A 144,179-nucleotide genomic window follows, 5' to 3' on the forward strand; every position below is an offset into this window, starting at 1 on the left:
CCAGTACTCTGCTAAGACTGAATTCTGACCCACTTGAAGACTGCTTTTTACTGGCTACCTTAAGTGTTAGCTGTGATAGATACTACTTGTTTGTCTGCCCCAAGTACAATTTAGGGGCCTCAAGAATGCCATTGGAGGTTATGGGTTTCTGCATTTCAACTGTGATGAGGCTGAATAAGTATGCTTGAATTTGTTTTTTGTTTTGGTGAATCATCTTCAGCTAATAATGAGGATTTTTGAACATAGCCGAATCTTTCCTGTACACTTCTAAGCTTCTGCTGGCTCCCAGACAAGCACACATCATGGTATTGGCACCCCACTCCTGGCAGGAGGCTGGGACATGTAGACTCCCACAGCAGCAACAACCAAGAGTGCTCCAACACTTGCTTGGCCCATGGCCATAATGTGTTTTTGCCATCTCTCTAGAAACTATCGAAATCAGCTTCTAAATGTTCCCAGATTCTTTCTCCTGGGGAGCAGAAATCTGATGGTGACACTGAAAGGCAAGACTCCCACAGGATTCTGTATGCCAGCCTGTCACAAGGCCCTTCAGCCAGAAATATTCCTTTTTTGTCTTAAGCTTTTATGTGACCTTTTTACAGCTTGAAATAACGTTTTCTATCAGTTATAGAAAATATTATAGTATCCTTATAAATGTTTATTTATCTGTTCAGTAAAACAATGAGATATGGGGCTGAAAGCTACAGATATGAAGGAGATTGAAGTAGCATGCACAGAGATGCAGTTAATACCTCTAAGCAAATGTCATGTTCACAATATTAATGGTGAAATGGCATTAGCCAGAGCAGTGTCTTTTCTCTCATATCTTCCCAATAATCACTGTTCCTTTCTAATCTGAAATTCTTCCTATCCTCTCATTCTCTCTCTTAGTGACTCTGTAGCTGGGCAGAGACTTTGCATTGATGAGGCACACACTTGGCAGAATATCTTCAGGTGGGATATTCACAGACAAAATTAGATTAAAAAAATTAGCTTACTCTAATGAAACATTTCCTTCTCTTTCCTTTTACTTCAATCAAGACAAGCACTCAAGAGGTTGAAGTGAAGAGGGAGCTAGGAAACATCCTGTTACCTATCCATCTTTGGGGGCTCCTTGAGATACTCAGTGTAGTAACTCAGAAAGTCAGTGGTTCCTGAAACAAAGAAAAGGTAGCTTACATCTAGGAAAACACACGGGCAGAAACTCAAGTCATATTGCAGGTATTTATCCAATTCAAAAGAAATCAAAATGGTTCACAGCAGTTGCTTGCACTTTAAGCCACTGAATCACTAATTTCCTCATCAGCAGAAAAGCAGCTCCTACATAACATACGGCAAGGAAATCAGAAAATTTGCCAAAAAAGGGGTCACTACTACTATTTCACTGAGGACATGGAGCAGGTTTTCAGGTGCCCATCCAGCTGACCAGTGCTAATTTGTAGCTGGTAAGGACCTTTTCACAGCAACATTGTGACAGCAGTAGATGTGAGCTGTCACGGAGGCTGAGCTGGGGTTTTTAAGCAGCTAAGCCTTGCTGAGCACATGCATTACAGCCTAACAATGCTGTACCTTGCTACAAATGATGGGCAAAATTAGTCACTTGCTATATGGCATTAACAGGTCATGCTCAAGGCTCCTGGTATATTTTCATGGTCATGAAATATTTATTTCTCAGATTAGTTACATATAAGACAAATATCCATCACTTGAAAAGAGAAATTTAATTTGTCTGGACAAAAATAACCTCAAAGGCTCTGGGAGCTCTGAAGATAAACTCCTTGGTATTTCTAACAGGCTAGAAGAAGAAGAGGAAAAATTTCTGCCTTGCTCTAATTAGAATCTTGCCTTTTTGATCCCCATTTTCAAGCAGCTGTTTTTCAGGACCCAGAGAATTTGGGCTTTGGTCACATGGCATACATGCCTGTGTGCAAGCAGGGAGCTGTGGATGCTGTAGTGAAGGGATCTCCTCACCAGGTTTTGGAAAGTGCAAAGCAGAGTTAGGAGGGGGGATACTGCAGCAGCTGGGGCCAATGCTTATCCAGGTGGGAAACAGCACATTTCAGAGTTCCTGCTCTGGAAAGGAAGAATACAGCCCAGCCCAGCACTCTGGAAGGTTTCCAAGTCCTTGCAGGCTGAAAGGGAGGCACAACACATACAGTAGGTGTCTAGCCCGGGAACAGGAGGTTCCTGCTGCGTTGTAATGTGCAGGTTGGGTCTCACAGAAAACTGACTTTCCTGAAAGATGAGGCAATTTGTAATTTGAAGCAGTTCAGCATTTATGAAGTATCATCTCTGATTGTAATGAACAATGATAAAAATTTACTTTTTTATTGCTTTTCAAATTGAGTTATATTTTGAATTTTTAAAAACTTCTTAGTCAACCTTATTGAGTATAATTTCCCATTCTGTTTTCCAGTAATTAGTGAAAAGAATTCTCACTCCATTGTGGGGTACAACAGCTCTTTGTGGCCTGGCACCAAATTGGAATAAAAAGAGGAATTATATGGGAGACAGGGTAATGTCTGCTCCCTAGCGAGCACATTCAGATTGTGTGGTTGTCCTGTGATGCCACCTGATTTCTCTGTCCAAATCCAGCCCAGCATGATCCAAAACTTGTTTCTAATAACACATGGGGTGATCACTTACTCAGCCCAGTCTGCTGCCAAACCCCTGTGAAAGAAATGGTACCAAAAGGGCTGAGCTTCACACCACTGCAACAGCAGGGGCTGGTAAATCTGATGGACATCAATTGTCCAAAGTGAGTTTATCCCCCTTCTGAGCCATGAAAATGTTTTCTCAAAAACAATTCCAGGCAATAACGATTTGGCAGACAGAAATGTTGTGTTTCTTGAGACTGCACATTATACCTTTTTGAGGGAAAAATAAAGAAAATGGACAATCCTCATGACAAATCAATGGACTTTTTTGAACTTGGAAAGAAATCCTTGCTATGGTAACAAAATACTTACTTTATCATTTTTCCTGTGAGTTATTTTTAATTTTAGAATTATAATAAACTCTCTATCAATAGTAAAAGGAATTAAAAGGGCTGAGTTACAAGGGGCGCAAGAGTGCAAAGCAAAATTTTAGGGAAGCAAACTAGTGGAGCAAAGCTAGTACAATTTTCTGAAAGATGCTGTCATCATATTTGGTTGCAACAGGGCATCCCTGAAATTAAAACTGATGAAACAAATGGAAATATCAAATTAACTAAGAATGTTTGAATCATAAATTCTTTGGCATTCCCAACTTCAATAAGAGTATTGCCTCCAAAAAGATTGGAAATTTAGAATTTTGGCTAACAGGAACATGTGGGATGCTTCTGGGTTAGTTTTACAGAACATCATAAAGAAGTGGGATATAAAACCAGCAGTACATAACAACAGCTAACTGCAAACACTCTGTAAGCCAATCTTTCTGTTTTAACTTCAGAGGGAAATTTTATTTCAGAAGTAAAGGAAACACCTCTGTTTCTTCCAAACACCTCTAACTAGACAGTATTTTATGTAGTAAACTAAATGGGAGACAATAGATTCTTTCAGACTAGGGTATGATAATAAAACTGAGTTTGAAAAAATACATGCTTAGTCCTAAGATTATGAATCACTTTATGTGATTAGAAAAATGAATACAAGGGAATTAATGCACACGCTCCTGCATTCCTCAGTATAATTTGTGCTCTATGCATCTGTCTTTTAAATGACAAATTTTAGGGACCAGGGCTATTACAAAACATCAAATAAGCTGTTCACCTTAGTAGAAAAGAACAGTATTGTGTCACAAGAAAAATTGTTGATCAGATTTAACTTTGGAAAACAGCATGGCTGTTCATGCAGCTTGTAAAAAGTTGGTGAGGTTTTATTTTTTGAAACGGTTTTGAGATACAGGAATTGCTCAGTGTGTGAGAAGAATCCCACTGGTGTCTGCCTATGTCGAATATTGCTGCTGTGACTTTGCTTTCCATTTTGCTAGATTTCAAACCTTTGTGTTTAAAGAGAAAGAATCCAAATATTTAATGTGGAACAGAAGAATTGTATGTAAGAAGAAAACAAAATATTAAATAAACTTGCATTGAAATATAAAATATTTGGCTAACTAGACTAAAAGCGTGTCCATCTTTCTTTTTGCAGATGGCCCAGCCTCGCTTTGCTTGTGCTGTGGTCTGGCTGTACATGCCTGTATTAGTGCTAAAACCAGCTGCCTATTTGAGAGCTGTTTTTCTTGGCATTAGGTACCAGAATTACCCAAACTGAAGTTTGCCTGCTATCCCAGTCCTTCTATTCTGTTTCAGGCAAATCAGCTAGGTCCTTTATGATCCAACTTGCAAGCAATTTACATTACCTTTGTGAAATGTGATCATGAAAGGAGCTCCATTGTTCTCAGGGCATGGTGAGTAGAACAACTTATGACGTGGCCTTGAGGATTAGCCATGTGCTGGGTGATGAGATGGCCCCAGTTTTCCTGCTCATTTCCTAGCTTATGGGCAGTGTCAAGAAAATGTAGCTTCACAATGTTTTTGAAGTCATGCAGGCCAGCAGCAGCCTTGCTGCTTTCATGCTAGGCTGGGCTGGTATCTCCAGGCTGAAAGCCCTGGGGGTACAAAACAGAGATGGATGATATGGCTCTGCAGGGGTCTGGGCAGCTTCAGTATTTGAAACATTTTCTTTATGTTCACTTATCCACTCAGCTTTAGCCCCAATGCCTCAGACAAAGAGCACCTCACTGTAGATTAAGCACCTCTGATAAATGTTCATGGTGGACTATAAGCACCCTGAATGGACTCTCAGGCCTTGCAGTTCTTCAAAAGACGTAACACAGGGGTTTGCTGATATTTCTTTGTGACTTCTCAGTCAAATGAACACACCAACTTTTCATCTACCAGGCTTCCAAAACTTCTCATTGATATGGAAATTATATACGTGCAAGGTATATATGAAATCTCTGACTTGGATTTGTCAAAGCATTACAAAAGAAACAAACTTTGTGTTAAGAAATATCAGTCTGTGTGTGACTGGCTGTTTAGTGAGAACATGCTACTCCACTCATTTTATAGGTGCAGAAAGGAACAAAGCATTTTGCTTTTTTACATGGAGGATGTTTTGGTTAGACTTGATTACTCTTGTTCTTCTTTTACTAAAAAATGATACATTTGAGAGGAAATTCAATCTTATAAAAACAATATTTCATTAAAACCTGGTATTTATACTTTAATTTTTGTTCCAGGCCAGCAGTAAAAGAAAATATTTGGAACTTGGAAATTACCCAAAGGACAGAAATTTGGGGTTATAAGAAGCAGCACTGCTTACCAGGCCTGAATTTCACACATATTGAGTGCTCTGATTACTTTCAAACCAGTTCCTTACTGTGTGGCCTTTGTAGGAAAATTCCACCAGTTCACCATTTACTCATATGTTGGTCATCCTCAACCATCAATGCATTTGTGAACCTCCCTGCTGTTTTACTAGCATGACTGGATCCACATGAACCCAAATCTCTGGCCTTTCCCACAATCTGCTACATGGCCACCCCATCAGAGCTTTCTGATTCAGCTGGTGCAGGGAACCAATGCAAGAATCATTTCACAACACATAAAGTGTATGTGTATTTTCCCACATTACTCCTCACCCATCCCAGCCACTAACCAAACATGAGGTCTGACAGAAGACATATTGTCAAACAGAGGTAAATGTGATAGATCATTCATCTTCCTTGTCTTTGCTGTAGGATTACAGCTGTCCTGTTTTTTCAGCAGTCAATGGGAGAATTTAAGTCTCAGAAACCGATTGTGTTCCTTACAGATTTCCAAAATAAATAAAAACTTGAGCAACATATCTAGCAACTTAAGTCTTTCTTTTGTGTTGAACATCAAAAAATATATATATGTATTTCTAGTTATAATGCAGTCTATGCCAAAAATGTTAGCAAAATGTCAAGAAGTCAGCACAAGAAGTTGCGTTGGATGATGACAGGGACTAATTCAGTGCCACAGTACCTCCATTAGCTGAAAGGACTGACCTTGTGGGTGAAATGGCAGAGACCTTGAGGGTTACCACATGCTCATCTCAGTCCCATTTCTGAGATTTAGTGGCATAGTAACAGAGTCAGACGTAAGCACAGAGAAAGTAAAAATAACTACTACCTCAGGACAAAAAATAAGATATTAAAACCAGCCTGCTTATCCTGGTTGATCTTTCAGTAATATTTTAATGTAATTGTATCATTACTAATAGCATGGTAAGGGTTTTACTCAGTAGGTTTTCTGGATTGCCTTTTAAGTGGATGAGAGGCACATATGAAATTCAGTTTCAGTTCCACCTTCCCCCTTGAAACCATCACCCTTACTTTACACATCAAAACCTCTTGATGTGGTATTGCTCCCTTAACTGAGCTGGCAGACCTATCTGTCCTTACAATCCTCACAGCCTGCCTTCATCAATTCTCCTTCTCTTTCATGTATGCAAATACATATCTATGGCATGAGCCATCAGTGGAGTTTTAGATCTTATGAAGAGGCCCAACAATAGTGCTCAGATCTTTGAACATCTGCATATTTTTTAGTCAGCTCTGTTTATTTCAGGTTTGCCGTTGAGATGCACTTGAAATTTCAACTTCCTCCAAAAAAACCAGTTCTTTGTGACCCAGCCTCAGACCACAAACTCATTCCATACTGTGCATCAAGTAAACTGGGATATCAAAAATATTCTGGTTTTGGGTCTTACTGGAACTGGAAATGGCAAGGTAAAGGCTGTGTATTGCAGGAATCCAAACTATTCAGTATGTCAACACTGTTTGAAGAGCCACGTGTGCGTCATGTTCTTGTTTGCAAGCTAATTAGATTGCTTGTTTTGAAAGATGGATTAATGAATTAATCACAGGGCGGGGCAGATGTTTTTTCTTGACATTCTGAGGCTGATTTAATATAAAGTGTTTTATTTTTTTTCCGTGTATGATTCACTTCAGAACTCAAAAACACATAAAACAGAAATGCAAAAATGATAGCTGTGTTTAAAAATGAATATTATAATCACTTTGGCACAGCCAGTTTTCATTTATGTTATCTGAAACTGTAGATAGTACCATCAACCACGGAAAGAGGGAATGATATGGGAGCTTTCTTGTTAAGAAATCAAAGCTGAATAAAAAAGGGTGTGGTTTTGATTGCTCAAAATGTCAGACGGGTTTCTGGTTTGCAAATCTGAAAACAGGAGTGGTTCGCATTTTGATGCTTTCTCATACTGCAGCATTTATGGAATTTATATTTTTTTCTTGATTCAAATCAATTAAATTTTGGCAACTCCTAATATTGCAAAATTCACATTCAAAAGCATAAGGCAGCAGAGACTGAGATCTGGCTCAGCCTCTGACCATTTCTGGCCAGTTTACCAAGTCAGGCATTTATACGTGCACTTTACACTTATTTTCCTGTTTTTCAGCTTTCCCATTCTAAACAACTGCCCACCTAATGGGTAGAATTATGCCCACCATTTTCATGGTGATCCAACCCACTGAGCACTGCATGGTGAGATCCTGGCCCTGGGCACACAAGAAAAGGAAGAGTCTTATGTTCAGCAATGCCAAGTTGTGTGTTTCTGAGCAGGACACTTAGCATGAACCATGAAACACCCGGTCTTCAACCATTTTGAAAATGAAAGGCAGAGCCAGACTTTCAAAGGCATTTACCTTAATAAATAAAGATAGATATAAATGTCCACTAACAGAGATAAGGTGCCCTAGACACTTTTTAAAGTATTTCCTGGGAAATTCTTTGGGGTATCAGTAGGGGTTAGAAAGCTATGCACTTATTAAAATCATACAAATCAAACCTTCGCAAATGCAATCTTTGTTTCCTGATCCCTTCTGTTTTCACCTTCAGCTATACAAACACTGTGCAGATACAGGACTGTGCAGTTCCTTCACCAACAACCTCCTTTTCCTTCTTCTTCGTTCCTAAAACTGAAGAAATGTAAGAGACCAAAGCACAGACTGCAAAATCTGTGTTACTAGTAAAGGAGACATTGTACACCCCAAACATAGCCCATAAAGTCATGCACTGAGTCAAGGCAGAGTCCCATACCTGTTGATTAGTAAAATAAGCATTTTTCTTGAATATTGACTAACAGTTAAATGGAAATTTAGCGGGAATAACACACAGGAAGACTGAGTCCTAATTATGTACCACAGCATGACTGTATAGGTGTCTGAAGGAGACATTATCAAACCATAGTGAATGAATGCTACCAATAATCCATAACACTGCTAGGTGTGGATTTAGTTATGCATTGCAATTTCTTTTCACATCTGCTTTGTTTGAAAGCAATAAAGTAGTGAAAGCTGTCACCATTGTCCACCTGTTCTAAAAGTCTCAAAATCATGCTTTAGCATGTTTTATGGAGCTCTCACTGCTTGTGAGATTTATTGCATCAGCTGGAAAACAAAATTGTCATTATTTTATGTCTTCAGTTGTCTGAAAGTGAAAACCACTACCTTTTAGGCTGTTGCTAAGTACAGTGATGCATTTCAAAACTCTTTTAATACCTTATGCTCCCACCTGAGAGTCCAGACAGCAGATTTTTAAATTTCTTTTGCTTTTTGTACATTAGCAAGTGTGTGATAGTGTTGCAATATGACCACATGACCAACAAGTTTACAGTGTAGCACTCAAAGAATATAACTCAACACTGTTCCTTAGAATAAAATATGCAGCTTTTATCACAGACCGTACTGTACAGAACAGACAGGGGGATGGATTTGCCAGAGGGGGCAGGGAACAAAGGCTCTGTCACCAGCCTCAGCATCCCAGCAGTCCGGATCATGTGGTGGGAGCCTCCTGCTCACTCCTGCTCTCCCTCTCCCCATAGCCACTTCCCCATCCCCATCCCGAGGGATGCAGCCAGGGCTGTGCCCCTGCTCAGACCCTGCTCCTCTTGCTCCATACCTCTCAGCTCACGTCCCTGCCAGTGAGCTCCCCTAGCTCTGCACAGCCCTGGGACAGATGTCCTCTCCAAATCAGTTCTACTTCTAGCACAGGCTGTGACTTGCACTGGGAGTAGGGATTTCCCCAGGTAATGGCAATCCTAAGCGCCCTGGGTGTCCAGAAGTGTGATGTCCTCAGAAAACCTACTTGCATTTCCAGCATTATGTTACTCTTCACTTGGCAGGGTCAGTCACACTCATAGGAAAATTGGGAGTGAAAGGAGCTTAGACCATCTGGCAAATAAGCACAGAGAACATGGTCACGTCCCGTGGTCACTGGCTTTTTCAAGAACATGAAAACTTGAGCAGGCAGAGGCTGCTCAAGAGGGCAGAGCACAAGGAAGTGCAGTGAGTCAAATAAGGCTCTCCCCTCCTCCTTCCAGCCCAGGATATCTTAGCCAAGGAATGATCATCACTGTACAACTTGTAAAAATGTCTCTTGTGATTAGCAAAGAGCATGCAAGAGCTGGGACTATTTTATTTTCCTCTGATTTACCTTTTTCAAGTGCTTTTGGTATGTCCTACCTCTTTTCTCTCCAGAAAGCCATTTGAACTGTTTGTCAGTGGCTTCTTCACAGAGCTGAAGGTTTCAGCAATAAATAGTTTGAGGCTCTGAGATCTGAAGCCTCACTCCCTGCAGCTGAGACTCAGCATGCTCCTCCCTAACACTTTATGGGATGAAATCAGAAAGCTATTTCAAGAAATCAGATTTCTCAAAAATGAGAAAAAATAAAACCTCAAACTTCAATGCTACTAAGTATTGAAGTATGCTCACTGTCATACTTAAAGGCATATATTTCTGTATGTATGGGATAGAAAAACTCCAGATATCTGTACAAAAATGAGGCAATGAAGAGCTGGATAATTCTCTGTCACTCCATTGCAATAGTTTTGCAAAGAGCTTTTTTACGGTGTATCTGGAGTTCAAGAGCCGCTTTCCATCTGCATTACTGCAGAGTACAGTCTGTAATATTTTTTTCAGTCTCATATTAAATAAAAAAATAGAAAACTGGAAAACAAAAAGGAGGTGAGTACTACTTCAGTGACCCATTTACTTTTTATTAAACTTACTTTATTAGAACTTATATGATTCATACTGTACAGCTTTGTTGGACGGTTGCTTAGGTTAATTCACACTAGAAGGATGCAAAACTGCTCTTATGAAACCAGTTAAGGAACTCACTTTAATTGCCACTACCAAAGGGGCACTTAGGTATCTACTAATGTGTAATTTATTAGAAAGAAGAGTATCCAAACTATCTGATGAATTTAAACCATACTAAATTCCTCCTTCAGTATAAACTGATCTCTAATTATCTGAATATTGTTTTAGATTTTAAAAGAAGTCGTGACAAAGGTGGAAGGAACAAATCCTTAGAAACCTAAGGATTCACCTTTAATATTAAAAGGAAACACCTTTAATATTAAAACAGATATTTCCCAGTATTTTTGTAAAATAGGTTTCATAGCTGTTTTAGTTCTAACCCTACTTAAAGATGTGTTGGAGTAAAGCAATGAGTTAGTTGCCCCACCAGATCCAGCAACTCTGTGGGCACTGAAATGAAGTTTGAAAACTTTTTCTTTAGCCTTTGTATATTTGCTTGCACACACTGATGGACACTGGTGAAGTAGATTTCAGGTAAAGCAGATGCATGTGCTGCTGCAGGGGAATGCTGCTCTGTGCAAGATCATGTTTCTGCACTTAAAAGGAGGTTTTTGAAGTCTTTGGATTCACTCCAGCTCTTGTTGAAATCGTGGAAGAGTCCCTCTGGCTGGCACAGTGGAAATTGTATAGGCTCTTTATGCTCCAGTGCAGCAGCCTGGATCCATGAGAGAGCACTAGATACCATTTGTCATCACTTTTTTTCTCATTACACTTCCCTCCCACTTTTAGAGAAACAAACAAACAAACAAACAAAAGTGGGGGGGGAAGACTTGTGAGTTGTGCTACTTTCTAATGGAGGCATTTCTATAAAGTGCTCTTTTTCAACATCAGTGAAAATCAAGATTCCCCCTGTTAAAAATTACAGTAATGATGGAAAGCTTCCTTCTGATTTGGTTGTGTGGCATATTTTTCACCCTCTACTCTCCTGACTTTTCAAATAGCTTTTATTAGTATAATCTAACCTCTTTATCTTGCTTCCCACGCAGAGGGAAAAAAAAATCTCACAGACAACATTTTTCATATGCATTTATTAGACACTATGAGTTTTATTACTGCATTTCACTCCAAGCCTTAATATAAACAGGCAGTGCCATCTTAGAAAAGCTGCTGCAAACTTTCTGAGTAGTGCTCTACCTCCAAAAAAGCTCAGCTGGCAGATATAGTAAGGTATTTGACCTGTAGTTAATATATTAAGGCCTTTCATGGGGATCTGGCGTAGGAAATAATGAGGCTTAAGATTCCTTAAGATAGCCTGCTCACCAGCTTGAAGTTTAGCCCCACCAACTCAGACTATGTGATGTGTTTTGAGTAGCAATTGCATTTAAAACCTTTCACACAACAGCAGATAGGGACCTAATCTGATTTGTCTGGAAGAGCATCAGCTTTGTCCATATTAATCTGAAATCACGGTCAGCTGCCAGTACAAAGGGAACCTTCATTAAAAGTGACTTCTTTTACTCCCATGTAATAGATACAATGCTCTACATTTCATAGATTAGTCTTTAACTTGCCTGAACCATCTCTCTTTTATGAAAAGTTCACACATGAGGTAGGAACACTTATTTCTCTGGCATTTATTTGGAAATCTCAGCTCCCAGTCACACCAGTGGCTAATGCTTTTGTGCTTCTTGCTTTTTAAATACCACTGCTGTTCATTAGGCTATAATTAGCACCCCTTCTCCTCAGCAATTAAGTAATTTATCAGATAACAGACATTACTGTACAGGACCACCAGACACTGAAAAATGAGGCTTGCTTCAACAGAAGCATGTATTTCTGTGCAAATTATTGTGATAGTCTTTCTTACTAGAAAGAAAATGAGGCAGATTTTGCTTTCAATAACACTGCTGTAAATGCATAACAATTCTGGCACATTCACAGAGTGGTTCTTCCAGATTCACACAGTCATAGCTGGACTATGTTTCTCTAGTAGAACAGAATTCTTGTCCCTGTCTGGGTCAGAACAGCTGCCCTCAGCCATACAGCTGACTGTAAGCTTCAGGATAAAATCTCTCACCTCTGACTGGAGACCCAAGTTTAGGGATTCTAATTTTTTTTTTTTTTTTAACATGGCCTGCTGTTTTTAAAAAATGCTTCTTTCTAAAAAAAAAAAAAAGTTCCACGTTTTCTACCTCCTCAACTGAACAGAAGTGACAGAGAAGCAGGAATGCTTCTGGTAATCAGAAATCTGACTCCAGGCATACAAGCTGAACTCATTGTCAGTTCCCTACTGACAGAAAGCATGGAATTGTGAGAAAGCCATTTATTGGGGGAAATCACTGTTAAAATTATATGTGCTTGCCATCACGTACCTTATCAATAAAAAATACTATGTGCTTCCATATGGATTTTTTTCCTTTTCTCTTTCTGACATTTAAAGTTACATTGAAATATAAAGATGAAGCCAATCTTCTACTCTGGAAATAATTTACAAAGCAAATCCCTGAGTACTGTCACATGATGAAGAATCAGTGCAGATTTTCATTTTTGTAATTTTTATACATTCTTTACAAGATATCACTAAGAAATGATCTGGAATTATGGGTCACAATGAAAGTTAAAGAGGAGGGATGTTGCAATGCAATTTATGAAAATCTGCTTATTCCAGCAGCTGCTTTTCAGTGGCAGGTATGACTGTCCTGTGCAAATCACTAGTCAGGAGTTTCAGTGGCAGCTTGCCTATGCAAACCCAACTGATTATAATCACTGCTTCCCTCCTCTGCTGTAGAAATTTGCACTGTGACACACAATACCAGATGCTGGACACTGGCTACTATAATAAAAGTTAATTTGCAGGATGGTATGGGCTGCATTAATTTTCAACGTGGCAAAACACTAACAGTTGGCCCAACCTTGGGCCAGTGTTGTTTCATCAGCAAACAGAAAAAGGAAGTAAGTAATGAATCATATAAAGGGCTTTAGATGACAAGTGTTTAGGCTAGTCGAAGTCACAGTAGGCTGAAAGGATGTAAGAGTAACCTAAGAGCACAAAGCAGAGCACACAGTGACAGCTGAAATTTTTCGTAGCCAAAAAAAAAAAAAAAAACCAAAAAAAGCCAAGATGAAGGCATTTACCTTGAAATATGGTACAATATGTGTAATAGCTTCAATAAGGAACTGAAAAAATTTACCATGAGCACTTCCTTTCCCTGCCCCACCTCTTCCAGAATAGTCTACAGCCTGCTCGCTATGAAACCCTGTGAAAAACATAGTTTATGTTAAATTTCTATATGATACCAGGTAGATAGGGATTAAAACCCTAGCCTGTGATATTTCACTATCTACTTTAGCAGCAAGCCCTTAGGCTTTAAACTATATTTTTATGCAAGTAAAGACAGTGCCCATGGAGCAGCTGCATTACATATGGTGCTGCAGTGGTCACTGCAGCACCCTGGTCCATCAAGACAGCTTTTCCTGAGCTCCTGAGTTGGCATGAACAGAACAGTGCCAAACTCCTGGATCCTTTCCAGGACATGAGCAGGGTATTGCATTACTCAAGGCACCCAATTCTGGATCAAAAACAAGAGTGGAGCTGCTCTCAGATTTGGGGCTCCCTTTAAATTCCAGGTCCACTTTTGCATCCCATCCAAAGATACTCCTGTGAAAGTCAAAGACACAGAGAGATAAGGAGTAATAGTAATTTCTCAAATGTGATTCTGAAGATTATATATACTATATACCCCACGGTGTTGCTGTTAAAAGACAGCCATCCTTTACAGTTATAAACTGTGTTTAAATTGAACTTCAACTTCCTAAACAGCCGTATTTTTTTATAAGCCATGGTCTGAACATGAAACAAAAACAGCTCTAAATGTTTGTGTTAGGTATGAAAAGATATTCAGAGGACACTCTGGGCTCCTGCTCTAAACAGCACAGCCAAAGTTCACAACCAACAGGAAGGGATATGGGCAATGTCCACAGATACTGTGCCCTGGCTCCCCCAGGGAGTTTATACTGGCCCCTTTCTGTTTGAAGGCTGGCTACCAAGAGGTTTGGCATGGGACTCAAAACTGTGTCACAAGTTACTTGCCATTGTCTGCCACAGTGTCCTCATTTATCTGCACTAAGCAAGGGATGATTAAAACAAAAAGGGGTTTTGAGACCAAAAACCAGAAATGGAGTGACAGAAAGACAATGGCAAGCGCAGACAATGAATTTAATCGAAAATCTGGCAGTGAGAGAAACATCAGTAAGAAAATCAGATCTTGACTAGTTTGCCCATCATGTTCCCTCTCTGAATTAGGTTTAAAGGACACACCTGAATTATTCTAACTGAAAGCCTGTGTAATTTCAAAGAAATAGCTTGTTACCCACACAAAAGCTATTCAGATAGTGCAGCATCAAACAAGAGTGCAGCAGCAGACAATAAGCTAAACTAAGCATCCTTTTGAGAGCACCTCTTTTGAGAAAGCCAGCTGAGCAACAAAATTGCTGGGGATGATTAACATCAATACAATTTATTGGCTTTCTTTAAATAAAGGCCTCAGTGTAAGAAATTATTGAAGAGACAACTAAACTCTGTTAGAGTCATAATTAACAAATTATAGGTTCCATTACACATTGGTCTCTACAACTCATTCAGGATAATGACAGAACAAGCTTTTTTTTTTTCCCACAAAAAAACATTTTATTAACATTACTTGTGAATTTTTATTTAGAAAGTATTGTAAGTGAAATTAACTGAAATTCAGACGTGACTAAAATACAAAATATAAAAGAATGTGCAAAAGTATCACCATAGGTATGATATATAAAAGTGCTCAAAAGAGGGATTACTCTTTTGTAGATGAAATTTGCAGAAACTTCTGCTGTTCTGCTTTAACAGCTACTGCATTATCACAAATATCAAAATCCTCTGCAGATGTAATCAGCATAGCTCCATTAAAATCAGTAAAACTATGCTGATTAATGCCATATGAGGATCCGGAGTAACTTAACAGAAATTTCAAATGTCATGAAAAAGTAATGGCTACACTTTTATTTTAGTACTCAACTATCTTATTCATTGCCTTTGTCAGAGTGTTTATCAAGGCATATCTATTCCAAATTCTTTCCTGCGGGATGAGCTGCTTTTAAATTTACACTTCTTGTACTGTTACGAAGGCTTCTGAAAGCCTTTACTATGAACTGTAAATGACCACCTATGTAAATGGTAGGGCCAAAGTATATAAATGGCAGGACAACAAACCTCTGAACACACTTGTGAAAAGTTCCTTTTCTTTAGCAAGCAGAGGATGCAAAAAAAAAATTTAAAAATCCATTGTAGATTTTCAGTGTTGGACTTTCCTTAATTATAATAACAAACATTTGATTCTTCAAATTTTAACTGATTTGCAACAGCTGAAATATTCTCCCAAGGCAGTAGTAACATTCCCCCCATAAAAACATAGAAATCTAAACAAGTCTTTCCAAAATATTATTGCAAAGACAACACAGCAGAAGAACCAAACTTAGGTTCATTCTTCTATTAAATGCAGTTTCTTATAAAAGTAAATTGCATAAAAAGCAGCTCTGAAAGACAGAACTATGTCAGTATAAAACTTTGTGAAAAATATCTTACAAAAGAAGAAAGCGGAATCAACAAAAAGTGTTTCAAGCATCCAAGTGCGCATCAGCTTTAAGACTTCAGGTTATATGTCTGAGATTTTTTCTTCAGTTTTCTCACTATTTTTCTGCGGGATAAATTTGTTGGCTTGTTGATACTCGGTTTCTGATTTCCTGCTAAGAAAACAAAGGAAGCAGATAGAGAAACTGAAGGACAAAACTGTTACTACTTGTTACTGTTTGAGTTTTGTTCATGTTACACTGTTCACTGTCCAATAATAACAAACATACCAGAAACTGTAACATGTGTTCTGCATTCCCTATTCTCACACTGTAAGGTAGCCAGTGTGTTCACCTTTGGAATCCTACTTTGCTGCTCTTTTCCTGAGCAGGCTCAAAGTCTTATCCAAGTGTCCTGCAGTGACAGCAGAATGGAACTAAATACACTGCCCTCTATTAAAAAAAACCAAAAACAAAACAAAACCACAACCAAAAAACAAAACAAAACAAAAAAAAAAAAAACCCAACAACCAAACAAAAAAAAAACCACACACAAACAAGAAACCCCAACCTATTCTTACATTTCTCTGAACAGTGGGGAAAAAGGTTAAAATACAGCCAGTGCTTGTGGGAGATGTAATAATAAAATTGAGTTTCTGCACAAAACTCACAAAAGCTGCAGAGTGGCCTAAGACAGTCAGAGCTAACATCAGACATACTTTCAAAGGCTGCACAAATTGTGCGAGTACAATTCAGAAAACAAGTATTCTACAATCTTGCCTAAAAATCTTTGTCTTTATGCTACCTATTTACCAGCACACAGAGCCACTGTGGCCAATTCCCAATTCTTTTGCTGTCATCCCAATGCATTTGCTTTCTTTTCCAATATTAACTTTTTAAAGACGAAATTAATCACAAACTTTTTCAATCAAAACACTATAGATCAATTCAACAAACAGTTGCATATTTGCAGAGGGAAGGCCAACTGAATTCAACCTGAGACTCTAAGAGGTAACATGAAAGCTGATGAGGAGGAAATAATGGAAGCAGGAGAGGAGGAGTGGCTTAAGTTGCCTGAATTATTTGCTTAATGTTGCTGTGCACTCCCAAGCTCTATAAATGAATATGCATAGCACAACATTAATCAGCACTAATTATGCCCTTAACTTTGGTCTTCATCTGTACCAAGCCTTACTGAACTATGAAACCCCAGAGTTGATGAAAAAGCTTGTAACTGATACTTTGCATGTGGCTATCTGGTGCTCTAGTTACAAGACAAACAGCATCTCCTTACCTCTTTCTTACACACACAAAAAGAAAAAAAAAAGAAAGAAAGTAAAAAAGAATTGAGGAAGAGAGAACCCCCAGGTGAATCTGGCTGGGTGTGGGCAGGGGCAGCGTGGAGGTGAGCGCTGAAGAAGCAGTTTCCTTCCTCCTCTCCCTGAACTCTCCACACTGGAGCCTGGCCCAACCACTTCACAGGTAGTAATGGATGCAAATTAGATAATCACAAGGATCTCAGATAAACTTAACATACTATTAGAGACTCTCTCATAATACAATGGCAGAGACACACAAAGATGTGTCATCTACAGAAATATTACTGTCTTGACTAACTGGCAGGCAATATTTTTATTTCTGAGGACTGTGCTCGGGGTACAATCCTTGCCCCAGCTCTGGATTTCCAGCCCAGAACTGAAGAATCATCTCCCAGCATAAGGCTTCTGACTATACAACTTCAATACTGAGGTACTCAGATCTCGGGCTTATTATGTTTAAAACAGAGCTGCTTTTTAGTTTTTCCTTTTTCTTTTTCCCAAAGGCAATGTACATGATTGATATAGCCTTAAATATTTTTCCCATTAGTATCCATTTTTAAAATATTGCACAATGTCTGCTTCATAAGTGTTCTGGGCAACAACATACAATTCTCCATCTCCCTCATTTATTTTCCTATCAAATTAATTAAATTAGAGTATTAAAACTTGCAATAGCTGCAATATGACTGCAAACAAAAGTACAACTGTTTAGATTTACAAGCAAAGTCACTAGTTGGTTTCAATAAAAGCATTAGGAAAATCAATTATCATTCCAAGCTTTCCCTCCACAGCCTGAGAAACAGCTGACACAGCACAAATGATGAGGCAGAAATCTTTAGTAATGGGAATAGGAAATGTCAGTAGGCAACAGGGAATTGAAGAAGGATGGTAACTTCTGAAAGTGCAAAGGAAAAAAGTAAATTGATTTCACAACTGACTTTAATCCTATTTAAAACTATCCAGAATAAAATGATATCTTAATTAGTGGTCATGGAGATACAGTTTAAACACTGATTCCTGTAGGCTCTAGGAAGTAGGCTTAGCCTTTTTGTGTGCCCTCCTCTACACTTCATTCAAATATGGTGTAACCACCTCACATCACACTGATTTTGCCAGAAGGATTTAGCATTGTCTTTCAACTTTCCCTGCCCTTAAAAACATAAGAGTCCAAAATGCAAAAAGCATACCCCTGTAGCAAGCCAAGGTGAGTAAAAGAACACTATGTACACTTGGTTATTGGTATGTGGATTTCTTTAACTGTTTGTCACTGACAAAATAAAAAAAAAAAAAAAAAAAAGGAAAAAACCCCTAAAACTAAAAAAACCTTACCTTTCCTACAGACATTGTAGCAATCTATTTCCGTGACAAAGTTGTTGGCATTTCCACCACAGCCAGTATATGAGAACTCTTTACATGATTTAGTCTTGGTGTCATAGTAATAGCGAGGCACAGAAGAGGAACACAATCCTTCATCCTTTGGGCTATAGCATAGCAAGGGGCCAGCTTGGGAAAAAAGGACAAAGGAAAAAAAAAAAAGAGTGAGAAAAATTTTAAAAACATAATCTCTGTATGTTGCTTCTTAAAATTGATTCTGAAATAAATTTTGTGTCTAAACAGCTCTTTTTCCCCTTGAACTGACACTATTACTAATGACTTCAGAGACTTTCTACATCCTATTCCTGTGAGCTGTGAATTTGAGAAAGCAATAGAACATCCTAGAAAACAGGATTAGATCCCATAAGTGAAATTCATCAGCTATCTCCATTTGTGATGGTATACATACGACAGCAAAGATTTTTATGTAATCTTTTTCTGTATATACAGGAATAGAGCAATAATTTCGGTGGAACAACCTCTATAGAGAAAAAACAAGGCACAACTTTGCTATGATTCTCCCAGCATATTCTGCTTGCAGCAAAAAGTACAAATCCAACAGCTTTCCTCAAGAGCATGTTTCTTTTTGCCTCAACAAATTATTTTTTTTCTGCTGTAGCCCCTTTATCAACTCATTGTATGTGCAAAAGAAATAATTCAGTTTTCACCTAAGAAAATGCTGATAATCTGTCATCAGCCACAAATAAATGTCATCAAGCCCTAATAACAAGGCAGTGACAGCTTTTACACATTCTGGTAGATCTTCAAAGAGCCTGTCTTGAACTAGATATTAATCTGATGTTCACGTCAAAACTTAGTTATAGTCACCGGCTCATAATTGCCACCAATCTTATTTAAAGCTCAAATGGAGAAACAGTGAAGAATCACACCAGGCATCTCACTTTTGTGAGAAACTGAGCTGTTGAGTGTCAAAAACGTGAGCTGCCTACCACCATCTCTCAGGCCTGAATTTTAGAAAGGTGCTTCTGCTTTACATTACACTACCACTTCCCTGAATGTGACTGCAACAATCTTTGACACCTTCCTCAACACAGATCTTTAACCTTATTATTTCTCTTCAGATACACCTGTACAGCTCTCTAGAAGTTAAGAAATTGATCGGGTATAGCTGTGGGTATATTTAAGATCTCAGCATTTTTGTTCTTCCACTAACAGCTGAGACAACATATTAAAATTAAAGTCGACAATATAAACATCTGCTTTACACAAGTCTTCAAAAATACCACTGTATGGGTATTCAGAGGAAAATATCAAATGAAGTATCATCTTCATATAACTTTCAAACCATCTATTTTATTAAAAGTTTGGAACAACCATTACTTTTTTCTGGCAGACAGTAGTCCACACAAGACTGCAAATCTCTGAAGTTGTTGCCATTTCCATAACAGCCACCATAGATGAATTCCTCACACCTCATCGAGCTCAAGTTAAAGGCATATCTTCTTAGATAACCCCTGCAAGGTCCTTCATCAGCCTCCATCCGGCATAATTTGGGCACTTCTGCAGAAAAAAAATAAATTCAACCTCTGTAAAGCCAGCCCTTCACACTTTGCACACAGAACAGGCAGCATAGCGTGCCGGTACAGAACAGGTAGTGTAGGCAAAACTGTACTACTTCAGTCGCAGGCAAGTCCCAGTTTTTCCCACCTGCTTTTTTCTGGAGGAATCCAATGCATTAATAAGCGAGTAAGTGCAATATAAAATCACATTTAAAATACAAATAGATAAATTCCACACGCCATCTCTGGGTCAACTGACTCTGTATTTTCTGCCCAAAATTGATATCTGCAAGAAGCCGCAACAAGCAGGAGAGTCACCAGTTGGACTCGATCATCCTAAATGTCTTTTCCAACCTAAACAACTCGATGATTCTAAGACTCTGTGATATATCGGGTAGGTGCAAAGCGTCCCGCAAAGCCAAGCAGCCTCCTCGGCGTGTCTCCTCCAGCCCCCTGCCACCCCGGGGCCCTCTGGGACTGCCGGTCCCTGGACTCACTCTTGATGGTCCAGCAGCTCTTCTCGCAGTCGTCGAAGGTGAGGAAGTTGTTGGCGTTGCCGTAGCATCCCCCGTAGGAGAACTCCTGGCAGCTCTGCGTGTGCCGGTCGTAGTACCAGCGCGGCACCTGGGCGCGGCAGGGCCCCTCGTCGGGGGGCAGCAGGCAGGAGCGCTGCTTCTCTGCGGAGACACCGGCCACCGGGGCTGAGGCCACCGCGCCGGCGGGAGAGGCCCCAGCCCCGCGGGGTCCCACCGAGGGCCCGTTCCTACCTGTGAGGGGGCGCTGAGCCAGCGCGGCGCAGGCCAGCGGCAGCAGCAGCGCGGGCAGCGGCAGGCGGCGGCCCGTGGCCATGGCGGCAGCGGTGTCCGGGAGCGAGCGGCGCTTCCCTTCCGACGGCAGGGCTTTATATGCACCGAGGCGGCTTCCCCGGGCCGCCTCCTTGCGCAGGTGGTGGGAGGGGAAGGTCTGATTCAGCGGGGCAGGAGGTCGCCGCTGACCCGGCCGTCAGCGGGGTGCGGAAAGCTGCGCGATGCGGGACTCCGGGGGCGCGGGCAGCACCCGCCCCGCCCCGCCGCGGGGAGCAGCGGGGGCCGGGCGGGGGGCGCCGCCGGGGCTGCCTCCCCGCAGGGCTGCGCCGCCCACAGCCCAGGGGCCTCCGCCCCGCGGCTGCGGCGAGCTGGCTGGGGTTCAGCCCCCGCCCCACTCACGTTACGGGATGATGCTCAAAGAGCGTTTCCTGTAAATCACGGCGAAATCTGGGACAGGTCACTTAGCGAAAGCCTCCTCTCTCCCCCCGTCATCCTCGCCTCATCCCCCCCCCCCCCCCATCCACGCCCCCGAGGCCGCTCCCTATTCGGAAGGTCCGGGTAGAGGACCGTGGGACGCCGAAAATCAAACGCTGATCCTGATGCAGGTCCTGATCCAGCCGGATCGAGTAGCGGCTGGATCAGGACCTGCGCTCTTAGCGAGTGCCGCTGAGACAGATGCATGGCATTAGTTTGCCTCCGTAGTGTAAAACGCTGATGAACTTGAGAAAATGAGGTATCATCAGAGGGCTTAGACTCTGGGAAAACCCGAGGGGCCGAATGGATAACAACTCTGGCAGTGCAAAGAGGGATGGATTTCGGAAAATATCATGACCTGGTTTATTCTACAGATTGTAACCCCACCAGGCAAAGAGGTGTGATCTGTGGGAGAAGGGGCTGAGCAGCAAACAGCATACTTTCCCTTTCTAATCTATTAGACACATTGCATTAATTAGTGTTTACCCCAGATTGAATACAGTAAGAGAGATAAGAGTGGCTGCATAATAGGCGTGTTCTCCATAGATAACGACAAACTAATCTGATGATCTATTGTTCTTCTCTGCTCCCTTTACAGTGACTTTGGGCCATAGTCCTGCAGGCAGGCACTGCCCTCAATGGGCTGCAATACAGGGCCCTGGAAATCTGTGGCCTGCAGGAAAGAAGACACAGTCTGTATGGGCTGTAAGCAGGAGGCACTTCAGGGCACCCTGATTACTTGAACTGACTTTCTCTCCATGGTTACTGTGCTTTTTGTCATGGAGGACTACAACTAGTTTCCTGACATAGTTTTATTTTTCATTAAGGCAAGAAAGGAGCAAGTGCTATCCCTACTCCACCTACATGACTTCTGAAAGGGTATGAATGGCACCTCTTTCCCTCCTTTTTCAGAACTGCTCCTTTTTTCAGAATCTCCAGTAGCTAAAGTATAAGTGGCTGTTTTAGTGACAAGAAAATAAATTGTGGTGTGCTTGAGTCGTCACAATGGGACATATTTGCCATGCTTTAGATTCCTATAGCTACAATGGTTACTAATGAGTGTCCTCATTTTTAGGGATTTTGTTCAGCATATTAGGCAGAGCAGCTATATCAAAGCTTATGCCCCTCCAGAAGAAAAGAACCAACAAACAAAAAAACCCCACATACTTTTTCTATTTCCAAAAAAAAAGCAAATGATCATCTTTCTAATACTGGGAAACTAAAGTGGTTTTAATATGATGTTCTTTAATATGTTGTCCTAGACTGATGTCCTTTAGTTTTCATGACATTTTTTGAAATTGCAAAGAAAGAAATTTAAATACCACTTTAAACAATAGGAGCAAAGTGAATGCTGTAATGCAAACACCATTTTCAGCATTTTCACTTTCCTCTGTTAACAGACACATAGAAATCAAAGTCTGATTTAAAGCCACCTATCCATCAATGCTGCTATTCAACTTCTCCTTTGCTTTAACTTAGATCAGGTAAATACTGTTAAAAATATATGAACCACAATAAAAGTTATCACAGTGAGTGGTAGAACGTCCATTACTGACTGCCATCTGCAGAGCCAGTCATGTCAGTCAGTCATGTCAGCTTTCACAGGTCAGTGAAAGCTTTCCATTACAGAGCTATGGACACCAAATTCTTCCCACCCCAACGGTGTCAGTCGTGTGCCAGAGCCCACCTGCAGCTCACTCCTGAACCCTACACCTGCCTCCACCACACCATGTGCTCTCTGCCTCTCCACACCACAATGTTTCTGCTTCTACCAACAGACCAGGCTGTTCTGAGACACTGGCCAGCCAGCTCCTTCCACCTGTTTTGCCTGGCCCGGGACCAGCAGCTGGTGGGGTTGGGGAATGCAGCTGTCAGTGTAGGTTATGGGGGTGTAGAAAGTGCATACCACCAGCTGGGGAGGGGAAGATAGCAGCCATAGGGAGAGGATGAAAAAATGATATTAGTGAACTGGCTGAAGTAAAATGAATACAAACCCCAAGAGCACTATAGGAGCAGTGCTGGAAAATATGTAAATCTTACATGCTGCTGACAGCTGCTTACATCTGGTGAGTAGGAAGAGGTCGGAGAAAGAGGTGTGTTTAAAGGGAAAAAAACAGGGGAGAAAAGAGGGGGGCTAACTGCCTATAAAGAACTTTGAAGTGGCAGATAACAGAACTGCAAGCCCATTTTAATGCCCTGTAGCTATGTTCAGTCTCAGGGGTCCTGAATTGTTCTTCCATTGCTATTGTAGGAAAGCAGCTGCTAGGATGAGAGATGCTAGGTGTTGTACAAACATGCATGGAGGGACCACTCGGTTTCTAAAACCATAGAAACCTATTTGGGATCTAGACCTCAAAACCAAATGCAGCCACAGGAGAAGAATTTCCTAACTCCTTCTTGCATTTTCTGAATGCATCACTTCCCTTATGCTGAGTACTCCACCCCAACACCTGTCATAACTCCATGTGTTCAGAGACCCTTGTGCAAGCCAGGCACAATAACCCTCTTATGCAGTGTTGCAATTCTTCTTTGCAGACATGCCTACCAAAAAGTTGCAATGTTGATTGGGCTGGCCACCTGTTGAGGTACTTTATATGGGAGCGGTTTCTTCCCCTATCTACCTTGGTCCAGTTCATCTGTAGTGGTAAAGCACAAGTATTGAGGAAGGTACCCATGCACACCACCTGCTCTGCCTTGGCAGCGGGGGAGAAGAACACAGAACCCAAGGATACAGGTGGCACAGAGCATGAGTCATTTCTATGGCCGAGAGGTGGATGGGGAGGAGATGGTGGGGAGAAAGATCTCACAGCTGGGCCAAAAGCTCCAGCCGACCTCGCTGCTCTTGCCCCGCACTGGAGTTGCAGAGGGTGAAGCCAGGGAGGTCAGCACAGGAGGGTCTTCCAGCTCCCGGCTCCTGCTGGGACGGTCGGACCTCCCTGCGCTGGCAGGGCCCGTGTCAACGCCCCGGCAGCGGGGCCGGGCCGGGCTCTAATCCGGTTAGGGGGGATTAGCGCGCAGGTTTAAAGGCCGGAGAGGCGCGGGGAAGGGGTGCGGGCGCGCCGGAGAGGAAGCGGCCGCCGCCGAGCAGCGGGGCAACCCGGCCGGCAGCGTGTGAGTGAGCCCGGGGGCGGACCGGGGGCGGCCGTCCCACAGCCCCGCCACCGCCCGGGGGCTCCGGCCCCGACGCCCTCGCTGCCCAGACGTAACCTTTTGTCCTCACTCCTTGCCCGCTTCGGTAGTGTAGACGATGCCAGCCATCAACATCGAGGATCTGAGCGAGAAGGACAAACTGAAAATGGAAGTGGAGCAGCTCCGGAAAGAAGTGAAGCTGGAAAGGCAGCCGGTGAGCGGGCGCGGAGAAGGGGCCCGGAGCTGCCCGGAGGGCGGGGGAGCCGGGGTGTGGAGCGGGGAGCCAGCCCGTTCCTCCCCGGGCGGCGGGGCCGGGCGCGACAGGGGCGGCGGGGTGGTGGGAGCCGCTCGTCCGCAGAGCCCCGGCTGTTTTGGGACGGCCGCGGTTTGCACCGACGGCTCCTGCCACCACTTTGAGTCAGGGGCCGGGGACGGCGCTGTTGGCACAGCACCGCTGACACCGCGTAGGAGCCACGGGGGTGGCTGTGGAGCCCAGGGGAAGGAGCGCACCATCCCGGGATAAAGCGCCCCGAGGGGCTGGCACGGGCCTGCCCGCCGCCGCAGGATTTGGCACCCCTTAATCCCGGTGGTTTTGGCACCCCTTAACTTCCCCTCCCCTCGAGTCCCTGGCGCCCAAGGCCGACACAAGACCGCCTTGCCCGGCGAGGGAGGAGCACGTCGCGCTGTTCCCGTCTTCTGTAGGCAGAACGCACAGGGACGTGCTGGTGCTAGGGGAGGGGTGGTCCTCCCCTGGGAAGCCAGGGCAGCCCTGTCGCGGCATTGCACCCTGCCTGCCCGAGGCCGGGTCTCGGCTGCCCGCATCCCCGCCCCGCTTCCCGCGCTGTGCAGTGCCCGGGCAGGAGCCAAAGCACCGCCCGTGCCGAGCCGTGACCCACCCAGCCTTGTTCTATAGACATTTAGACATTTACACTGATTGTTCCTTCCCACAAGTACTTTCCCCTTAAAGGTTTATGGTTTTGTACGTTTTCTATAGACGAAAGATGTGCAGAACTGATCTTGCTCCATGATGTTACTAATTTTGTTTTAAATTCTGCCTGCCAGAAGAAGCAAGTTACACCTAAATAAACCCTTCAAGTTGGGATCAAAAATACCTTTGTATGTGGGAATCAGTAGCATTAGTCATGTTGATTACACTGAAGGTCTAGGTATTGCCCCAAGAATAAAAATGCCAGAGTTATGTTTTAGCTGTGAGTTAGTTATCAGTGATTGTAGATGTTACAGTATAGTCTAAAGCTCCAGCAGTATTGAGGACTCAGTGTCCAACTAGTGTTGATACCTATATAATCTCTCAGAGATTATTCTTAGACAACTGAAAGACACTCAGCAGGAAGATTTGGAAATAATAATAGTTTTAAATACTTGTCTACAGTTTTGGAATAAACCAAAACCCTGATCACTTTAGGAAAATGGGTATTTTTCAATTTTCCTGTAGTGAAGCATGCTCAATTCTACCAGTGCATTGTAACAGAAGTTTCACAGTGAGAATGAAATCAGTGTTGTAGTTGCCACAGTCCCCTGGTAACTGTATGGGTGTTACAGGGACTGGGAAATGCAGAAACCACATTACTGTTGGTACCAAAAGAAAAACATCAGCCAAAATTTTATTGACCCCCACTAACAACTTTACAAAATAAAAAGGAAGTGGCCTTTGGAATGAATAAAAATTTCTAAATGTGTATTTAAGCAGGCTTTTTTTCCTTATAAGTGAAAGTGATCCTGGCAGTGCTGACTGAAGTAAAACCCTGGTCCTTCATATACTCTCTGTACTATGGTGTTAGGTGCTCCAGTTTGAATGAACAAAGTCAGCAAGGCACAGAAGAACAAGACACATGTAATGGGATTTCTAGGTGCAGCTTCTTCTTTGCTCTAAGGCAGCTAGATCTTATTTTATGCACTGTTTTATTGGGAATTAACTCTGTTCTTTCTGATGGCTTAAAGCCTAATTTTGCACAGGCCATGCTCTGTTGTTTGTGATGCAGCCAGTAAATTAATTGGTTCTCTTGTTGTAGTTTTACCTTTGAAATAAAATATAATTTAACAGAGGAGGCAAGGGGCCTTAAATTAGAAATACTAATCATCTAGTGGCCTGGCCAAGAGCTGGTTCCTGCTGCTGACTCTGCAGAGCAGTACTACTGCAGGGCCTGCGGGTAGCAAGGGAGGAGGTGGGGACAGAGCAGGAGTGTGTCCTTAGGCATCTCAGGTATTTGAGCATCTAGGGACAGTTTCTGCTGACACAGAGAGCAAGAGATGTGTGTGCACAAGGAACCTCAGGAGCTCCAGACGTTCACTTGTGCACTCAGACTCCACAGACACCACTACCACATGTGCTGCATGTGCTCCCATGTCAGTGAATAGAAACTAAACACTCTTCTTCTTCATAGATGGGTTCTGTGCAGGCTTACCTACCTCAGTGCTAGTTTGGTATGAATGCTATGGGAAGTGTTACGGTCTCAAAACACAATGGGCTCTTTTATTAACCATTGTTTGAAACAACTCCAGGTAACAGTGAATAAATTGTCTTTCCTACTTAGGCTCTCAGAAAAGATGGATCATTGCTATAGTAGAACTGCAAAGTAAGAATTGGTATTACCACTGAAAAATCATTGCTGAATGTTTTGTTTGTGAAAAACACATAAAGCCATAAATACTTGGAAACTGAATTGAAAGTTACTAACCCTGAAACTATTGACTATAAGTCATGCTGGTGCTGAGGGAGAGTGTGATCCACAGCTTAATAAAACTAGATTGGTTAATTATGAACGGAATTATGCAGCAACAGCTGTTCGAGTGGCATTTACATTCTCAGAGATACTCACATGTTCTGTCAATATCAGGCTGCGAAAAGAGAGGAAGGAAGCGAGTATGCACGTGCTTAGTGCTCTGTGGCCACATATTTTATGCTTGGTGGGAAGGTGAAGGAGAGAGAATATAAATTCACGGGTTTTCCCCACTGATGAACATTTCCCACGGCCGTAACGCAGCCACTTTTCTGTCCTTTCCCTCGAGGTGTCCAAGTGCTCCGAAGAGATCAAGAACTACATCGAGGAGCGGTCGGGAGAGGACCCGCTGGTGAAGGGGGTCCCCGAGGACAAGAACCCCTTCAAGGAGAAGGGAGGCTGTGTTATCGCTTAGGAGAAGGAACCCCGCGCCTGGCCCTGGAGCAGACATTCCTCCCGTACCCGTAGGGAGTGACTAGCGTGTCCCCACCGCCGCCGGTCTCTGTCGTACGAGCACAGGAGCAGATTTCTTTTTATTTTCTATTTCTCCTTACAAAAATACAGAAACCCTCGCGAAAGCTGCAGAGCCCCGCGCCGGCCGCTGGGCAGGGCCGGCTGTGCCCCTTTCCCCGCCGTGGCCGGCCTCTGTCGCTACGCGGGGCCCGCTCGCCACCCGCTTGTCGGTCGCTTCATGGCTGTTCGTTGGTATTAAAGAAAACCTGCTCGTAACCCGAGAGCTGCCGTGACTTGCTGCAGGGGCGAGAGGAGCGGGAGGAGGGACGGGGCGGGGCGGGACGGGAGCTGCCAGGCGCCCCGGGCCGGCTGTCGGGGCACGGGCGGCTGTCCCGGCCTTTGCCCGGCTCCGGCAGCAGCGGTGGCCATGGCACTGCACGGCGGCGGGCGCTGGGCGCGTCTGGGCTCTGCGCTGCGCGGCCGCAGCTCGGGGCCGCGGTACGCCGGGGACACCCCGCAGCACCGCGACCTGCGGGAGGCCCTCCGAAAGGTACCGAGGGGGGACCGAGCGAGACCGCGGCACACCCGGCCTCGCCGCCCCGTGCTGGGAAGCGAACCAGGGCAAGGGCAGCGAGCCGACAGAACGGCTCGGGGTGTGCTTAATTGAGTAAACTTCCCTCTGCCAAGGCCAGAAACGGAACCGTGTGTTCCCTGCCTGCCGGTGGCTCGCCGGGTGGCAGAGCCCTGCCCGGTGCGAGCTGCCCTGGGAGGAGCGGGGGCTCGGTCCTGCAGAGCAGGGCCTGCCGGGCACTGTCCCCGTTCTGGAGGCGAACGACGGACAGACACATAAGGGGAGCCTCCTGCAAAACTCAATCATAAATCAAGAGGAAACAGAGCGCTTCTGGTAACGTAGTGTGTAGAGTGAGTGCCAAATGGCAACCTGCAAGAACAGCAGTGCTGGTGAGCTCTGTGTATTCCATGTCAGCGAGGTCAGTGTCACCTGTAGATCTCCGTGGTACTGTTCATGGTACCTGCCAAAGCCAGAGAATCTGCCGGGTCTCCTGTAGGGAGCCCTGGTGTGGTGCCCACTGTGGGGCCGAGCACCGGTGAGCAAGAGAAATCCACCTTTAACCTAGGAACTGCTGTGAAAAGTGCTGGAGTTCAGTACTGCTGCAAACACCATTATTGTGGCCATAACATAAGAACATACAGTGGGGTCAGGAGAAGGGAATGTAAGGACTTATCTCAGATTGTAGGCAAGTTTCCAAATTCTAGCTGCTTGTGCGGTGTTCTCCTGTAGTTTTTTTAAAAACAGTACGTTCAGGATTGCCAGATACTTTCAGGTGATTTTTGGAGCTATGCTGTCCTATCTTTCAGCGATGCTTTTAAAAATTACTTGCAGAATCTTGTATTTCCCTGAATACACTTAATTATTTCCAAATTTCACCTCACCTCCAGTCCACTGTGGACAAAAGATAGTGGAGTTACTTCTGAAGGTAAGATTTTTTTAAATTTTCACACTTCCAGTGGTAAAATATCCCAAACCCAGTGTTTGGGTCAGATTTTCTGTCACTGAGATTTGTTATCATCAAGCTTTGGGAGAAGGGGATGTATCTTCTGTGTTATGAAAAAGAAATCTGAGCAAGAAGGAAAAGAGACTTATGACTTGTCACTTTCTTAGTAAAATAATTTCATTACTCTACATTCCTGGACTCTTTGCAAAACAGAAATAAGATGATACAGAAAGAGCCAGAAGCTAGAAATGAATCCTCACCTGGATTAATAGTGTAGAATTTTGTAATTAATACCTTTGTGTACAATTTGTGCTGATTCTGTCTGGAGAGAGCCTTCATATATCTGTGTATCTGCCCAATGAACTTGTTCCTTGGCACACTGCTCTTCATTACCTGACCAGGGACAACAACTCCATTAATAAAAAATTAGTGTCATTAGAGGACAAGGCCAGACCTTGTAAAGGAGGTGATCTGGTTCTTTGTCATAGGTTAAGGTTAAGGCACACATTGTTTTGTACCTCAAGTATTTGCAAATGTGTATTTATTGAGGACAGGGGAAGTAGCTATATTAGTGTCTGCTAGTGTTTGCTGCTCTGTTGTGTGACACACTGCTTTTTTTTAATAAAACTTTCCCCTCCTTTTCCCCTTGTTTTTATGCCCTCCATGCCCACTGAAGTGCAGATAACAGTATGCTCTACCTTGCTGGGTTCAGTGCAGATAATTAAATCATGGGCTAAGAGGGAATGTAATGCTATATTTATCACATAAAGCCTTGTGATAAATGTATTGTAGAATAAGTCACAGTAGACAATTGTCTGCTTTTTTCATTGCCCTGCATTTAAAAAATGCTTATATAGAACTTATTTTAGTTTTTCTCTGATCATATTGGAAAAATAGAAAAATCACTATTTATGTCAAATCCAGTCTGATGTTGTTCACACAAAGCTTCTAGCAATCAATGTTTGTTTTGTCTTAAGTTAAGCCTTTCTCCAGTGACTTTAGGATAAATAGAAAAGTGTCTCCAAAGTCTTTGGGAGAGAATGACCATTCAGTATCTGCAACACAATTTAAGTATACCTGTTATATATTCTGGGGCACCCTTTCCAGTAGCTAAATCCAGATGCGAGTACCAGAGAAATCAGAGAAATGAGCAGTGCAATTCCATGAGTGAGAACTGGGTTTTTTGTTTGTTTGTTTGCATTAATTTTATTTTTTTAGTGTGTTAACGTGCTTTAAATGATCTATAATTTCCCAATTGTTCTGAGCAGGATGAGGAAGAGACCCTTATAATTCCAGGGGGCTGTTTTTAGCAAGGGTATTGAAATAATCCTGTGAGTGGTTTCCTTTACAACTTTATAGGTCACCACCCTTCCTCTTGGAAACTGAAAACATAACTTTTCCTTAACTTGTTGAACAATGCTTGCAGTACACTGATATCCTACAGCTTGCTTCAGTAATTAGTATAGCCGGTTTGAAGAAAATGTTTAACTTCTTCTGTGTATGTGTCTAACAGTACTCATACACATACAGAATGTATATGGGCTGCCTATTTGTCTTTTTCTCTGGCATTACTAGTAAGAAACTTTGGGAAATGGTGAAATTTGACATACATTTTGCTGGAGCTGCATGTAATGTAAAAATGACATTTCACTTTACACCCATTGATGAGTGGGTATAGTTACACAGTGTTGTGTGTCTGTAGGATGAGAATTTCCCCCATGACAGTGAGACTCCACCAAGGGACATTGCTTCATTGTTTGCCACTCTTGGCTTGTATGTCATGGGTTTCTGTTTATTAATATATATCAATATATTTGTGCAGCAGTTAATGTCTCGTTGTATTAGAGCATGCAGGATCTGAATTTAATGTTAACATTTCCTTTAACTTTCTGGTAAAATTTCTGTAAATTTTTGATCAAAATAGTGTGGCTCTTTCTGACCACCTGCAAAATAACGAAGGGTGACCACTACTAACATTGGGACACCTTGGGTGGAGCTGGTTTGTTTATCGTTGTAAGAAATCATAAACCCCTGCCACAGGATGGTGAAGTAATAGCTTGTTGGTATTAGAAAGAATCACTTAAATGCCAGTTTCTCACTAAGTTGGAAGAGAGAGAACATGCAGCTGAATCTGAACAATACGTAACTGGCACCTGTGATTTTAAAACCTAATTTATCATACACCCAAGCTAAACCCTTCTGGAAGAAAAGTTAGATGTGACACTGGCAAGGCTCACAGATTCTGCACTGACTACCCTTCTGTCTAAAGGAAGCAAAATGTGTTCCCAGATTCTGGGGTGTTGCAGTAGTCTTTTTCATCTTGTATCTGCCAGAAACATCACGTAAACATTTAGGGGCTAATTCTCTTGCTGGTACCAAGAATTTTTGGTAGCAATTTATCAGAGAGGAAATCTTCATCATTGAGTTTTGTTGTTATTGGGAGAGGTAGCTGGGATATACCACTGCAATCTGAGAGACCATCAAGTACACCTACCAGTGCCCGACCAAGAAGTGCTTTAAATCAGTGTAGGAGAACAGGAGTGGAAAAAAATGAGGTTCAGTTTATTTAAGCAAGCTCTGTAAAAAGCTTTTTCTCATAATAGGAAAAATGTCACTTTCTGTACAAATGTTCCAGTGTGTAGCAAAAGTGCAATTAAGGCAATTTTGTAATCAGTGCTCCTATTTGTTACTTGGTGTCAGAGCAGAGCGGACACTGATATTGAGTTGATGGGTCCTAACACTGGACTTTTTTTCCTGCCTCATATCAATGTTAGAACAAATTTCCACTGTATCTAGTTGGACTTTTCAGTGAACAGCTTTTACTGTTAGTACAACTATGTACAACATAGTACAACTATGCCTAGTGGATATTTTTGTGCTTCAGATCTAGCTATTATATTGCTTTATCATTGCCACATTTGATGAGGCAATTCAGTTATGCATTTATGACAACTAAAATTGTGTCTTAATAAGCATTTTATGCCTGAGGAAAAAACTGGGGTTGAGACTGTTTTTGTCTGACAGTTCAAATGTGATGGTGTGGGGTGCAGTGGGAGAACTTGTTTTGTTCCTCCAGGGATGTAACCCAGATTCAGAAGGAGGACCCAAACCCCATCATGCCAATCTCTGGTGGACATTACACTCTATCTAAGCAGCACCTCTGTGTTGGAAAGTATGATCTGCAGGAGCAAGAAAATCTCTGCGGTCACTTGCACAGTCCTGTATCTCTTTCATAACTCAGTACAAGTAGCCTGGACAGTATTCTGGTGGCCAGAGCTCCCTGTCACCCAAAACACTCATCCCAGATCAGTGCCTAGATTGGCACAGCACACATTTTTTGTCTTGTAGGACTACCCTGGTTTAAAAGCATCTGCCCTCAGATCCTAGGAATACCTGTGCCCTCAGCACTCACTTTTTCACAGATTTTGGGATCCTCCCTTTTCTACCATACTCTTGGATAGGGCAGTTGAAAGGGGTGTGTTTGTGAGTGTGCAGGGACTGCCAAGACACTCAAGTGTACACAGGAGGGATTTGTCTTTGCAACGGTCTTTGGAAAAATGACATAAGGAGGGAGAAGGTGTTGGCTGGGATCATGTGTGTTTCTTCCCAGCTGGAGCTGCCTTGTAGCCTCTCATTCCTCAGGAAATGGTTGAGCAGGGCTCAGCTCCAGAGTGGGGGGCTGAATCTTTCATTTTCTTAGCATGGTGATGATGTGTGCCCTCTCTGCTTCAGCAATGGGGCTCCCAGATGTGCCTGCAGCTGCATGGGGTGGAGGGCAGGACATGCTTCTGCACTGCCTGGTGAACTTTTAGCTTGTTAAGGTTTCAGTAAGCGTTGGAAAAAACTGTGTAGTTGATTCAGGGTTTGGATTTTTTTGATTTCCTGAAGTAAAAACTGTGGTCAGATGTATGGGACCAAAACATAATCAGTATTCAAATTTCTGAACCAGTAATCAGCCTTGCTTTACCTATTAGGTTTGTTGCAAGGAACTGCGTTGCAGTGAAAAGGAGGAAGCACAATGATTTAAACAGAAACATGTCTAGATACTGACAAATGAATAGACCAGACACAATTGCAGAATACTTATAAAGTACATGCTTTTTTCCCATGGAAAATCAGATATTGTAAAACTAGATGAGGACAGGTATGCTTTATTACACAATGAGAAACTGCCAGCTCTTACATTATAGGGTTTTTCCCTCCACTATTTTTTTTTCCTCTGAGAAAGGGAAAATTTCCTTTGGTAAATGTTAGTTCCTGTATTTGGTGATCACTGCAGCCTTTGGTACCCAGGGCAGTAGCAGATTGCAGATTACTTTGTTGCCTGTGGCACAGCTTAATTGAAGGTATGAAAAGGAATTGTGCTCTGATTAATCAGTTTTAACTGCATGTATTTCCCATTAAAGCCTTATATTTTCCAGCTATTAGGAAAATTTTGTGGGTTTTTTCCTTATATAAGCCTACTCAATATTAGTTTAAAATCTGTTGGAAGCTTCTCTGGAAGGTCGTTTCTGGCCACAGCTATGTGCAGCAGCATTGGAGAAACCAACAATTTTTTTCTTGTCAGTGATATATTCCAGCTGGCTTGAAGCCTCCTCTTCATCCAATAGGTTTTTTTGTCTGTGGGCTACACCTTATTCTGTAGGCACCAAGTGGAGCCATTGGCTTCTGCATATGACATGTACGAAAAGCTGGGGAAATCAAATGTTTGAAAAACTTTAATCAAAATTACTTTATTTTTGTTCTTTATTTTAATTACCAGGAAATTCTACATCTAGGACTTTTTTTCTGCCACATTTTTGCAGGGTCATAAAATGGCTGTCTACTTTTGAACTGAACTTTTTCAGTTCAACCCCATATCATCATGGAAAATGTTTTCTTGGCTTGTTTCCAGAAACAGTCTGACAACAGCTCAGGATACAAAAGTTTCCATATCATCATTGAGGCCCAGCCTCAAATTCCATATGTAAATAGGGAAAATTTTTCATTGACAATTCTTGTAGCTGATCATTTGCCCAGGTGTGTCACATGATATATTTGGCTGGGTAGCCAGCTGGGAATATTAAGAGATGCATATTGTATCCAAATGCCAAATCTTCTATATTGTGGGCGAGAGGAGATTGTCTGTGAGGCAGAGATGTGTTTTGGCAGCATCTGGGACATTTGCTATCTGAACATGACCCCTTGCATGGAAGTGAGTTATATTTTATGTACCTCTCCTAGGTGAGCTCGTAACTGATAATAACACATGTTTTTATAGGAGGATTTAGGGCTACCCCCCCTTGTTTCAGTTAGTATTAAAAAATCCCCTAAAACAACAAAAAAAACCAAAACCCAAACAACCCCCCAAATAACCCACCCACAAAGAAAACAATCCCCAGAAAACAGTCCTGCAAAACTTCCTGAAGACCTTTGCCCTGTGCTGGTGGTGCATCCTGAAAGAGGAAGCAGTAGGCTGCAGCTTTGCTCTCTAGATTGCTGCAGACCACAGGCAAGCCTGTAATGAAGGATTTTGCTTGCCAGAAGAAAGTGCACTAAATAACTTTGTATGAGCAGGCAAGGTTAGCACTGCAGGGAACATTTTCTGGCTGCTGTGTGGTTAAATCATATTTGTTTAATGGGGTTATTTTTAGCCTGTTGTGGTGTTTAAAGTCACATACTGCCTCCGCATTTGCACCCAACATCATTGCAGACTGAATGATTGTCTCTTCTGCTGCGGCGCTGAGTCCGTCAGGTCAGGCTCTCCACCACCACGCTGGGGAATCCAGGCACCTGGGCAGCTCCTGACTTCTGCTAGGGTCTCCTGCCTTGTGTCATGGGGTCTGGAAGCACAGCACTGCCATCCATCCTGCCAGTGCTGGAGGGACTTCATAAATGCAGGAGGGACAGCAGGACGTGGATTTGCCTGCAGTGTGCTGTAGGCATTCTCATCAGTGAGCTGCCTGACAGAAGCTCAGTTTCTCCACAGCCTCTCTAGTAGGTAGTAGTTACAGGGAGCTGGCCTGCTTCTCTCACACATCTATATTCTCCCTAGTTCTGTCCTGAATGTGTTTCCACACCTCAGACTCCTTCCCTGTGGCCTTTCCCTACCTTTCTGAAGAGTATTACTGGGAAAGGATTGTCCATCAAACTTTATTTAGGACTTTGGAAGAGTCTTGAGAGAGTTAAGGAGGGCTGTGACCTCCAAGCCTAGGAGTGAGAAGAAATGAGTAATATGTTCTGAGAAACTCATTCAGGTGTGCTTGGGATGCATGTCTTGAGGGAACCAAGACGGAGATCAACATGTGGGAAGTGGGCAGCTGCCCTTTGAGCATAGGACTTTTTTCTTTCACGTGTTTTTCACAGGGTCATGAAATGGATGTCTACTTTTAAATTGAACTTTTTCAGTTCAACCCCGTATCATCATGGAAAACCTCTCCTAGATGCTCCTGGGCAGCAGCTGAGAAGACCTGCACAGGCTGCAGGTGTGGCCAGTCAGGAGCTCACCAGTGGGGTCTTGGCTGCCTTGCACTCCTGGGATGGGTTTTGGTGTCCAGGTTTGGTAGTGCCAATGTGTGGCCCATGGGTTTGCCCACCTCTGCTTTGCCTGGAATCATTCTAAAGTACTACCTTGACCTCAGCACAGTGTTGCTGCAATGCTGAGTTGTCTCACTGTGCAGTCATTGCTTCTTGTGGTTTTGATTAAAACTAAAGGACAATTGTTGTTTTTTTTTTTTTTTTTTTTTTGAAGGCTGTTAATTATTTGCTTTATTTATTGATGATATGGAAAGCAAAGGAATCTCTTGTCTATTACCTCTTGTTCAAGTCATTGTTGCACTAATGTCTAGGTATAACCCCTCAAGAACTGTCATTAGTGGTTTGTTGTATATTTATTTGCTTTTTACATTAAAGATCCTATTAACTGTGTCATCTTTTGTTACTATATCAATAGAGCTAAGTTCAATTACTGTAACTTGATTCAAAGGGAAAAAAATTCTGCTCCTAACATAATATGGAACAGTTATGTCTTAAAATCCCAGAATCATGGAATGGTTTGGGTTGGATAGGACCTTAAAGATCATCTATTTTCAGCCCCCCTGCTCTGGGCAGGGATGCTCAACACCAGATCAGTTTTCTCAAGGCCCCTTTCAACCTGACCTTGAACTCTTCCAGGGACAAGGCATCCACAACTTCTCTGGGCAACCTGTTCCAGTGTTTTACCACCCTCTGAGTAAAGAATTTCTTCCTAACACCTAATCTAATCCTGGCTCCACAGACTCCATTTAATCTTCTTAATCTAAAATACCTTTTACTTAGACATTTTCCCTTGCTTCTCTAATAAATTAGTCTAATCTCAGCTGAGGTGTAACTCACAGGAAGCTGTAATAAAAATTTGTGTAATTTTTTAAGAATTCAGTTTCTTGTTTCAAAATTCACTATCTTGCTAATAGTGTGCTGAAACTGTATGCTGTGCAGTCTTACAAGAGGTACTTAAAAGAGGTACTGTATGTAGAACTGGTGTGGTCTTTAATTTCTGAATTGCATGATAGGAGGTAAACATGCTGCTGAATGAAAACTAATCTTTAATTGCTGTAAAAGTCATTTGTACATACTCTCCGTACCCAAATTAATTCAGGTACAGTTTCTACTGTTGTAGAATGCATTTCTTTTAGAATTCAGAATTAAATGGCATTTCTAATGTTTCTGGGTAGTTGCTGATACAACTACAATATCAGCAAAAAATACTGAGCATCAGCATCACATATTTTTGTTTCTTTTCTCATTAAAGTAACATACTAAGTTTCAGTGGAAAATAGTCGAAACTATGGCAGTGATTTGGGGGGATATTTTCATTGCTCTTTTCTGAAGAAAAACTAAAATTACCAAATTCTAAAAAAAGTCTGAATTTATGTCTCTGTCCCCTCTCTAACCCTGCCGTGGCATTTCCCCAGACCTGGGCAGGAAGCTACAGGTGCTGTTTTCACAAAACTTTGTCAAGACAGTTTCTAACAAAAACACTTATTTTTCTTACCATCATTCAACATGAAGTAAATTTTTTGGCTTGATCCATTTCCAACTGGGCAAGCATCCAGAGTGTTTTTAATAATTCACAGCTGATAACCGCCCTGAGGCCATTTTTTGAAGGCTCCCCAGAGAGCAGCCTGAGCTCGTGCTGGGATGCAGGCTAAACCAAGGCTGCCTCCAGAGCCTAGTCCTTTAGGTTTGCATCTTTATTGTTCGGACTAAGTAGCCTGAAAAAAACACCAGTTCCATACAGACAGTTCAAACTTACAGTTTACATAAGACTTACTGTGCCCTTGCTGTCAGGAAAAGAACAGTTTTTGTTGTGGTATACTGGTACTTCAGCAGGTTGGAAAGTTACGTGGCTCCTTAACCAACTTTACATCCCAAATGCCATTAAAATTTGGCCAGCTAGATTAAGTGGAAAGATTTCTTTTGTGGCTGGGAATATCTGGCAGATGACATCTGTAGTATGCAGTGCTGAATATTTCTACTGTTAGAAGTTTTAGATCTTGTTATAGTTGGTATCCTAGTGATGGAAGTCTAAATGCTGGCACCCATGATTTCCATATTTCTCATGATAAAGCACATATAAATAAGCAGGCCAGCTGCTCACATACTGCTGAAAGCTTGCTTCTGTGCAATTGCCAAACACTGCATGGATACCTTAGGGTTTAAGTTAAGATACCTACATAATATTTGCCTGCAGTTCAAGTGTACAATATTTTTCTGAGGGCACAAATGTGAGGAAATAGCTAAAGCCAAGGGAGAGGACAAATCAGATGGCTAAAGCACAAAGCATTATTTGACCTGTCTTCAGCAAGGTTTTAAACAAATATTTAATTTTGTGATCATTCAGTCACTGCTGGCTTGACTCTTTAAAAATACCTCTCCTTGCTTAAATTAGCTTTTCTAGGAAGGGATGACGATACCCAGTAATCAGTGCTGAAGCACCAGCCAGTTGAGGAGTGCTGTAGTTCTTCAGGAATTTGGCTTTTATTTTTATGAGGTTGTACAAGGGAAGGTGTTCCCATAAAACCACAGTGAATGGTCCAGTAGCTAAGAAGAAACTGTGGCTATCAGTATCTGGACTGCGATTTTTTTTAAAAAAATTTTAAAGTCATACACAATTTATGGTTTATGCAGTGAGGTTGTCTTTGGGGGTTTAATTGTTGTGTCATGCAAGGAAGATCTTGTTTTACTCAATGTGGCAAACTCACCTGGAAATAAATCACTTCTATTAAGCAATTTGAGTTTTACTCAAAGGCGCAGGAGCAAACCTGCAGAAATCATGGCTTAGTCATTGAGAATGTGCTTAACTTCAAAGGTAGCTTTGTATGTGGCTACAAAAAACTTGGCCCAGTACCAGCTCCAACAAACAAAACTCTATGTTAGTATATTCACCACATATTTATTGCCAAGATCCATCAAAATACTGGAATAACTTTTTGTATGCTCTTTCAGGTATTCCCCTGGGTGTTATCCAATGAGCATTGCCAGATGCTATTACAGCCAAAAAGGTGTTTCACCACCTTCAACACTGAGGGTCAGCATCTTAGGATCTGAGCATATGGGATGTGGTAATATGGAGGAGAAATGTGAGCTCTCCTAGATAGGGTTCTGCCAAGAATTTACTATTGATCATTAGGCCTGTGTTAATCAATTTACCAGTGGGAGAGAGATAATAATTTCTGAATGAGTTGAACTTTCAGTATACAAATTTCTCAGAATTTAGTGAGAGAAGTGAAAAAGTTATTTTCCCTGTTACTAGCATTCAAGTATGCTTATTTTTGTGGCCATTGGAAGACAGAAAGCAGCCATATATGGGCTGAAATTCTCCAAAGAATGTGCAACAAATACATAGTTTGGAAGAAGGTTTTGCAGGGTCTCAAGAACACAGCAGTCATGGAGGGAGAGGATCCTATTTCCAGCTCAAGAAATAGTTAGCACCACAGGACTTGTTTATTTAGTGGGAACAGAAGACTTAAGAGGAGTAAGCTGTTTGTTAAAGGCATGACCTTTCTCTTGGGAACTGGTGTTTAGTTTGGTAGGGTTTAGTTTGGACCCCCTTGTGAGGCTGACCAAGGTGTGTGGTGCCCTTGGCTGCATGGCAGAAGCAGCCTGTGCCAAGGCCAGGTTTAGGCTGCAGAGCTGGGTAGAGCTGGGCACGACCCTGCTGCCATGATGAGCTGGTAGGCAGCAAGAGCACACCTGCAGGCTGCCCACTTTGCTCCTTTCCCATGGCCATGGAAATCTGGGACTTTGTGGAGCAAAACATCCAGTTCTTGTGCCCTGAAACCTGAAAGTGTCTCTGGATGTAGTGGCTGTACTGCAGATGTGTTTTGCTTGCAAAGGGAAGGGAAGCAAACTCTGAAGCCTGAACAGAGTAAGGGCTGTAGTCAGGCAGCTCAGGACACTGACTTTTGGAAGGTGTGCAGCATTAGCAGTAGCACAGACAAGAGCTGCTCAGGGGCTAGATTTGGAATAATATAAATTCTGGAAGAAGGTCATACTTTTCCAGTACATGTTCTGTCAGACTTGTGGGGAAGTCTAAATACAAACATGCTCCAAACAGCACCAACTTCCTTGAGAGTGTTTCAGGCAAAGGGAGAGGAAATTAATCTCTTCTACTTGACTTTCTCGGAACTGTATATGGTCATCAAGAACAGATCAACCTTTTTTGCCAAGGTTCTTTTGAGGATAATCCAGATTTCGTTTCCTTTCCTGTCACTTTCTAGAAACTGTACCAAAAAAGGTAACAAATAATGAGGGAAACAGCCATTTTCATAGACCTTGGAGAAGCTTAAATTAGCCCTGATGGCCTGTTCTAGTAGTAATTGCTGAAAGAATTATTTACATTTGCCTGATTACATTTGTTGAAATAGTTGTGGGTGAGTGGAAAATAAGGATATTCATCAGGAAGTAAGAAAATTAGCGGGCTTTTCTCTGTATATTGTTTTATCTTTTTCTTCTTGAATTAGTGTTTTTAGGTGAAAGTAGTCAAAAGTTTTTGTGTAGGATGTCTGTGTTTATAACTTGTGCAATTTGTTTTCCAAATCTAGATCATTGACAAGGAGATTAATCCCTTTGTGGATAAGTGGGAAGAAGAAGGACAGTTCCCAGCACATAAAGTGTTTAAAATCCTGGGACAGGCTGGATTCCTTGGTGTGGATAAGCCAACAGGTAGGCAAGTGTCTTACTCCTGACTATTAATAATGATAGACTCAAAAGATTAATTCACTTTTGCCCCAGGTCAAAGCATGGATTGGAATTCAGTGCAAAGTTTGCTTATATTCCTCAGTCATATACATGCTGGTTACCAACTCTGCAAATACACAAAATAACATTGTTGAGTACTTAAATACAAATGTTAAAACCTGTATGACTGTTATTTTAAAATTAGGGAAATGAACATCACTTCAGTTTTCAAGATAAAATCTGTATAAGAACTTTCCTTCTGCATCCAGATACATATGAAATAATCCAGATCTTCATTGAAGAAACCACAATTTGTAGGCATTGGAAGCATTTTAAGATTTGGCTTTTTGTACTTCCTAAACATGCAACCTCTCCATCGCTGCAAAGGGTGAAGACAGTGTGGCCTTTAGGCCAGTATCCCCTAGATTGTCTTTAAAATGCAATATTCCAGCCCACAGAAGCCTGAACAGAGCAGGAGGCTGATGACACAGAGAGCAGGTTTTTGTGTGTATGCTTATATATGTCAGTGACCCAAAAAGTCCAGAGGAATAGGAAGTATTTCTGCTCTTCAGCAAAGATAGATATTCTGCTATCTAGGTACATATTCTACTTTTTTTATATGTGATATAATATATACAGGTTTTCTTTTCAAATGCTGCTGTTACATGTTCAAGTCAGAATTCTTGGTGGTTTTCTTTACCCCCATTTTCCTACATTCAGAGCAGCTGAAAGTGTTTAATAGTTAACTGCAGATAATTTTCTATAGGGGCTAGCTCACATAATCTCATCTATGCCACACCACATCATGATATTGCTAAGGCACAGGGTTCTGTGTAACAAATCATGTCTTTTTGTCACTTAATTTCAGAGGAAATATTCCCTCTTTAAATGAACTCAAATTCTTATATTATAATGTGGAAGGTTGTCCCACAGCTGTTCAGCTGTTAGACCTCAGAGAACTGTTGGGCTGGGATTGTCTGACAAATCCAATTAGGTCTGAGCTGGTATTTCTTTACAGAAATGCTGACAGTTCAAGATTATGCTTAAGATCTATTTAAAGGACAAATAGGATTACTGGGGGAGAGAGAAAACCACTTCTATTTTCTGCTATAATTGTTTGATAGGCAGATTTGAATTGCATCTCAGTGGGTCTCCTTTGCATTGCTGATATTTGTGTTGGGTGTAATAATGGTCCATTGCATGGCTGGCAGATTTCAGTTCTGCCTTCTTATATTCATCTCAGGGCATGCAGAGGCTTCAGCTGGGGTAAGGAACCTTAATGCTGAAGGTGCTGCACATAAAACAATACAGAGGTGGAAACTTTGTATAATGCTCACAAAATATCTGGACAAGAAATAACTGGAGTAAAATCCAGTGAAGAAGGGGCTCATGGAAGTAAAGGTGGCACAGAAGGTTGCATGCACTTATTACATTTGTCATACTCATGTTTAAGACTATTTTAACTTCGGATTTGATGTTGGCATCTAGCTGTTAATGTAATTTATTTGACCTCTGCAGCTACATTTTATAAAAGGTATAAAACATTGATAAAATCCTCAGCAACCTGTGATCCATCTCAGTTCAGTATTGTTGGGCACAGAAAGTGCACCAACTCCTTGGAAGCCTCTGTCTTTGCAGCATTCAGTTGTGCAACAGATTCAGTTTTGCTCTGTAAGGGTGTGATGCCACCAGGTACATCTTGAAAGTCCTGAAACTTTCTCCTGATGGTAAGTCAAAGTAAGGTGTGTAACAGCAGTGTATGTAACCGCACAACTTTGGCAAAGCCTGAAATTCTTTGTCTTCTATGCTTCTACACAGTGCTTAGGCTTGCTGTATGATTAGTGCATACTGTAAAATGGAATTAAAAGATCCACTTTTATACTCTGCTCAGCCACTTCTGTTATTTAGTTGCTGTTTGCAGAGAAAGAGAAGTCTTATGAAATTTGAAGAATCCAAGAGCAGCCAGGAGCTTTGGAGAGGTGTTACAGGAGAAGCAGGGAGGTTAAATTGATTTGAGGAGAGCAATTGCAATGCAGAGCACTTGTGAGTTAATAGTCTGCCCTACTTTCTCTTTCACAAACCAAAATTATCATGTTGTATCTCTTCATATCCAGATCATAAGACATTCTTTTTAAAGAGCACTGATTTTTTTTAAAGTTAATTCACTTTAGTAATACTGGTTTTGAAATACTAGTTTTATTGAATTTGTTTTCCAAAATCATTCTGTCAAATATAGAGGGATTTTCCCCTTCAGAAATAATTTTGAAGCTTTCTGATTGGGCAGAAATGGGTCACAAACTTGTTTGGCTTAGATAGAAGGAAACATCTGTTGGATTTTAGATTTGTTGAAAGTAGACTTTTTCCTGTGTAAACACCATTCCCTTTATGAACAATGAGCTGCTTCATGGGAGTCAGGTTTTTAAAAGAACGTGCCTTACATGTGTCCTTTATCACTGGAAACTTTCTATGTGTGGAGAACTGATTTGGGGCACTATTTGTATTGCAAAGGCTTTATCAATTCCCACTGTATGCAGTTGCAGGCTACAAACTTGAAAAAGCTTTTCCTGTATAGTTTTTCACTGTTGTTTACACAGTAGTTGGTTCTAGTGAATATTGGCTGTAGTTCAGGATGTTCATTGGAGGTCATATAAACACTGTGGGCAAAGCTCAGACATGCACCCATAATTGGAGAATTTTTAAGATCATCAGAAGATTTAACTTTCTGTCTGGTCAGTTCTCTGCCAGAGAAAGAATCTTTGAACAATTTATCTGCTGTGCTATTCTCTACATGACTCAAAAATAGTGCATGTGTTAGTTTTCCTTAGAAAAGACTTTGTTTTCTGTTACACTGCAAGATTTTTCCTGCTAGTAAACTACACAGTGAAAAGGGAATATAATTTATGCATAAAAAGTGTCTTTTTGCTGTATGCAAAATGTGCATAAATTTACTTCATTCAGGATTCAGAAGAAAAAAGCATCCCTATATACTTACTATTCTTCATTTATGTTTACTCTATATTTCTTCATAAATTGTACAATTCTGAGCTATTGAGCTACTGCCAGTCCCAAAACTGAGGGCAGAGAATGTTAGGGCAGGCAGCAGAAATGTTTACCCAGTCTTGGTAGTTTGCCATTGAATGTTTTGCTAAGGGAAGTGGGCAAGACATATTCTTTGAACTGTTCTATGTGCAGATTAGATGAGATACTGGATTAAAAGTGGAAAGCATCTGTGTGGTTATTTGTGATCTTATGGCTTATGAATCAAAGCCTTGGCTGTTGCTAAATTATAGGATGGATTGCCAAAAATGCAGGCTCAAAATGTACTGTGTGCCTGCATATGCCAATGCAGATGATTTAAAGTTGTTTTATCAGCTGATGTAAAAGCACAGGAATCCTGTAAAGGATGGGAAAGAAGGATTTGTGGGAGGGCAATGTTTTCTCTCCTGCATATTCACATGGCATCACTGTGAAACATGAGTGATAATGATGCCTGCTCTGGGTGTTTCATTAGTGTTTACACTGGCAGGACTGTAGGAATACTTAGTGCAATGCGTTAGAATCTAGAAATAATTATGACCAGTTTGTCCAAATAGTAGCCTTCATTTATTACTGTCAGACACCTAGCAGTGAAGGTAGAAAATATGTTCTTATACATTTCAGGAAAATTAAGTAACTGTGGTAAGATTTGCACGTGGATGGGAACGTATAGTTCTGTACTGTCAGTCCCCTTCCTTTGCTGCTGGGACAAATGCCAGATTTGGGACTGGAGAAAGTAATAAGCATTACCTTCTTGTCACTTCAGAGAAGCATCTAATAAAACAAGAGTAATGTTTCAAGTGTATGATTGCACTGCAATTGGAAAATGATACCTTCCCTTCAGAAAGTCTGTTTATTAGAAGTGTCTCTGTGTTGAATGTGGGGAGGGAATATAGATCTATACTGTCCTCTAAGGTTAATTCTGTGCAAGTATACATTTATCTGGTAAAATGAGACCTTGTGAGAGTTTGGGCGTGGAGAATCATGCCCAAAACTTGGAAAAAGTTTATGGGGTTATTTTTTCCCCTTTCTGTAATACTAAGCCTTGTTATTATACAGAATGAGCATAGAACGACCTGGGAGGAGCAATAACTAGAAAGGTGAAACGGGATTCAATGGTAACTTAGAAAGTAAATGGAAAGTGTTCAGGTACTTCTGTGGATAGAACTAGGAGGGATATTTGTCAGAATTTAATTAATTTACCCCAAACCATTCCTGCATGACAGTAGTGGACCAGCTGCAGTGCTTGTTCTTGGTTTAGTAGATTTAAGTATAGTCTGTTGAATCGACTGCTTGATCTTTTTCCCACTTACAAAAGAGTGCAATAATCGTTAATAAATAGTAGTTGCACTCTAAAGGTTTGCAAGAGGAGCCTTTGGGCCATGCTTTCAGACACCCATGAACCAATAAATCAGCACTCTCAAGTGTTTACCAGCTATAATCTCTACCTGTTTTGCAATCAAGAAATAATTTTGGTAGGCCTTTAAAAAGCAGTAGACCAAATCAGCCACTGCTTTATTTGAATCAATTTAATGACAAAAATTGTGATGTGTGGCAGGGAAGTTTGGAGACCTTGATCAGATAATTATAAGAAATTTCAGATGCTTATTGGACCTTCTAATTCAGAGGATTGGATTTAAATCTCAGGAAAACAGGGTTTTGTATGTGTATATACATCTGAGTTTTGTGTAGTTGAGACTTTTTTTTTCCTCCTCCAATGTTGTGAAATGCTGACTATTCAAGTCCCATCTAGTATCTTGCAAGTGCATGATGAAATTCAGTTGAAAATGGTAAGGGAGGGGACAGTTTGCTGCATTTCACAGATCATCAGGTATTTCTGATCAGACAGAGAAATGAGTTCATCTTGGTTTTTCTTTAGCTGTGAACCTGACTTGGGAAATGGTTGTGTTTCTTTTCTTCCTGGCTGGTTGGGAAATGCAGTGGTACCTCTGGGAATAGCTTGTTCAGCTATCAACAGCAGCCAGCAGAGAACTGACTTACTGAAGGACACCCAGTCTTTGTAGAAGAGATAATCTTCCTTTCAATGTGTTGTTGATACAGGGATCAGATTAGTTCCTGGGATTCTGCTTTTGTGCTTCAGATAAAGCAAATCCTCACACTTGTGGCTTGTAATGCAGAACACAGCAGTATTTCATGCAGTTCAGGTGTGCTAATAACAATACCTTAGACGTCAGAAGTAGGAGTTTCTGAAATCTGGTATCTGTGCAGGTTATGTCAAAATTATATTGAGAAGGCAATTTAAAATGTCTCTTTCCTGGAGAAAGTTATAAGCATCTAACTGGTAGCAAATGCTCATTTATTTATGTGCAAATAATGCTTGAGCTCTTGACACAAATTTGTCTCACAGCAGACCTGCCATGCCAAATTCCCTTCTGTGAATCACAGGCTTTGCACAAACTGTCAGACCCACGTGGTGTCTTGAATCTGACTTGGAGCACTTAGAATCTGAGGTGAGAGTGTTACAAGCAGCTGTCCCTGTTCTGCCCCGTTCTTCTCTGGGTTGTGCAGGAGAGTCTTTCCTCCATTGTGCTTGACTTCCCTCTAGTTTTGCAGGAAATTGTTGGGCTTGGGGATTTTCAAAGAGATATATCTGATAAAAATCAGATGTTCTTGATTTTATAGTTGGGAATAAGAGAAGCATGTACACTAAAGAGAGCAGTTGAATATATTAAAGATATATGAAATAATATAATACCTGAAAAGAATATAGGGATTGAGACATTATCAAGTAAGACATACTGTTCAGGAAGTTGTTATTGGAGGTGTCTTGCTTATTCTTTACTTCTGTAGATCAAATAGCAAAACTGTCTCTTGACAAAGCTTGGCCAATGAATGAGGTTATACTAAAACAACCTGGGTATTACAAATATGTCTAACTTACACATAACTGTCTTTTCCCAGTCTCAAGATTCTTGACATCTGTCTTATACATAAATGGCATAATTTAAAAGCTTTCTGAAAGTATAAATGCACCTCTTACGCTTTCATGTCAGTACACATTTGAAGTGTGGAACAACTGTGAGAGACAAAGTGACAAGGAAAGTATTCTTCCAATCACCAGAATTGTACATACACTGAAATTTAATTTAAGTTTTCTGGTTTACAGAAAAAGTTTTGAAGGAAGACATCAGTGTCACGTTTTTTTCTGTTTTATTTTCCCCTTTGTTTTGTTTCTTAAGCAGAGGCATGGGAGGCTATTTGTGATAAAGTACTTCTTGCAGGACAATGTATTTCCTGAAGAATGTGTCTGTTTGTTCTCTTTGTGCCTTTCCTGGGTGGCCTAGAATTGCTGATTTCTGTTATCTCTAGTGCAGTAGCTATAGTTTTCCATAAGACTACAAACCCACTCTGTGGTCCTTCCTGCCCTGGGAGATACTTTCAGTGCTGGGCAGCAGGAGCCAGGAATGCGGCATGACTCTGGAGGAGGGCAGGAACTTCTTGTGTGGGACCTTTGGAACACCATGACCTGTGTACAAGCACTCCCCTTGAGCCTGAGAACTGGCAGAAAATGGGCACCTGCCCAGAGCCTCAACCATTTACAAATCACCTTCACTTGTACACCTGAAAGGGGGGACAAAGATAGAATTAATGAAAAATTTCCATGAATGTGTATCACAGGAAAAAGTATTTGGGTTTTTTGTGGCATCATTGAATGCTTTAAATTTTTTTGAAGGTGACTTCAGTCAGCATTTCTTCTGTTTCCTATACTGTGTGTCAGAGGAAATGAATGAGACTGTTCTCACCCTTGCTGTATTATTCAAGAACAGGGGTCTCTCAACAGAGCAGAAGATCAGTGAGTAATAAGCCTTCTGAAAGGAATTTTTTTTCCCTTTCTACATTATGTATAACCTGTAAAACTCATTCCACGGAAATCACAAGGAGCAAAGTTTAACAGGAATCCAGAGAATGTTAAATAGATATACAGACAGTGGCACCATCCACAGTTCAGGGAAAGTAATTGTACTCCTGATCATCAGCTGCTCACTCAGCAGGTGAATACTCCATTTCACAGCTTCTTGTACCCTGTGGCCTCACCACATCCCCCTTGGATAGCACATCTAGCACTTCTCCTTGTGCTGGAGTCTAAGCCTGGCAAAAACATTCACCATACATATTTCAACTTGTTCAGGATCCTTCCACAGCCCAAGAAAGGAAGCCTTTAATTAGTCACAGAACCATAAAGTTTGGAAAAGACTGCTTAGATCATCAAGTCCAACCATTAAGCCAGCACTGCCAAGCTAACTTTTGTACTTTTCTCCATCTTTATATGTTGGAATGGTTTTGAACATGTTTTTTACTACTATCCATATTTATTTTCGAAATCTTACCAACTGTTTTCAGCCACCTCTATCTACTTGTGTTTCCCACTGAGCCTCATCTCTTTCTTCTTGCTTTTTTTTCCCTCTTGAGAGGATTCTGGTGGGTCCTTGTGTAACTTCCCTAACAACTTCTATTTGCTGCTTCTTCTGTTGTAACTGACTTTGGAAGGACTGAAAGCAATAAAAATATTTTGCAAAAAAGTAATGAAAAAGACCTCTGAATCCATTTTTCTGGTTTTTTGGTCTTTGATTGTTTGCTTGTTTTAGGTAGAATAATGAGGGGCTCTTTCTCCTCCCACCCATTTTTTTTCCCCAAGAGCGATAGCATGGGAGCAATTTGCTCTTCTGTAGTTGGTGAAAAAAAAGCTGTTAGTTGAGTTTGTCACTCAAAGCTGGCCAGGAAATTCTTTCCAGTGTGTCCAGATGCTTCCTGTGCACAAGGCTGCTGTCATACTTGGCACATGATAAAAATAAAAATAAAAAAAAATCACACTGAAGCTGGTTTTAATTTTGGTTTTGACCAGCTCCTTTGGCACCATGGAGGGAGGACAGTTTTCCTGGGAGGACAGTGACACTGTGCTTGGGGGTGTTTGGAAGAACAAAAAGGAATCATGTAAAATTTCTATTTATTTGTTTCTAAAGACTTACACTAATTCATACTCTGCACATGTCAGGTTCTGCATTATTAAAAGAAAACAGGTATAGCAGCTGACACTTGTAGCAGTGTTGCATTTAAGAAGAGATTTTGGCAACTTTGTGTTCTGGGGGGTATTTGAGCTGATCACAATGCATCCTCTGACCTCTTTGTGGATTGTATTATTCTTTTACATGCTTCTGCATGGGAAAGGTTGTGTAAGCTGTACCTTCTGGTTGTTCCTGTAAAACCTGTGGGCTGCTGGACCCATAAAGGAAACAATTATGCACTAGTTACCTTTGGACAGGTCTCCCCTGGACTCCCTGGCACCACACTAATGAGATGCCCAGATAAACCTGATTCTCTCAAGAATAAAGGCAGTTTCCTACATTTTAACCCTATGTCCTTCCCAACAAAATGTTTGGAATCCCTTCTGTCTCTGCCCAGGTTGAAACTGTGTGTCATCAGATCCCATAGCCCCAGAGGAGGATGTGGAAAGAGGAGAATACAAGAGGAAACAAACACCAGGAGGAAAATTCTTTACATACAACTCATTTTGACAGGAAATGTTTTGCTCCTTCCGGCAGAACTTCGTAACTATTTTCAAGATACTAATTTCACTTTATTCCACTTTTGCATTTATTTCTTGCTACCCAGTTTCTTCTCTCCTAGAAGATAGATGAGTATTTTGGTCTTTGAAAAGTATGCTTCATCATCAGCTTAAAGTTACCAGCAGATCTTTAATGCACATGAATTATGCTATAAGTTCTGCTGGATGGTACACTGAAAACTGAAGGAATCCTGAGTTTTGGAGGTGCCCACTGAACATGCTTCTGCAAACTGATTGTGCAAGAGATGGCCTGGCCTGTAAAGCCACTGTATTGTGTAACCTATAAGCAGCTCCAGGGATTTCAGAGTATCATCTTTGAGATGGATCAGCATCTGGCTACTGCACAGATTCTGTGGTGCTGCCTCCTAAATTAGGGAAGGGAGGGAAAATATCCATTTTCTGTTAGGAAACTGGAAAAACAGTGGAAGATTATGAATTGGACTTTCTCTAAAGATATTTTTCAAGCAGTTTAGTTAGGTGTCTGAAGCATAAAACATGTAAGTGCAGAGGATTAGAAAAATCTTCCAACTTTGATCTTGCCAAAGGTTTGACAGGTTTTAATTGCTCCCAGGTTTCAGACTTTGAAACAATCTAAGATGAAAAAACTAAAATGATGAGATTATAGGAGATTTTTACCTTTGCAGCAAGGGGACATCCCTTTCAGGGGACATCCTCAGGTCTCCTGTCATAGTTTCAAGCTGTCTGGGATTCATGCTGGGTTCTGTGGGTAGGCTCTCCAGCATGGCTTCAAAATATTTTGCCTGGATTTGTGTAGATGTGTGTTTGTGGTGTGCTCAGTCTTCCAGTGATGGCTTTAGAAGGAGAAGAATTTAGAGGAGCTGAATAGAGAGTGGGTACGTGGACATGGCTGGGAGATCTGGGCCCTGAACCTGCTCCCTTCTCCTACCACTCCAGCAAGCTCTGTAATTAGCTTGTCTGTAATGAAAGGTGGAAAAAACCTCCAGCAGAGATTTCCCATGTCCTGAAGAGAGATGAAGTAGCACATGTGAAGGGTTGTGGTCTCTCACAGTGTTACCATCATCTCCTTTCCTGTCATTTGAGTGAAGACACTGGTAGTGCTTGAAAGAATAAAACAGCTGATATTTTAATGTAATTTTCCCTTCATGTCACTATTTTATTTATTCTATGGGTAGTTGTGAGCTGTATTCTGTAAATGCCTCCACATGCTGGATAATCTAATTTTCCATGTGGGAGAACAGAATAAACTTTAGAACACAAAAGGTTGCATAGAAAGGTGGCATTAATTATACAAAATTACCATCAGAAGGCAGATTATTATACAGAACATTCTTTTTAACATTATGAAACAGCTCCTAATTTAATACTAAGTTTGAACTGACAACATTCAAAAAACAATCACAAAGCTTTGGAGTTTAATTTCTTGTAAGAAAGTATCTTAAGAGGTAGTTGTTGAAGCATATTAAGTTTAGGAGGCAAGGAAATTTAAATATAAGTTCTGCTACATAATAAAAAGGGATTAATTGAAATAATTGATTTCTGGTCATAACAGAGCTTGGTGAGCAAAGGTGAAATGGAACAATACTCAAGTTCTTCTCTGAGTCTCAAATATCCACGAGCTGTAAATATGAGAGTAGCCTTGCAAAGAACAACACTGCAGCTGGGGGTTCTGCTGGATGAAAAGTTGGACATGACCTGGCAAATGTGCACTCATAGCCCAGAAAGCCAAAAGTGTCCTGGCCTGCATAGAAGGCAATGTGGACAGCAGGTCAAGGGAGGTGATTGTCCCCCTCTCCTCTGCCCTTGTGAGATCCTACCTGCAGTGCTGCATCCAGCTCTGGGTCCTCAGCACAGGAAAGATTTGAGCCTGTTGGGGCAAGTCTAGAGGAGGGTCATAAAGATGATCAAAAGGACAGAGCACCTCTCCTGTGCTCTGAGAAGGATGGTGCTGTTCAGCCTGGAGAAGACTCTAGAGAGACCTTGTTGCAGTCTTGCAGTTCCTTAAGGGTGTTTATTAGAAAGGTGGGGACAAGCTCTTTAGCAAGGTCTGCAGTGATGGTACAGGGAGTAATGGTTTTAAATTAGAAGAGGGTAGATTCAGATTAGATGCAAGGAAAACATCTTTTGCAATCAAGGTGCTGAATCTCTGGAGCAGGTTGCTCAGAGAGGTGATAGATGTCCCTTCTGTGGGACATTCAAGGTCAGGTTAGACAGAGGTCTCATCTAGTTGAAGGAGTCCATGCTCTGCACAGGAGGGGTTGAACTAGATGACCATTTAAAGGTCAAGCCAAAACATTCTATGAGTCTACACAGTTAATTTCACAGGCATACAAATATAAACAAAAGCTTACAAAGAAAAGGATTGTCATTTATTTGATGTATTGTTTAAAAAGAAATAAGAAAATTAGGCAACAAATAAGAGGAAAAATCAAAACATAACATGGGCACCAATTTGTCTGTGGCTAAAGTTGCAAAATTTGAAATAGACAGTGATGAGGTAAGACTTGTGTTTTATAATTATCCCTGGCTTTGGAGTGGTACAAGCCCTTACATGTTTTCTTTTTATCTCTAACTATGCCAACTTATTAAAAAAAAAAAAAAAACACAAAAAAACATTAATGCCCCCTTAAAAAAAGCCAAAAAAAAAAAAAAACCCAAACCAAACAAACCACCAACCTGCTCCAAGAGCTACACTTATGGGGTTATTAGAGGCCACCAGTGTAACCAGGTCCATGATGCTGGGTGGATGGTGGGTGCCCACCTGCAGCCAGGCTTCACAGCTGGGAGCTGAAATGCAGAGATGGCAAAGTCTGGAGCAGAGCCAGAAAATGAACCCTAAATTTGGGAGTCTAGGTAGCTGTGATGAATGTGGGAGACAGGAGATTTCTGATCAGGATGGTTTGTTCTTGCTCTTGGATGATCCTGAGGGAGTTACTGTAGTCTAAGACTTGAAAGATCCCAACAGATGAACTTTGTGGAGAAGTGTTTACCTCCAGCATCTCCCAGCATCCCTGCTTAGCTTTCAATCACCCTTCCCACTTTTGTCTGTGATGTTTTTGAGTAAAGGTTGTTTACTGTTTTTTTTTTTATTGTTGTTGTAAGAGTGGTAAACTTTAGAAAAAAAGGTGAATGTTTTAAGAAAATAGTAGAAAATGTTCTTGCTGTTCAGATATCATGCTGTGAAACCACTTGGCAGGGGTGGTTTTATTTCAGCTGACTCTGGAGAATCTGAGGAATGCCACAAATGAATTTTTAATGGTCAGCTGCAATTTTAATCTGTAACAAATTGCAATGTATCAGGGCATAATTTAGACTGAAAAATATCTCAATAATATGGAGTTATTCTAAAGCACAAGCCCAGATGAAAACACCATGTTCAACACAGGCTTTGAACTCACTATGTTTCTGAAGCTGAAAGCACAATCAAAACATTGCTCTTCTTTTTGGTGTATGAGATGTGTGTCATCTGCAAAGGATGAAACTGGAGGAATTATGGTTAAGATTGGTTTTAAGTTGATCCTCTGTTAAAACCACATGTCAACATACATCTTCTTCATGCAATAGTATTTTCAACACTCAGGCTGCTGGTTGCAACTTGGATAGTTGAATAAAGCATCCCTGTTGCTTGCCTGTGTCTTTTTAGCTGCTATAGGTCAAATATCACCTTTCTTTAAATAACCTCTGTGCAATAAAAGGCCTGAGTGCTAATTACTGGATTTTGGCTCCATTGAACATCCATGAGAATTTGGGGACTTGCAATTTTAGTTTTTTGAGAACTGAGATTGTAACGAGAGAAAGGAAATTATGTGATAAATATGCTTCCTCTTTCTTTGCCTCCTTAGAACATCTTTCCATGCTGGTTTCTACTAAAGCCTTCAAGCTAACTGGAAGCATGTGACCAGATCAGTCAGTCTGTCCTGGTGTGTGTCTGCTGCAGACCTCCCCTGTCTCCCAGAATGACTGCACTGTTGCAATGCACAGCAAGGGAATGATGAGACAGGTGGCAATCACTGCTTGCAGCAGTTTTAAAGGCAGCATCCTCACTGACTTTAATAAGCCCTGGATTAAAGGGCAGGAGACATCTAATGCAACTTCTCTGTAATAAAGGGAAGCTCCCTGAGCCACTCATGGAGATGTCACAGAGGGAATGGGCAGATGTCACCATGGCCTCTTTCTAAGTTTTCAAAGTTTGGGCAGAGGGATACCTGTGATGAAATAACACCAATGGTACCTGGTCTGCAGCAGTGGTCTTTGGAAGCAAGGGGGAGACACTGAAAGCAGTTTTTATGAAGCTGTCATTAGAGTTTGCTTCTGAAAACAGCTCTTACTTTGATAAGTGCTCAGTTTCCTTTAATACTTTAGGATATTACTAAGCTTAGCCAGATTAATTTGAGAACCCAAAAATTTAGCAGTTCCTGAGTGTCTGAGAAAGTCCTTAATGGATGAGAGGAGAGGGACAAGAATGTGTGCCACCAAGAAAAGAAATGGGATGTGAGCTGAAGCTGCCCACTCCCTTGGCCCAGCTGGGGCATGCATTTAGAGCTGCTTACCCCATACACCCCAGCCTTTCTCCTGGCTGGAGCCCAAGAGCCTGGAGTGGAGAGCTGGTGGTGCAAAGCCCGAGACAGAACAGGGGGAGCAAAGTACCTGGAGCTCAGACAGGATTTCCCTCTACATGATGGCAAAAAACACCACAATCTAATTATTTTTTGTTTGCTGGGTCACCAGGCAGAGTAGTGATCATCACTGATGCCATAAATATTTATAGAAAAAATTCCATTCCATCTTCCACTTTCACTGAGGTATTTATCCTCACTGTTTCCCTGTCTGTTGTCAGGTTACCCACCTGATTCATTTTTCATCACTCTACACTTGTGGGCTAATGCAATGTTGCATATATTCAGATATCCATGAGAAGAATGGATATCTGAATATATGTTTTTGAAGGAGTGCTTTTTTACTATATATTTTGCATGCTGGTAATAGAGTGTTTCTGTATTGCTTTGAGATGGTACATTATTATTGTTGAGTGTATTTTTTTCTTCTTTTGGATATATTATCAAAGCATTCAATGGTTTGTTTTTTCTAAAAAAACCTTTATCCATTTTCAAATCCATTTTCAAAGCTGTGCCTTGCATTTATATATATACATATTTTACACAGCCTTAATATGTTGATGAAAAATCAGGGGTCAAACAGAAGCTCACAGATCTAATTAATGAGTTCTAGTAAATGCCCTTAAATCCTTTGTGCACTGGGAGTAGAGCACAGGGACACCTCTCCTGATGCTTATTTTCACTTATTTCTTCAATATTTAATTAGCATGGCTTACTCACTAATTCTCAGTGAGTTTTGAAAATATTTAATTTGAAACTAATTAGACCAATTCCCTGACTATTAATTACCCAAACCTGCAGATGTAGGAATGGTAGGAGATCAGTCCATGTGAAGACACTGGGTGCAGTTTTATGTCAAGGCTGAATCTCAGGTGTGGCTGAACAGACTTAGGCAAATCTCTCCAAATCTTTCTCTGTATCCCTTTTGTCCTTCAAAAGAGGGAAGAGGGGAGTGGCATAACAACCTCAATATTGTGCTTGGCCTTTGTCCTGCAGGGAGAACCGGGTCAGCCCCAAGCAGTGGTGTTCAATCATGTCTGAAACATGAGTCAGAGTGGCAAGACATGTTGCTGGTACAGAGATGTGCATACCAGGTGTGTTTCTTGTGGTGCATGCATGTGTGTGTGCATATGCACGTCATGACACATCACAGAGTCATGGAATGTCTTGAGTCAGCAGGGACCCACAGGTATCACAGGGTTCAGCTCCCCACCCCTTTCAGGACCATCTAAAACTAAACCATAAGACTAAGAGCATCATCCAAACATTTGCATTTTTCCAGTCTTTAAATTAATGAAAAATTTTTATTTTGCCATAATTTAAAAGGGTGAAATAATTGTATTTCTTGTGGAACATCGTATTTTTCTGAGGCTCTTTGCTTACTGGATTTCAGGATATGGGAGTCTGTACAGGGGGTCTTGTTTTTCAGAGGTTCAATGTCCTGAAGTAGACATGCTGCTAGTTGGAGATGCTCATTTGGAAATCAGCAAGTGAAATTTCAGTGAAGCATTACAAACTCTTAAGTTTTCCATTCCTGCTTCTGGGCAGATGGGCATTGCTGTAATCTTGCAATAAATGTGTCATGAAATGTGTTACTAAGATTTGTAAACTTGCCAGCTTGATTGAAGTGGGGAAGCTTGCTCATGCTTCATAACTTTTGTGGTTTTGTATAAACATTTCTTCAGCATTCTCAAGTTGTCATAAGGATCATATACCTGAGTCTCTTTGTTACTTCATAAAGACACAGAGCAGAGGCTTAGATCTCACTCTTTGAAGAATAAAAAAAGAAAATTATGCTTTTTTTTTTTTTTTTTTTTTTTTCCCAAGCAATGCTGTGCATTTTTCCTGCTGGTACCTTGGTTCTCACCTGAGACTTTAGTCTTGCATCTTGCTGAGTGTTTGGATGTGGCTTGTTAGCAGTGGACTTGCAGGCATGGAAGCATTGCTGCAATGTGCTGGGCAAATCCTGCCCAGCTAATTGTTTTCCCATAGACCTGCAACCCTGCCAGGCAGCAAAAGGTGTGGATGGCAGAGCAGAGAGCCTGTCTGAGAAACCACCTTGCAACTGTGGCGTCTCGTCATGCAGCAAAGTGGGAATTTTGTGCATCATTTGTTGAAATGGCAGCATGAACCCCTCTTCTGCCTGATTAAAGTCAGTGCAGCAGTGAATACTACAGAAAAAATTAGGAAAATACTAGCAAGATTTATTTCTGTGTGTTTACAACACAACAGGTGTTCCAAATGAGTTGCTACAGGTACCCTGCATTTTCAGAGACCCTCAGCTGCTGTTAAATCGCAGTTGTGCACTGGGACTTCCAGTGTTTGTTCTTCACACTGACATCAAAACTCTGCCTGCTTTCATGCTTGTCTCCCAACCTCCCATTGCAGGAGGGAATGAAAGAAGCAGTGCTGTCTCCTGAAACCCATAGGAGATGAAGTGTATCTTATTTTCATGAGAATATTCATGAGGAGCTGCAGACTGAACAACTTGAACCTGTAGTAGTAAAGGTGCCTGCAGTTTCTGTCACCCTTCTTATCTGATGTCAGTAAGATTACTTACTTGGGATAAAATTGGATCTCCATGCACTTGGTTGCTCTAAATCCTAAGTAGCAATTGAGAGTATTCTTAAGTAAGGTGTCTTTTAGTCTGTTATCTAGAATTAATGCAGTGTGCATTATTGGCTAGGAAAGCTGAGGTTAATTTGTTTAAAACTATAAAAACAACAGAGCCCTTTTTCTGGCACATGCCATGTCCAGTGGAAATAATAAAAAATAAACTTAGATCAGTTGTTAATTTTTTAACTCACCTTAGATTCCTGTGATTCTTCTGTTTTTTTCCAAATACAAAATACTGAAAAATTACCATTTTAAATGCTCCTAGAGACAAGTAATGTATTTTTTCTAGTTTAATTTCATCTGTATCTTGATTTATATTTTTACCCATCTGTTAATCAGCCAGAATGACATTTTTGAGAGGTCTTCTTTTTTGACTGTTGGGATAACTTTGCTGTGGTGCTGGTCGGCTTCTGCCAGTGAAAGACATAAGTTCAGTAAGTAGCACTGAACCATGTTCTGCTGTAAGAGTTTTGCACTTATCCTTTATATCTGAGCAGAATTTAATCCCATTCTTTATTTTAATTTATTTTCTTCTTTCTCTTTGCTACAAGGCTGCTTTTCTTTCTGCATCTGTTTACCACTTGCTTTGCAGAGGTCATCACTGTAATTACCAGTGAAAGCTCAAAAAAGAGGAAATCAATATTTTCTGTGTTTCAGGGAATTTTCATATACAACTCTTAGGACAAAAACTAAATTAACTGCATATTTTACTAACATTGAGGACAGATTTGGAATGGAAGCTATTAGCTGGGCATGTCTTGGCCTGAAAGTTTTTGGCAAACTAATGAGGTCAAGGAAGAAATTAGAAAGCTCAAAGAATTGATCTGTAGAACAATTTAGGAGCTCTCTAATTGAGCTATGGAGTGATTAGAGTCATGTGATTACAATGTGTCTGGCATAAACAAGGAAATGAGGACCTGTTTAGAACAGAGGAAGAAATGAGAAATACAGACTGAAAAGCTTCCAGAACATGAAATTCTGAGATTATCACTTTTCACCAAAAGGTGGAAACCTTACTGGTGAAGACATACCAGTTGTATTCATGGAGAAGATATGCAGCTGGGACTCAGTCTTCTGGGACCTTCTGTAGAGGTTCTTGGCTTTCTTTCTCATGTCCTCAAGTCTTTAATCATCATTAAGAGCGTCTTTATAGATAAGACAGATATAAATAAGTCTCTTTTCAGTGAGCAGTGCAAGAGTATGAAAAATGAAAAAAAATCAGGTTGGTATTGCTAGTAGCTAGTCTTCAGAACCTCCATACATTTGTTCAGAAAAAGTGTTTATTAAACAATTTCAAGCACATTTATAAGTTTGTTGTCTGTTAGCAAACAAGCAAAAAGACCATTTCTGACTGCAAATTATTTGCTTTATGCATTTCAATCACATAAATATTTATTTTATAAAAAATTTTTGCTCTGTGTCTTTGTAAAATAAACTTTGCTTATATCATCATTGAAAGTAGTGAAAAATATTAAGTCATTTATCATGCTAATGAGAAAATAATCACAACTGTAAAGAGAAAAAGATAAGTAAGGAAACCATCAGTCTTCAGTTTTCATGCTGCTCCCTCTAGACAGCTTGTTAAGTCACATTGAAGTTAGAGTTTATGCCATAGAAAGACTTCTAAAGCACATTTTGGGGAACAAACCACCAAAATTGATGTGATTTTGTTCATGTCTTTTGTTATTCTGTCGTGTAAAAGACACAGAGTATTAAACAGACAAATATGAAACTTCTGTATAGAGTTTGGGTATGGGACAGAAGGTTTTTCATACACATTTAGTTTGGTTTGATATTATTCAGACAGCCCTGTTGGGATTGGTGACACTCATTGAAGAGTGTGTAGGGTGGCCATTAGAATTAGAATAAAGGGAGCTTTAAAGTGGAAGCATACTTTCGTGCCATAAAGGTTCTTAAAGAGCTGGTGTAAATTTTACAAATTGGTTTTAAAAGTATCCTTCTAATAGTTAAAAGTGGGGACCCTCTGTGTTGTGCAGGGAGATAGGATAACCAGTGAAGTACATTGGTATAGTTTAAAACAATCTGCCACTTTTTAGTACTGGTTATTTCGTAACTCTTCTGTTGCTCTGGGCAGTGGTGATTGTGTGGCTGAGGGATGGGGAAACAAACAGCCAGAGACAAATTGTGCTTAGGCTGGAATAACAGCAGAGCTGCTGGCAGCTCCACAGTGTGACAGCCGTGGCTGCTCCAGGAGTCAGAAACCCTTCTCCTGCTGATTTCTGCTGGCAGATGTGGCAGTGGTTCACACTTAGGGATAGTTTGTTACCTTCAAACCAGTGCTCACCGTGGGATAAGGAAAATGAGAGTCCCAGTTGGTGAAAGTTCCAAACCTTTACCTATACCTGTTTGGGGCTGCAGTCTCTGTAGAGCTGTGACCATCACCCAGTTGTTAGGTTTGTCCCATACATGCCCATTTCCATGAGGGCTATTCTTATACCAGACAAGATTATGGGATGGCAAAAAAATCTTGGTCTGTTAAAGATGAGTTCCTCTGAGTGGCGGAGCTGGGTTGTTTCTCCAGTCTCTATCTGCCTCCAAAGAAGCTTTTCCTTACTGTTTGCTTTTTCCAAGAGGAAACTCCAGTAAAAGCACCTACCAAGTTGAGGATTCATATTTCCTACCACCCCTTGCTTCATAGGTTTAAAAACAAAATAATTTCATTCTTAAACTTCTTTCTCCCTTGTTTTTTGCAAAGGTGAGCATCACTCCCCCTAAATGTCCACCTTCCTTTCCATGCACTTCCCTGAAATTGTTCTTCTGTTGTGTTCCTTGTTAATTAATTATACTACTCTCAGTTTCAGGGTTTCATTTTTTTTCTCCTCTAGCTTCTTTGAGACTATGATAAAATCCCATAACTTGTGTATCAAGAGACTTACTCTTTATACTTGTGTTAGTTATCTTGCAGCATCTACTTCGTCACAGAGACCAAAACCATCACAATAGTAAATTGTAGGCAATGCACTATTTCTAAATTACTTTGTCCTTCCACACCATCCTCCTCCATGTCTTTTACTAGTTTTGTAAATCCTACTGTCATCATTAAAGAGAAAAAATTTCCTCTTTTCAGTAAGTAGTAAGGCATTTTAAAAGAAATTTCATAGTACAATACCAGGGCTGTATTGCCTCACTGGCCATTTATTTTGAAGACCTGTAAAATGCTTCTTTGCTTATGCAAGGAGATAAGAGAATGAAGCTAGATGGATGGGTAAATGAAAAATAAGAAGTACAGCTGTTTGGCCTCTCTCTTCCTTAGCAGGAAAGACCTGATAGCAGGTAGTGCCTTGTATCTCTAAGTGGAATCTGACTGTCAAGACATTGAGAGGCAGCGAGGCTTCTGTGTGGGGAGCTGAGGGCTTTTGCTTAGCAATTGGCAGAGCACAGCACTGTGGCTGTTGCTGACAGCAGCTGAGAAACTTAGCTAGAGGTCAGATTAAAAAAAAATAAAAATTGAGTCAACAGAGAAACATCTGGAATAATTAAATTCCAATATGATTAGTTTTTATATAACCTTGTTGCAGCACATTCTCCATTGCTGGCAGGCTAAACAAAGAGGTCTTCTGATCCTGCTGTAAAATCTGTATGAATTCGGTTTGGATTCTTCCACCTTTTCTGTGTTTGTAATCAACAAAAAAATCAGATCAATAAGGCCCATTCATCTTGCTAAGATATGCCAAAAACATCCTGAATATGGGATAAAGAAGGTAAATCTTCATTAGCATAAGAATCAGGACTGAGTGAAGCACAGTGCCCAAAGCTGCATTTACACTGATAAAGGCTTTTCACTGAGGAAGAAATTAGGGAGCAGTTTCACCCCAGGTTAGAATGGAAAACACAAACCAGAGAATGGGATTTGTCTGAAGACACATCTTAGCTCTGGAAGCATACACTGAGAGATGAAAAACAAACAAAAAAATCATATCAAAATTTGTTACTTGATTACTCAAGCATGTTCATCTTCAAATAAGAGTGACATATATCTTCTTATATCACTTCGTTCCAACACAGTAAAACTTGCTAGTTCTTCTCTTTTCTCTGGAAGCCGACAGGCTGCACACATCTTTTCAACTGCAGGGCAAGATTAAACAGAATTCCAACAGCACTAACCACTCCAACACCAAGTCAGAAGTGAGCCAAATCTCACAGAGTGAATTACAATTAAATTGCAAGTAGAAGAATATTTTCCAGTGGTAAAAGATTAGTGTGGGTGACCTCAGTCTGCAGCAGCAAAGCTTCCAAACAGCAATTTCCCTAAAATGGTGAAAGGTTGGGGTTTCTTTTGTGGGATTTTCTATTTCTTTCCATGGCAATACTTCTAACACATAAGAAAAATCTGTGCAACAGGAATATGTATCTAGCCTTTCATGTAAACCTCCTTAAAATGCAGAGAATAGTGACATGGTTTGGTTTGAAAATGTGATTGCTAGGGTCTGTCTTTTAGCATGCTATTTAGGTGAATTTGTATTTGCTGCATTTTTCGTGTCTTGCTTTATTTAATTGCTCTCAGTTCATACTTTATCAGTGCTATTCCAAAATTTAGAAAACAGGATTAACCACAGTTTGAGAGAGATTTCAAACAAGGAACAATTCTTTATTGACACTTGGTGGTGTAAGGAAAACAGAAGCTCGATCATTACGGTTATACCATGTTTGCATAAATGAGAGTAAAATAAATAAGCTCTTTCTTTTCCTTTGCTTCTGTGTTGGAGATTTTTGAGATAGAACATAGGCATTCATTCATGTTTTACTTGTTTTATGTTGCCTGATTTGAAGTTATGAGGCTGTAGCCTAGAAGATGCTGTGATTTTTTCCAGATGGGAAAATTCATCTCACTTCCCCCATTTTTTGTTGTTATTTGTTTGTTGGTTGGTTTGGTTTGGTTTGTTTTATTTTTTAATGGAAAGAGGATTCCAGCTTTACAAGTGAGGAATTGTTCATGTAAGTTTTCATTGTTTCAATGATGTATAGCATGGTCTTAAAGCTTATTGTTAATTTTTAGTGTTCACTATTCAATGAACAACATATCTGTCTTTTCCTCAACTATTTTAAATGTAGGGTGAAGTTGAGCATAAATTGATGTCTTTGGTGTGGGCTTTCTCATTCTTTATGGTTCTCTAGAATGAAGTAGTTGGGGAAAAGGAGGCACAGTCACTGCTGCTTTGCTCACCGTTAATTTGCTGCTGCCAGAATCACTCAGGGCATTCCTGATGCTGAGAGATGCTATGCACTGGATCAATCATAATGAGTTAGCAAATAGTTCTTAAGGAGGAAAAGGATTAGAATAATGCAGCACTGAAAGGATATGCAGTATGCTCAGGATCATGAAGCTCATAAATTGCAATGCATTTATTATAATTGGGTCACATTGCTGATGCTTCTGTATCACTTTGTTTCTTCAGCATCTCCCTCTGCACTTTGAACATGCCAACACTGATGAAAAAGCTGCTTTGCACCCTTGAACAGCTGCCCTGGCTCTTGGGCAGTTTATAAAGGCAGTCTGAGTCAGTGTGGGCTTGGTGTCTCCACCAGACTAAGGGTTCTCAGAGGTGTTGATCGTGCTGGAAATGCATTTTAAACCAGAACCATTCCAGGACGGGCATCTGCACATCTGCTGCCTCTGCTGTGCAGCATGGAAAGCCCACAGTGTCTCAGCTGCAGGGGAACTCCAAGGGTCCAGCAGCAATGAGCTCTTTGTGTGTCATTGGGATGATCCCTGCAGCCTCAGCCACCTCCTGTGCCTTGTGCTGCCCACAAATTAGGAAACTAATTCAGCCCAGCACCTCTTTAGGGTGCCTCTGAAATATTGGAAAGCTTATCAGCAAGCTCTTTGGAGATGTTGTTTAAGAGTAACAAGGAGGTGATGGAAAACATTTCTCTCTCTGAACAGAAATGTCCAGGAGACCTCATAAAACAAAGGATTTATCAGCAATCTTACTCACAGTGGCTGCACAGTGAGATGGCTAACTGTGATAAAAGGTGCCTATGGTAATAAAATCCTCCTCAGTTCCCTTTCTTACAGGCCTGTGCTGCCCACTGGGGTCTCATGGCCACAGAAGCCTGCAGTGATAGATGGATGCCTGTGAAAATTAGGCAAACATTTTGTGACTATTGAGTATCCTTCTAAAACAGTGCCTCTTATGAGATGGAAAGTTATGTAACTCAGAAACATGACAAGGAGCCTAAATATATTAAAATAATTTTCTGATTGTGTGTTTTGTTTCTGGAGATTCTTACACTACCTGTCAATAAATTGCATGGTATTTTATTTTTTATTTCAGATGTTTCAGCTACTCATTTAGAAAGAGTACACATAACACTGTATAAACACCAGGTGTCTGATGGATGCTTTCAAGTGCTTTAAAAATTCTTTGCAGTAAGATGGATCTAATGCAAAGTCCATCATACAAGACCAATTAAAAAATTAGTCGTAATATCTAGTTTTTATTACAAAAGCTTTTTCCTGCATGAAAGGCTACTTTTCCCTCCCCCCACTTTTTGTCTACATGTAGATGTGTGGAAGAGATAGGGAAAGCATGATGGCTCTGGAAAATCTGTGTCCTTGGGAGTGGAAGGTGGAGGGGCTCCAGCCTCCCTGTTTTGTTGTCTGTTTGTTTTAATTTGAAAGGAAGGTGTGTTATTGGCTAGATTATTGAGCCATGAAGATAATAATTCCGGTATTAGCCAATACTTCTAAGATTACTTTTTAAATATCTCCTGGAATAATTTCTGAATTTCTATGAAGAAGGTGGGGATTTTTCCCTCAATAAAAATTGTTTTGCTTCTTTTATTTTAAAATATAAATATTTTAAATTCAGTTTCAGGGACATCCCATAACAATAGAATACATGTGTTGATTTAATGTAATTTGCCTTTCAGAATTTCTTGGAGAAAGCAATGACATTTAATTCCTTTACAAATTTACTATGTGACCACATATTCAGTATGTTAAACATTAAATACTCATTTATTGCTATGTAACTCTGGAGTGATATTTTGAAAACAAGAATTTGAAATAAAATTTGTTGTATAGCTACTCATAAAAAAGTAAATTACTGAGCTGAGTAGTGAACCCTTCTTGGGTTCCTGAATGGTCTGTAAATATTCAGAACTGGGGGAGGTCTGACTTTAGTCTTAAGTGTTTAAATAGCAAGTGGTACAAATGTATCCTTACTGTAGACTTTACTTTGCTATGGTTGAATCTATATTCTATTTCTGTTGTAAAAAATTGCAGCTAAACTGTATAGTAAAAGGGTACTTAACTACTGGGTGCATGAATTCTTAGGATCATTAATTCTAATTCAGGTAGGATTGGGAATCAAGGCAGGTGACAGGGATATTCTGGGGAGGAGGTTTTGTTGGCTTTCTGAAGTCATCTCAGTCTTCTATAGATACCTTTAGCAATGTCATTGTTCCCTTTTGCCCTGGATTAATCTCTAGGTATGGTATGGACCCCATTGTGTCACACTGGTGATTGTGTAATAGGCAGTTTGATGTGGTTTTTACTGCAAACTGTATTATGATTTTATCTGGTCTGCAGCAGGGTGCTGTTATTCCCTCTTGGAACTGCCTGCTTTTCATTGGTTTGCGAGCTGATTCGTTACTGATTTCAGAACCAAATCTATAAGAAGACAAAGATAATCCTGATCAATAATAATTTCTTGGAGGAGTCAACATTGTGTGATGAAATGCTTATAGAAATAATACAACACTCTGAGTAGCAGGTTCTTTTGAAGAAAATAATCTTGAATGGGGAATTTATTTTTTTTTTTTTTTTGTGGTATGCTTGCACTGTACTGAAAATCCGTTCGTATTTGGCCAGTAACACATACAGAGCACACCCTCCAATGTCAGCATAAATAAAAATAGTAGATAGCATATTTCACATTGGAGATAGCAGTTCAGATCAGAATCCTGTTGTGTCAGCTTTTCTACAAACAGAGAGGAATAACCATTTTCATTGTATGGTCTGGCTGACAGATCTTAAGGATAAGGATGAACGCAGAATCATAGGCAAAATGAGAACTGAGCCAGATATTTGCAGCTCTAGAATATGGTTTAAAACATTTTTCCACATTCCTTAAACCAAATAAAAGTTGTCAATAAATTTTTTTCTCCATTAAAATTACCAAGAATAGAGAAAGCATGGAAGCATATCAGTTTTACTAAAATACTGACTTTATTAGAGAAAACAAAGGGAAATGCATTGTTCTGACATTGCAAAAATGCTTTCCTTTTTATCCCAGAAATGGTTTTTATTGTGATCTTTCCTTTGTGTGTCTTTAAAAAAAACCTGAGGTCACCTAACAGAAGCATACAATTTAATGTTATAAAAATACTTAGATTGTTTCATTTTTATTTGACTTTTGTTCCCCTTTGAGATCAAACCCATTGCCTTTCCTGGAAAACTGCAAATTTGTGTTTTGTCTTGAAGAGCTCACCACAACCCATTGCTCACAGCTAGAAATACTCTTTTATTGCTTTGCTTTTGCTAACAGAAAGCAGTTCCAAAACCAGTCATGTTTCTCAACAAATACAGAAGATGGTCTCCTTTGGTTTCTGCTGGACTTGGGAGCTGAAACCTCTGGAGGTGCTCCAGCAGCACGATGGGCTGTCCCACAGGGTGAGGGGTTGGGAGCTGCCAGAGACAAGGAGCTGTGGAGCTGGTGGCCCCAGCCCTGCCCACACTGAAGGCTGTGTCAGCATGCAGATGCAGATGCTGCCAGCTGAAGAGAATTTGTAAACAAGGAAATTGTCTAATGACAGAGGGTGTGCTTCTGGCTGCAGCATTACTTGATGGATGTCTCTTTAATAATCTGTTGGCTGTGGCTGTGCTGGGACTGTGCTGACCTGCAGTGTGGCAGGATGGCATTTTACCTCCTTCTCAGTATATGACCCAACATCTCAAGGACTTAAGAAGTCAGCCATGAATGGAAATTCTAATGGAAATTTAGTCCTTCAAATCTGTGCTGATCAGGAATTCCTGTGGAAACCTCCTGCAGTGCACTTCTGTTCCAAGTTTGCTGCTACTGAACTAAAACCCCTGTGCTGGCCAGGCTAGCTCCAGAGCATGTCCAAAGTTTATTTCATTACTCACTGCATACATGATGAAATATTTTTATTTAAGTTATTTCAAATAAACATTTTTCAAGTTTCTCCCCCCATGCCTAAAATTTAAATTGTCACTTTATAAATCCATTTGTAGATTGCAATTTTTGGAAAGTGTGAACTAGTAAAATTTGTGTCCTTGGGTGTAACATATTAAGTGTCTAAAGTTTTCATATCAGACAAATGTGAATTTCCAACAAGCTATTTATTATCTTGGACTGGTATAAAAGATCTTGTAGGGAAGAAAATCAAACATAGCTTTCAGCTGATAAATATTTAGTCTTTGTATTAAATCTTAGCATAGAAATTTTAATAAGTAGCAAATGTAATAAATCTGTAATCCTTAAATCACTTAGTATTGCTTAATTGTTCAATTATTTATTTGGAACTCAGAAGAAACAGAATGATGTTTTTAATATGGACTGTATATCCTGATACCTTAAAGGAATGAAAGTAATTGGATGCATGAAAGAAATGAAAGCAGTAAGTCTGCTTTTTTGTTTCTAGAGAACTAAAACCGAGTACAGTGACTCTTTTTCATCCAGCTTTGAAAAATTCCTTACAAGTGTACATACTTGTATTCAGTCCTGTTGCTCATCTCTCTGTTGTGCTTAAACTGGGGTATGTTCTTTGGGCTATCTCTATTGGTTACCCATTGAAAAGTCAATTTCCACTTTCTTTCCCTGTTGACCTATGGATGCTTGAATGTCTGTGCATTACTGTATGTTCCTTATACTATCTATTTGTGCATTCACACTTTAAGTCCTACTGGAAAATAATTTCCGTGATGCAGAGTAATGTAAACTTCTTGTGGGAATTTGTGGCAGTCCATGTCAGAGGACAAGTCCTGAATAGAAGCACCAGCAACACATAAAAGTGACATACCTGCTTCATCCTTGTACAGGTGTGGGACTAATTATTACCTGTTCAATGTGAACTAATAGGTTTAAGACAGCTGAGCAGCTGTTCAGGCATTTTCTTGGGAGGAAGAAAATGGGAGGAAGAAAATTTTACATGGGGCTGACAGATGCTGGTGACAGATTTCAGTGCCTCTGAGGGCTGACTCATGGTTGTGTCAGGAGGACTGCAGTGGACAGTTGTTGAAGGATTTGATGCAGTGGAGTCCTGATCATCAGAAGGGCGCTCACCTTTAAGCTGGAGAGAACAAGCATTCACTGCTGGATATGCCTGACTCAGAGAATTTACTTGAGCATCTGCCAGCAAAGGTTAGAGTGGGCTGGTGGCCTGCTGGTAGCAACGTGTGTGCTCGATGTGCAAAAGGAGGCTGGCAGCTGTGGCTGGTTGACTGATCTCAAGCAATGCATTCTATGATTGGTTTATGAGCTTGCCCAAAGAGAATCCCAAGGAGAAGTAACATGGCTTTTCCACTGAAGCTTAGGAAAGGTGATAGTCAGCCTTCATACTTCTTGACTTCATTTTTCTGTGTGTTTGGTGTTTATTTCATTTTCTTTATGCTGTGGCATTTAGTTTCACTGACACTTTCAAATGTACAATAATTGAGATCTGTGCTCTTTAACCTTAAAGAAAAAGCTGCAGGCTACTTTGATTAAATTCCAATTTTTTGGAACAGATATTGTATCAGAGTGGAGTGGGAGGGGGGGAAATAAGCTCCATTTGAAACTCCAGGCAAAAGACTGTTGAAGAGTCTGTGACCAGGGGTTGCTTACAGTTTTTCTCTGGCTTGGAGCTGGTGCAATAGCTGGTTCCTGTGGCTGTGTGCACTTTGGATCTTCTTTTTCCTCTTTTCTGTTTTGGCTACTACATCTTTTACATTGTTAATGTTTCTTATGTTGCCATGTGTACATTTTATTCTATTGTACTGGGCAGCTTAGCTTCTCCTCCCCCATAACATTGTTTGTGCACATTTTTGGGGGTTCGTGTGATAGTGTTTTTAAGAGCTCTGATAACCTTCTGAGCTCAAAGTTTTATGCAAATGTGATTACTAACTCAATGTCACTGGGTGATTCTGCAAAACCACTTAGAAAAGGAAAATCTTACAAATGTTTGAGGGATGTTTTAGAAATCAGAGGGCAGCAAGTGCGGGTGTTGGAAACTTGGTGATTTAGAATATAATGCTCTCTCTTTTTAAAGTGTCCTACACAGCTTTGAACCCTTTTAAAATGTGTCCATGCTGTCCCTAGCTGGGGCCAGGTCTGTGTGGTGCATTTATCTGCTTAGTGGTAGTATTTATCTGCTCAGTGGCAGGCACTGCCAAGTTCCTCTGTGGTGTTTTAGGAGAGTTTTTATTCTTACAATGTGTGAGAAGTTTTTCCTTTATTTTATAGTGTGGATCTGTCTTAATCTAAAACAATTTAGATCACCTTATTTGTCTCAGTAAATTTCATTTTTGTGGTGGCAGCTGTGATGACATCTGTAGCAAGAAGGAACAGAATACAGAATACAGTACAGAATAATACAGAATACAGAAGTTTTGCAGGAACACACAGTTTGTGTTAGTTGCTCTTGGGATTGTACTCGTGATGCCAGCCACGAGTGCTTGAAAAGTAATGAAAAGCCAATCCATATTTTTCCTTTTTCAAGGGCTGCTGGATCACGAGTGATACCAGAAGTTTGGTTAGCAGAGTAAATCCTTACCTGTCTTGAAATTTTTGGATTAAGTAGTATCTGTGAGAGAGCAAGTACTGAAGGTGACTGTGATCTTTCTTTACAAATAAAATCATGAAGCACTATAATTTTTCCTGGTTTGGGACAAAATTTCATTCAGATTGGGGGAGTTTGGTCTCTTTTACAAAGGTAATCTGTGAAAAGGAACTTTACAGTGGTTTATTTGTGTCTGGAGGTTTTTCCTTTGTTGTTTTCTTTTAGTTTGTTGTTATGATTTTTTTTTTTTGTGAATTGATCTGGGAGGAAGAAATAGCCCAAAAATACATATGTCTTACTCTCAACAAGACTAAAGTAGACTCACAGCTTTTCTGTTAGTCTTAATGAGAGGTTTTTTTCCTCTACACCCAGCCAGAAGCAAATAACCAAGAAGGCAGGAGGTGTTTTCTGAACTTCATCAGTCTCAACTTATCAGAATGGATTTATGGGAAGTTCCACAAGACAGAGAGTACACTTTTGGTAATTCTTTAAATCCCTTCAATATAAAGCAGAGGAAAGGAATTATGATATGGATTTCTGTACTGTCCTACCTGATGACATTTGCAGTTATGTAGATTCAAGGCTCTTTGTACTTCTCTGGAGTTGAAATTCTTGAACCATGTTTATGACAGGTGAAAAAGGTTTGAGAGATAAATTTCGCTTCTGTTGATGTAGGTTGTAATGAAAACTAGCTATTAGCTTTGTCATCCTAATCTCATATATAGGAGTCTCTCAGACTTATCTTCAAACTGGGATTTGATTCATGCTTTGTCTTTGACAAATATGAGAGCACATTTTGGGGTTTTTTGGAATGAGGTTGATACCCAGAGTAGAAATAATACTGAGTGATTTTCTTTGGTGTATATACACTTCACTGAAATTTTGGAAAGTATGTAAACAAACAAGATAAATTATATAAGCATAAGCATTTAAAATGGAGTTTTGGATCAGCTGCATTGTGTTATCACCATTCCTTTATCCAGGCTCACTTACATTCTTAAAATAATGTGAGGACCACCTGTTTCACCTTGCCTCAATTCACTTACAGACCCTTTTCAGCACAGATATTGTCATTCCCACTAATAGCTACTAGATGGGGTTCAGAAGCAAATTCCAAATAGAGACATTTGTAAACTCTTACAAATGTTTGACTAGAGACTTCAAGTCTGTCTCATCATGAAACAGTCATATTTGAACAGTCCTCTTGAACAAGTGGCAAGAAATGCTCTGGTCTTCACTAAAGTGAAATGAAAGACTTCAGCTTCTCTTTGCCCTTATGACTCCTTTTTCATAGACTTTCTGTGCCTTTGTTTCTCCAACTGTTCTTCTCACCAGGGCTTCCATTTTGACATGTTGCAACTAGAGATCATGTCTTGATCTTTCATTTGTAGTTTTGGGCATCATCTGTGCCATCTACCCTAAATTCACATGTAAAACTCCTGATATGCTAAGTTGTCAGATTTAGTAGAATGTACACTTGTGTCTTTTAAAACCAATGTTTTTTAAGATTCACTGTGTCCTTTTGGATTCCTTCTCCACTGCCAGTATCTACAAACATGACATGTAAAAATTTGCTGGTCTGTATAAAATAAGGAGCTTTTGTGGGTTGGGAGTGTTCAAATAATGTGATGGTGGTGATTAGTAGAAAAGCAGAGATCCAATTTAAAGGAATAGGTCAATATACTGACCATGGTGTGGTGGGTTCATCTTGGCCAGCCCCTAACTCACTCCCTCTCTTCAACAGGACAGGGCAGAAAATACAATGCCAAGCCCTGGCTGTCGAGGAAAGTCAGGGAGACTGGCCACCAGTAACCATCACAGTAAAAGGCAGACTAGGCTAGGGGAAAATTGTTTTAATTTCCTGCCAGTTTAAATAGATTTGTGTTGTGAGAAGCAAAGGCAAATGAAAACAAGGATGTTTCACCATCCTCTTCCCAGGTTCATCTCCCTTTCTTCATTCCTGACTCATCCACCTCACTCCCTACCCCAAGCAGCACAGCAGGATGGGGATGGGAGGTTGTAGTCAGTCCGTAGCACATCCTCTCTGCTCTTCCTTCCTCCTCAAACTTTTTTCCTTCCTGCAGCTTGGGTCCTGCCCATGGGCTGCAGAGCAGAATCTTTATTTAATTGTATGTTTCTGTGCTCTCTGCTTTGGACTTTATATTTTAATTGCTTTGTAAAAGAACCTGAAATCCGACAATGGATAAGATATAGTATTAGGCCATTTAACAACTGGAAGTTGTGCTATTATCATCAAAACTGTAACAATTTGAACATAGCTGAGTTGCCTCTTTCTACCTGTTTTCAGCTATAAAAGCAATAATGCATTAGACTTTCTGCCTAGTTTAATCTACTTTGTGCTTTGTTGTTTTAATTTTCTTGCAAATTAAAATTGGTAATGTAGCCAAACAATTCTCTAAAGGTCTCTCATCTCATTTTAAAGTAAAATGAAGGGTTTACCCCAGAAATGTTTTACATGTGAATATTTAAAGATACTTTGTTATTGTTGATGTGGAGTTTTTTGGTGTAGGTTTTTTGTGGTTTATTTTTTGGGATTTTGTGTGTGTGTGTGTGTGTATGTGTTCATTTGTATGTTTTGTAAAGCAATCAAATCTGGAATTGATTTGATTTCTTTCAGTATGGATTTTTCACCAAAAATTTCACTAAAATTTTCACTTCTATGTTTGGCGTGGTGTTTCCTCTTCTGAATTAAAATTTAATTGACCTATTAGCATTACATCATAGTACAGATACTTCCAGGAAGCGGTGTTTGTTGATGAGACTGGCGAATACAAACCAACTACCGCAAGCAAATTGCCTTTTTTGCAAATAAGAATTATTCCAAAAAAGAGTAATTTCTGTTCTAAATAAAAATTGAACATTAATTTCATAAAACTTTAACCGTCATCACTGAAGCAGATGGAAATAAGAATGGCTTGGTGGTTTTGTCTCAGATGGAGAGCTGAGTCCCATCACATGGAGAGAAATGTGCTCGTACCAGCCCCAAAATCACTGCCTGGAGTGCTGGCAGTGGGACTGCAAGCATCAGGCTGCCACTAGGACCTGAGGAAAAAAGGAAATTTCTTTGGTGCTTGTAGCCAGCACTGCTTGCTAGTGCTGTGAGTGACATGGCAGCCTGGCTCAGTGTGGAGGGCCAGCTCTCCAGAGAGATGGGACACAACTGTGTTTAGCCACAGCCTGAGTTACCTGAATTACCATCATGGCACAGACTGAACTGAAAAATCAGTCTCCACCTTGATCAAGTATTTGGGGCTCAAAAAGACATTCCCTGTCATTGTCCATCAAATCACTCACATTTCTCCATGAGACTTTAACTTGGCTCCTGGAAGAGAAGTGATGAAAGCTTAGGTGTGGTCTGATTAATGGTTTTACCATTTCCTTCTGCCCTTCCTGACTGCATCTATGGTTGTCTCTTGTGTTATCCATCCCCAGATTATAAAATCTTGGGATTTTATCATCTCTTTGCCCAGCAGAACTTCCCTCTCCACCTCCAGCTCCCAAAGCTTCATTCTGCTCCTTTATTCCATTTGGTCAGAAATTTTTTCATTGCTATCCTTTTAAAAGCTGGCCTTTTGCAGTATTTTGTTTTTAAAGTGTACTGCTTAGTAACTTATCTCAAATGGTAATATGCAATGGATTGTGGTATGGACAAGGAATGTCTCTAAGCTGTATATTTGGATAAAGTAGCCCTTCTTTGGGTCAGTTTTGTGCATAACATTCCTCCTGGGAAGTTACTTTGGATAAATCAAGAAACTAAGGTTTTGATCTGTGAAATTTAAGTGAAAGATGGAAATATAACTGCCTGGTAGAACAAACTAAAGATAAAACCAGTAATAACAATAGGCTGTTAATAAAAGCTTTGACTGATTTAAAATAAATTTTTAAAAAATCTAATGAAAAGGATTTGTGAGGTGCCAGAACTGAGGTTATCTATTATAATTCTGCTGTAGATCCATGACAAATTAGCAAAATCTCTCTCAAGACAGATATCTTTAAATAGTCTTGCTTTTACATGCACATACATTACTGCTCCTCAGAGCATTTATTGATGGGACTGTGTAAAGGCAAGAAAATTAGATTATCTGTTATGTTAAACACATTTCCATATTGCTGATGTTTCATTGTACTGCTTAAGCTCCCAGTAGGAACTTTAATTTTCTACTTTTGAGAAACAGTATTTTCAAGCAAAATGTTGGAAAAGTAGCAGTTTTTTAAATTCTGACAGTCTAGACTATTCAGTATGACCTAAGGACAAATGTTTTTGGAAACCAAACTTTATGCTTAGCCTTTCCTATTGTGTTTTTCCTCTCAGCAAAGAAAGGATGCGCAAAGATAGGTTTTGTGGGTTTAGGAAACAGCTGACAGCTTGCAAAGCCCCATGTTTATATGCACTGTGGTGTTTTGACCTTTATTTAATGGTGTTTTTTTGAAAACTTCAGAGCAGGTCAGGGAAGGGTGTGCTCAGTGTTTGAGGTCAGCAAGTGAAAACAGGCGAGGGTCATCTGCCCCTTATTGTGTGTGTGAGGGGTGAGGGTTTGTATCTGTTAATTTGAAATTTTCTTAGCCGGTCTTCAAAGGAGCTAAAAGAAAAAGAAAAGAGGCAGCATTATCTAATCAAAGCTGCTCAGTCAACTAATGACGTCAAGTAGTAACCTTAACCTTCACTTTCTCACTGTATTTCTCTTGGACTATAAGCTATTTAACACAGCTAAAAATTACCTCATCCATCATAGCAATGTAGCCTTTTTCTGTGCCTCACTATGTAGTGGGTTTATCAGCACTGAGCATGGGAATGAGGTGAAGAATAATTTCTTCTTTAATTGAATTCGCAGATTGGAATGCTAGGGGGAGAGAGGCAGCAATGGGCTGTGCTGACACCAGGCCAGCACCCCAGCTTGTCAGCTCCCTGTGAACAAGAGTGCTTTAATCACTGCACAGAGCGGGTGCAGGGTGTGGAATAAAGGCATTCAGTACTGCAGTTGTGTCTAACATGAATTTTGAGCTACAGCAGTAATTCAGAATAGAAACACGACCTGCGTGTGGTCACACTCCGTGCTGACTTGGCTGCAGTGTCTGAGAAAGATGATTGCGTTGTGTGATGAGAGCGGGTGTCAGGTGGTATCATGGGGAAATAAAAGCACTTGTTATTACCTTGTGGTGTGATTTGTTCATATGACCTTGCTATTGGAAAGAATAATTTTGCCTTCTGGTATCATTTGCAACAGCATGTCACTTCTTCCTGCTGTTTCCAGTAAAAGTAATGAGGCTACTTAGGATACTCACAGGTGACCTGATGTGCACATAGATAATTAGAGCAGGTGTCATTCTCAGTTCAGTTCTCAATATTGTAGAGAATAATGTGGTATTGCTTTTGTGAAAGGGAATCTGGTAATTGTCAAGTACTTAAAAATTAGCAGTTAAATGGCAGTTGGCAAGTCCTTGCAGTAACAACATCTTTTTTTGCTGTTTTTCTTGTTGCTTATGCCAGTCTAGAATATGAGAATCACAGATTTGTTTTTTCCTCAGAATATGGTGGCATGGGTTTGGACTTCTCCTATAATATTGCAGTGGCAGAAGAGCTGGGAAATATCCGTTGTGGAGGTATTCCCATGGCCATTGGAGTGCAAGCTGGCATGGCTACCCCTGCTCTTACAAGGTAATTTTCAGAAAGTGTGGTTGAGCCTAAAACCCAATTGTCATAAGTAGAAAAAAACAATACTGTGTAGATTTACTTCCTAGCTGCCACTCAGTAATGCCTGAGGAAAGAACCTACTCTCTACTTCTCTCAGTTTGTTTTAGGGGAGAAAATGTGTTCCCTTTTTTTTTTTTTTTTAAATGCTAGAGTTATATTGATTATATGTTAAAACATAAACCTTGTTGAGTAGTAGATGATATATTTACAAACACGAAATATTGGTACCACAACCAATTTAAAAAAATTTAATTCCAGAATCCAGTTTGTTCATGTTTGTCTTTTTTTCTTATATCCCAGTGCAGTAATATTAAGGATTCATTTAGCTGTAATGATTAAGATCAGTCTAATTCTGCTTTATAATATACTTGCTCTTTTTGCAGCTTTGCAAGGTGTCAGTCCTAAAGTTGTAGCACACATATCATGCTTCCTAAAAATGCCTATTCTAGGCAATTAATAATTTTTCTTTTTCTCATCAGCTATGTCAGTGTTCCCATGTTAATTGCTTACTCTCATTTAGGCTCCTGCATTTTCCTAATCTAAATTGTTGTGGTTTTTTCCTCCCTCAATAAAAGTTACCAATTTCTTCATGCAGGAGTTATGCAAATATTCTGTGTCACAACCACAGTTCTTAAAACTAGAGTGGGGCAACTGGTTGAACCAGCAGTTGGAATTCCCTGGAATATGAATACACCTAAAATTCTGGAAGATGAGGGTGGGAGCTAAATTCTAATAATTATGTTGAAATCAGGAATTTCTCTGCACTAAACAGGTATAAAAGAAAGGAAGAACATTTTAGGGATTATTTGATAATTTTTAGGGGTTGTTGACTTTTTTTCCCATTCTGAATGGAAATACTTGTAAATCTACTGAAGACTCTGGAATATGAACTCTATTCCCTTGACATTTGCTTATCCTGCCATATGTGTGACTTTGGAGGTCTCATCTACAACAAATTTTTCTTAAAGTTTTCTTCTCCTTCGTGTAATGTAACAAAGGCTTGCTAAATGCATGCAGTTCTGTATGTCTCTTGCAAGTGGCTTAGCACTGAGAATAAAAATAGTATTTTAAGACTTCAGACAGTACTGCCTTTCCCTCATGACAGCCTTTTATTCAGGGGTTTAAAGAAAATCTATGGGTAAAAGAAAATGGGATTTTGTTCCATTGCAGTTTTTTGGCCTTCTGTTACTCTGTTCTGCTGTAGTAAAACAGTGAAGTTATGCATCTTTGTGCTAGTGAAATCCTAAAGTGGAAGTTCTTGGAAAATAACAGTAAAATTGTTGTTAACTTGATGAAGTCTTTAGTTGAGTTTGCATCTGTATTATTGAATTTTTCCCCCACTGCTGAGCCAATTCCACTGGCTATTTATACAGTACAATGCCCCCCACACACATGTAAAAGTGAAACTTGGTAATGAAAAGAGAAATCTGCTTGCTACAGGAAATTTTGCCTGTGTGCATCTTTACCTCATGCTGCGTAGTGGGAAGACCAACTGCTTGTCCTGGGTCATGGGTTCAAAAGGCACCCATGTCCTGGATGCTTTCTTTAAAAGTATCTTGTACTGTGGGGATTCTAAACATGTTCATAGATATAAGTCAGATTTTGCATCTTGGCTATGCATTGCTGCACAAATCAAACAATAATGTGGGAATCAACCATTAACTCCTAAAAAAAAATCCTCTGTAGCTCTTTGTTGGCTTTCATAACCTTGGGCTTTGTTCAGCATTCATCCAGCACAAATTGAATGTACCTACAAACCGACTCCATGAATGTGATTCCTGTAACTCCCAGAATCCCCTCAGTGAAGCAGAAACACTTTCTAAATTTAAGAACTAAATAGATAATGCTTTTTTTGCAGTGATCTGACCTTTGATGGTTTGGAACATAACTTTCCGCCAGGTCTTTCAAATGCATTCAGATATAATACTGCCCTTCTTGCTGACAAATAGTGTGGAGAAAGCAGCTCCTAGCTGAGGCAGGGAATGATATGCATTTCCCAGAGTTTATAGGCATGCCTGTAGGGTGTCACATCTGTAGTGATACCAAATCAGTGTAGAGCTGCTTGTCTCAGCAGTAAGCAGTGAACTTACCCTTTTTCCGCCCCTGTTGTTTATAGGCAAATAGTAAGCAAATTTAAGATGGGCAGAATTTTATAAAAGTGGCATATTTTTAACACAAATGCTAGCAGCTGAGCAAGAAGCTAGCTGTCCCCTGCAAGGCATAGAGACCCACCATCTTCTGAAGATAGTGTTCCCCAACTAATAATTTTTTTTTAATTGCAAAACAACATCATCTATAACCATATTTTTGGAAAGAACTGAACTGTTTTCTGGAACTCAAAACAAAGAAAGACATCAAACCAAAAATATTATTCTAAGCAAAGTTCTTGCTGTGAAAATCCTCTGTTGAAATGCTAAAGGTTAGCAAAGTTTCAAGCATTAGAAAGCATTGCCAAAAATCACCACTATCTGCTCTCATAATCTGATTTTCCATGTTGTTGGTTGGGCTGTTTGTGTTTTTTTTTTTTTTTTTGACTGATGAATGTGCAGCTGGCCATACTTGATCAGGCCCCATGGAAAATTAAAAACCAAAGTTTGCTGCCTAACAAACATGGGTACTTTGTTCCAGCATGCTAGAGGAAGGAGTGGGCACTCCAAAGTTGCTTCTTGTATTTATTTGGGATTGCTGCTGTGATTTGCAGCAGGGTCAGCACTAGGAATTCAGTTCCTTGTGTGCACCAAATGGAAGTGTCTGCCAGATCCCAGTCTGTTCTCTGGCTGTCCCACGTCCTTTGTGCCAGGGTTGGTTGGAGGGGATGACTTAGTCTCAGCTTGAATAGCACCACTCCTTTGGAAGTACTGGGACAATGGTTTAGAAGGAGGCCCCAGTGAGCCTAAGGGGCGAGTGGTGATGATGACCTGAGAAGCCTCACAACAAAGGGGAGGCTGAGGAGGAACTTGAATTTATGGATTCCTGGACACAAGGCATTTCATGACCCAAGGAATTTTTGAGTCGCACAAGAAAGGTCCAAGAACTAGAGCATGAACTCACCATTCTCGCTGCAAGAAGAAGTCAGTGAATCTTAATTAGGACAAAATCAAGCATGAAATGAGATGTAGCATATCTTAAATGGATGCAGTCTTCTAAACAACAGGAAAACAGCATGTGCCTCTTAACTGAATTTAAATAGAGCCAAGTGAAATTTTTGTGTTAAAATACCATCCACAGTTTGCTGTTTCCCTTTTTATTTTTGTGGAGATAAAAGAACAGCTGGAAGAAGCATTAATGGATTTTACTGCGTGATTTAAATGTAGATGTGAAATAGAAATAATTTAAATACAGGTCCTTGCAGATGGTGCCCATCACTTGCCAGAAGTTTTCAGTCACCACTAAAACCTGGCAAAGAGATGGTCCAAGAAAACAGAGACCAGGTCCTCCATCCTGGTGGTTGCAGAGTAGTGCAGGAGCATTGGGAGGAATCCTCAGGGGTTATGTTTATTTGGATCTGGAACTTTTAAAGCAACAGCTATGAAGATAAATTTTGGCCATCTAGACCACACGTTTCTGTGGGAGTAAGATGCCTGAATACTTTTTGAAACTTCTTTGAAATGATTGTGACTGCACTTCTGGTGAAGACTCTGAATCACAGCTTTGGAGGGTATTTATTCCATCTTTTGGCTCTGGGACAGCTTTTACGTAGTCATAGGAAAATTGATCACTGTGTGGGTTGAACAAAATTTGTAACTAACTTCTGAATAAAATTTGCCTTCATAGGGTTTTAATATTCTATCTTTTTTGTTATATTGTTGCAGGTTTGGTTCTCATGAGTTGAAAAAACAGTTCCTCGTACCAACAATAGCTGGTGATTTTGTGGCTTGCTTGGGAATCAGTGAAGCTGGAGCTGGGTCAGATGTTGCAAGTAAGTTAACCTAGCAAACTGTCAGTTTTAAACAGCCTGATGTTTTAATGGAAAGAATCTGTTTTTCCTGATCCTTCTCTTTGCCCCCATCCTTTGTAAGAAACAAAGGAAGGAAAGTCTGTTGTGGTGAGAGCAAAAAGTAACATTCCAGGAATACAACCCTCCCTTCTCATGCATCCAAAAGCAATCAATTTTAACATATTTGGCAAATGAATCAGTGGGTAACCTTGTATAGGCTGAGCAAAATGGATTAATGCAGCTTTTATGTTGGCCCCAGTTTTCTTCTAGTGCTGTCCTGCTCTGTCTAGGCTCACTGCTGGCAGGAGCACTCCAGCACCTCATCAGCTGCACAGCCACCTTCAGTCATGCAACTCTAGATGTTCTGACAAGGAGCAGAACTCGTTCAGCTGGACTAGAACTGGGGCTGCCTTGACAAAACCTCTCCACTGAATGGGGGAAAACAACAGAGCCACCCTGTTCTGAAAAGGATGGCATCACTTTCTGAATGATTTCCTCTTGTTCATCCTTCACCTCAGCCCCTTCTGTCATTATGGTGAAGCAAAAATATCTCTCAATTGGTGATTGCTTTATTTAGAGCTAATGAAGAATTTGCAATGTCAAATCTACTATCTTTAAGATTTAGTTACTTTACATGCAACTGATTTTTTTGGTTTAGTGCAAGAATATGTTTAGAAACCAGGACAAATGAAACTATTATTCTGAAGTGCCTGAGGCAGTAGAAAATTTGAAAAATGAAATCAAAACAGATACAGTAGAAAAAGAAAATATGTCTCCTCTGATGGTGAATCATGGACTGCATGGAAAAGGGAATGATAAATGACCACTTTTATAGGTTTAGTTGTTGGTCAAGTTGACCACATTGTATTCTTACAAATTACTGAGACTTCTTCCTGCAGACAAACTTTCCAAGTATGACAGACATTTTTAATCCAAGGAATCCTATATCCATCTCCATGAGCAAACCCTTGTTGTTTTTTCAAGGCAAATAGATAAACATCCAGTGCTTGAGCAAGGCTGCAGCAGGTAGATTTCAAGAACCTTAATGTGGATAATGAAATAATGAGACTAAATCTTCCTGCATATTTTATTGCTGTTTTCCTTTCTGGGTTAATTGAATTTATTCATAAGAAGAACTCCATAATTTTAGCAGATGTGTTTATTAAATAGGACTTATTAATAATACTTACTAATTATAAATAATAAATATAAAATATTAAATTTCAATATAATTTAAACTGCATTATTGCTTGCTATAACTTAAATATTATTAGGATTGAAATAATAAATTGTATAATAGCACCTATTAATTTATTTATTAAAGTAATTATAAATTTGAATTTTGCTAATATAAGAAATACAACATCATTTATTTTAATAAATGCCTCTCTAGGTTAATTAGATGATCATCAGAAAATTCTAAATAGGAATTTAATTTTTTTGATGCAGTGTTCCAGATAATAAGTAACATAAATAATATTTCAACAGCATCTTGTTTATCATCTAGTTAAAGTGGTATGACACACTTAGATGAATGCAGTTAAAAACCAATTTGGAATCAAAGAGGATTATCTTCTGAACCTATGCTGCAGCTTGGAGACACACTGCAGGATGAAATGAAAATACTTTTTCCCCTGTCCTGGAAGGTTTGATCCCTGATATAAATGCCAATCCAGCTTACAGTGCTTCTGAAGGGCAATTAAATGGACAACTTAGGTATGAGCAACAATAGCTTGTGTTCTGAGTTGCACCATTCTGCACCATCTCCAGATGGCCCAGCTGTAAAGCAGACTGAGGTGTGTGAAACTGCACTTGGTGCTTCCTTTTGTTGCTCATGCCATTGGGATGTTTGTGCCCCTAAGAGAACTGAAGGGACATAGCAGCTGTTCTCCTGTGAAGGTTGGGGATGTGCTTCTGCCATGTGAGCCACTGTATTTTAACCTGAAGAATGATGCAGAGTAAGGTATCTCTCACATTTTTCCCTGCAGTTCCAAAATTACTGAAGGTGATATGAACACAGAAAACAAAAATAATGTTTACCTGAGAATTGAACTGTGCCTCAAACTAATTTATTCAGAATTCAACAGAACAAAAAGGACTGTGTATATTAGTCTAATACAAAATTTGTGTCAATTTGAAGGAACACCTGTCGCTTTCAAGTGTAGTTATTCTATATTGTCCATAGTAGTGACCATGTGCACCAAAACTAGCACAGAGTTGGCTTGAGAAGAGAAACAGAACAGTACAGATGGTACAAAGAGTGTCTTTAATTTCAGGATTCTGGTACTAAAAAGCATAAATATTGTGTCAAGTTGAATTATATTGTCTCATTCTATCTCACTCCAATTCCACAATTTATAGAATGTGGTCTGTGGGCATATATAAGACCACATCATGGAAAACATTTTTCTCACACACATCCTCTATCTTCAGCTTATGTTCAGGTATCTGCAACTAGCAACACTGTTCATGTCTACCTCTTCCACATAAAAATCTTGCTCCATTTTGTCTCAGTGGAATCCAGCCTTTCTGCTTTTCTGCATTGAGGTTGTTCACATTTCCAGCCTTTCTCCTTTTTTGCATTGAGGTTGTTCACATTTCCAACCCTGGAAGAAGTATTACTCTCCAATACATGATGTTACACAACAACTTGCAGACTTGTGAATCCTGTGATTAACTGTAGATCATCCTCTTTACCAGTTTGCTATTGAAACATTGCAGGGTTTAGCAATCACTTTTACAACATTGTGTCCAAGTACTTGAATTTACTATGCTGAATTTGAAAACTCAAGATTTTTCCTTTCTTGCTGGGCCATACTTCAGTTATCTGTGTTGGTGATGTCTCCCAAGTTTGTGTCACAAACAATTTAATTAGTTTATTCCTGTCCTTTTAAAGATCACTAATGCAAATATTCAGTAGGTTTTGTGCAGAGGCTGATATCCAGGGAGGGGCTTAACTAGAACACTCCCTGCGCATCAGAACTTCTTCTTTTAATGAAACCTGATGCAATTTCTGCTTTGCCAAGTTCCTTATGCACATTTCCACTTTTATCCTAATTCTTATATTTTCAAAGTTTAACTCATACTTACCTAGTAGAGTTAATTTCACTTGCTTGGGTCCAATAGGATTTTTCTCTAGAAAATCCTATTTCATAATAAATCAAGTTTGGTTTAAATAACATTCTGTGGGTAAATTGAATTCTCTTTTATTTCGAAATGTATGTTGAGGCTGTGCAGAGTGCCAAACTAGCAAGCTCTGTTTTCACTAATTTCAGTCTTTCTTGTAGGTGTTTTGCTTTGTCAACCATATTTGAATCTGTCTGTAATCTCCTGTGAAATATTTCTTTTTTTGAAGTATCTTCTATATGCCTAATTTTTTCCCATCCTCTTTTCATTTCTGTGGTTGAAACAGTTTTGTTTGCCCCCACAATCTTCTTTGATTCTGCAAGATTTAACTTAGTTCAACCTGCTGCAGTACTTGTATTCTAACCTCCAAATTGTACCTTACTTTCATGATTAATTTTGTTCATTTCCTGCAAGTCATTTCCTGGTTTTTGAAATGATTATTCATTCAGTTAGACATGAAAGTATTTCTTTAAAGTTTTGGGTTGTTTTTTTTCCTGTGCTGATGATGTAAATTTCAGATATGTGTTCTTCATATTTTACTTAAGGATGCATGTTGCCTATCTTTGACTGTAACACTGACCTTAAAAGTTGAAGCCAGCCTTACCTTCAGTCACATCTATTTGAGTGCATGGCTGGACTCAAGTGAAGTAGAGAAGAAAACTGAGGCTTGAGTATGTGTGATTTGAACAGTGATGTGACCAGTCCTGGCTGCTAATATGGCATCAGCTGTATCATTGACTTCTGGTGATGTCTTGTGCTTTTTCCTAGAAGGGCTCCTCAGAGAATGCTGTGTAGGAGGTTGTGAGAGTCAGTGGTGTGTGCCTGCAAAAATGACTTATGATGCACCCACTGACGTAGCCTTTTCTCAGAGATATGCTCTGTCAGGGAAAATAATTAGTCAAATATTCCAAATTATCTTCACAGCCATATTCCTGAGTGACTATAGTATTCCACTTGGCTATAGTAAGTTGTTAAGTAGGTTTTCAAAGCCTGTTATATTTAAAACATATTATAAAAAATATGTCTTGATTTGATAATCTTTCTTGATAATCTCTAATTAAAGAGAATCAATTCTTCACAAGATAATTTAAAATAGTTGTTTCTCAAGTGTTTGAAGCAAACTGAAAATTGAATCTGGAGTACTTGAACATTCTCATTAGTAAGGCATTTGTTCTTTAATCTGTATTTGGGTGGTTAGGCCCCTGTGGCGCCATGCCTGCAAGAACTATTTACATTTGTAGTAACATCACAGTGCTCATTGTGCAGACCTTCTATGGCACGTCTATCTAATCTCTTCAGTAGCTGTTCCCCAACAAAGGGATGTATGATGTAAATCACTGTGTATGCTCCCATCCTTGTCACACCATTTCAGTACAGTCATATTTCTTATTCCAGCTCTTGTGTGTCCTTCCATTATTATTTAATCTCCATGTATATGAGTGTCCAATGTCTGTGTCCATGTACTATGAGTGCCAGTACTTTAGATTGGTTAAGCTTCTTGGCATTCATTATTATACAGATTTCATATCGAGTCCCTTGGACAGATTTGCCACAGTCTTTTTATTGGGTGAATTCCTCTGTGTCTGCTGGTTTCATCCACGTGATTACTATCTCTTTCCCTTGCTTACATTCCTTTAGCCATAAGTATATCCCATACTTCCTTATTTTATGTCTTATATAATTTTCTCCTATCATTTTTCTCCTGTGCCTTCATTAACAAGAAAAATTTTCAGCCATGCTGACCTCTGTCCCAGTTTATCTCCTAAATGAAGATCAGATACTTGGGTTTGCTTTTGGTTTATGTTTAGAGCCCCAGGGAAGAATGTGCATGTGCAGACTGAGGTGATTGTGTACGAAAGTGTAACCAGATGACTTAAACATGCCTGCCCATTCCACTTGGTGTCCGACTCCTACTCTCCAAGTCTATGATCCCCCTTCAGTGGATGGTCTCTTATGGATTTCACAGTCTTGTTAGATTCACAGATGCTATTAAGAGTGTGGCTGGGTTCTCTTATACCATCACCTACTTACAGCTGGATATCTCTTGGAGAGTCTTCATCAACTGAGGCTCTTGTCAAAGAAGTTCAGTTGCAGGGAAAATAAGGGAGCCCTTTGGAAACTCTGCTGGAGGATAAATAATAACTAATGATTCTCTCTGGCTGTCTGTATCAGGTAGGGCTGCTTGCAGCGTGATGTGAACTGTTGCAGATGAATATAAGATTGGTTTTTGCCAGGGTGTATAAATAGCAGGTGTTTAGAACTCCTTCATGTCCACACACTCAATGCATTCAGACTTGGCCTTCAGAAGTTTACCAGCTTTGAAGGTATTGCAGCACTGTGACCAAGAGCATACAGGAAATGCATGTTGATTTATGTTTATGCATTAACAGATACAGAGGCTTGTGTTTGTTTAAGTCATGACTCTGGAATTAATGGCCTCCTCAGGAGTAAGGCACACAGTAAGAGAAACTCTAACAGATCATCTCACAGTGAAATGCTTCTCTCCCAAGTTTTTGACCACCACATTTACTTAGGAAGTTTTCTGCTCTCATCCACTGGGATGAAGACTCCACCTAAAGGAAGGTGGGAGAAGTGGTCCTGTTTCCCGGGCTTGCCTTCCAAGAATTTTCCAGTCTTGTTTGCCGTGAGTGAGTGAGAACCAAATAGTTTTCTGTCTGAGAGCAAGGAAGTGACTCTGCCAGTCATACCTGGACCAGTATAACTCTCCTTCACAAGAATAACCCTTCCTTTCCTGTGTTTTGAAATAGATATCAAGACAACGGCTGTGAGAAAGGGCGATGAATATGTCATAAATGGTGGTAAGATGTGGATTACGTCCGGGAGCCAGGCAGACTGGATGTGCCTCCTGGCAAACACCAGCGAAGGACCTCCCCATCAAAATAAATCTCTCATATGTCTGCCAATGAATCTACCTGGTAATAACACAGAACTCTCTCTCTTCTCATTTGATTTTATTGGTGTTATTTATATGCCTGATACAAGAAGGAAACATGTTTAACCAAAAATATATTTAGAGAAGCTGTTCAGATACATTTTCATGGCAATGATTCATAACCATATGAAAATAAAAGGATAAATAGTTTAGAGATTTCAGACTTGGGAAATACCTCTCAAGCCTGGTGAGCTTCCTGAAGAAAATTGCAGGCATATTCAGAGTGTTTCATGGCTGTGCTGTGCAAAGGGATTCCCTTCAACAGGGCACTATTACCAGTTAAATTATAAAAATAGTCTAAGAATTAAATATGGGCTGGATTGAAAGATTCAAATATCCTGGAAGTAGGGACTTGGTTTTGAATAAGACTAGCAATTCAGGCGAAGATATGGAAGAAATACTTCCTGAGCTAAGGCTACCATCCACACAGGTACACCCACACAGTGTCTGTTCCTGAGTAATGTGCAGACCTCACAGAATACACGAGTGCTATATGCATAAAGAACATCATCCAGAGAGGATGCAGTTGATTGTGCCAGTGGGGATCTTTTGCAGTTTTGACAACTGTTTAAAAGTTTTTAAACCTTTTCAGTTTTAAATCATTTTAATATTTAAAAATATGCAACATATTATCTACTATATAATATATAGTATATTTAATACTTAATTTTAAAAGTTTATTTTATTCAATCAGTTTAATAAAATTTATTAAAATTAATAATTTACACTTTAATACAGTTTAATACAATTTAATAGTTATTAAATCTAGAATAATGTATATTAATGTATTTATATATAAGATATTTATTCTCAGGGATCATTCAATTCAGAGTATTTTACACACAAAGTATGTGCCATTATTGGCATTTCACATGTAGGAACACCACCATAACAGTGAAGGGAATGTCTCTATGTTCACCTAATGGATTATACTGAGAACAAAACCCAGGTCTCCAGTGTTGCAAAAGAGGATGATAAGAGCTTCTTAAGGGAATGTCTTTTGAGTGAATTTAAGCATGGAGTAAGTCAAGAAAGTGAGTTGCCTTGGGAATCAAGCATGTTCTGAGTGAGCTGTGAGCTTCCACTACATCTGCTCATGCAAGACAGGCTTTGAATGGGAGCTCATGGAAGACAGACCTGAGCTGCTTCACTAGTTGTGAACTTCATCCTTATTGAGAAGTGATGAGCAAATATGTAACTTACAGCCAGAATTGCTCTGAATTTCCAGGGAAATTCACTTATCAGCCATCTGCTGGTAGGTGAATGAAGTCCTTCTTGTGATTTTTCATGGTAGGGTCAGAATGCACATGCAGTACTTCTTCTCTGAGATCGATCTTCCTAAAACAACAAAGCAGCTGACCCACAGCTGGTGGCAGATAAAATACATAGAAATTGACTTAGAGGTTTCCAGCTACTTGGCTTGTTCCAAAAAGACATGAGTTGTCATAGCTCTAGGAGAGGGGAGATGTTAGATCTCACAGCCTACACACAGACCTGTGGCGAGAGGCTACACAGACCTTCTTTACCTGCATGAAATAGATTTAGAAAAATTGTCTGAGACACCTTATTCTGATCTGCAGAAGTGCAGAAGTCCTCCTAGGAACAAAATTTGTGCTCCTCAAAATGCATGTGTTCTAATTCTTCTGTGATGATACACATATTTATCTCCAAATGGGTCACAGTACCAAGATTGGCGACCTTTTGAAATGAAGTATTAAGGCTGTTGATTGTGCTCTGTGGGTGAGTCATATCAGAAGTGAGATTTTTCAGGAAACTCCATCTGGTTTGATGCATCCTAAGGATGTCTGTCTGCTAAAGATTGTGCTCTGTGGAGGGCAGCAGACCAAGGCTGTACGGGAAGTGTCTGGAGGACATCACGGAATGATGCACTCTCAAACATCTGTGGATGTATGTGTGTCAAAGCTCAAAAACAGCTGCAATGGAGAGCAAATATGCTATGTCTGACTCACCTCTGCAGGCACCAGCCTATATGGCTGGGTAAGGAAGGATCTGTGGTGTATTTTTGCTAAAAATCTAAGTTGTTTTGTATTTAGATAGGGTGGTGGGGGAAAAAAAAGAGAGAGAAAAAAATTCCAAGTCTGAAAATGAATTATTAATTTCAACAATTGATAGTTTGTTAGACAAAGTAGGATTTGCATCTTCTAATTTTAGATATATATACTCTCTAATCTGGGCTGAAGCAAGTAATGGTCTAGATTTGACAGACACTGCTGAATCTATTTCTCATAAAGGAAGTTTGGACAACCACACCATGGATCCACATTAGATATCCAAATTTGGTGAATACTCCTCATACAATAACAATGCCTTTAAAAAGCAGCTGAATTTTTCATATAATGAAAGTGACTCTAGCAAGCTGCAAAATGTCTGTGTATAAGGTATATAGACAAATGGCTTGCAACCCTGATATGGTAACTATTTTGTCCTCTAGTTTGTCCTCTGAATCCTCAGATAGCTCGAGAGGAGATTGTAAGGAGGAGTTAATAAGGAGAAGAGCAACCATAAAAAGAGAAAGAGTGTGTTTCTTGGATTGCAATTTAAAATGTGTCTGTTTCCATTTGTAATGGCACTAAATGGTGTCAGGAGAGAGCAACTGCCTTTTTCTCAAGATAGAATACAGGAAATAAAAGAGATTGTGAGAAGGCTGGAGGAATGGGAGAAAATAAAAAATCAAAGATGCTTGGAAGGAACTACCGAGGCAGAGAAATAGAAATCCCTCTCAATGATACTGGTGCAAGCAGCTCAAATGGCTCTGTTACAGTGATTCTAGTAAGTCAGGTGCTTGCCCTTGTTAAATTCAGATTTGTGAGTTATTGCGTGTAATTTATTTAATACAGATGAACACCAGGAGATTGCTGGGCCAATAATTTCTACTGCTGCTGGTAATTTCTCATTTGTAGTACCCCTTAGGAAGAGAAGAAAGGTGATTACATGAAGGGAGATTTTGATGCCCCCATAGTGGCCAAAGAGAGGATTATGTACGATTGTCCTCCATGGTGTAAAGCATGTGCTTGCCTCAGAAGGGGCATCCCATGAGACCGATGCAGCTTGGTCTCCTTGTGCGTCAGAACCATGGATTAAGAGCAAGTGAAACTGGTAGGGCATGACAAAGGGGGCTGCTGCTGGACCCAGGCAAACTGAACCACAACCCAATCTGGAAGAATTACAGGTAGGAATCATCAGCACATTTAGCTCACTAACCAAGCCTGTAAGAGCTTTCTTCAGTAGTATTTGCTGTGTGTGGATCTGGGAAGTAAACAATGGGATTAATTTAGCAATGTAATAATGAACTGGCAGCAGTTTTGCTTTCTTGAAGAGAGTCTTTCTAAACCACCCACTAACAAGAGCAGTAAGTGCATTTTCATATGGGTGAGGAGCAGTGATTGCATAAAGCCAGTTGGCTTTAGACCATACATGATCTCTGCAACTCTCAAAGAAACCAAATAGCAGTATTCCAATGGGAAACAATGTTCCTGATTTCATCTGGGCTTCTAAATTGCTCAGTGTGTGGTTCTTTAGCTATGTGTTTAATATGGAAAGAAACCACAAATGATTTTTTGGCTGACTGAGTACAAATTACTGCATAATTTTCAATTCAAAAGTCAAGAATTTTTATACAGCTGTTCTGATTTTACTCCTGCATTGATCATATATCAAAGCAAGTCTTCCTAATACATAATCTGTTTACAGCTTGGTTAGTGGAGAAAAAAATCTTGAGTGGAACTTGTGGAAGTCTGTGTGAACATTGTTCTCAGAAAAGTCTTGGCATTTGTAAATAATGTCAGTATTTCCATAACCTTATTTAGTGCAGCCAGAGAGAGTAAATTTGAAGGAAATGACTGCCAACTTCTTCTGCCTACAAAAGCAAAGTAATTTTCAAATGTCTGAAGGCCTCCTGTGAGTAAAGGCCTCCTGTATTAGTTCAGAAGGAGCTGTTTTCTGAAAGCTGTGAAGAATAGCAAGATATGAACAAGTACAGAGGGACCAGAACAATCCGTGTGGTGACCAACTAGGTTTCTACTGAGCCATGCCAAAGAGTAGTAGAGGATTGAAAAAGAATAAAGAGGAAAATAATAACAGAATACCTTCTCATCACAAAGCTGGTTGGAATAACATGAACATGAGTAGTAAAAAGCTTTGATTTTCTGGCAAAGATACATATGCTGAGTTGGAGGACTGTTTTGCTACACATACAGACTTGCCAGATGTTACTAACATGTTATGCACAAATCCCTATGCCTGGTTGTTGTCCTCCTTTTGCTTTTGAAACATTCTTGACTTTCACCCTGAATATTTGAATTAGCTCCAGATCAACAGGGAGATAAAAGCTGAAGACAGGAGAAATGCCATGGGAAAACAGTGGGTGCCTGTTAAACTCTCATGGCACAGGGGTAAGCCATGCTTGCACCTGAACAACAGCAGGGAAGAACTTGTAGCTATGAAAAAGCAATGGGAAGGAGTCCTGCCCAGGGTGATGAGGTAGCTGAACCCTCATGTGGCCAGACCTGAATGAACCACGTTCATCTTCAACAGACCATGCACGTGGGATCAGAGTCAGTGCTGTGTAGAGAGGTTTGTGGGGAACCAAACCCTCACAAACAGACACACGTGAAAACTGAGAGTGATCACTGAACCAGAATAAATCAGCGTAGGCTAGGAAGGGAGGATAAATGAAGAAGAGAGGAAAGGAAGAGGATTTCCAGGAGGAGAAATACTCTTAGCTGCAGCTTAAAATGAAGCTCTGTTTTTCTGTCCTTACTGAATATTTGTGTACTGTTTCATAGCAGTGCAGGCACTCGGCAAATATTGCCAAATTGAATGTCAGCATTTTATTGTAATGCTAGATAAAAATCAAACATAAACAAATAAATATTGCATTGTTTGATGACCTGTGTGGAGTGAGATTATTATGACTAGTAAATATTTATTATTTGGGGATATAGTGAAAAGTGGGACTTTTGCATTTAAAGTTTAATAAAGTGGAAAAACATTTTAAAATAAGATTTGTGCCATTTTACTCCAGAATACTGTTATGTTTTTCCTGAAGGTAGGCTGCACTGTTGTCTTGGGACATACATTCACATATGCAGACTTTTCCTTCTGAAAACATTGTATTTGTTCATAGTGCTTCTATTTTTTGTGGTCTTTCTCATACACCTTTCTCTTCAGGCATTCATGTTGCTAAAAAGATAGACAAACTGGGTATGAGGTCATCGGACACAGCTCAGATCTTTTTTGAAGATGTAAGGGTCCCCTGCAAGAACCTCATCGGTGAGGAAGGAAACGGTTTTACATACCAGATGTTGCAATTCCAAGAAGAGCGGCTGTGGGGAGTAGCCAGCGGTAAGTCATCCTTCGTGCTTCTGCAGGGACACAGGGGTCACTCTTTGCATGACTCACAGCACTTTTCTTTTCTGGTAAGTTGCAATGATCTTTTAGGATCTGTTTTTGAAATCCATCATAGCCTGGATACAGACGACATTCCCTTACTGTAGAAAATTTCTTTTTTCTGTACAAAAACCTGAAGCAGAATTTATTTTGTGAGCCATTGCAGAGGCTCTTTTTTGCCTTGTTTCTTTTTCTTGTTGCTACTCTGCTAAGAAAATATGGCATCATGTTATGTCTATTATAAATATAGTGCAAAGGCTATCACAATATCAGCATGAAATAGAAGGATGGTAACTTTTCCTGTAGTACAGTGCGTAATGATGCTGATCATGAATTTTAGAAAATTAACTTATTTAGAAAATTAGCTTTGTTTTGAAAATCTGTTTTACCTCTGTACACTTTGGATATAAGTGGTACATTCCTTTCCCTGAAGTTATCTTGTCACAGAGTTTATGTTACTTAGAATTCAAGCTGTACTCAAATCTGTGTATTTGGGTTATATGGATCCTGGATATCCCAGGAAACCAGATCCAAGTCTGGATTGTCTGCTTTCAGCCGGGAAAACCTTCTCCCCACCCCTCAGTGTTGGTTCTTCAAGTTAAATAGAATGTGGTTCACTGTAAGAAGATTGGTCCTCTTTAGATTCCAGGGTTGTCTAAATAATGTCACTGTATTTCATGCTCCTGTGCATTCCCTGTCTGTCACTGTCTGTGTGTGGCTGGGGAATTGAGCACTAAGAAGTGGTGTTTTGATTCAGTGAACAAATAACAAAAGCACTCACTGTTTTGGGCTCATCACAGACCAAACATGTTGGAGTTCAAATGCCTTTAAAAATTGTTTATTGAGACAAAGTTCTTAGTTCAGCCTGAGAAAAATAGTACATGTGAGAGTAGTTTTAGCAAAGGACAGGAGCTTACACTTGATGAGGATGTCACTGCAGACTCGGGCAAGCAGGAGTTGCGATCCTACCACTGCTTCTGCTTTAATTGAGGTGTATACAGACTGCAAGGATGTGCATTGTGCATTTCTGTGCACAAGTCTAAACTAAACAAACCATGAGAAGCTGTGGGCTGCAGTGAGACTCCCCAGGCAGCAGAGTAGCCGGCAGCATTAGTCATGCCCCAGGCAAAAGTTAGGGCGGGCGTGCTGACAGCATCAATACACAAAGCCTGGCAGGTTAGATCACTCCTGCTAAAACCACGGGCAGCTTGGTACTGTCCAGTCTTGCACAACTGCCTGGCTGTCACTGTGCTCTGCCAGGAACTGGAACACCAGGTTTCAATTTCTTTTTTTTGTCCAAAACAACGCAGCAGGAGCAGGTGAACCCTTGCCCTGGATGAGCAGCCTGGGAAGGGCCTCGCTCCTCGCCTGCTATGGCCAGGCAGGGGCCAGCAGGGAGGAAGAGTCTGGGAGCTCACCAAGGAGAGGGAGCTGCCTTCTGCAGTGGCTACTGTGTAAACCTTGCTGGACCCCTTGGGTTTGCTTTTTTTGAGCTATCTGATATAAAATGTATAAGAGCATTGGCAGCAGGGACAAGACCCATGGTTTGAGCCAAGCTGCAGACTTCAGAGATCAACAATTGTGGTAAACAAGAAAAAGAGTAACCAAAGCTCAGAAAGGAGACCAGTGCTCGATGGGTGCAGTTTGTTGTATCACAGCATCTAGAGTTATCATCTTCCAGTCCTGAAAATAGTTTCACATATGTTCAACCATGACTGCTCAGGTGAAGGCTCAGGTGTGTCAAACTATGTAAGTGCCTTCAGTAGTTTTGTGCTTAGGTCTGTGTGTTTAATCCTGGTCTTAACTTCTGCCCCTCAGTAGGACATTTCTGTTCCTTCCCAGTTCATGACTGTGACATTGAAAAGCATCAGTCTGCTTTTAAATTCTTTAGGGACCAGTCCTAGGATCCTCACTTTCACTGCTTCTTTTAACTTGGAAAAGGCAGTTGACTTGTCTGGTTTTCCTTTCTGGGTGTTATTTTGTTGTGTTTGGGGTTCTTTGTTCTGTTTCTCTTTGGTTTGTGGGGGGGTTTATGTAGTTTTAGTTTCAAGTATCACATGCTCTGGACTTCTTTTTGTTTCCTAATTATCTTCTTTGTGGCCAGTATCTTTCTTCATTTGCCTTTTTTCTTTTAAAATCTATTTTCAGTTGAATAGGTTTAAAATACAAATGGAAAACTAGCTTCCTGGAATTGCAAAATTTGCTCCCAGGTGTGGTCTCTTCTTCTGAGTGATATATCATCAAAGGCATTGTTCAAAGTCACTGTGTTTCTTGCTCCATTGAAAGAAAAAGGGTGCCACGTGTCTCCCGTGTTGTGACCCTTGGCAAACACTGTCCACTTGAGGGTCTGTTGCACTGATCCCAGGAAAAGAATGTTGCTATGGCAAAAAAAACAAACAGTTGTCTTGTGAATTGCTTAATTTAGAGACAAAGAGGGAGTTCAGTGTGCATGTGAGAGCAGAATGGTACTTTTCTAATGAATTCTTTTTGCTCCTGCAACTTCAGTTTTATGAACACCATTGAGTCATGGCCAGTAAGGAGGATGACAGATCCTTTTGCATGGGCAACACACTTAAAAATCAGATTGCTCAGCTTAGAGCTCACTGTACATTTCATTAGAGAATGATCAGTCACAACCTATGAAAAACATATTCATTTCCTTTTCTCTTGAGAGGAAACACAGCAACGAGACAAAGTGTCTTTACGGTAAGCAGAAATTTTAAGTGGAATAATATAAGTTGTCTGGAAATACGAGGAAAAGGTTATTCTGCATTGGCAACTTCAAGTGCTTTCACAATTCTCAGCTGTGTGGCAGGCCACGCATTCCTTAGGGTGCTCTAGAGTGACATTTCCTGCATGTGCTGTCAGTTGAAACCCATGGGGTTTGTCTGAGGATGTGGGGAACATTGTATAAGCAAAGGAAACAAATACACAGAAAAAGAGGGGCAATTCCCTATTATGAATGGCATTTCCCAGACATACAAATTTCTCTGAATTTGTATGTCTGGGAAAGTGTTGTGGGCTGTTATCTTGTTGAACATGGCTGTTGGCTGTCATGGTATCCATGATGTGCTACATTTTGGTGCTGTTTGCTACCCAGCCAGGCTTTGCCATGTTAGATCTGTGCTCAGAGCTCTGAGTACCTGTCGTCAGCATCACAGAATGGTTTGGGAAGGGAGTTCATCATGTCCAAACCCTCCACCCTGGGCAGGGACACCTTTCACTAAAACAGCTTGCTCAAAGCCCATCCATCCTGGCCTTGAACATGTCCAGGGAATGGATGTGTCTTGGGGCACCTACAGCTTCTCTGGGCAACAACGTCCCAGTGTCTCACCACTCTCATAAGACATTTCTTAGAGTCGTAAAATGATAGAATGGTTAGGGTTGGAAGGGACCCTAAAGATCATGTAGTTCCAGTTCCAAGACATTCTTCTTTTTGTTCAATCTAAATCTACATTCTTCCCTTTAAAAACAGTCCCCCTTGTCCTGATACCACAGGGTCTGGTAAAAACTCTGTCCCCATCTTTCTTATAAGCTTCCTTTATATATTAAATTCTGCAATAAGGCCTCCCCAGAGCCTGCACTGCTCCAGGCTGAGCAACCCCAACACTCATAGCCTGTCCTCATGGGAGAGGTGCTCCAGCCCTTTCATCTTCTTCAGGACCCTCCTCTGGACCTGCTGCAACAGATCAATGGCTGTTTTGTATTGTGGGCTCCAGAGCTGGATGCAGTACTCCAGATGGGGTCTCAGGAGAACAGAGTAGAGGGAGAGAATCATGACCCTTGACCTGATGGCCTCTTTTGAAGCAGGCCAGGACAGTCCTTAGATTTCGCAAATGACAGTTCCTGAAATAAGAAGAAGGGCAATAATGGTAGCAAATGAAATGGGAGAATGGATCAGCAGGGGCAGGAAGGAGGCAGTGAATTGGAGGGGTGGACACTATAAGAGCAGTTTTCCCAGAACACCAGTCTGAGCCATGATGTGTGGTGACAGCCTGAGCAGAGTTTGACCAAAGTAACTTCATGATCTTTAGACCTTTTGCAAGCAGGACCTGAACAATTTCTGTCCTGTTTCTTCCCACCTTATCTTGTTCCTGCCTCCTCTTTGCTGTTTCCCATCCCTCTTTCCCTGGTTCTGGGTGCTGGGAACCACCCAAGCCATGCTAGAGCACCTTGCACTGACAGACCAACACAAGATGAATCCCTTGTCCTTATCCCTTCCACCTCCCTTCTGCTCTCCTAGCACTGGCATGTACTGTTTAGTTTCCCACCCAGCAGCTCAGACTATGCTATATTCTTCCCAGATTTCGGTCGGAGGGAAAGGGACAAGTGGTGCCTGGATACTCCTTGCTCTTTCCCTACATTTCTCAAACTGGAGACCATAGACATACAAGTAAAAAAGCTGTAGGTGTTATACATGCTACAGTGTTATATGATATTGTCCTTCGGAAGGACGGTATTTCTATTCAAGAGATATTCCTGAAAACAGAAATTTATTTTCCTGTCCAGAAAGCCAGCGTTTGGGTGACAACATAGTGTGTTAACACAGAAGAAATGAGGACATTACTGTATATGCTTTTCTGAAAAAATAAGCATTGCGGTTAGTTGTATGAGAAAGAAAGGGAACATATTTAGGTAATGAGAAAAGCTGATCACCCTATGGAATGTGGAGACATCATGGGAAAAATGGTGCTCTGTGGAAGTGATGGTGAATGATCATGGCAGGAAGAATGGGTGGGATGCAGAGTCTACGAAGGACAGCAGCACAGAGATGAAATTTAAATACTGTGATCTTGAAAACAAAGCAGAAAGGTACATGGAGCCACATGAGGCTCCTGCAAGGGACTATCATGTGAGTAACTGGCAGGTAGGAAAAGGGATTTCATACTAGTCCAAGGCTTAGGTTTATTTTGCATTTCACATTCAGAGATTTGTGGTTGAGATTTTAAATGCAAATGGATGTGGATATGAATATTTTGAAGAGAGAAAATGTGACCATTCTCATACAGATAGATTTGTGAAATCATGCCCTGCTGCTTGTCACAGTAACATGAATCCATATTTGCCAAACAAAATTCTCCACACATTTTGTATCTGCTGTTATCCCAGCTACACTGCAAGGGACCAATAGCTTAGTCATTCACTTCAAGGCTGGTTTGCCTTGGAAGAGAAACTTTTCCCTTTTTTCTTGTTTAAAATGAGATATGTCTCAGTTTGCACAAAAAGCAGCAGCAAACTAGCTCTTCTTTAAAGCATCATCTGCTGCCTCTCTCACCTGTTTTACAGCAGCCCTATTTTCATGCTGTTTCCATTATTAGAATTATTTAATGGTTTTATTTCAGTGGGTATGAATTTTTTTCTTCTCTATGCTGGGATCACAGAACACAGATATAATAAGCAGTCTATTTGTGTTCCTTGATCTCAGAATAGGTTTCTGCCTTCTCCCTGAAGGCTTCCTTTAATTTACATTTGTATAGCTTTCCTCACCAAGCACACTACACTGTCTGCCTTCAGATGTTTTTCCAGAATTTTAACAAACATTCAGGACACCGGTAGCATGGAGAGTAGGAGTTGCCACAAGCTTTTGCTAGGGCCCTAAATGAGACCCTAAGCATAAAGTTTACCGCATCATGTTGGTACTGCTTTTTATGACTCTCCCTCTTTCCTACCTACTTCTCTTCCCTCTCTTCCAGGTTTTGGCAGTTTGGCAGTTCCAGGGCTCAAGTGAGATAGATGTCTTCAAGGTACAAGGAGGTACCAGACTCTCCTCAGAATTGAAGCTTCGCCCCAAACTGAGCGTACAGAACAATTTCCTTTAAAAAACCTAACGTGTTGCTTGAACAACGTGAAAAAACCCTTATTTTTTCAACAAGAAGCTAAATAGATCTGGCTAAAATGATGTGTGCTGTGCTTTGTTTCCTCCAGCCCTGATACCAATGGAAACTGTTATACAAGAAACTATTGCCTACACACGGCAGCGGAAGGTGTTTGGCCAGCCTGTCCTGCACAACCAAACCGTGCACTTCCGCCTGGCCGAGCTGGCAACCGAAATGGAGCTCCTGCGCTCGCTGCTGCACCGCGCCGTGGGTGAGCTCCCACATCTGCTTACCAGATGTGCTTCTCTTAGTGCAAAGAACCTTGTCAGGCTAAAGGAACATGGGGAGGTGACTTCCAGAGTGACTGCTTTTTTCTCTCTTATTTTTTTATTAGCTCTCTATGTAGAAGGCAATGATGTGACAAAATTTGCTTCCATGGCTAAGCTAAAGGCTGGTCGTCTGACCCGTGAAGTGACTGATAGCTGTCTCCAGTTTTGGGGAGGAATGGGATTCACCAGTGAAGTTCTCGTGAGTAGGCTTTACAGGTAAGGGAGTGATGAAAATACAAAGTGGCTTTAACTGAAATTTAGCCTCTTAAAAAAAAAAAAAGAGCTGCTGCTCTTTTTATGTAGGTGATTGTCCTGTTAAACAATCACCTACTTAAAAAGAGCAGCAGCTTCTCACCAGTGTGAATGGTCTTGTTCCGTTTTATTGCATGTCACTGAAGTGGGTTGTGGATGCAAGGACACCCAGTGCAATTAGCTATGGGTAGACATGTGTTGGAACTTCTTCTCTTGCCAAATCTTGGCTTTGCATTACAGTTGTGAAGTTTGAACTGCCCACAGGTTAGCTTAAATGTCAAATGAAAGAGGAAAACTCAGTATTTTGGCTGATGGTCCTCTGGTATCTGCCCAGAGTAAAAAAAAGGTGGGAAAATTGAGAGCTACCAATCAGTGACTTTTTCTCTTTGCTTTTTGTTTGCTTGCAATCTTGATTACAAGAACAGAAATAAAACCAAAAGCTTTCTTCTAAAATGAATGAAAATCAGCTTTCTCTTTTTCCCCAGACATGCGTGAAACTGGAGTTCCCCACTTGGCTTCTGCAGTAGCCTGTTCTGATAGCAGTCTCCACCCTTTTAGTCACACTAGATCCCATGTGAGACATACAAGAGACGTAATTGCTTCCAGAAAGCTGTTAGATTGTTAAAATGGTCCAGAGGCCTTTTTGCAAATTATTGAAGTCCCTTCAAATTTTAGTCTCTGTCTACTTAGAGCAAAATTCTCCTTAAGGAAACAGTTTTCTTGGTGTCTGGCCTCAGTGTCTTATATTCTGTAGAAGGACCAAAATTGACCTTGGATTCTCTTGCAGTAACAGTTTTCTGTTCAGCCCTTATATAGACAATACCTAAACCAAAGTTAGCCAAATCAGTAGCTCAGTTAGTTGAAAGTTTTGGTAAATGTGTCTTTGTACAGTGAGAGCAGAACACTTGAGAAAATCTACAAAAAGCTTGTTTCTTAGGTAGGTTGAGTTTCTCTATTTTTAATAGCATTTTATGAACAAGAATGCCATTGCAGTAAATCAAGAGATCCTCAATATTTTTGACAAGTAGACTCCTGAAATTTTCTTACAGAGGTACAGACTGCTTTATGATGGTGGTTTTAAGCCAGCTGTCAATATGATGGTTTAACTTAGTAATTTTTTTTCACAGCCTTATTTTAACAAGTAATGGTCACTGGTGATAGAGAAGTTAAGAGCTACTGCAGTAAGCAATCTGAATAAAATGAATCCCTGCCTTTGCAGCACTTACTGTAAATTATGTAGTCTGGACAGATTAATGTGGACCTGCTTTTACATAGTTTTGTTCAAGATTTCCTAGACCAGTATAGTAGTGCTAACTGTGAGCAGGGCTTTTCTGTGTAGATTCCAGGGTGATTTCCAAGTATAACATCAGTCACATTTTTCTCAGAAGAAATCCAGAGTGTTTCCTGTTGGTGTATGCAGTCAGCTGGCCAAAGAAATGTATCTTTCTACCTCTAAAACAAATACTGTTATAAATGAGGCTAAAGACATCGTGATATTTATACTCTGAAATTTTCTATGAATCAGTAAAATTCCACAATTGAGTAACCAAAGGTCCAGGAAGGGACAAGGAGAGTTTTACCTAAACAAACAATTACACGTTCAAGATAGAATCTTGTTAATCTGTAACAATAAGCAAAGCAGCAGCTTCTCTAAAGCCCTTCTTATTAGTACAGCAGTCTGAGTAACCATTCACGTCACTGTGATGTTTGTCCAGTAGCAGCAGTATCATTGCACAGCAGGACATCTAGTCCTAATGTTCAAATGTTTTTGTAGCATAATCTTTATGAAGTTCCCAAAGAGATGTAGGTTAATCTTCAACACATCAGGCTGTTACTCACTCCTCAAAGAACATACAGCACAATGCGTAGTTAGTGAATGAAGTCTCTGAATTTTAGTTATTAGGGTCAGTTAGAGATCACAAACAGAAACAGCACAAAACTGTTTGCCAGCTTATTTTATTCATATCTGTCATTTAATCAGTAACATTTTAAACTTTGTAGAACAACTGGCATATCTTAATTCCTGTTCTCTAGAAAGCAGAGAGCTGCATGAAGAGAGCTGCTTCACCATGTAGGTGTCTATACTGGGTTGATTATATATATGAAAATGTCTCACTTGTACAAATTCTAGTAAGAACAATAGGTTAAAAAAAAAAAAGCCTGGAGCCCAAATATCAAAAAGTTTCATAGAAAAAACAAGCCAATCTAAACCCCTTAAAGAATAGGCTTTCCAAACTGTACCCTAATAGCAGGATTCTGGAGTAGGAAAGCACTACCCTGGAGTCCTGCTTGTTTATTTTTCTCTCCATCTGAAAGGCCTTAAGGACATCGTGACTTGGCAAAAAACTATTATTGAACAAGCCATCATTTATATGAAAAACCCAGGTTATGAGAGACTGAGGAAAGAAACCTTTTAGAATCAAGTTTATTGCAATTTTTCAGACTTCCTGACTTTTAAAAATTTTCAGGTAGTGATCCATATATTTTAATAGTAATTATGTGCACTTCAATTGTTATAGGAAGAACTTATGAGGTCTTCTTAAAACAGTTTGGCTTGATTGGTTATTTTTAATTAAGATTGTTATTAACTACTAAACATCATTTTTCAAAAGTTTTTTTCCTGTGGACTGTGATGGGGAAAATGCTATAATTTCTTTACTTGCTACATTGTAAAAGACTCAAGAAAGCAGTAGTGAAAAATATTGACTACTCATGTGAAATAGAAGTGTACGTAGCATTGCAAATGCATAGCTGCAGAAGAAACACATTTTCATTTTACTCCTCAACTGTCATGTAGTTCTTGCAATATGAAGGTCTATTTGTAATTGAGGATAGTTAAAAAACAAACTTCTGTATAATTTTGAGTGGATTTTTTTTTAAGTAATGTATTTCCATCTAGATTTTTTTTTCCTTTCCATGTTTCAAAAGTTAGTTCAAATACTTCACTCAGTTTAATTTTTTATTTCATTGCTTATAGTCTTTCATTCTTTATAAAACATGTCTAAACTTGAGTGAGTCCAGAAAACTGGGGGCTTTAATCAGTTTTTTTCATTATAGTAATTTATAGTTATACCAAACAAAATGAAACCTTTCCATTTCTGCTGACAAAAACAATTTGCTTTGAAGTCTGTACCTAACTGCTGAGACAAGACTTAATACCAATTGCTGTCATCTGTGAAACAAAATCTGCAGTTTCCACCTTTTTCTGCAGAGGCTTTGAGACAGATGCCTATCTACCACTTTCTTTGACTTTTATGAGTACCTTGAGAAGGAATTTAGGAGATGAAGCACATGACATTTACCTTTAAGATAGCAAATCAAGGCAGGTAACTGTACAGTGATGACTTTAAAGTGGAGCTGTGCTCAACTCTGCTTTATGCTCAGAGCAGGCCAAGGTGATACTCATTCCCTCATCTTGGCCTTCAGAATGCCCCTGAGGGGGAAGGAACAGGGTCATGGGAACTGGCAGGCATGGCTGTGGGCTGTGCCACCCTGGTCAGAGGCCTGCTGCACTGGGTGGCACCAGCTCAAACTCTTCTCTCTAGAACAAAGCCTCCTTCAGATTCTGCTTAATTTGGACAGCCTATAGGTAATCTAGCTGAGTCTGAATATGGAAGAAGTCACAAAATACTAGGCTTGAGGGTTCATCAGTACCTTTTCTTGAGAAAATTCTTGCCAGTAATAAAACCTTAAAATAGTTAAAACCTGAAATAGTGAGTTATGAGAAAAAAAGGGCAAAGGTTTTGTAATCAAGTGCAGTTTGTGCTGAAAAGAAGCAGTGTATAAATGTCCGGGGAAGCAGCGATACTCTGAGCCATGCAAACCTTGGTAAGGTTTTTTACCAATGGCCTTCTATCAGGGAAGTGGAGAGCAGGATCTCTGAGGGACTGCTGCCATAATGCCAGGCTACTAGCAGAACCAGGGCTTAAATCACCAAAACTCACTTTCTTCCCCGTCTGACCGGCACTGATCTCTGCCAGAAAAGGGAAAAAAAAAATTCTCAGTTTATTTTGGCAGGAAGTTTGAAGTTTCATGAAGACATCTGCATCACAGATAGTGCAGCAGGCTCCTCTCAGCTTGCTTGGGAACAGAAAGAGCTTCAATCCAATTCCATATGGTTTTCCAGAGGAAAATGTAGTGTAGAGCAGCTCCCACAGCAGGCCCAGCTGCTCAGCTGTAGATAATAAATGGTATTGGAAGGCACAACTGCAAACATGATCACATTTTACCAGCTTGAAGCTGCAGACAGATTTAGTGTGCCATGAGCTGCATATAGCACATTACAAGATCTAGAAGTTTGCTTGTGCTGTGAATGGGTACATGCCTCTGCTTTATGGCTGGGGAAATTGCACACAAGGGAGAGCTCAGACTGGGATAAGGACCAGCCCTGATTTTCAGGAAAATTGGGACCAAAATTTTTAGGGGCAAGGTAATAGACATGGCTTAGCTTGTGCAAAACGAGGTCCAAATGTCACTCAGGGTGCAGAGCGGTCAACAACAGCCAACAGAGGAATGTTAACTGCAGACTATTTTGGATGACACTATTCAGAAGTACATTTTCAGGCTGTAAATGAGAGGTTTCCTAATCATTAGAACAACTTTCTTATCTCATAACCTTCAAATGAGGGTAGTCCAAGATTAAAGGGAGCTTGTTTTTTCTCCTTCAAGCAGTGCTTGACACATTTCTGAAGGCTGTATGACATGGCCTCTGTGGAGACGGGAAACATGATTTGGCAACACGGAGGGCTTTTTTTTTTGCCTATTGCTACCTAACTAGAAGTTATTAATCACCTGGATTGAGTTTGGTGGGTGGAAATGGCTTCTCACCCTCCCTCCGCAGTGCAGTTTTTTTAACTTGACACTGAAGAATTTTTTGCTTTTATTCATTAAAACATGGATTAACTTTTACCGTTTATGTCTCTTGATTTGGTTGAGTGAAGTCTTATAACCTACAGTGAGTATTTCAGACACATGGGTTTTCCTGAATGTAAGAAAACTCTTCACAGGGAATATTTTAGAGGAATAGAACACAATAGTTGGATTTCTCTCCTTCCTCAGGTTAACTCCCACACTCTAAAGAAAACAGCATTCAATGACATTCAACAAGTAGCTAGAGGTTTGGTCCCTGAAAATGACACCTTGACAAATTGCCTGGTGCGCTGCAGGCTGGTTCATCACGGTCCTTGGTCAGGGGGAAGCCACCCCATGCTGGTGCTCACCTCAGCAGGGCTGCAGGTAGTTCAGCATGTGGCAACAAAATGGTGATGCAGAAATCAAAAGCAAGATGTTGTTGTGCCAAATAAAAGTCTTTACAGCAGTAGCATAACAACGTCCCTCACAAAAGCAATCAAATTCCAGTATGTATATATATTGAAATATTTATGTGCTGTATTAATAATGCATTCTTGATATAAGATAAACTATCAAGTATAAGCATACATTAAATAACTGATATAGAAGTTGACCTCATTATGTGCTCTTTCCCAGCTTCCTTACAGAGTTTCTGGCAGGATAGTTAATCCTGTGGTTTTGTCATCTTATGATGAAAGCAAGTTTCTTTCCCAGAAGAGGCTGCTGGATTAAAATAATTTGTGTCTTTTGTCATCTTAATCTGCTTAAATTAGGGGGAAACTTTCTGTCCTGTCTCCCCTGAGGAGAGATCAGCATTAGTCACCTGGCTGTAGATTCTGTAAGAAATATTCCTTATCTCACCCATAGAAACAAAAATATAATATTTAACAAATTTCTAAAGATACACACAAGCACAAAACATACGAAAGGTGTTCTGGTTTTTTGAGATGTGTTTTTATATGTGATAGTCTGACTTGTCACACACACCACCAAAGCCAGATCTTACCACTGCCTATTTAATTTCACATAAACAAGTCCCATGTGTCCAGGATTCCTGCTGCAGAGAAAGGATTACTATTGACATCACAGAGGAGTTCTGAGGATTAGTTACTTGCTGTTGCTACAGTGAAGATGCCGAATGCTGAGCATTGGCAGGGGCTTTCTGCAGCTTGACAAAGCAGACAGCACCGCAGCACTAAGAACAAGCAACCTACCACTGTTCCAGGTCTGCTGCCTTCAGCAAGGCCCATAGGAAGGTGGGGAATCTTCAGTTACTAAGCAGAGCTAGTTTAGAATTGTTCTGGTAGTTTTATTGGTGTTTTTTCTTCTCCTCAGAGGTAAAATATTTGTGAGTAAAATTGCTTGAGGCTGCAGTAGTTAGCACTCTGGCGAGCACAGGGAACTTAGGCAATACTGTTAGGGTTGACTTGGGATGGTTATGGCAGGTTTGAAACAAGTGTGATTAGAAATAGCAAATAAAGAGTAAATATTCTTGAAGCAGCCATTAATTTTTAAAGCACAGAAGCTCTACAGACTATATAAAACTACACTAGAATACTATACAGGACTACTTGTAATATTATACTATGTAACATTAAGGTTCTATATAATACTAATAAAGCTTTTGCCAGATCCTATATAGCCATTAGAAAAACCTGGATTGGTTAAAAACCTTGAATGGTTGTACCCTTTCTGTGCAATTCTCCAATTCCTCATGTACTGGTCGACCCTTTTACCACAGTTAAGCAAATATAAGTGCTGCAATGTTTTTTGCTGCTGGCCCTGGAAAAGCTCCCTCCCCTCCTACAGTTCAACTGCAGGCTTAGGCACCTACAGCTTTGGGACAGGCACAGCAGGGGTGTTGTGGGAAGCATCACAGCCCACCTGCCCAGGAGCCAGTGGATGAGGTGCTCTGCAGGCATGTGGTGTTTGTATGCAATGTGTAAGCAATTCTGGGCAAGCTTTCCAGAACTGCACCATCAGAACAGCACGCAAATGTTTAAATCTACCCTTTATATTTCTGCAGGGACTTCAGATTGATGTCAATAGGAGGTGGCTCAGATGAAACCATGCTTTCCATCATATGCAAATACATGGACATACTTCCAAGAAAGTGATGCATCTGCACTCTTCCTTGAAAATTAAGAAACCATAGCTGGACTTGTGCTGCACACTCAAGGGGTACAGATCACTAATTTTGCCATCAGAAAGCACATCAAGGTCTTTCACCATTACCACTCTGTGTTTTCCAGTGTCAAATTTTTGTTGATATGAAGCACTCTGAAAGCTTGCAGCCTCCTGCATTCCATTTTTTCAGTGGGTTACCTGTTTTCCAATGACCCATGCAAAACACACAGAAAAAAATATGTTCTTTAATCAAGCTTTACCTACACTTCACAGCATCTAAGCTGATAATTACAAAACAGAACTTCCATATGAATGGAAGCTTTGTAGCTTAATCTCATTTCAGTATAGCTTTGCTTTCAAGATGAATAATTATGGCACAAATTATTCCCTGCCATAATGAAACCACAGAATAGTGCCTTTCCTCTCAATTACAGGTACCTTCCCTATCTTTCACTTTTGGCAAGCAATCATTAAAATGAGCTCTGTCATCTTTGACAAATCCATATAAATTTGTACTCCACTCTGCCATGGACTTTTGGTGATGGGAGTAGTGTTAAGTTTTTATTTGCAGAATTCTACAAACAACTGTTTAAGTGTATCTGAAACTTGCAGAGGCTGAACTTCAGCAGCAATGTACCATGTTGTATGCATAATTATTAAGAAAAATATTAAAAAAAACCCCATTAATATGAAAACTGTGCATAATTACTTAAAATCTTCCTAAAACAGACATTTAAGCTGGATGAGGCAGCCTGTATTATTGATTAAAAAATAAAAATTGCCCCTTAAATACAGCACAATTTCCAAAAAATACACTGGTATTCTACAGTAGAAAAAGATGTATATAAACAACACTAGCTAGGATAATACTACAGGGACACTTTATTTTTAAGTTCATAATTGGTCATTAATGGTAACATATCATACAGTATTTCTAAAAAAGTTTTTGAAAAATTGTAGATACAATTTTGATATCTAGCAAACTTATTTTTTTTTAATGTTAAACTCAGCAATGCAATACCCTCAATGATTAGAAACTACTTGGTGAGCCAAAACTAAGTCTTCAAAATAAAGTACCCTAATGTGACTGCACCTCCAACAAATGCATCATAATATACATTAATATAAAATTAAAAATATCTGCCACTGTATTTCAGACATCATGCACTGTAGATTTAGGACTATCACTAATTGAAGAGTGAACACACTTAATGGTGAAAGTTCAAGTGATTCAATTGAATCATTTCAGTTTTAAATACTTTAAATATAAAGAAAACATTTGTACTGTGTCCATATTGGTTGGTCCCAATGATGAAAGGCATTTGCTTAAAAGAGTAGATGCGTAAACATGATCTGTCACATTTAAATTAAAAAATAAAAAATCTAGTTTTAAGTAACTTCTTGCCAAAACACCCAGCTAAAGTTACTTAAACATTATCAGATCTAAACACAAAAGTAATTTTTGGGGATACCACTATTACATTTGCTAGCTTCAGGTCAGCTTTTAAAACTCCACAGGTAAGATCTGTTTAGAAAGATCCACATATTCTTTGTCATCTTGCAACTGAAATTACTGAGATATGCCATATACTGAAATATGCCTGAAACTGGAGCTCTAATTTAGAGCATGGCCCAGAATGAAAAGCAGAATGAAAAAGAAAGCTTTGAAATTCTGCAATTACTTCATTTTCAAATAACTACTGTTCTTTGAGTTTTTTCAATCAATTCTAAAAACTATTTTCCCCTAAAAAAATCCATCCCACTATGCTAGTTATTTCTGCATATTTACAAATAATCCCCCCAAAACAGGGATGATGGAAAAACTCTGATACATTAAGAAAACTATATATAACTTCGCATTAATTGTTAATGCAATTTACAACAATTTCACTCGTTTATCCACAAAATGTGCCACTTTAAATCAATGTCTTCATTAACTAAGACTACAGTTGAAATTATACAATGTAAACCAGAGGTAACATGCATCACCTCAGTTTAATAATCCAGTATATGACAAAAAAAACAAATAATGAAAAGAGCATCATGTAGCATAATAGCTTTGTCTGGCTTCCTCTGGAGAGTGTTCTCAGTCTGTCCATAGTTGCACCTAGAAGTCCACCCGTAGAATCAAAATCATTCTCCTATATTTAAAAAAGAAACAACCAAGCAAACAAAAGAGCAAAAAACATGTTACTCTGAGAAAGAAATACCCATACAGCTCAGTAAATATAGTTTCCCCTGTTTTTTCAAAGTTTTCAAAACTAATATTATTTTAGAGGCAAAACCTTACATCCATTTATTCAATGCTATTACTACCCCAAGCCAAATCAAAGTGTAAGCAAAAAAGGCATTTCTGACTCCCTTATTTTTTCCTTCCTTCTTCTGTTCTTGAATACAATTAAATATAGAAGTGCCTTTTTAGTAATACTTGACATTTGCTGATTAAAAATCTATACTCATATCCGAAGCATAAAGATCTAGGTTGTGCCTTAACAGTAATGTATTTGCACATCTTATCTTTTTGAACAGAAATACTGATGCTGCTGACAAATCAGTCACATGTTACAGTCAACAATAAGCTGTCAAAATTTTAATACCAATATTCACACTAAAAGACAGGATATTTTACATTATTAACTTCTAATCCTGACCCATATTTAAAGAAAGGTAGTTATTCTACACTTACCATTTCTGCTAACATTTTATTCTGGTTTTTAACTTCTGTTCCAATTTCAATTGAAAGCTATTAAAAAAACCCAAAACAACAAAACAAAACAAAACCAAAAAAAAAGTATTAAATACGAAGAATCTGTTAATACACAGATTAGAGAACCCAGTCAAAAATACATAACATGACTAGCATTTTCCCCAGTGAAAGCAATACCTGGTATTTTCAAAAAACAAAAACAAAATAACATGCACAGTATTCTATCAATAACCCTTAGGGAAATACACAGAATAGAGATCCCAGTCAAAAATACATAACATGACTAGCATTTTCCCCAGTGAAAGCAATACCTGGTATTTTCAAAAAACAAAATAACATGCACAGTATTCTATCAATAACCCTTAGGAAAAGAAAAGATTTTCCATCTGACTAGATGAGTCTAAAGAGCCACTGGAAGTACTTGATGCTCCTCTTCCCCTTTTCCAGATAATGTCTTATTTGAATTATTGGACGGATTTTAAAAAACTCAAGATCTAGTCAAGTCTGAAGTAGCCATTACCCATTCCTGGAACAACTGTTAAAACTGCTGGCACACAGCAGAGACAACCATGAGCATTGGTTTGACTCAAAAGTGTTGCTGGAGTTGACACTTGTAACCTGCAAATGCATCTCTTTTGACAAGCTGCTGTGCTATAAACAGGAGGACTGTCTTCTGTGAACTTGTGTAGCCGTTCTCTGCTTTATGTCACAGAGCAGAAGGAGGAAAGCTGCACTAGAACCAGTCCTGAGACAGCGACCAGGGCCAGCAACAGCTTGGGCAGAAGCCTGAGACAGGCCCCAGGTCAAGCCAGAAAGTGAAGTGAGGTTAGGGTTGGAATCAGGGAGGTATGAGACCAGGCACAGCTGGAGCTGAAACATCACAAAGGTGGGAGCCAGCCAGAAGAGCCTTGGCTTAAAGCAGCTATGGAGTTAAACAGGGGAGAACTGACACTGAGCCCGACTCTTAGTGGCCTTTCCTCCGTTATCAGCACACTGGCCTTGAACAACCCGCTCAACTCCTGGGATGGAGGGAAATGCCATCCAGGCCCCCATGCTTTGGATTAGCCAAAACCCATTTGTTTTCACATGTCAAAACTTGAGTCTCATTTTCTCATACTGATGCATTTCAATCATCAGTGAGACTGATTTTACATGGAGCTTCTTGGATTATGTGAAGGCTACTCTGTGTGCCAAGATTATCCCATTGCACGAAAAGACAGAACTCCAGAAAGATTTCCTTGGGGAACCATGAACGCTCTTTTGACATACATGGATTTTGAAATGTAATATACCACAGCAGGAAACAAGAAATTAAATTTGATAACAAAGGTCAAAGCTTTTTTTTACCCTTTAACTTGCTCCAAATTCTTATTCTAAACCTGTTTAATTTCTCTTTGACACTAAACCAATTTTAAGCAACAGTATTAGCAGTAAGCCGTCGAGTGAGTTCAGGCCTAAGAAATTCACTGGAATGTGAATTTTGTAAAAATACAAAAATTTTTAAAGAAGTTTTATAAAACTTAAAGCTTCAAGAACAAGAAATCCACACAACTTTAATCTCAGAGCTATCTTTCAGTTAGACCTGTTTGAAAGAAGTCCTCAATCTCTGAAAGGAATCAGAATCATCAGAACACCAAACTTCTTCAGAGGATATTGGCATGCTATTTCTAAGAGCTGTTTCCACATTACATGTTTTTTGACTGCAACTCCCATTCCCTGTTCCCCTGTACCACTGAGAGTTAAGAAGCAGAGAAAATTGGGAGTGAAGCTGAGCCCAGGAAAAAGGAAAAGGTAGTGGCAAGCCATTTTAAGTCTTTTATTTCTCACTACTCTACTGATCTGACTGTCAATAAATTCATTTCCCCAAGTCGAGTCTGTTTTGCTTATTATGGTAGTTGGTGTGTGATCTCTCCCTGCCCTTATGTTGATGCATGAACCTTCCATTGTGCTTTTTCCTTCCGTGTCCATCCACCTGAGAAGTGACAGAGCAGCTTTGGCAGTCACCTAAAATCCAGCCAGGTTAACACACCACAGTTTTAAATTTCTGTTTTAAACTAAGTTTACTGCTTCCCTGATTCACATAACTGAATTTCCTGACCGTGGTGACACCACTGCAGTTAAACACGTACCGATTTAATGGCACTGACTTTTGAACGCAGACTTTCCGTTAACCTGTCGTTCTCCTCTTCATAAACACTGTAGCCACTGTTGGTATAGCCATAGCTCCCTGCAGCTGCTCCATCACCTGTAAACACAACAGTCAGCAGGCACGCTTCCTTCAGAACTCCTTGCATAAACACCCATCCCCTCTCCAGAAACAGCACACAGCTGGGCGGCCTCCGCTCCAACCCAGAGGGAGCTGTGAGTCTGACAGACAAAAGGACTGAAGACCTAAGCACTATCAAATGCCCACTTCTTAATGATACACTTCCTAACACCTCTCTTGATTCACTAAGAAGTGTTCCTCAAACTTGTTTTATTTCATGAAAATACTACTGTACAATACAAGTCTGAAGTGTAGGAGTAAATCTAGGGTAGTGTCAGACACACCTGGTTTAGCCCTACTTTCTAGGAGGAAGCCCCAAAACTCAGTCATACACTTCAGAGGTGCAAACACCTCCCAAGCTTTACAGTGCTGTCACAGCACCCACATGGTTGTAGAACATGACGTGGGAGTTCAAAGTTTCCTCATAGTCATCAACATGACTGCTGGCTGAAAAATGAGGCCTAAGCTGCTCAAAACACTCAGCAGGAATTCTGCAAGGATTTCTCAATTTGCACCAGACTATATCTGTAATAAATTTATAACAGTGGGGATTCTTGGTTTTTTACTCCCTAAACATGGCAGGAAAACAGAGAAGCACTTTAAAAAACCCCAAATGAGCAATTTCTGAATTTTTGAAGGACTTCATAGAAAAGCAATAAATCTGCCTATTCATGGGAACACGGCTCAAACTAACATGCATTAGAACAACTGAACAAAAGACAACTAAATGGGGCAAGACTATTTACAAGAGCATGTAGTGACAGGACAAGGGAAATGTGTTTAAACTGAAAGACAGTACGTTTAATGCAGTATTAGAAAATAATGCTTTACTGCGAGGGTGGTGAGGCACCGAAGCTGCCCAAAGAAGTTGTGGAGATGCCCCCCCCATCCCTGGAAGTGTTTGCTCAAAACCAGGTTGGATGGGCCTCTGTGGCACCTTCCTCTGGTCTAGAGGAAGGTGCCACAGCATGGGGGTTGGACCTAGATGGTCTTTGAAGTCACTTCCAAACTAAATCCTGTGATTCTATAACAAACACTAACGCTAGCGCTGCTCCGTAAATCCAGCTGGGCCAGAAGGAGAGGCAGAGGCAGGGCTGATGGCCTTTCCCCGCCAAAGCTCCTGAGCCCTGCCACAACCCTGCACCCAGGGCACAGCTCCCCTCACGCCTCCCGCGCCCCCAGCCCTGACAGGGGCCGGGCCCTGCCAGTGCCAAAGCCCGGCCCGGCCCGGCCCCGCCGCCGCGCTTACCCAGCCCCGCGCGCCTCATGGCTCTGCCCTAAGGTGCCGCGGGAGGAGCGGGACGAGGAGAAGGAGGAAAAGGTGGAGGAAGAGGAAGGTGAGGAGGAGGCCGGAGCGCCGCAGGTACACGGCGGGTTTGGCGCGGCAGCCGGGGACCCTTCAGCCGCGAGCGCCACGACAGCGCTGCGCGCGCGGCCCGCTGGGTGCGCGCCCGGGGCGCGACGGGGCCGCGCGGGGGCTGCTGGGGGCTGTAGTCCTGGCATGGGGCCGTAACAGAATGCCAAGAAAATTAAAATTAAGTGCTGAGAAGAGCTTTTAACTTCTTTTTTTCCCCCTCCACTTTTTATTTAGAAGTAACAAGCGTGCAACTGCAGCATACAGAAACTTAGACTGGAAACTTGAAGATTACATTGTTATTGAATGTGATTTAATTATTTTTTTTTCAAAGATAATTTCTCCTTCATTCTTTAACCATTTGCACTGCTTTAGCATGTGAAAAATGCGTATTTTATGATTGGCTTTTCTAAAATATTAACATGAATATTATATGTGTTGTGTTAGAAAGTAATGCTGTATTAATTCTCTTAAGTAGTTTTTAAACATAGTTTTAGGTTATACTTTTTTAAACATAGTTTTAGGTTATACTTTTTTACCTCACACTGAGGTAGCAGCCACAGGACACCTAAATCTTTCAGATAAAGAGAATTTATTGCCCTCTTATCAGAAGAAACACACTTCTTCCTGCCTGGCTAAAGATCGAAGGCGCCTTAGGATTATGAGGAAGAAGTTGATGATGACCAGACCAAATCCTGTGTTTGAGTGGAATTTATGCATCATGTATGAAGTGTATGAATATGCAACAGGCTATTGTTTTTAGGGGTTAATCCTTTGTTAACGGGTGTCCTTATCGGACTTGTGCTGCCCAGAAAAAGGTACCCGGACATCTGTAACTCTTTGTTTCTATTGTCTCATATTGTCCTAATTCAAGTTGTCCAAATTATTATAACTCTAACTGTATTCATATTTTTATAACCATTTTATTACTAATGAACTTTTAAAATTTTAAAAAGCAGGTGATTGGTGCTTTTCACAGCACATAAGGGTTTTTCAGCTTAAATGAAGGATGTGACTCACTCTACACCACTGAATTGAATTTATTTGCCAGGATGATACCAGAAGGATTGATCAGTACTCCAATGTAAAACAAACACCACTGGGTCCCTGCAGAATTTGCTGTTTCAGGGGTGGTGTCCACTGGACTAAAGAAGCTGAACTACCTTTCCAACTACAACAGGCTGCCTTTTCATTAATTGCTCTGATGTTTGTCTTCTGGTAGGAGCTAGGACCCTCAATATTGGACCAGCACCTACTTACATTGTACAAGGTATTTAAACACAGACCACAGCTCCTTTTCAGTGAGCTTGCACTGCACCAGGAGTCTTCACCTCGGCAGGCAGAGTTGTAGAAGGAAGAGTAAAATAGTTCTGGTCAATAAGAAGGCCCATGGCATCCTGCTGACCTCCTGTGTAATTGCTGTAAGACACCCCAAGTCTCCAGTGAATAAACCCACGAATACTTGCAGCATTTCTTTGCACTCCATTTGTGGAAGTGCATTTGAGACCTTAGCGTCGTATCTGTCCCAGTTCTGCACAGATGTTGAGAAGCTGATTTATTTACTTCTCTGGCACCTCTGGATGCCTGTGTTTCAAACAACATTACAAAGAGTAAAGTTAGTTAATGCAGAAAACAACTATTTTATCTTTGATAATTTAGGCAGTTTAGCCTAAATTTCATTTGCTCATCTAAAACAGAAGAGAAGGTCAAAGAGAAGAAATGAGCTGCAGAGCTGTCCCCTGTAGTGCTCACTGTGAAGCTAATCTCCATGGGATTCTGTCTGCAATTTGCTGGCTGCCATTACTGAGACTTGACTTACAGCAGTTCAGGGAAATGCATCAGTTGTTTCAAAGATGGGAAAACTGCTCTCACCAGATTGAAGCTCGAAGATACAGCCCTCTGAGGTAAAACCATCTGAAGTTCACAGACAGGCCCATTTTTTACCTTGCTGGGGCAACGGGGTCTCTTAAAGGATTTCATGCTTAGAGCAGCAAAATTTAGATGTTGGAAAATGTACAGAAAATGAACAGATTCTGAGAAAACCTTCTTCCTGAGTGCTTCAGATTTGAACTAGGGCTCTGTGAGGAGCAATGTCCTCATCACAACTTTTGAAGAAGGGCTAGTGTGACAGTCTATACCAGTAATCAGAGAGTTAAAACTGAAGGTTTAGGAGGCAGTAGGAAATGTCTTTTCATAGCAGCTGGCCTGACTCTCTCTTTCTTTGTTAGGTGTAATTTTATCTACATTTTTTCTTCATACACCATCCAAGAAAATTATTGCATTTGGTGACGTTGCTGTATGAAAAGATTTGTCTTTACAGTATTTGCATATTATATGTCACCTTATTCTTTCCCACATGGCTCATCTTCCATTTTTCAATAAACATGGGTTTATACATAACTAGGTAAAATGTATATATCTCAACAAGTATTGTAGTTATTCATGCTAAGGGGCTCATTTTTCATTTTCAGTTACATTTTTGCAAAATAAAATCCCAATTAACCACATGTTAAGTGTTCTACCTTTGTGCTTGGCCACTGAAGAATTACTTAAGGAAAAAACATGTACGGTGTTCAGAACTCATAGTGTATAGATATATAATCTCATTATGATGTTGTGAAATAACATCTTGAGTCTGTATGCAATTTACAAATACCACATTTGTTCTACTGTTTCTTGCAGCAAAGCATGAAAATGATACTGACATGATTAATGTTTCAAATCCATTTTAGTCATACTGAATTTATGGTTTTTCATACCCTGGAAGTATCTCATAGGAAAGTTAGTTAATTCTTTAGATCTCCTGGTATTACAATAAGGAAATTGGGATTCCATCCCACAGCAGAGGCTGCGCACAGAAGTCAGCTGGGTGTCATTAATATGTTTATGTTGCATTTCCATGGAACAGCTTGTATTCATGTTAATGACTTCACAGAACACATCTGTGAAATAAATACAGTTTTTCTTTCGATGTGATTAACTGTACTGCTGCTGCCTTTCTGGCCCACTCCCCGGCACTCACTGCATGGAGACGTGCCCTGAGCTCCTCAGCCTTGCAACCCAGCTGTGCATGGGCAGCCAGCAGCTGTGGCTGCAGGTGTTCCGTGGCATCTGCAGGTCTTCCTGCCAGGAAGCCTAAATAAGTAGTCAGCAAATGGGTTTAAATGAGTGACTCATCAATGTTTGGTTTACCAGAGACAAGATACGGGAAGAAAAAGCACATTAAAAAAAAAGAAATAAAGCCCTCAAGCTTGTCTGTCTTGTCAATGCTTTACAATCTTTTAACAGTAGCCTGCTACAGGTGGGTCATTGTCAGAGACCCTGCTGAGGCAATGAGCATGGCAGTCTCCTTTCCCCAAAATATTAGTGAACAATTTACTCTGTAAAAAAACAAAAATCATGTATTTTGTAAGAGAAGCATTCCACATATCCTACCAGCTGTCCTGTCACTGCTAACATTTTTATTGACTCTTTACTGACTTCTACTGGTTCTCTTTACTGACTCAAATTAAACTAGATGAGTACCTTTATATGGCAAACAGCCCACAGATTGTATTAATGAATTACTCCATGACTATTGCAAAAGCTATAAAAAGGGAAAAAATCCCAAAACCACAGGGAATCTGATTCAAACATCCTGTAAAATCAGTCTTCCAATACACAGCTGAAATACCATGACTTTTACTAACATGATATAATAATGACATGATTTTAATAAAATTAATAAATAAGTAACAAGAATTTCAATGATTTTACATGTTCAAAACCAGGTTTTTACAGTCTTCATTGTTAACTTGCTACTTTCAACAATTATAGATTGTGAAAACAGCCTGACTAGTCACAGGCATCATTTGCAAGTTGAAAAGCAGATGTCACACAATATATTGTTTAGTATCAAATATTTCAATCAATTTTTTGTTAAGCAGTTATCTTCAATTATTAGAAAAAACACTTGCTAGTTAAATCTTGATCCATTGTGCAATCAAGTAACAGCTGACATTTCTAAATAGAACTAAAACAATTTTGACAAAGAAGCAGCACAAAACAACAGACTATTTCAGTTAGCCTCAGTATTTTCAAAAAGGAGTTATGTCAGCATCTTTCATCAGTATCCTTGTCAATTAATATCTTAGTTTGTTCTAAGACTCTGTAGCAAATGAGAGCTCTGAAAATGCTTCTGTTCCAACAAACCCAGTCAAATTATTCTGGACTTTGCTTCCATGTTGTTAAGCTGACAAAACTGATAATGGGCTTAGTGTGTCACCAGCCTTGTTCTTCCTGGTTGTATTCTCCAAAAAATGCTGTTAAGAAAACCAAATACTGTGTAAAATCACACCTTCTGTAAGACTTTAAATGGCTTAAGGAGTCTGCTGCTCATTGCCACCCAGATTGTCAAGCAAAGAATTAACCATTCAAGTCACCAGAGGAGTAGTACGTGCAGTCGTCACAAATTCTTTCATTGTAAGACCATATGTAAATCACTGCAAGTACCAACAAACCTGTTGGTGTCACCCATCATGATGATTCAAAACTTAATTAAATACTGCCAAAGAGAACCATGGCTTTTTCTGATCTGAAAGCAATTCCATCAGAGCTGGTGCCTTCCTTCTGGAATAAGGTTTGGACTAATTTCATCTCATTTTGTATTCTAGCAAGTTTTTTTTTATTATGTTATTTTAATAAGACAGTTATCAAGTATCTGCCTAAATAGCCTTTTTTTGGTCTTTAGAAGATAACCAAGAAGATATCTCTCTAGACAAGATTCTGAGAACTCCTGTAGTCTTTTTTAAAACCATGTTGCTGGGAATCAGAGGAGCTTCCTTGTATATATGTAATTGTATTTACCCCTTCCTAGTCATCCTAAGCCTTTCCATACACAAGTTCAAAGGATCATTAACAATTTGTAGCTATACAGACTTCCTATCTCATAGATTTGCATATGAATGTGAATACAGGTTGAAAAACCACATAAACCTATCATAACATTTTACAACTCAGTAAATATGCTTAGAGGAAAATTTCCAGTTTGCATTTATATAAAGTTGTGATGGAACACTTTCCACACTATTTTCTTGTTCCTGATTTCAGTATCATCTCCATTTTACAGTCATAGTAGAGATTCCTCAGGAAGCTTGGTTTTTCAGAGACAGATCAGCAGTGAAGAACCACCTAGGGGAAAGAAAAACAATATCTGTAGTTGCATCAGCAGAAAGTGTCTAGTGAGAAAGTATGGTCTTTTTCACCTTTAAAACACTTTCAAAATTTGTTAGCAGTGAAGGCATCTTTCTTTTCACTTTGATATAAGTTGTATTAGGAAAGTATTGAGCTTTATATTAGCTCATACACCATATAATTTAATCATTATTATTATTTGCCTAGTTGCAAAATACTGTGATTATTCTTATTTTCTCCTTCAGTTGCCTCTTAGTATCATAAACTGCTCTGGTTTGATTCTGCAGGGAACACACCCAGAAATCTCTGCTGTATCTTTATAAATTTCTTGTCAGTGCTGTTAAATTACATCAAAATAAAGAAGAGAGGTTATGGACACAACTGCTGTCTCCCTCCTAAATTTCATTACATAGGGCTAGAATCAAAATTTACTGAAGTCATGGAGAATTTTTGTATTGACTTTGGATCAGGCTATAAATTTTTATTAAAAAATCACCTCTGCTGATTATTTATCTTCCAAGCAGTGTATGCTGTGTAATCTATGAATAATTCCAGTCATGATTTCTTTCTCTAATATTAAGGTACCATTTTTGATGTCAGCTTTGACTAAGTAATAATATCAGCTTAGCGAGTGATAAGAATTCAGAGTCATGGCAGAAGCCTGAGCATTAATAAGTGTAATGTCTAAAGAGGAGGACTAATACATTTAAAATAAAAAGTGGAAGTCAAAGTAATTTTCATTTCAGTAGAAAAAATGAATGGAGCACACAGTCCCAATCCTCCATAAGATGCAATTAAATATTAATTTGATTATTTGTGTTATGTTTATTTTGACCTTTCAAATATGTGGGAAAGGCTTTCACCAGTTAAAGCAGAGAATTCATTAAAAACAGAGACTTTGAACACAATGAGTTTCAGTGAAGGGAGTGCTGTTTGGCAGACTTGCAGAGCATTTTCCTACAGGATATTTTTCAAGACAAATGGAGCAGACATCATGCTTATTTGTTTGTCCAGCAAGGCAGAACTGAGAACGTGAATCAAGATTCCTGGATATTGGAACTAGCTTTGTTCTACCTTTGTGCTTGGCCACTGAAGAATTACTTAAGAAGGAAAAAACAAACTATCATGTACTTCCTCCCTAAGAGAACTCTCTTTAGTCTTCTCACGAGTCAACAAATCATGCACAAACCAATTTATTTGATGATTAATTAGAGAAGCTAATGCCTGAAAATAAATCTGCAAAATCTCTTGCAAGCCCCCTGTTTTCCAGAAAGACCATTATAAGCAAATTGCCCATTCAAAGCACCTTTATAAAGGTCATTTTCTTAGACTGTTGCATGGACTGCAGCAGCTGGGTTAATTACCTGCGCTGGACAGAGCCCAATGCTAATGGGATGATGTGACTTCCCGTCCTGTGATGGCTAATTCTGAGTTTCTTGTGTGTTTCTGCATTGCACTACACTGGGCCACAAGAACACATATTTAATTTCTGTATTTATATTGTTTGCTTGATGCAGTGAAGCAAACTGGAAGAAAGTGTAGCATCGTTCTCCACAAAGATGTGTCATTGCACTTCTAAGTTAACTTACTGAAATCTGAGAACAATATCTAATTTCTAATGAAACTAAAAAAATAAAATTACATCATTTTTTATGGCATGGGGTCAAAAACTGAAGTGCAGAAAGAATCACTGTGTTTCAGAATTAAAAGTCATAGGTTCTCTTTATGGTTTTCTGTAAATGTAGTTAAAATCAAACTTAGGTTATGTTTTTTCCGACATCCATAAAAAAGATTCCATCTCCTGCAGACCATTCACCAACAGAAGTTATATTTACTTGAAAATAACTGAAAAGTCATTGTCACTTGTCAAAAGTGTGGTCAAAAAGGATATGATTTATGAATTCAAATTAAATTATACTCTACACATCTAGGCCACCACATGCAAACCATCTACATTGACACCAGCTGTACTCAGAAACCTCTACTTGGGCAATAACCACTACCCTCTGTCATTCAGGGACCATGTTAGGCAAAAGGTCTGGATATAGGGTTCTACCCCATTTCTACCATGGTTCTATGGTTCTACCCCATTTTCTGCCAGTTCAAGTGCACAAAACCTGCATCGTATTGTGAATGGCTTCAGGTCCATCAGCTGGTGCTTTGCAGGTAGACCAGCAAATCCAGTGGTGGGTTGCTCCTTGGATCAAGATCCACCAGCTGGTGCTTTGTTATGGGTTGGGTCCTGGCTTACAGCTCAAAGTCTACTGGACTGCTCTTCTGTCTTTTACTCTCAATGCTGGCCTCGTCCTGCTGGAACTCCATTCCCTGCTGTTTGATGTGTGACAAATTAAACATGACTCTTAAATGCTTCTTCCTTCCCTTTTACACTTTGCTAAGGAGCCTTATTCAGGTTGTCCATCCTAGTCAACCCCATTTGATATCTCTGCTGCTCAGATAATCCTTAAGTAATCTGTATTTCTTCATAGCTGAGAAAATATGGGTTGGTATTTTTGAATCGTTTTACCTAGAATCCAACTAATTAACTGGACCCTCTTATCTAAATCTCTTCCCTGAAATTCTGGGGAAAGAATCAGGCTGGTGGTTTCTAGAGAATATAATTTCCTAGAAGAGTTCAGGAAGGATGGAGAAGGACACTAGACACAACAAACACTGCTCAGAGTGATGTTTCTGAGTTGACTCAAAATGCTAATTAATTGTACTTCTGTTGGAAATTCACGGAGTTAAAACACAAATATTAGTTTACTAGAGCAATGCTGAATGTCTATATACTCCACTGGTGTAAAAGAAAATGTAGACATCATATCTGAATTTCATACTCATGAATCTTTAGTTATTAAGATAATTTTTCTTTAAATGAGATTACTAGCATAATCTCATTCATTAAAATAAAAGTTGTTATTCAATATGACTGTCTTCTAAGTTATGTATTCCATACATGTTTAATAGTTATGCTTTAGGAATTACTAAATGAAGTATACTAGTACCCCCAGTAGAATCCCAATTTCCTGACAGGATGGATCTGGCTTCAAAAGTTCCTCTGATGTCTTCCTGTTCACTGGTGTCAGCAGTATAAACTTTAGACACATTTCTCTTTCATAGGTCAGCATAGATCACACACGACAGCAAAAGTAGGGATGATTCTGCGCACACATCATGTTTTACAAGACACAGTTTTCTGTCTTGACAAATCATGACCAACTACAATGTGACTGACTGCATATTAATCACAGAATATCCTGAGTTAAAAGAGTCCCACAAGGACAGGTCCCACAAGGACGAGGATTCCCAAGAATTGCACCACATGCCTGAGAACATTGTCCAAATGCATTGTCCAAATTGCTTCAGGCCTTTTCCAGAGACTACAGTTCTTAAGAAATTAGTAACAGAAAGAAGCCGGGAAAAACAGCAAAACTAGACAGAAAAAAGACGGGTCTGAGGCACCTGGTTCTAGTGCCTAGCATTTGCTTGGCATGTACAGGTCAGCTCATCCTGTGCCAGATGTCAGACTGGAGGACTGGAGCCACTGCTGGGGTGCAGTTTGATGTAAGTGTGACATACCCAGTGTGTGTCATGTGTGTGCAAGTCAATGTGTGTGTGCACATGGCACAGATTCCACCTCTCTCGGATATGACTCATGCTCTTCATTAACCACAGGAAACACAAAATATCCTGGGCCAAGTCTCCAAGAAAATCTTGGTGACCTGCCAGGAGAGCAGGTCTGGCTCTAATTCTAGATTTGTGCCTCCTAACATGGTGGTACATGAGAAGTGAGACTCTCAGTGTGTGCTCACATGCTGCTGCTAGGAAAGGGGCAGTATTTCCTCATTTCTCTTGCAGCACAAAGTGCACATGACAGCTCAGAAAATGTTCCTAGAAAGTGATATGCAGGTTGGAGAGGGAGGATGATTGGATTCTAAGCTTGGAAAACAAATTCTGGGATGGAGCCAAAAACATCTCTGTTCCTCTTTTTTCCCTGTCACTAAAATGTTAATTTCTTGCCAACAACATTAAGAGGTTTATTTAATAATTTCTACTAATATGCTCTAATGCCTTGAAATGGGGCTTAGGAAAGAAAAGTGTTATTCATTGTCAGTGGAAGAATAATGTCCACTATTTGTGTTGCAGTGGAAACAATTACCTGATCTATCATGGAGATTACATAGGGAGACATAATTCTTTCCTCAGAGTCAGTGGGAGAGGAATGACCCTTTTTTGCATTACAATAGAGGGAGATGATATGGTTCATCTTGTATGTTTTATAGAAAGGCACGACAGCTCTCCTAGATGCCTTATAACTCTTATGATCCCTGGAGTATTTTATCTTACTATGAGTATTAAATTTATGCCTCATTTTAGCAACAAGGAAGCCATTTGAAGAAAAAATATATAGAAGTGTGAACTGAAAAGAAATGCATGAATTTAACATGGTATATAAAATAGATATTTTATATAAGTCTCTGTAACAAAGTAGAATTTTTTTTTGCTAGAAATAATGTACATTTGATAAAAGAAGCTATATGCTTTGCTTTAATGTTATTGTACTGTAATTTCCAGCTTTATGAAAAAGACACAGAATGTGCAGACAAGTTTGCAGGATCATGTCCATACACATCATCAAATAGCCATATACAAAGAACTTTTGTGTGAGGTTCTTCAAGGTCATGTTTTATTATGGAATAGATACAAATTACGTGTGTGCACTTGATGGTAATAAGAATTTGTTCTTAGGAATCACATAATTTATGAAGCAAAAGCCCATTTTAGAAATTATAATGAAATATTTAATGTCAATCACCCTTTAACAAATTCGTAAGGATTTTTGAAAATTTAGTTTAAGACAGTTAACAATAAGTAGATTTGTTCTATTGTATAGTATGAATTGATTTTTTCAACGCTTTCTCCTGACCTTCCCTGCATGCTCCACCCAGTGACTGTCACAAAGAGGAAATTCATCTCTCCCTTATGGCACTGCCAGCAGGGAGGGAAGCAGCCAGCAGCATTCTGAAGGATCCCTGCACCTTGATGTGCTGACAGGTGTCGGCGTTTCTACAGGGGGAGAACCAAAGAGAGAAGAGCTGCACGTTTCTTTGCTGTTTCAAGTTGAGCTTCTTCAGCATCATCTGCTCGGGTGCCCATGGTGAGGGTGCTGGGATGAGCACGCCTGTTGTCTCCACTTTTGGCCAAGTCAGGCAGCAGCCTTGGTGCTGATCCCAAGGAACAGAGAGAGAAGAAAGGGGCAAGAGAGGAACCTTGGGATCTCCCGGGCATGTGGTCTACTTCAAGCTTTCCTGTGAGCAATGAAGTCAATGAAATCTTTCTCTTATTTTTTTCCTTTTTTTTTTTTTTTTTTTTTTTTTTTTTTTTTTTGGTGTAGTCTAAAAATCTTAAGAACTTGCAAAACACATTTCCCTCCACTGGTGTGTTATTAGGGTCTTGTTCACTGGTCAGGTGTCTGTGGGACACTTGTGGGAATTCAACACCAATAAGGCCAGAATCCTCTTCAAATTTGACAGCAATTACCTCGGGCTTTGTTCAAATGGATTCAGGGACAGAATGCAGTGTCACTGGGGGACTCCTGAGATAAAACTCCTCTCCTGGAGAAGTGATGGGGAAGAAGGGAGAGAGACCTCCTTAGGATGGAAGAAAATATGTGGAGGGGTAGGAATTACTTAAAGCCTTGTGCATGGTTAGTACAAATACAAAAGCAAGGAAGTTATGCTGTGTAGGAGATGTTCTGAGGGAGCTGTGATAATCAACTGTGCCTACCCAGCAGAATTCTCAAAAGATGTTGAATGCTGTTGGACACTCATGTGTAAGGGATATGAATATTGTAGGCAGCTGAAAATGAGACTGTGTTCCTTTAGGGATGACTTTTGCTAAGAGTTTAATTAGATGAGTTGTTACAGCTTATCTTTGATGTTCTTCGATGAACTGGTTTGTGCAAATCTGGTTTTCAGGCATCTCTTATATGAACTTTGATAGTAATTAATTCTAGCTAGGGCTTTTAAAATAGTCCAACTCACTGCCTTCAAGAGCTCTTTTTTTTTCCTTAAGACTCTGGAAAATATTACCTTGAAATCAAATAAAACTGTTTACACATATTGTGAACCATCAGCAAAACAATTAAACCTCTTTCTAGGAGACCACAATGCATCGACAGTTAAGATTTTATTTACTGGAATACTAACAAAGATTTTAAATGACATTTAATGGATTTGAAAAGATTATTTTCTTTCCACAGCTGAATTATTAGTAGGTTTGTACTGGGTTGCAGGGTATCATTATTATTTTACATCAGTAATGCCTTTCTAACCTCAATTAGCAGGAGATCAGAAGCCACGCTCTGAATCTTTCTCTGAAATGCCGTTGTCAGCTATGTAAATGACTTTATAAATACATCCAAAAATGGAAATGGTTTGTGCAAATTAACCTGAACCACAGTGTACAAGACTGGAAGTAAAAGAAATAAGTCGGTGGTTTTGGGAAGCATTGAAAAGCATGACTTGGAGAGTCAGCTGAGTTCCACCAGAGGCAGGAAAGGAGATCTTGCTAACATTTTCAGGTGTGCCAAGGACAGAGAAGGACATCTCTTCTGTTCACCCTCTTTTCTTGTTAAGTATTTTTTTCATTCTCAGAGCATTTCCTCTCATGTAAATAGAATCATACTTTTAAATATATCCTCAAAAATTGGAAAAACCAAACTACAAATGGAAATATATTTAAAATTATTAACATTAATATTTCATGCTCCTTAGTGGTAGCTGGCTCTTATAAAGTTTTGGAAAGAAATAAAAAAATCCTTGAAACCTTTCACTTTGAATTATTTGAAAGCTGTTAGACTGGCAAAAAGAAATGTAAATCTTTTCCCTCCATTCAAAAGTCCTGAATATTTTCTAATATTTGCTATTTTATCCATTATATTAAAGATTTATCATGAGCATCTGCTCTGAATTTACTTCAGGCATTGATTATTAATTTCTCTCATACTGTCATGTGAGATGTTATTGCTCACTGTCTTTCAGTAGGCTTAACTCAGTAAAATCTGCAGTTGCTGCTCCTTGGACAGTTTTTATTTAGACTGTGTTCATACATCTTGGGTGGAATTTCTGACCCAAAAGGTATTAAGACCTTAAAGAGTGCAGAATTTTGATCCTGAAATGAAAAAAATAGCTGAAAGAGGATCCAAAAGAGGATCAGAAAGATGTCTGATGTGAAGCAGATGCAGGTATTAGGTTTTAGCTTGTACATATGTAATAGCATAGATGAAAAGATACAGCTTCCTCAATTCTAGTTTCTCTTCTGTGAGGAATAGTAGACTCTGTCCTAGATGCTTTTTTGAAAGATTTATGCATTCTTTTAAACTATTGATTCAGAAAAGCTGAGAACTATGTGAAATGAGTTATAGTTTCTGTCAAGATACATAAAAATAGCAAACCATAGCTAGTTTAGAAGTTGACAATTACAGTAGCCTTGTTAGGCCAGTGCTGCTTAATAGTTATTATTTCATAAGATATTTGCCTTCTAACTTCTTTGTGAGCACTTTAAAGAAGTTGTCAGTTCACTGTTAAAATGTCATGTTGATGCATTCCTTATCTTCAATATGAAAAGTTTCCAGATTAGCTGAGATATTGCATCAATTACTACAAAGTATTTGCAATGTTAAATTTGCCTAAGTATTGAAAATTGGAAGGGACCTCTGGAGGTGAACTGATCCAACCCCATGCTCAAACAGACTCACAGCCAGAAGGCTGCCAGAACAATGTCCAGATGGGTTTTGAATGTCTCCAAGGATGGGGATAATGTATTTATTATCTTGTGTCTCTTAATGACTCTTACAAGCCCTCTGAAAGCAGGCTTAGCATTTTTGAGAAAGCCTCAAGGACACTTTTGACTACTTGAGAGCTGTGAAATGCACAGTGATTACACTGCTGTACAGAGGACTTACCTGAGAGTCTGGGTTGAGATTCCTGGAATCTCAAGTGAACACACTGGAATGGTTCAGTTATGTCTGAAGTTTAATATTTGCCTCCTGCTGTGTTTCATATGTTTCACTGGGAGAAATCTGCTGAGGAATTTCATAAGCAGTTCTATCTTTTATTTGAGTTTTCAATTGTATTTCCAGTCCAGCTTTTTTATCAAACACACAGCAGTTTGCTGACAGAATTCACTGCTTCATTTCAAATGCTCCACTTATCACCTGGTTTCTGGTGGATGCTTTATCTACTTTTTAGAAAACATTTAATCTGAGATACCAAACATCTTTCTTAATACTGAGTATGAATTAGTCAATATGGCAACAAATAGAAAGCTTGCACACATCTATTACACCAGACAAATATGGCAATCAAAAACTTATTTAGCAGCAACTTCTGATAGAATCAAGAAATAACACTGATTATAGGGCAGAGGATTTCTTCAATGTGAAGAAATAAATAGCCCTTAATATACAATTTTTTTGTATGAAGTTTATTTTCTGCTTTTCATAAACTATGTCAGTTGAGTTTGTCATTTCATGATGGCACATGGAGAGGAGAAGTCAAGCTGTTAGGCTGTTTGTTTCTTAGCACAGAATTAGAGCATCTTTTCTTTCATTTGACAGATTTGGACCCTTTCTACTGTATGTACAGTATCCTAGCAGAGACATGTCTGTTACACCTCCCACAAACAATTGTTTTATTGCCATCTGCTAACTCACAAATATCCATGGGCCACAAAGATCCACGTGGTCAGTGGAAGTGTTAGAAGTAAAAAATTTGCTGAAAACTTACAATCACATTTTTTCACATGCCTCCTATGAAATAAACTGGCAGAACTGGTGCAGTACCCCCCAGCCCAAAGATTAGGGGGTGAGGTGGAGTATCCTGTGCTTGTGTCAGCACTGACCATCTAATTTAACTCATTAAGGGCTATACTCTACTAGTTATGAGTATATTGGTCTTTGAATTTGCTCAAGTGTAATCTCTTGAGCTCTCACACACAATCAGAAGTGATAGCTAAGTGCTGCAGAATGACTCACACAAAGCAGGAGAAGACAATGCTGGACCCAGCAGCAGCAGTGAGGGTGCAACAATGCACAGGAGCCACAGAGGAGGCTCTGGGAGCAGCTCCTGTGCTCAGATAAAAAAGGGTTGCTTGCATTACCATAGCTGTGACCTATACATTCAAGCAGCCTGCAAACCAGCCTATGCATGGCTGTATGTCCAGCAAGTGAAAAGAGTTTCTGGGGCTGTTGTCAGGTCACTCACAAAAGATAAAGGGTATAATTTAGTTTGACAAATACATTTAAAATGAGGAAAAAGCCCCAAACTGGTACCTGCATAATTAATATTTAAATTTTATTAATAATATTCTGAAGGAGTTTTATGAATGATTAAAAGACCATCACCAAAAACCATGAAAAATCTCTTTCTGGTCAGTATTCCATAAGGAAAAGGCAACAATAATTATTTAAGAAAATGAGCACCTCAAAAGTGATATATTTACCTATGGAGTGGTGAAAGGATGTGGAACTACAAGTGTTCTGCAAAGTCCTAAAAAACTACAGACAGAAGTAATTATAAACATAGAAAGAGGAGTGAAAAAATTAATCTTCCCATCTATGCTGATTAAAGATTTTTTTTACTGCTACTAGGTTAAAAATGAAATACATTGTTTTCTCTATTAATATTTAATATCTCACACATCACAGATATGTGCTTAGAGTCCACTAAATACTGGGGGTTTGTGTTCATTTACATGGTGTGGCTTTCCAGTGTCTGTTCAGTGTTTTTCCAGTAAATTCAGGAATAATAGCTGATTTATTACATGTATTGGCTCAGGGCCCAGGCTGCAAATCTCTCTTCTGTGGTTTACAGAACTACTGCAGTATTGCTTCTTGGTGTCAGGCTTCCATATTCAAGGGCAATTAATCTGTGCTGAAACAATCTCAGAACATATGAAGAATGTAGAAGGACATATGTATTTCATATATGAGTATCTAAGGAAGTGCTTACAAGTATTTTGTCAGAAAGACCACTGCTTTTTCCAACTGTAAATGTAAATTACACCTTATTTATCTAGGGTTCACTACTTTTGAGGCCTTTTTCAAATATTTTTAAAGGGTTAAATGTCTGCTCAGAGTATCAAGTTTACTGCACACTTATTACAGGATTGCTTATGCATCATCACACATTGAAGGGAGTGTCTGAGCCTGCAGGTGCTTGGAAGGCTGGAGCTGCTATGGGGTGAATTGGTTCATCTTCAGTCCTTACATAGGTTGCAGCTGCATCTGAAACATCTTGCAGTCCTGATAATTTCCTTCACATTGTGAGAATAATGCAATAAACTCTGGTATTTCTGCATTGTGGTGGAAAATAAAAAACCCGAAAGTTAATAAGGGATATATAAAAAAAAAAAAAGTGTGTATCTGAAAGAGGGATTTAGACAATATTTAGCTTTCAAATCTCAAATTGCAATTTCAAGAACCTCTCCAGAGCTTCTGTCTCATAATGCACACACTTAAACTCCTAAGCCACCCTCTAGACTTCTAGGTTCTCCTACTCAGACTCGGAAGCATTTCTGCTTGGACAAGGCTGACCTCCTCAGGATTTTTCAATTTAGAGATCAGATACATAAGAATTTTGGTGACTAGCAGCCAATCAATACCCTGATGTGGCTATTTCTTTTGATTGCTATATGGAATACTTAAACTCATAATACCATTCATAGGTTTTATAGGGAATCTAATGTAATTACTTTTTTCTTTTCCTTGCCTTTGTGTGTTTTTATTCTTGGAATGATTTCTGGACATGTTCACCAAAAAGTCTGATTTTTTTTTACTAAAATACCATTGCTTCTTCAGCAGTTTCAAAATATTAGCTAATATATTAGCTCACAAAAGGGTTCCTTCCTCCCACTTTTTTCTTAGCAATTCTTGTTGATATTGACAAAGTTTTTGCTCGTGGACTACAGGTATCATTTTTGGTATTCTGACTTTTAATAAGCTGAATCAAACATAGGGAATCATTAGGAAGACAGCAGATTTCAGTTATGAAAAGGTGAATTGCTGGACAAAAGAAACCTTAGTCACACAGAAGAAACCCTCTACATGTGGAAGACCCCTCATACATAGTGTTCATTGCAATATTGGGTATATACCAGCAACTCACTGTGATGAAAAATTGGCTATCTTGAATGTCTCAAGGCCTGAGAGCTCATTAAAAAAATAAAAGTAGATGCTTTGAAGGATATACAGAACAATACCTCAAAGTTTGAATGAAAAAAAAATCTTAATTAGGATCAAGAACACTGTATCTTCTCACAAAGTCAGAAATGTACTCCACATAAACAATTCATATTTGTCAGCCACTGAAAGAGGATGACATTTACTAATTTGGTTGAATCCACCACTTTTTTCCACTTCCTTCTAACCAAACAATATATTTAAAATTTGACAGCTCTCTATATTATGATCTTGAACACCTTCCAAAATCTGTGGGCATATAATAAATTTTAAGTGAAGTCTGATTCAGAAGGTTTTTTTCTCTGATAAATGTTTGTACTTTTGGGGAAAAGAAGTTTTAAAGGGATGACACTTGTGAAGAAAAATGTGAAAATAGCTATTAAAAATCATTATTCATGTAACTATGTTTAAAAAAATTTGTGTTAAGTTACCATATGGGAAACCTTCACTTTCAAAAGTGATGTCTCATTTTCAGAAACAGAGGGGCATTGGAAAACCTTATAGAGATAGTGCTTTTGTTTTCTGTCATGTGGCTGACTCTAAATGGATAGTACTATTATAGAAACATCCTCTTGCAGATTTAAAATGTTGTAGAAATACCAGGCGGTAATGGGAGCTGATTTTTATTTTTAAAGAAAAAAAATTGTTGTTATTTAATTCAAATGAGAAACCATTAAAATATGGTTACTAAAATAAAAAAAAAAAATTAACCAGTAAAGTCCAGCTTTTGGGAGTTTGGGATTTTGTCTATGTGTATGTTTTATGCATCCATAAAATAGCCTGTGCTTTTCCTTGGAGTGTTGTGGTGCATGTTTGTGATTACTGGACTTATTTACTTTCTCATCAATGCGTTTGTGATTTCCGAGGTGGGGCTATTAGCAAGTCCTTAGGAGCTAACAGCGGGTAAATTAAATACATGTAAAGAGCCCCATTTATTTGGATTTATTTGCAACAGTTGCTCTAGAGAGGAACAACACAAGGCTTGAAGAACTCGCAAGGAGTAACATTGTGTGAGTCTAGAAGTGCTAAGTTTACTATGGTACCAAACCTAAGCTGGGGTTCCTCAGCAGCTCTGTGATTTGGTCCCTTCCAGCCTTACCTGTTGGGTGATCAGAGGCAGCAATGCTGTGGTTATCTGGTGTTATCTGGTGTTATCATTGCTTTTTTGCCACAGAAATGTGTGAGAAAGTGGTTAATCTCCTGACTGCCTCCACGTGTCTAAAACCGAGACAGCTGGTTGTAGGTAGGAGTTTCCAGGGCTGAAGGGGAAGCCTTAACCCTGTTTTATTTTTGTTTCCTTTCCATATTTTTTTCCCCTCCTGGGTGTACTGCTTCCCTCTCTATCAGCAGAAGACAGTATGGGATATAGGACAAATGAGTTGTCGCCAAATTTCATAACTTGCAGTCTGGACTAGATTCAGCTGACTAGTAGCTGATGTCAGTTCTGACTCTAGAATCTGCTGTAAACAGAAATCATACAAAATCTGGACTCACACTTTCAGTGTTCATGATGTTCTGGTGTAGCCTGAACTGAAGAGTGGTTTCCAGCTTTATACCCTGATTAATGTCTGCAGTGTGTCTAAGAAGTGTGCTGGTGGAATATTACTGACACTATTTGGTACAAGTTCTATGGATGCAGTAAATTAAGGCACATAATGTCACAGGGAATAAACAGAATAAGATTCAGAAGCTGAGAGTTCCCATCTTTCGGAAAATAAGCTGAATTGTCTGTGATTTGGGAAAAAAGACTACCCTCAAACCAGATATTTTTTCTGGACTGCTTAAGCATAATTTGTGCATTCTTCAAAAGACTGAAGGATGTTAATTTTGTATGCTTTCATGTCTTAAGATTCCAGAAAAAACAGTAAAGGTGAGACCTGGATATAGGGTCTAGAGTTCAGCTGAAGCTTGCTAATGAGGCTTAATTTAGGACATTCTGTTTGCTGCCCTTTCATAAAGGATTTCTTCTTTTTACCTGAAAATTTTCCTTTTTTAACCTCAACTAGATATTAATAAAAAAAAAAAAAGTGGCTTAGAAACATTCACCCCACAATAATTCAGGCATGCAAGGTGTGCCTGCAGTGAGACATACATGCCCTCAGCAAGCAAAGAAAAGATGTGATTTCACTTGCTCTAATCAACGATGGCTGTGAATCCACTGTGGTTTGGGGCCTAATTAGATGATTGTTAATTGCTTAATGTGTGAAGGAAAAGTTCATGATACATAAGAGAATCTTCTGGTGCTGATTTCAAAACCCATGAGTAATCCTCAAGATCAGCAGTGGGACCATGGCTGACTCAGCTCTATGTAGTGCCTGTAAACACATTAGCAAAGCAAGAAGCTGATGAATTATTCTGGGGAGAACTCAAAGGGAAGGTTATTTCCTCTGCTGTCAGTCAAGACAGAGCAATAAACGTGGCCTTGCTTTGATTTGGGGTTCCTGGTGTGCTGCAGGTTTTCACTGTCCTCTATCATCTTCTCCTTCATCATCTGCTTTGTGCTTACCCTGCCAGCCATCAGCTACAAAACATGTAGATTCTGGCTCTTCTTAAACCTGAGAGTTATTATAAAGTCCTGGATACTTTGGAAGCCAGAAGGAACTAAAGCAAAGGTAAATTAAGGCCATGGGAAATCCAGGAGTTGTGGCAGAAGCTTGTATTGGCCAGGAACCTGGGTAGGGGAAGGGATAAATTAGAGGAGTCACTGGTGCAAGTAGAAAATGGTTCTTAAAGCACCCTTGGATACAGACTGGTGAAGTGCAAGCATTTCCATGGTGACATTTAAGGAAGCAGAACAGACCTCCTCTTAAAGAGGGGAAATTTGCTTTCTTTTATTCCTTTTCTCACTTTGGAGGCAGAGATGCATAAGGGTTTCCAGAACAGAGAGGCAGGAAAAAATGAGTTGGGGTCAAAAAACTGTTGCCTTATGTAATGCTTGTCCTTTTTCCCTTGTTCCTAAGTTGTAATTATAGTCTGACTTGTAGAAGAAGCAACTGTTTGAAACATAAAATAGCTGAATTCTGGTTTGCAGAAATATCAGAAATTATGTATTTGATGACCTCAACACATCTCTTCCAATGTTTTATTATTTTACTAGAATTAAATACTTTTAACAAGGTGCATCAGCTTTTATGGATGAATTTTTCATTTTAAAAGTGCTTAGAGTTGAAAATAAATAGGTTTGAGTTTTTTTTTTTTTTAAGATCTCTAAGTGTGTTGGAGAACGTTCTACATGTAAAAGACCATGTGTGTTCTTTTGCTACAGAGCTCATAACAAAACACCACTATGTTATCTTCAAATCCAGAGGATCACAGAGGTTAATGTTCAAATTGGAATCAGTTTGTATTTAGATCAGCTCATTTATATACAGTGCTGAAAATTAATTGTTGTAGGTTTTGTGCCAGTATTGGACAGTATGGCCTGTTGCTGACCTTGCAGAGCTGGTAAATGGAATGTTTTTATTTTTCTGAAGAATGGTATTTATGGCCTCCTGAGCTCATAGGAAGGAAGCAATGTTTTGCATCTCCATAGTAATTTTTAGTAGTACTTAAGTGTTCGTGTAAACAATTTTGCTGTTTCTTCTGCTGGAATTTTTTCTCAGCACGCATCAATGGAAAACTGTAATTTAAGAGTTCCTACTTCAAAAGATACAAATTTTCATAATATTTGGTGTTTTGTCAAGTATGGAAAAGTCTCACCATGAAGAGTTTTACAGTTAAGACACTTACAGCTGCAATTCACAATTCAGTCCAGTCAATATCAGCAATTAAAAATCCAAATTCAAGACTTCCCACAGGCTCCTGTGAGAGCATAACTTCATCATCTTGTTGCACCTACTTCTCACTAACACTCTTGTAGACAATGCTCTACTCGAGCAAATCACTTCTTGCTTGTTTATCAGCATGGGCTGTGTGTGATACAGTGTGGTTTTTTCAGTTCTTCCCCATTCTATGCTGAAGCATGGATTCCTGCAAGTGATCATCTGGCTTTTCTAGCTTTCTAAAGGTGCCTTCCTTGAAACCTATATGAAGAAATGATTTTTCATTGTGCTCACCACTCTGTAACAAATGCAACCTGGAGTAAAAGCATTAGGTTAATTGTGCTTTCAGCAGCTGTTTCATCTGAACTGCACTTTCAAAGAGATCACTCTCAGGTTCATTCTATCACCTGTGAGACAAAGAAGAGAGAAGTTCAAGCAATGAAGCAGTTCAAATGTCAAAACATATTTTGGTAAGGCAATTGTAACTGACTGTTTGCAGAGTTCATGATCACACTGTAGCCTGCAGTGGGAAAAAGCTACTGAGATTAATAGTTTCCACTGAACTGTTTAAGACAAAAAATTCTAATGTCTCTGGGAAACAGTCCCCTGTGGCTGTCTGCTTCTATAAGCTTTCAAAAAAAAAATGGCCCAAGTCTATTTCATCAGAAACCCCTCAATTTTACTGCCAATTGAGAAAAATCCAATAACATCAGGAGAAAGCACCCTTGAGATTCATTGATGGCTAACAAAGCTGCTAGTGTCTATTTAGAGTAGAAACACCTGGTCTATTTTGTTTTATATGCAAAGCACTGAAAGCATAGCTAACAGATTAAGGTGCTCAGCATCTGGGCAAGGCAGGCTCATTTGGACTGTGCAGAATCTGATGGCTTACTTTGCATCAATAAACACCATTTTATGGTAAAATTACTTTTTTCAGTCAACATTATCTAGATATGTGTTCTAATGGTTGCAAAGTATGGAACTTAAAGAGAAAGTCTTGGTAGTCACATCACTTGATTCTCCAAAATAGTTTAAAAATACTTGAGATCTAATAGATCAATCAAAAGACAAAAAGGGGCTGAGAAACAGAGCTGATTAGCACAGTAATGTAGCAAAATTAATTCCTCATAAAGAGAAGATACTCCAGAAAGCAGTGCTCTGTTTCCTCACCAAATCTTAAACCTTAGGTGCTCATTGCCCATGAAAGTCATAACAGTATTTCTAATTCTAGAACCACTTTATATAGATACTAATGGTGTAAGCAAGGCTAGCAGAGGCCCCTTAAGGACAAGAATATGTTCCTTAGCTGCTCTAAACAAAAATACCAATTTCCATTGTCAGGTGGGTAAGAGCAGCACGAGCTGTGGACTTTGTGCAAGTGCAGTGGGTTCTCGTGTGGAAGTGTTGACCCCATTGGGAACTAGAAGGATATTGAGTGCCACTCTGCTCATGGCTAAAAATACGTCTAACTTGCCTTGCTTTACTGCCTCAACTCTTCCTTGAATTTAAATAGCTGATTTCTTCCTAGCTGTACTTTAGAACAACAAAATAATTGTGATGCCAAATTAAAAGACTAACTGAAGTAGTATTTTTATATTGGAGCATTATTGTATTTGTAAACCCTGCAGAACGTATTAAATAGACAGCTGTAGTCCAAAAATTCCATTTACTCCAATCGCATCCTGGAGAAGTCTGTTTCCTAATTGTCATAGAATGATGAGCATTTCACACTTCATTAGACCAGGTTGCTCAAAGCCCCATCAAAACTTTTCTTGAATACTTCCAGGGATTTGGGATCCAAAACTTCCCTGGACAACCTTTTCCATGGTTTTACCACCCTCAGAGTGAAAAATTTCTTACTACTATCTTTTCTAAATCTACCTTCTCTCAGTTTAAAGTCATTCCTGCTTGTGAATTACCACTACATGCTCTTGTAGTAATTTTCTGATCAGTTAATAATGTCATAATCCTTCATCCCTTCAGTTATGTGACAGAATACTGGGGGGAAGGGGTTGTTGTTTTGTTTTGTGGTTTTTTTTAAATGTTTTCTGACATGTATCAGCTGAGGCATCTTAGAAATTATAAGCCATTCAGAGCCTTAAGGGAAATCATTCAAAAGAAAATTGGTACTTTAATCTTATGCTTCTTACAAAATAGTGATGTTTGTTTAGGATTCCTCACAGCAATTTAAGCAAATAAATATCTGAAATGCTCCACAAATAAGAGCAAAGATAACAGGATTTCAGTTGCATGTAGGCAAATTATTTCTGTGTGTGTAATGACTACCTAAACAAATAGGCACTTGAGCATGCAAGTGATAATTATGTATGGTAATGTCTTGTTATCTACCGAACCACTCATCTTGCATGAGTAAGTGCTTTTTGTGTAGGAGCATATTTGTGTAACCTCTGCAAAGGGCCTTTGCTCAGTCTTCTCTCAGCTCATGGGAAGAGATTGATTCAGCTCATGTTATTGGGTGCTTGGTACTCTCTGCAGCTTTTGCCTATCTGATTCAATTTGCCTGGTTTTGATAATGAACCTGCCATTTTTCAATACTTTCTGTAGCAGCCTTTCTAATGAAGTTTTTTTCAGTTTTTATTAGGAATTAGAGGAAAGGCAAAAGGAAAAATCAGAGGTGCATGTTCTACAAAGCATTGAGGAGTCCCTGTAAGGACCTTCTGTCTCCACTTAAGACAGCATTACCCTCCTGGATCTGCATCTATATTGCAGATCTGCTTTAATAAATGCTCTTCTCCAACCTACTATTTCTTGTGACCAATGAGAGCTTCAATGTATATTTTACTTGAAGAGCTCTTGCTGTAGCATTCCATTACACATGGACTGCCTAGATGCTCTGGAATAATACTAGTCCATGGAATGTATCCCTTGCACTCAATAAAGTACATGTTCTCAGTCATGAAACGGATCCAAAGTTGATCTGTACTGAAATTCACTCATTTGAAGAAAAAACTTTATTAATTTTAATTTTAATGTTTCTCAACACATAGTTTCAAATGAAATCAAGTAAAGTAACAAGCCCCCAAATAAGTCATAACACATTCAGAGCAGAAGAAAAGTGGGGAGTGGGCAGGTATGGTGATAACCATACCTTAAAGGAGCAGGTGATTCTCCTGTTGCATAAAGGAAACTGATGGTTTCTCATCTGATGGTGAGCAGTAGCTGCTAACTCCCATGATTTTAAACCTTTTGTTTCATAATAAGCCAAATCTACTTTAGTCAAAGAGTGTAATTAACCGAGTTACATTGTTGTACTTCAGCCCTATGGAGAAGGACGTGGGAATCCTGGTGAGCAAAAAGCTGTCCATGATCCTGCAGCATCCTTGTGGCCAAGGAGGCCAGTGGCATCCTGCTGCTCACTAGGAAAAGCATCAACAACAGGTCAAGAAAGGTGATCCTTGCCCCTGACTCAGCCCTAGTGTGGCCACACCTGGAGTGCTGTGTTCAGTTCTGGGCTCCTCAGTAGCAAGGGCACATTGAGCTGCTGGGGGGGGTTGAGCAGCAGGCAGCAAAGATGATTAAGGGACAGGAGCCTTTCTCTTATGAGGAAAGGCTGAGGGAACTGAGTCTCTTCAGCCATAACAAGAGACAGTTGAGACCTCATCCATGTCCACCAGTATTGGAAGGGAGGATGTCAAGAGGATGGACCAGGCTCTTCTCTGGTGCCAGGCAAGAGGACAAGAGGCAATGGGCAGAAACTGATGCACAGGAAGTTCCACCTGAACATGAGGAAGAACTTCTTTCCTGCGCAGGTGACCATGCACTGGGATAGGTTGCCCAGAAATGTTGTGGAGTCTCCCTCACTGGAGATATTCAGTACACAATCCTGTACAGAACACAATCCTGTGCCTTGTGTTCCAGCATGACCCTGCTAGAGCAGAGAGACTGAGCCACTGTGGTCACTTCCAGCTTTACCCATTCCCTGATCCTGTGGTTCTGTGATGAGTAATGAACTCCTCTGTCCTTAAAGGAAAGTCTGCTGTAGTTGGAAAGCTGCATCTCACATTAAATTATTACAGGTTAATGGAGTGTCTAACTTAAGGCTCAAAGATGCAAGATAGGCCCTGAAAGTGTTCGGTCTGTTGATAGTTGCCTGTATAGATCTATCTCCCTCTCCCTTTCCCTTTCATCTTAGTGACGTTTGCACCTTCTCTCACATGTTAAATCCTCTGCTTGTAAGCTTTCTAAGAAAGCTCTGGGTCCAATGTGCCTTCTGGTGGTGTATTGCACTGCTCTCACAACACTTCCTGTGATTCAGCACAAGATTCTCTAAGAAGAGAACATGACAAAACATGAGCATTTATCCAGAAACTGTACTTGAATTTTAATGCTTCCACATCAGTTGCATGTGTTGCAATGTTTCTGTAGAAGTTGAGCTGAAGGAAATGAGTAAAAGGGATACTTCTGTGTTGCAGAGAAAGTCTCTTTAATTTGAATGTGTACTATGGCTTGCTGCCAGTACATTGAGCTGCTTTGCACTGCAGTGAAGTATAAAAGAGGACCTCTGCTGTATGAAATCATTCTGGCCTCTTCCACTGCATCAGTCTAGGAAAACTGAATTTAGAGAGAAACTAGTTAGTACAAAGACACATGGAGGCTGTCTTCTCTCATGTGTTAGAGCATTCCATGGAATGCCTCTCCAAGACAGGGACAGCTGTTCTCACTGCAGAAACCATTTCCTTCCAGAAGACATTTGCAGAGAAAAATAATGCAGGCCTATGAACCTGGTTCTATTTCAGTGTTTCACCTTCCCAGGTGAAAACTTCATAGTTTGGCCAAGAGAGTGAACTGCCTCAGAATAAAGAAAATCATTCACTGCTTATTATTTTACAGCTATCCAGAGAACCCTCCTGGTGACATGCATGTTGGATGTGTTTAACAGGAGCAGTTAATCTTTACATTCTCAGGAATATTTTCAAGAGTATTTATCTCAAAGGACTGCTACATCAAATGTTTATGTAATGCCTGCAAAGGTAATTGAGAGCTATATTTTAGTTAGGAATCTCTCAACACCACGTTTCCAAGTGTACTAAGCATTACATTACAGTTTTCCCCCCCTTTATATGACCTCTAAGAAGCTTGATCAAAAACCCACTACTTGTAACCACCAACAACTTGGCATTTGTAGGAGACTCAGGCTTAATTCTGTACCTGAAGGGTGTTGGTGACTTGAATCAGTCCTAGGTAAGTAAACCAGTTTCTGGGCTATTTAGGAGGTTCTTGGAATGTTAGTTCTGGGGCCTGACACTGAGAAGTATCTGATGTTACTTGGGATGGGGAAGAGGAGGAGCATTCTGAAAGGAGCTCCTGTTATCTCTGAAGCAGGATAACTTCCAGATACCTTTCTGTCTTTGACAGGACAGGTTCTTCTGTTGCCTAATTTATCTAATGATTCTAAAATGCTGGGAACTCTGAAATGCAATTTTTGTCCATTCACAATGGTAAGAAACCTACCAGTAAACTTGGTAGAAGATTTTTTGTATGAAGACTTGAAATAAGCATAAGTCTTCTTTGCTTTGAGATACTGTTTTGACTGCTTACAATAAATCATAGAGAAGTGAAATATTATATTCCTGCAGTGGTGTCATACTGTTTATCTTAGGAAGCATGAGTTAGTAGTTTTGAACCACTCAACATTTGCTCTATCCATCCAGGTTTTGTGCAGCTCTAGGGAACACAAAAATATAGGCCTTTCTATGGTGCCAATACGTAAAAGAAGCTAACTGGAAAGCTGAAACAGCATGGATTTAATGGAGAGAAACATCTGTATTGAACTCGTTCATATTTTAGACACTGCATTTAACTTGTTACTGTGCCCTCTTTTAAACGTGTTCCAAAGTGATGTTTGTATTTTCCCCTGAGGTTATTCAGTCTCAAGTGAAGTTAACAGCACATGAAGTTCTAAGGATCATTTTAAACCTTTATATGAATATTTCATTGCTGCCCAATGAAGCCTCCATCCAATGGAAAACATTTGCTTCTAAGAATTCAAGATCAAATCCTAAATTGTTATAGCAGGCCTGAGTCAGTGCACAGCTGGAGTGTGAACATCACAGAAATGTATATACTGAAATGTCTGGAAGTGGCAGAGGAAGCCAGGAGCCTACTGCTGGATTCTCAGCAGCCCCCTTTGTGTCCAGGCATGCCAGAAAACTGGCCAGAAACATGGGGACTGCCCTCTGAATTTTCTGCTTGAAAGTGCACGAGGACTTGAGACTAGAATTTCTCTCTCTCTCCCAAACACTTGGCTTTAGTGCATCACCCCAATACCACTTGAATACCGGAGACTGGCACTTCATATTTTGCATCCTAGTAAAATGAATTCTTCCTGTGTTTGATTTCATTTCCTTGACTCCTAACCTCCAAGCAGAACAAGAAAAAGTTAATAGTGTTGACTGTGTAGGCAAAAAAGAGGGATTTATGTTAGTGGAGAAAGTCCTGAAATGAACCACTCTTCTGACAGGAAACAAGAAAACACTTTTCAAAAAAGTTCCATTCAGTAGTTTAAAAAATATTTACATATACTGCAAAAAAATAAGTTTGTACAGTGGTCAAATATATCTTGAATATTAGACTCTTAATTTCCTTGGACGTTCATTGAGTTGAACTATCCCAAACATACCCGTAACAACTGGAATATAATTTCTTTCTGCCATGTTACATTCTTTGTCTCATTTTGCAAAAGAAACATCTAGCTGGAGAGTGGGTGGAGGCAGACTGCAATGAGTCTTCTATTATTTTGGCCAGTGATACATTTGCTGTGGATATAATTTGAGCACAGTGAAATTTAGAATTATGCTTATACTGGAGTTGAATTATTTGTTTTCCTTGACATCAAAACTTGCACTATGTGATAAAATATAGAGTATAATTGGACTGGTTTTCTGGGTTTTATCTTCTTTGTCCTCCGGTACTTAGTTTCATTTGAAACACAATTCTACTGCTGATAATCTCTACTGCAAGAAAAATCTCCCACTTAGGCCTTTGTGAAGTGTGACATCAGCTTTTATTTAAAGTTCAGCTGAGGAGAAAAATCTACTTTTTAGTGGAAACTGAAGGTAGTGTTTGATGTTTCCTTGCTGTTAATAGCACCACAAACTGTGTTAGTCTGGTCTTTATATAGCAAAGTTTTGAGTTTTCCAGTAGCTGACAGATGATGCTTTCACCACCCCTTCAATGCTGTAGCAAAGCACATGCAATTCATCTGTGAGGTAAAATCAAGGTCAATAACACAGACTGACTTGGTTCAGAGTACAACTGATTAGCATTTTTTGTCTGTTCTATCTGAAAATGGTTAAAGAGAGAATCTCATTAACAAAGCACTGGGGGGTGGGGAACAATTCTAGATTTATCATTCTTAAAGCTGAGATGTCATCAGGTCCACAGAGGCAGCAGCCCATGCTCATACACGATGTGAGGAGACCATGTCATGCTTTTATCTTCTTTCTCTCATTAATAAAACTTCTGTGTATGTTTTCTCCATGTGTACAGGGTGCCTGAAAACAGTCCCACTTGGATCTTGGCCTATCTTGTGAAATTGCCTTGTGTTGGTATTGCAAATATGGGTGTTGTGAACAGGTACCCAAGATCCAGTGGTTTAGCAGGTACCATTGCCTGAAATCTTTTTGCATTCATTGCCATTGCTATAATCCCTTCCCCATGGTGCAGTTTTCCCTTTCATATTTAAAATGCAATAATTGTATTATGAGTATTGTTTCCAAACTTATTTGGTTTAATTCAGTTAGTTTCTCATTAGCTCTAGATCGAGATCTTGCTGCAGTACTGACTCTGCTATACTTCATTTAATTATATTTAATGCAATCTCTTTGTTTCCCCAGAGGCCAAACAAATCTGCAGCCAAAGACTCAAAATGAGAACAGAGGGCTGCTTTCAGACAGGTCTAGAAGAACTAGACCTAAAGCATGCATTGCATCTACAGTTTAGCTCCCTGTCTCTCCATAGTACTGCGTGACTCCATAACCTGGCAGCAGTAACCCAAACCAATTAAATATGAAAAAAAAGCTCTTTCCCTCTGGACAGCTAATAAACTGTTTTTGTGCATGTTCTGGGTTTCCTGCTTTCCTTTATGCCTGGTCTTTCTACATTCAAATGCTTATTTTAGCTGAAGGTTTGGGTTTTGTTTGGAATATCTGGCAAGGAGATGTGGTACTGAGCACCTCCACAGAACATGGGGCTATTCAGTTAAATCTCATTTCTGCATTTATGTGCTGCAATTGTTAGTTTTCTGACAATACTTACTGAAAGAGTCCAATTTATCAGTTTTCCTTCCATTTTTCAGCATAAGTTGAATTCTGCCTTTCCAATGAGTCCCTGTGTTTACCACCATTACTGTGGCTCCATTTCCCTTACAAAAAATAGGTAGTTTTCATGCCCTGGGAGATATCCTGCTGTTTCCTAGGATACTTTTCACAGAAACTCAGAGATGCCTCTTTCTGCAAAAGTAGTATTTCTGATTGCCCACAGGTAGGGTGAAAAGGTCAGAGAGCAACTGGTTTGAGCTGAAGACCTAGGGAAAACAGTGTGAGGAGCAAAACTGCAGAATTTGATGCTGTGGAAATTTGTGCTCGGTTCTCTTTCCATATCTGCTTTTTAAAGCGTCACCAGGTCCTATTTGCCTATTTTTACTGCACAGGGGCACAGAGAGACACACTGCAAGAAAAAAGTCCTGAATGGCAAAAGTATGTGCTCAGGTTTCATTGCTGGGCATGTTGCAGCAGGAGATCACTGTGAATGAAGCTCCTCAGGAACAAAGCAATTATGAAGAGTGAACAAAATTAGCATTTCCTCAAAACCCTGGGGCCTCTACAAGCAGAAAAGATGTGAAGGCTAACTGGGATTATGACTGGAGATAAAGAGAGAACACAGATTCACTGTTCCTACTGGGCCAGATGCTCAGAGAAGGGTTGAATTCCCTCTGCTTTGAGGAGTACTGGGCTTCCTACTACATCTCACAAGTCACGGTCCTCTATTTTCACAGGTGGCTTTCATTCAGTAAAAGCCAACACAGGATTAGAGAATCTGATTAAAACCCCATTTCATGCAGAAGAATTGCATATTCCTCTGGATGTTTCTGTAGTGGTTCCAGGATCTTTTGCCTAAGCCTCAATTAGTATAGCCTTGTAATGTACATTTTACCCAGAAATACCAAGGGTTTAATAAAATTAACTCTATGGTTGTGTTGTAATGTACTCTAGAGATTTGTAATTAAAGCTGATTAAGAACATTCCAATTAAATTATTTTCTAATGGATTATGCATATTCTGCAGCATTAGGATGTTTCCTTTTACTTCTCCCCAGGAGTCCAGGGAGGCTTCAGGGAGCAGGCTGCTGTATGGTGTAGAGCCAGCTTTAGCATTCCAGACAGCCCTTCCCCAAAGCAAAAAGTCTGAAGTGGCAGCCCAAGAGGATTTGAACAAGGCTGCCAAGGCTGCAAGAGCTCTTGGCTGTATGGGAGGAAACTGAAGGCAGTCTCACAGAAAGGGAGGTCACTGTCACTTTGAATGGCTGCAATTAATCTTTTCAAGCCTCATTCTGTAATGACAGTTTTGCAACAGTCTTTCTGATTAGAACCTCTTGTTTTTTCTTCTGGAATCTCAGACTTGTTTATTCCAGCCTCTTTTCCTAATGCACAGAGGAATGGAAGCATTATCAGTGTCTTTAGCTTTTCTAAAATCTCCTGGGAAACATAGAAATAGCCATCAATAAAGACCAGCAGCTATTATCTCTGCTTTCTGTTATGATAGGTGTACAACCCCTGACACTGTCACTTTTTAAATGTTACCTGCCTTTTTCTATGTGCTCTGAAAACTTCTTTTAATGTATGGATTAGTCAGCAATGATTCTTGAACTGGGTTGCTTTGGACTACAAACCACTTACCCTTTTCTATTGGGCTTTCTAGTAGGAATGGGGAATTTTAATTTGCTAACAAGTGACTTAGAAATACAAGAGTCTGAGTGTATGGAATCTTACCCTGCTCCTTCTTCAAAGGGACATGGTGTAATCCTTGCTTTCTTCAGCTTCAGTGGGGTCACTCCTGATCTTACATCAGCTCTCAGAGTACACTGTGCTACTCTGGTGCCCCTGAGTTCTAATTATGGCAAATAACCCCACAAATGTCTGCTAGAAGCAAGGAACATTCATGCATTTGAAAGTCACTGGACTTGGATGTACTTTAATTATGCTCTATATTTGCATTTTCAACACCAGCATCTCACTAATATCTCAGTTTATAAATGTTAATCACCTTTTTTTTTAAGACTGATGGCAAGCCAAAGTTACAGCTGACTCTATTCAGGTGTCTGGGAGCATTTCCAACAATTACAAAGAATCAGAGCAGCAAGCTCTACTTATAGACATCAATTCAAAATAAATATAGAATATGAAAAAAATATGACTCTGAGAATTGCTGCTTTTAAAACTAGCTAAGGAAGCATAACCTAGTGCTCAAGTGATAAGGCAATCCATGAATATATTGCATGCTAAATGGCTGAGCTGAATCAGAACTTTGAAATTTTTTTATTTTAAATCCTGCTTTTGAAAAGTAAAAAATTTGCCTTAAAGAAATCTTTAAAACAAGCAACATAGTTTCTTTAATTAATTTTTAACTTAGGAACCAAGATGTTTGTGACTGAATCCTCTTTTTCACTGTCTTTAAAGAAAAGATTTTATGCCATTATGAGAAAACTTCCACCTTTTTTTAATGAGAGAAGATTAAAAAAAAAATTTGAAAAGGCTTAAAACATGTGGGAAGTATTACACAGGTGTACAGAGGCAATAGTCAAAGTCATCCCAGTATAATGTTTAAAAATATGCTGAATTTTAAGCATATTTTTAAGCATTTGTACTGTAAGACAAAGTCACAGCACAATTCTCAAAAAATAGACATGGAAAAAGAAACACTGTCAAAACTTTCTGCTTTGAGAGTTACAAAGCACAAAATGTTAGAAATACTTCACCAGAAAGGATTTGGAATACACTTTTGTTTTAGCTTTTCACAAAACTCTGGCAACTGCTCAAGAAGTTGCAGTGGAAACAAAGCATGGTGAGTAAAACAAATCATAAGGGCAAAGCCTGCCTAATAATGTAAATAATTTAAAAGGTGGTAGATCATTATGTATTTAGGAAGTAGGTTTTCTTTTTAAAATATACTTTGCAATAATGACTGCAGCATTGCTACAGGAATATATTAACATTAGACTGATGATTAAATGTAAAATTAACTTTAAAAAATTTTGGCTATTAAAGAGCAAGATATATTAGGGGACAGAGCAGGAATTGCCAGAATGACGTTCAAAGTCATCTTAAATGGCAGTTTATGCAAAGACAAACCTATACAATGTAACAAGGTAAATTGCACATTATTCACTGACATTCTTCAGCAGGAATTATTTGAATGAAAGTTTATTCAGCTCAGATGTTTGGAAAAAATCTCTTTTTCAGGCTGTTGGGTCTTTGATATTTTCAATATGCATAGTAGTCATGTTTTTACAGATGAAAGTACCTCCATGTCTATTTTGCTTTTAACATTTTTAACAGCTGTTAGAACCATTCAAGGGTTTTTTTTTTTTTGCTTCTTGAGACATTGAGATCAGAATTCCCACCCTGTCTTTTTCTTTGTTTTTTTTTTTTTTTATTATTATAATGAAATTTAATCAGCGTATTTTGAATATCTTCCAGGAAGAAAATTTGGATGTTTCTGAGAACTCAGATAAGGATGCTCACTCTACAAATAATGTAAGTGTGCATGGCTGTAGGGAAGGGGAAGGCACATGGGTTTGAAGCAAACACTATTGTGTTAAGCACAGATCAGCCACCAAGTTTCTTAAGCTCTGAAACTTGGAGTGGCATTCATTTTTCTTCACTTCAGATATAATACTTTCCATCTAAGCTAATCATGCTAAGCTCAGTTTATAGTTAAGAAAGACAATTAGGTAAACTCATTTAGCACCTACTGTGAGATGAGAAAAGTTGAGCCTGACACTCTAGTGGGGAGATTGGACTCTCTACTCCCTTCCTGATGTCTTTTGAGCTCAGGTAAATGTTGTTCAATGAATCACTGCCTCATTTTTGCCACCAAGCACAATTAGGCCCACCCTCATTGCCAAGTTGAAGCTCTAATTAATGAGACATTGAAATAGCCAAGTGTCCCTCCTCAGGCTGGTGTTCTCTGTCACTCTGGAAGATTATGCCTGAAAAGCCTGATGTCTAAAGGACAGGATATTAGCAAAACAGCCCTCTCTGCTGTGAGAAGTGTGATGAGGGAGATCTCCCTGGTGTGTTCTGTGGGACCGACGAGCTGCACACAAAGAGCACTCTGCCAGCTTTCTGAGGCATAGCCACAGATCATGGCCTGAGCACATCAGCAGGATGTCAGGAGATTCATTGGACCAAGAATGAAGGCTCTGACAACTGTCAAATGTATACAAATGTATTTCTGTGCTCTTGACTGAAATATTTAAGCTCTGAAATACTCTCTTCCACTTTCCCTAAGACATCTTGGGCAGCTTTGCCATGTGTCAATTACTATTTAGTTCAGTTTTATTTTACTTTGCAGCCTATGGATGCCTTAGTTTATTACACAGCCTTGTGTAATGTCCTTGATGTATTGTTATGAGTACTTTGACTCCACCTGTATCTGATAAGAACTGCTATTCCATTTACTTTTCATTGGGAGGACAGTTTTTTCTTGCTATACAAGTGTTGGGCATTTGATCAGACAATTAAGAAAACTTGGAACAGAACATAATGAGAGGCATGATGATCTTTAAGTTGTCTGCCACTCTTGGTGAGTCAATTTAAAGCTTTGTTTTATTATAAGGTTACAGCAGAACACCAACTTTCTGTGTACCATCAGGCATAGGACTAATCAGCACTAATTCCTTGCAATAATAGCACATCTATTACACATGGAAAAATGTCTGACAGATTTGTTCTTGTTAAAGATTGAATGGTCTTCCCAGGCAAATTATGGCCATTTGTTGGGATTTAAGCCCAGATGGAAATTAAGCACCACACAGTTCAATAATTAAAATACTGTAAAAATTGTAAATTTTTATAATAATGAGAATGAAAAAGGAAAAAACAAGTGATGCACAATGACCACTGAGAGATGCCAGACACCCCTTCCCAAATCCAGATCAGCTGCCCTTTCAGGCAACTCCCCCAGTTTATATACTGGGCGTGACTTTCTATGCTGTGGAATATCCCTTTGGTTAGCTTGGGTCACCTGTCCCAGCTATGCTCCCTCCCAGTTTCTTTTGCACACCTCCTCACTGGCAGAGCATGAGACACAAACACCAAGTCCTTGACTTATGATAAACACAACAGCAAAAAACCAAAACATCAGTGTGCTTTCAACTCCATTCTCATTCTAAATCCAAAACACAGCACAGCTACTGCGAAGGAAGTAACTTTACCCTAGCTGAAACCAGGACTCAATTACAGAGTTTTTATTCCTTTTTCTATCAAAATAAATAGATGAATAATTAGTTTAGAAGGAAAAAGTTTGTACCTCTGAGAAGAGACTGAAAAGGCAAACACCTTATGTAGGCTAATTTGGGTACTGCATACATATTGCTATGAATGCATAAAAATCTATATGGAAGCTGGAAGTAGTAATATTTTAGTTTATTAAGGGCTAAATTTTGTTACAAAAGTAAAAAACCCTGTAAGGATTGAAGAAGAATGGGAAGAAAATGCCACTGTTGTTACCTTACACCAAGGGACTTAAAGGATATGCAGGTGACAGCTCTTTAATAGAAAGGCTTCAAGACACCAAAAAGAGATTATTCCATTTAGGAATAAGCTGTGAGAAGTACATGCCATACTTTATCACATTACTTTTTTCTTATATTTAGAGAGTATATTATGGGTTCTTATTAACAGTACATTTAAGGTATTCTTCAGCCAAAATCATGACCTATTTTCAGAATTTCTGTTTTAAGGCCCAGTTCTTGCTGTGAAGAAAAAAAAAATCTGTTCAGGAAAAATATTGGCAGACTTATGACAAAGTCTTGAATTAAAAAACAAAGCAAATAGGGAAGCAAGTACTCCCTGTCCCCAGATTACCAGCCCTTCACTCCTGGAGAGAGCCAGACACTGAGTTCTGTAAACTCTGCTTTGAAGGTGGAAGTCACAGATGAAAACTTCTCAGTTTAATCAAAGAGATGGAAGTCATGAAGAGCCTTGGAAGTCTGGAAGCAGGTTTTTTGATTACAGTGATAAATGACTTTTGGTTCCTAATGTGTCATATTTACAATTGAATGTAGTTTTATTTCTTTTTGCAAATTCCCAGAGCACAATTTGTGTATGCATTTGTCTCTGTCACAGCTTGGGCTCATTATATTGCAGTCCAAGACAAGTACATCCTCTATTTTGGAGGTTTAATTCTTCCCATCATGGACACTTCTGGTAACTGGGGTAGCCTTGGGAAGAACCAATGGTTTTCTCTTCCATTTACTTCCATCTCTGTTATCCCTGATATTGGTCTGCTTGTTATACCTCTGTTTCCCTTGAAAAAAAAGTCTTACCTAACCTACCTTGAGTAGTACACTTTTTTCAAATAAACCCATGCTCATTTCTAATCTTTGCAATTTTCTACTTGCCAACACATTGAGTATTTTTCCCTTGTGCTTTCCTTCTTGTTGCTTTCATCTTCTACTGGTAATTTTTAAATAGCTTATCACCTAGTATTCTCTTGATTGCCTTTTGTCTTGAATGTCTTGAAAACAGGCTCACCTTCTAGAACTGATAACTCTAAACATAACTCTAAATGGGGATTTTCCCAGTTGTAGCAGACTGGTGTTTTCCTGCCTGCTCCTACACCTGTTCTTTTTTAATTGTGAGGAAAAGAAATAAAATAGTGTCCTTCTAGGTAATTCCTTTTGCTTGAATTATTAAACTTTATATTGAAAATTATGCAATTTCTCCATCAGGAAGTTTTCTTTTTGCTGGAGCCCATGAGATGAGAGTCAGTGATGCTACATTTCACACTGCATTACTCAAAGGAGTGAAGTGTCTCTTGTGAACAGCTCAGCCTCCACAATTCTGAAGCAGCACTGGTAATGCCCAACTGGATTTTCTATTTCAGCTTTTCCAGGAAGTCTTTCCATTCTGAAGTTGTACTCCTGGCTTTATTTTTTCTGTCATCTCATTTTAAGCTGAGCTCCCCTTTGTGCTCTGGCAGTGGCTGCAGATCTCCAGCTGCCTGCTTCTCGTTTCCTCAGAGTCCCATGGAGAGCTTCAGGCACAGTAGTTAAGTGTTGCAGGTCAGTAACTTCTTACTATAAGAATACTGAATGTCAGATTGTTCCTCAAAGAATAAATAGAAGCTGGTCCTTAG

The 144,179-nt window shown here is 39.7% G+C and overlaps 4 protein-coding genes across 7 annotated transcripts; 2 read left to right on the forward strand and 2 right to left on the reverse strand.

Annotated features, from left to right (window-relative positions):
- Positions 1-14,576: 14,576 nt before the first annotated feature.
- Positions 14,577-20,917, reverse strand: TFPI2 (tissue factor pathway inhibitor 2). Of its 2 annotated transcripts, none has more exons than XM_050971432.1 (5): positions 20,663-20,917; positions 20,393-20,572; positions 19,717-19,896; positions 18,331-18,504; positions 14,577-15,856 (listed from the first exon to the last, which is right to left on the reverse strand). In XM_050971432.1, exons 1-5 carry the CDS (start codon positions 20,742-20,744, stop codon positions 15,756-15,758), a joined length of 717 nt encoding a protein of 238 aa, XP_050827389.1. In that variant the 5' UTR covers positions 20,745-20,917; the 3' UTR covers positions 14,577-15,755. The 2 variants fall into 2 exon arrangements, with proteins under 2 accessions (XP_050827389.1, XP_050827388.1); XM_050971431.1 differs by having other exon boundaries at positions 14,577-15,859; positions 20,663-20,913.
- A 3,218-nt stretch (positions 20,918-24,135) lies between these two features.
- Positions 24,136-27,776, forward strand: LOC103812823 (guanine nucleotide-binding protein G(I)/G(S)/G(O) subunit gamma-11). Of its 2 annotated transcripts, XM_050971593.1 has the most exons (3): positions 24,136-24,286; positions 24,415-24,518; positions 27,332-27,776. In XM_050971593.1, exons 2-3 carry the CDS (start codon positions 24,423-24,425, stop codon positions 27,455-27,457), a joined length of 222 nt encoding a protein of 73 aa, XP_050827550.1. In that variant the 5' UTR covers positions 24,136-24,286; positions 24,415-24,422; the 3' UTR covers positions 27,458-27,776. The 2 variants fall into 2 exon arrangements, with proteins under 2 accessions (XP_050827550.1, XP_009084208.1); XM_009085960.4 differs by lacking the exon at positions 24,136-24,286 and having other exon boundaries at positions 24,298-24,518.
- Positions 27,777-27,893: 117 nt separating this feature from the next.
- LOC103813117 (probable acyl-CoA dehydrogenase 6) lies at positions 27,894-104,129 on the forward strand. Of its 2 annotated transcripts, XM_050971104.1 has the most exons (10): positions 27,894-28,045; positions 40,073-40,193; positions 73,332-73,461; positions 77,310-77,416; positions 83,329-83,496; positions 88,704-88,951; positions 94,616-94,676; positions 94,848-95,009; positions 95,133-95,283; positions 102,197-104,129. In XM_050971104.1, exons 1-10 carry the CDS (start codon positions 27,923-27,925, stop codon positions 102,285-102,287), a joined length of 1,362 nt encoding a protein of 453 aa, XP_050827061.1. In that variant the 5' UTR covers positions 27,894-27,922; the 3' UTR covers positions 102,288-104,129. The 2 variants fall into 2 exon arrangements, with proteins under 2 accessions (XP_050827061.1, XP_018765303.2); XM_018909758.3 differs by lacking the exon at positions 94,616-94,676 and having other exon boundaries at positions 88,704-88,877.
- A 144-nt stretch (positions 104,130-104,273) lies between these two features.
- On the reverse strand, positions 104,274-108,718 carry BET1 (Bet1 golgi vesicular membrane trafficking protein). The gene is made up of 4 exons (XM_030231756.2): positions 108,520-108,718; positions 107,134-107,249; positions 104,984-105,040; positions 104,274-104,438 (listed from the first exon to the last, which is right to left on the reverse strand). Exons 1-4 carry the CDS (start codon positions 108,536-108,538, stop codon positions 104,283-104,285), a joined length of 348 nt encoding a protein of 115 aa, XP_030087616.2. The 5' UTR covers positions 108,539-108,718; the 3' UTR covers positions 104,274-104,282.
- Positions 108,719-144,179: the final 35,461 nt, after the last annotated feature.

The sequence above is a fragment of the Serinus canaria genome, chromosome 2, assembly GCF_022539315.1.
Source record: "Serinus canaria isolate serCan28SL12 chromosome 2, serCan2020, whole genome shotgun sequence".
NCBI lineage: Eukaryota > Metazoa > Chordata > Aves > Passeriformes > Fringillidae > Serinus > Serinus canaria.

Excerpts from the sequence above, each read along its gene's own strand:
- TFPI2 (XM_050971431.1), bottom strand. The coding sequence starts at position 20,744 with ATGGCCACGGGCCGCCGCCTGCCGCTGCCCGCGCTGCTGCTGCCGCTG. Across the intron at positions 20,573-20,662 it reads GGCTCAGCGCCCCCTCACAG|AGAAGCAGCGCTCCTGCCTG; the intron begins GTAGGAACGGGC and ends GTGTCTCCGCAG. Across the intron at positions 19,897-20,392 it reads GAGCTGCTGGACCATCAAGA|AAGTGCCCAAATTATGCCGG; the intron begins GTGAGTCCAGGG and ends TTTTTTCTGCAG.
- LOC103812823 (XM_050971593.1), top strand. The coding sequence starts at position 24,423 with ATGCCAGCCATCAACATCGAGGATCTGAGCGAGAAGGACAAACTGAAA. Across the intron at positions 24,519-27,331 it reads TGAAGCTGGAAAGGCAGCCG|GTGTCCAAGTGCTCCGAAGA; the intron begins GTGAGCGGGCGC and ends CTTTCCCTCGAG.
- BET1 (XM_030231756.2), bottom strand. Across the intron at positions 105,041-107,133 it reads AAGTCAGTGCCATTAAATCG|CTTTCAATTGAAATTGGAAC; the intron begins GTACGTGTTTAA and ends TTTTTTTAATAG. Across the intron at positions 104,439-104,983 it reads ATAAAATGTTAGCAGAAATG|GAGAATGATTTTGATTCTAC; the intron begins GTAAGTGTAGAA and ends TTTTAAATATAG.
- LOC103813117 (XM_050971104.1), top strand. The coding sequence starts at position 27,923 with ATGGCACTGCACGGCGGCGGGCGCTGGGCGCGTCTGGGCTCTGCGCTG. Across the intron at positions 73,462-77,309 it reads GCTACCCCTGCTCTTACAAG|GTTTGGTTCTCATGAGTTGA; the intron begins GTAATTTTCAGA and ends ATATTGTTGCAG. Across the intron at positions 77,417-83,328 it reads AGCTGGGTCAGATGTTGCAA|ATATCAAGACAACGGCTGTG; the intron begins GTAAGTTAACCT and ends GTTTTGAAATAG.